Source organism: Podarcis melisellensis (assembly GCF_964234715.1).
Source record: "Podarcis melisellensis genome assembly, chromosome: 6".
In the NCBI taxonomy this organism is placed as follows: Eukaryota; Metazoa; Chordata; class Lepidosauria; order Squamata; family Lacertidae; genus Podarcis; species Podarcis melisellensis.
Genome location: NC_138538.1, coordinates 13,740,252 through 13,884,430, shown reverse-complemented (window position 1 = coordinate 13,884,430; position 144,179 = coordinate 13,740,252). Strand labels below are relative to the sequence as shown.

Below are 144,179 nucleotides of genomic sequence, written 5' to 3'. Positions count from 1 at the left end.
GTTAAACCCTACACAAATCCAGAATGGAGCCCCTAAGATGGTTGGATGGTGTCTTGTATGCCTCCTTCTGGCAACTCCTTCAGCCAAGCTGTTGTCAAACATATTGCTCTGCTTTCCTCTGGACCACATCAGTGAGGCCATGAGGGCATACCCTCCAACATTTCTCCAATGAAAATAGGGATGTCCCATTCCATAATGATAATTCTGTTATTTGTACCCCACACATCTTACTGGGTTGCTCCCAGCCACTCTAGGCAGCTTCCAACATATATAAAAACATAATAAAGCATTAAACATTTAAAAAATTGCCATCAGGTGGCTCGGGGGTCAGATAACTCCATACCCTCCAACATTTCTCCAACGAAAATGGGACATCCTAAGGAAAAGTGGGACATTCCAGGTTCAAATCAGAAACTGGGATGGCTTCTCGAAATCAGGGATGTCCCTGGAAAATAGGGGCACTTGGAGGGTCTGAGAGGGGGGTTGTGTTGTCTGGGGAGCCCAGGATCTCCATACACATTGCTTAGGCTTGCAATTTGACTTCACCCCCAGAGGTGTACTCCATTGTCTCTTGAGACAGACAGATGACAACAACAACAACATGGTTGTGCGCTATTCACTGCCTTGACTACAGTTCCCATCATTCTTGACCACTGGCCATGTTGCCTGGCACTCATGGGAGATGTAGTCTAGCAATATCTGGAGGGCCCCCTGGCCTAGATGCATTGTTCACTGTGAGCTACGTAAGACCATAAATAAATAAACAAACCTTCAGCAAAAACGTAAGACTGGAGCAGTATAAAATGACAGCTACGTTTCCCAGCTTATATTTCGAGCCTTGCTTGCTCCTGAGTCTTTGCAATGGCAATGAGATTGCTCCCAGTTCACAGGGAGCCCTTAGGTCAGTTCCACAAGTCAGATGGAACAGGAAACTGTGGTTTAAGAAACCAGGAAGCCTCTGAGGTGGCTCAGTCAGTAGAGCATGAGGTCCGAGCCCCACGTTGGTCAGAAAATGTCCCTGCATTAGGCTAGATTGGTTGGGCCAGATGACCTTTGTGGTCCCTTCCAACTCTATGATTCCTCTTTGAGCCCAGTGTGCAGGAGATGGAGAGAAGGACAGTGAGGAGATCTCCCTTGTTCATGCCGAAAGACACCATCATTTGTCAAGCATCCTCATTATATCTGAACTAGGCCAAAGTGTATTTCAGCAACAGTCAAACCAGCAAAATAAATATATATTTTTTTTATATTACTTTATTTTTGCTAGGCAACAGAGATGAAAAGGTTTGCCACTTGTGTCTTTGTGTGTCAGGGGGAAGCTTTGTGTGACAAAGCTTTTTAACTGTGCATGTGTTAAGCTGTTTTTAATGACATCTGATCATTTTCATGGTTTCATGGGATGTTTGCATTATCGCTTTGTTATGAGATCGACGTACGGTCTCGACAAAGAGATGTATTCTGGTTCTTAATGCTAATGCATTAAGTAGATTTTAACTCGTCTGACTCATGCATTGTACACCCGAACTTACGTTTGAACCCGTTTAATGACAGCTTTTCACTTATTCTTCATGATGCCTTCAACGTTACCTTTATCCTGGCAGTTTTCACTTCGAAATCATTGAGAATAGGAAGAAGAGGAATGGAGAGACCTATAAGCATGGGAGGGGGTAAAGTTTACTCTTCCTCTTTAGAGTGAAAACAAATGTGTTTTTCTCCTGAATCTGCCAAGCCTGTGTTTTAATGATTTAACAGATGGAGTTGGCACATGTGAACCTGGAAGATGCAGCTGTCTGATTTTTTCCAGTCTGAGGATTTTTTAGCTGCATTAATAGCGCAGACGATGGTAAAATATCACCTCCCCAGGCTGCTTTGCTCTCCTAACACATAATGTCTTTTAAAGGGAGGGGGGAGCGAGAGGAGACAGGGGTGAAGAAAAGGCCAAAGAAATGAGGATTTGAAAACTTTAATAATTTCTGTCTTCCCTGTGTTAGACTCTCGCTTTGATGAATTCTGAGTGTCTCTTGCTCACACACATCCAAGATGCTTGCCAGCTAGGCTTATCTCTCCCGATCTCCCGGCTCTGCTAATTACTTACTTATATGTAAATAAATGTGATTTATATATTCAGCGGCCAAAAATCAAAAGTAGAGAAGCTCTTTAGCTCAAGGGCCACATTCGCTCATGGCGAACCTTCCGGAGGCCACATGAAGGTAGTGAGCTGATTCAGAGGCACAAATGTGTGCAACAATAGGTACGACTCATTTTTCTACAATATCCTACATTCCAGATAAGCAAAAACACTCAGCAAGGCACAGAGCAGGCAGGGTCAGTGAGGTCTGTGGCCCAGAGAAGAGGCAAGGTCTGGAGGGAGTCCCAAGGGGGCCTTATCTGAGATTCCCCATCCCTGTCCGAAAAAACAACGATGTTTCCGATTTTAATTACTGTGGCCTGAAATACAGCGTGGTTTCCATACTTCATGTTATGTACTGAAGTTCTCACCCTGGGCCAGCAGGGGGATACTGTAGATAGTTATGCAAATAAGGGATCGAAAGTGATGTTCAGTGATTGGATAGTTTTAGAAAGTTGTTACAGTAACGTTGTACTGGAGCTCTATATAAGCAGGCTGACTGAACCCTTCAGTTCAGTTCTGTCCTGGCCTGTGAATAAACAAGAGCTATTTGAAGAATCGCTGTGTCGTCTGATATGTTCACCCACAACTTAACACTTTACATGAATAACAGGGTGTGTGTTTTTGTGACCGCTGAGTCACAGTCACTTGAGACTATTTCCCTTATGGGATAGTTCACATAGTTATATGTTGTTCTGTAAATTAAACCTGCCTTTAGGGATCTGATTGTGAACTGGATGATTGTAAGTAAACTAGTTTTATGTTAACTTTAATCAGATGGTCGTGTCTATTCTTTTAGGAGGGATATAAAAAGGGATCTTACCAGGAATCCTAAATAGTGAGGCTCAGATGAGCCTACAACTAACTATCCACTGTTTAATTTAAAAGGGGGGTTGTTTAACAACTCTGCTAAGTTATAGAACTTGCTGGTGCAAGTTAGGAAGGATATCATAAAATAATATATCCTCTCCTGTCTCCTGTCTCCTGCCTCCCCAAACATCCCCACATTATTATTATTTTTTAAAAATGCTTTTCGTCTACAACCCTTTCACCACCTCCCTTGAGCAGAGAGAGAGAGAGAGAGAGAGAGAGAGAGAGAGAGAGAGAGAGAGAGAGAGATTGTTAGTCAGGCTGACTAGAGGTGATGAGACTTGATGGGGAAGGATCAACTGTCCTTCAGCGCCACCACTATAGATGGTCAAAAGGTAGTATTACAAGTACCTGATCTCCCAAACACGAGATATAAGGGACCAAATATAAAGTTAAATCTGATTGTGCTAAAGTCAGCTTTGCTCTTCAGTCTGACCCCCTTGACAGAGTGAGTTTCCTTCCTTCCTGTTAGCCCCAAATTTGGTTGTGTGTCTAGGATTCAACATTCCTAAAGCTTTTCTGTCCTTGGCTGCCTAGGAAAAGCCGAATGTGACTTGGTTCCTTGATTTGAACAGGGTTTTTCATTAAGTACACTGAAGTGTATGGTGCTTTTCCCAAACACGCACACACATAATAATTTTGGAGGAAATCAATCAGGTTTGATCCTTTGAATGAAAAGCAGTTTTTGGCTCATGTGCCCCAAATAGTTGCACATTATCCTGCAGTCATTAAAACTCTGATCTGGGTCTAATTGGTGCTAATGACAGGATGCCCATTTGTTTCCTTGGTGCATGATCAGAGTCCAGATATTCTCCCAAATTATCTATGTAACACTCTGGCTTCTGCACAAGGGAGAGGAAATGAGAGCAACAATGGGGCCTCACACAAAACAAATTGAGGATTATAAATGAGTTGCTAAAAAAAAATTCCTGTCTTTGTTTATTTGCAAAGATATTTCTGTAAGATAATGAAGATTAATCACCCCCTTTTGGCCGCTTAATAGCATGCTAATACATGACGTCTTTAACATCCTGGTTTTTCCCTTGGAGCTTCTTCTGTCAGTCAGTGCAGTTAAATTCCATCAGCTGCACGTGATGATGATATTCAGCTTCCTGTCATGTGCACAATGAAATCAGGGATAAGGCCATTGCTCTGTTTTAGAACATGTGCCTTGCATGCAAAAGTTTGATTCCCCAGCATCTCCAGGTAGCGTTAAGAAAAGACTCTTTTCTAATAATAATAATAATAATAATAATAATAATAAATTTTATTTATACCCCACCCTCCCCAGCCAAGGCCGGGCTCAGGGCGGATAACAAGCAATAATAAAAACAAGTTGAATGAATACAACTTAAAAACAAGATTAAAATACAACATTAAAACACTGAAACATTAAAATGCAGCCTCATCACAGGAGGAGAAAGGAAAAAAGAAAGAGGGGGAAGGAATCAAATCGACTCCAAGCCAAAGGTCAGGCGGAACAACTCTGTCTTACAGGCCCTGCAGAAAGAAATCAAATCCTGCAGGGCCCTGGTCTCATGAGGCAGAGCGTTCCACCAGGCTGGAGCCAGTGTTGAAAAAGGCCTGACTCTGGTTGAGGCTAATCTGACATCCTTAGGGCCCGGGACCTCTAGGGTGTTGTGGACCTTAAGGTCTTCCGTGGGGCATACTGGGAGAGGCAGTCTCGTAGGTACGAGGGTTCTAGAACCTTGAAGAACCATTGCCAGCCAGTACCGTTGGCAGCTCTTTTACTGCCTCCTGTTGCAGACACCACCATCATTACCACCATTGGGTCAACCCACCAAGGCCCACAGCCAGAGCGTAGGAACTGCCAAAAGCCACTTTGCCCAGAACCCCCTCAAGCCTGGAGCTTGCCCACTCGCAGCCCACCAGGCACCCATTAGATGTGTGTGCCATGCACTGCCTGGAATAGCTGTCAACCGTCCCTTATTTGGCGGGAAAGTCCCTTATCCCAGCGCTGTGTCCCGCTGCTGTCCCTTATTGATGATGTCCCTTAAATTTCCCAGGTTTCAAAGGAAGCAGTTCCTCTCCCTCCCTCCCTGCCGGCCAGGGTGGAGGGAGGCTCCAGCTGTATTGCTTGGCTGAGGAGTCTAAGAATGACTGGTGGGTATAGCTTGCAGGCCTTGTGCCGATCAAATCGGCCGCGTTGCCTGGGGACTCGCCTTTGCTCAGCGCTTCCCAGCGGAGAGGTGACGGTGGTTTTCCTTGCTGCATCCCCTTTGCTGGGTTGCTGTGCTGTGGGAACCACCGCTTGAGGCTTTGTTTGGCTGCTGGCTGGGCTTTCTGCTTTTGGCTCGGAGGGGCTCGGAAGTTGAACATACCTGAGCTCTGAAAATCCCTTATTTTGGCTGCTGGTCCCTTATTTTCAAATCTGTAAGTTGACAGCTATGCTGCCTGGCCAGAAAAGGAAGTCACCTTCCTCCAACTTTCAGGACTTCTGCAGCCCAGAATTTGCACCGGGGTGACAGCCCCTGCTGCCACTGCCACACACCCACCCCAATGCCTCTGCACTGTTCTCTTTTATTTTCAGAAATTGCCAGGATGGGAAATGCCTATCGAAACCCATTGGAATTTATGTAACCTTTTGCATGTCCTCAGTGCCGCATGGAACAGCCAGTCTGGTTCCGTCACAAAATCTTTCCCCTTCCTTATTGCTAGGTGGTTGGGCTGCACCTCCAAACAACAATACGAAACCATTAATAATACTTACGCTCTGTGTGCAATGTGGAATATATTCTGCTGCTGCTGGAGCATAGAACTGACAAAACGAAAGTAATGTCTTGACGCTTTATCGCTGATGGTGAGCAAAGAGGCACTGCAATGCACTTTTATTTGATGCATGGCCTGCTAGTTTTCCCTTGTACATCATACGTGGGGAAACCGTATAGCTTGTACTATATGGATCACTCTGTACATTGGTGAAAGTCCTTCAAAATGTGTGATTTGCTGTCCCTTACGCATGGGACACCCTAACTGGAACCTTAAAGCCATGATGGGGGACATCATTCTCCCCTTTGGGGTCTCTCCATAGCCACAACCTATTTCTCCAGACGATAGCCCTCATCAGTCTTGCTTCATATCCTCCTTGCGTGTTTTTGCCCAGCTGGAATTTGTCCTTGAACTCAGTTAATGACTCTTATGTGTCTGGATGGAGGATAGGAGGTGTTTGATTTTCAGCCTTTCTTTGTGTGCCTCCCCCATGAGAGGTCTGAAGGGTGGCAACACGAGAAGCGGCCTTTTCTGCAGTGGCTCCCCATTTGTGGAATGCTGAAGAAGAAGAAGAAGAAGAAGAAGAAGAAGAAGAAGAAGAAGAAGAAGAAGAAGAGGAGGAGGAGGAGGAGGAGGAGGAGGAGGAGGAGGAGGAGGAGGAGGAGGAGGAAGAATTTGGATTTGATATCCCGCTTTATCACTACCCTAAGGGGTCTCAAAGCGGCTAACATTCTCCTTTCCCTTCCTCTCCCACAACAAACATTCTGTGAAGTGAGTGGGGCTGAGAGACTTCAGAGAAGTGTGACTAGCCCAAGGTCACCCAGCAGCTGCATGTAGAGGAGCCGGGATGCGAACCCGGTTCCCCAGATTATGAGTCTATCGCTCTTAACCACTACACCACACTGGCTTCTAGGAGATTCAGCTGCCACTTTATACACTTTTAGGCACCAAGCGAAAACATTCCTCTTCAGCCAGGCCTTTGGCTTAGTAACATCTTAAACCCAATTTAAATATGTTTGTGGGAAGGGGGTATTTTTTAGATTTTGTTTTATTATATATTTTTTATGTTGTGTTTTATGCTGTAAACCACCCTGAGATTTTTGGATGAACAGCGGTATACAAATATAATAACAATAACAATTTTTTAAAAAATGTTTTAATCTTTTCATTCTTCAATCACAACCTGCTTAAACGTCATACAGATTAGACAATTGCTGGGAAGAAAACAGTCTTCCATTTTGTTTTTAAATGAAGAACCACACCTTCTTGTAACATGTGCTGGAAGAGATATTAAACCAATACATCTCTTGCCATCAAGGCTTAAAGCATCAGGATATTATTTCCAATTCCCTCCCCCCGTGTTTTTTGTACAGAAATTTATTGAACTTCTAGCCACTCACTTTGCTTTCGTACATAGCTCATTCCTCCTAATCAGTATTCCTGTTAGGTGTTGTATAATAATTTCTGCTGATGATTTTTCAACAGGGCTTCTCAAAAGGGAAACGTCATTTTTGGAAAATGAGAACTTTGTTCTAATTGGCTTGCAGTTGTGCACTTCCGATTTTGTTACGTATTATGATTACTGATGCACTTTCCTTGACATTGTGGCAGAATAAAGGAGCCACATCCCTTTGTACTCAAAAGAAAGACTTTAAGCCGCAATCCAGTCTTTGCACTGGCACAAAATGCCCTCTTTGGGTGTTTACCAGCTACCCAGACAATGCGAGCCACACAAAGCTGAGTGGGGACAATGCTGCCAAGCTCCAAGACTAAGTTTGCCAGGTGTCAGAGACTGGATGGATTAGAGGCACCAGCCGGGGAACCCCCAAGGGGAACCCCAGAGGAAGAAGGCTCAGAGCCAGGGGACTGGTGGTGGGACACCAAGGAGAGGTCAGAGGGAGAAGAGTGGGAGAAGTTGTTGAATGCTGAAGGGGCGACAGGATTTAGTGAGCAGGGAGAGCCTGTGACAGGGAACAGTTCCAACTCAGAGGCTGAAGCAGAGGAGGGTGGGGGGAAAGAGGCTGCAGAAGAATATAAGGGGCCTGGCTCTCCGATTGCAACAAGCTCCCCTCCCCACTTATCTCCAAGAACGTGCAGAGTGGTGCATAGAACAAAGATTAAATATGCCCAGACACAGTTTGAGACTGCTTGGGAAACATCTGGGAGAGGATGAGTCTTGAGTCTTGGAGTTAGAAGGCAGGGACCATCAGTTCTGGCAACTGCTCCATAGGCCAAGACCCACTGAAAGTGTTGCTGGGTATATGTTCGCTGCCATGAATAAAAAGTCAACTTCACTGACAACTGGCTGTGCTCCATAATTCATTTCCAACTTTCTTTGGGATCTGCAAATCTTTCTAATGGCATGCTTTAAAGTTCAGATAAACAACAAGATCGGAGGACGCAAACAGCAGCACCTCACAAGCTCAGAAGTCGATTTGACAGCCTTACGCTTCAGACGTGTCTGTCAATCCTGCAGGTCAACAGCACGCTCTCAAAAGCACCTTGCATGGAACTTGCGGCTTATTACGCACTTCTCCCCCTTATAAAATGCAAAGGAATATTTTATACTTGAGTATCTAGAACAAATTTCTCTAAATATTTAACCACATGTCAAAATATTACATTTACAAGTTCAAATAATAAAACATTCATCAGAGGTTTGAAAAATTTAGTGGCTGGATTATACAAATTTGAGCAGAACTCGGAAACACCTAAATGTTAAAGGAAAAGTATTCTGCATGGAGCTACTGCCTACATCTGGCCAGCCACCTTTGTGCATTTCTTTAGTATATCTGATTTTAAAATAAGGTATGTATTTCTAAACAAGCATGAAAGAAAGATAGAAATAACCTTTCCCCCTTTCTCTCTTTAAATAGATTCCTCTGATTTTTTTTTTAAATGCATTCTGTTGCTTCTATATTAACTCTGTTAAATCGGACAATAAACTTTGGTCTGTAACTCCTTTTTTTTTTTTACAAGGGTAGCAGCTGAATTCCCACTGCATAATCAAGCCCCCCCAAAAAAGAAATGGCAAAATTGGTTCAGCTAAAGAAAGGGGTGCTTCCAGGCAGTCACTATCTTCAGGTGGGACTCACACTCTGGCAGATCAAAGTCTCACAATTATAGTGGACTGGGAGGCCTTACAGAATAATCCTGCTTCTCCTGAACATCTGAGCTTTTGCAAGAAGGAAAGTGACGGGGAAATTCACTTGCTTTGACACAACATCGTCTAGACTCCCCTCAAACAAATCAGGAAGAATGCTCAACAAACAAGTCATCTGGAAGCACCTTAGAAGCTGCTATGGAATAGTGGCTGAGAGACTGAGCTGGAGGCAGGACAGGCTCCCCTATTGGGCAGGGTAAGGAGACCGCCTCAGGCAGCATTTGTGAGAGAGCAGTAGAAGCAACCTCAGGGCCAGCCCAGGAATTAGACAGATTGAGATCACTGTCTCAGGTGGTGGGTACGGGGGACAATGAATTGCCACCCTACTCCACCCCACGCACCTCATTATTGGCCAGCCAGCTTCTGTTGATCTTGATGTGCTTGTGGCTCCAGAGAGGCCCAATGGTAGTGGGTAATGCCTTTATAAAGTATGCTGAACACATGTTCCAAATATATGGGGAGAATGCTACCTTATATTATGAACACCCAAGGAAGGTAGCAGACATGTCCCTTATACCAGGATTAATCAAGGATCCTGATGTTGTTTTGGCAGGCCTGCTTTATAATCAGAGTGGCCTCTTTGCAGCCCCACCTTCTGAAATGAAGGACATCCCCTACCGATACATCCAATACACCAGAACCACAAAAGGCCTATGTTTTTGTTGTCATTCCACTGGAGTATGGAATTCCAAATGGAAGTATTGGCCCCAAGTTAAGTACCACATTGACAAAGGATGGCTGGGAAACTATACCCAATGCACTGATAAATTTTGGCTTTGGGGTTCCCACAATGCCTCCTACCAGGGCAACACTACCTCTTCAGATTTGTACCCATACTTTCCTCAGTATTCGGATCAGTGAGATGCTTAAACCAGGCAAAGTTCTCCACCATAGCCTCTGCCTCCCTGCGAGAAAGGGTCGAGGGGCCTTTCTTCAGCGCCAGGTATTCTTGATGAGATGTCCAGGACTTCATAGAAGCAGCTTCTTACTGAAAGCAAACTGAAGCTTCCATCAATGCATCACCAATTAAAGGCTTCCTAAAGAAGCCAGTCTGAAATCTTTCCAGCCTTCATAAGATCAACTAGAATTTTAAATCTGCATTAGGGACATCTCTTTTTGGTTGTGATATACTTCTTGCCCACGTACAGGGATGAAAGAAGGCATTGATTTCCGCTCCAACTTTCCACTCGGTTTTCTGTTCATCCCATGCAGAGCTGTTTCCCTTCTGCTGCAGTTTGGCTTCTGACAAAAAGCTACGGCATTCATCTTCCTGTCAGAATTGAATGTAATCTATTTTTAATTAACTTATTTATACTTATTCATAGGTATACTAACATACATGCCCATTACAAAGTATATTTTTATAAGATAATAAGATAAGACGGCTGCTTAGTCTTAAAAAGAACAAAGTCGGAAAGAAGAAAATACCTATAAAAAGAGAAAGGGGGTGTAAAGGTCATTCATTGTTGAATGCAAAATTAGGGGCAGGGGGAGCCTTCAATTACATATCTTTTGCAGACTAAAAACAGCAGCCAATTGTTTTTGCTTGGACAGGGGGTGTCCCCCAAACCCTGGGCGGCCCCCGTGTGGAATAATGACTCAAGACAACGTGCTATAGGATTAAAATTGGCCACAACTTTATTATGTTTCAGATGTGGGTAGACCTTGGCTCAGGCATTGGGCGTTTATCCCTCCCAGTCCCCTGCCGGGGATCTGGGGAACATCAGGGTTATCCAGTGTTGCAGGGGGAATGGGCTGGCTCTGGAGAACACATGTTCAAGCAGAGAGAGCCTGCCCCCATTATGCCGCCGTCGCAGGGGAGAGCAATGACAACCTCTAGGCATACGGCCAAAGCCTCCCCTCAAAACAACCCCTTTAACGGGGAACCCTGGTATCACCGTCGCAAAGAGGAGGGGGTGTGGGTCACCACTACATGCCCACCCCCATTTAGGGAAGGTAGACTAAAGGATTCCACCCAAGGCCTGATACCACCAAAGTTGTGAAATTTTGCTATGGGAAACGCAAACCTGCCAATGCAGGAGAATTCCTTTCCGGCCCTTCAACAGCGACCTTGACATAGCAGCGCCTGTGTACCAGTGGAGAAAAGGTTAACCTGCAAAAGAAGTCTTAATAAAGGGTGGGTAGGGTGGGAGAAGCTCTGGAGCCAACTGACGATTCCCAGGTAAGATCCTCTCCCTATTGTGTGGGCAGGTGGTCCCTCCCCCTACCTGGCCTGATCACCTTGGCAACACCTCCCCAGGTGGGATTGGGCAACTGGCTGAGGTAGGCGGAGACCTCCAGGTATCCCACCTTGAGAAGGCAAAGCCAAGCCTGTGCTAATGGTGCTGCATAGGGCCCAGGGGGCTGCGCATGACCATGCAAAGGGCGCCCCCCATTTAATGTGGGGAGCGCTCATTGCTGGATAGAGCTCCATTCTGGACATGGGATGAGTAAGGGAGCATTGGCAATTTCCTATCTCATTTCAGTTTCTGCTGGAATTTTCTGACATCCCTATTCAGGTATGGTTATTTCTCTATGGATAATGACAATGGTTTCATCATGGTACAGTTGTTTTGTAGTATTTAGAACTTGATATTTGAAGTTTTAATGGGGAGACCCCTAAAAGCCCAATGATGCCCTTCACTGCTTGCAACCATAGATGTGGTGAATAGCCTAGCATGAAACTATTAAAATATAGTTTGTTGTTAAGCTTACGAGAGTTCAGATTTGTACAAAAACACTTGGCTTCATTTTTACAGGAAATATTTAGATAGCATACTGGAGTCAAACTGAAATTTCAACAATATATTTTCTAACATCTCCCAAGGAAAAAAGATTACCGTTCCCTTTCCTCTAAAAGGATTTAGATGGAATAACATCTGTGTTGAGATTATTGTGAATATGTTAAACTGACAGCAAGCCTCTGAGGGGCACTGCTCATTAATGTTCCACGCATAAAATTAAAACTAGAAATATTTTTTTTCCAATCCATTTTGAATCATTTAAGCAATTCTCATGCAAAGAAACTATTGTGCTGCAATAATATATTTGGAAAGTAAAGTATGAAAGCCATTAAAATGTCTTAGACCTCCTGCTTTTCATCAAAAGAAGAGGGAAAAAGCATCTCTCTGCTGATTTGAAATGCATGCTGTATGAGACACGAAAAACTACTTTAGAATGGCATTAAGAGTTTGACTCCAACTCGTTGGAACCATGAAATCGGAAGTTAAGTTTTCCAAAAGCATCTTTAATTCATGCTGTTTGTTGAGGTGCTGAAGCATATGGTGGAATGCAGGAACTCTCCCAAATGCGAAGCAAAGGCATATAACCGGAAGATGCTGGGACTGTGCATGTTTCTTTTCAAAATTTGGTGAGAGAATCCTTTCTTTGAATTTCTTGCATCGGTAACCTCTTTCAACAAAGTCACCGTTGAACAATGATGGAAACTATAATCAAAACACCGCCGGCACCTTGGCAAAGTGGTGATGTAAACTCTTATGGCCTAATCCCAACAGCACTATGTGAATCCCAACCATCACAGAGGAATGTTGAGAATGATAGGATTTGCTGATGTATGTCCTCACTGGTTAGACATTCTCTGGGGAACGCTGGCAGTCTTGCACAGGTGCAGTATGTCTTGAGGTTTGAGGCATTCCCAAAATTTCCATCGACTAGTTGGGATTCACCAAATTTCTGACACTCAAGAGTTATGGCCATTTTGGGTCCATTGGGTCCTGTTGACAAGTAAGTAATGTGTAGTGGCAAAGAGGCCATGCTGCGAACCACAACATCAGTTCTCTATCATGAACTCATTAAATAAGCCACTTTCTCCTCTACAATGTGGGGATCGTGTTACTACCGACCTATCATACAAGTTGTGTTCCTCGATTAATCTATGGCATGTGTTCAGAACACTCTAAAAGAGCTCTGATGATGCCTAGTATTATTGTGAAACTATGATGGTCATGAATATCCCAGTGTAAAAACCTGCAATAGAGCAGATGACATTATTTGCAGCTGTAGCAAACTGTTGCCAGCTATGATGATGGACTCCTCCTGTTCCTTTGAGATCATCACTCTAGAACAGTCTATCTTCTAGAGCAGTGGGGCCAAACTTGGCCCTCCAGCTGTTTGGGGACTACAGCTCCCATCATCCCTAGCTAACAGGACCAGTGGGGATGATGGGAATTGTAGCCCCCAAACAGCTGGAGGGCCAAGTTTGGCCACCACTGCTCTAGAAGATAGACTGTCGGGCTGCTACTCAATCTAGTGGTGCAGATTACAACTGGGGAAGGTAATTCATGAAGTTTTCATCCAAGGAGTTGCTCTTGTGAAATGGGCTTGGTGTTGATGACCTCTTTGTCCAAAATGTCTTCTCCTACCCAACTGTGGAAGGTTCAGCTTCCCTCCTTTCCATCTGGCCACCATATTAGAATTAGAGGCTTACCAAAGCTTATCTCCGTTCTTCCAAATATAGATTACAATCATGGGGATTGAAAAAGAGATTGTAGGACATAACTTGATCATAGGAGTTTGTCTTCTGGATAAGTTCATAGCAAAAAGGTAAACACAGCAGTCAGTACATCGTCTGGTAAGGATAATTTTTAAGTGGCAACTGTGCACACAACAGCAATTGTGAACAGAAAACTGGCAGCGTGGATACGGTGATACTGTATATTGATGGAATGTATTGAGAGTCTCCTTTCCATGGGATCAGATGATGAATGCATCGTTAATATACCCAAGGCACGTTTATGGAGGAAGGTATACTGAATCATTGTTTTATTTATTAAATTTACACCCCACCCTTTCTCCCAAAGGAGCTCAGAGGAAATAACCAAAGTACTAGTACCAAAAGCATATGAATACGTATGTTTGGGACCAAACATAAATAATGTCGCCATTGTAAGGGAAAGACGGATATTTGGGCAAGGCAGGTAAAGATGCTAGAAGAGCTGCAAAGAAATGAATTGCAAATCCAAGTAGGACTGACATGGGATCAGGGGATGCTGTGTGTGACCCAAGAACATTTCCTGGTTAAGGTATTTGAGTTTTACATACCTACTATACAAATTATAACATGCAGATGGAGTTACATATTTATAATGCCTGTTTCCCCAACTTAGTGCAAAGATTTATTCCCTATCAAAGGGAATTAAAAACACTTAAGGAGCTGCCACTGTAACTCTGATTTTGGTTGCCTTCATTAAACAATCATTTCCCTCCCATACGATGTGGCAGGGTGTATTAAGGAGACATAAAGAGTGTGTGAGCAGCAGGAGTTAATTAAACAGGACAGTGGATAACCTTTGGTAAATATCATTGTGACCTCACAATTCCATTCATAATCTGGTGGTTTTAGGATATTCTCTTGGATTTCTGAGTGGTCAGAAGTATTGTGAAACTGTGAAATAACAATTCTATCACTTATTTAGCTGTGGGAAACAGTTGCATTATTTTGCTATAAATAAATTCTACTGCGTATTGGAAGTAATAGTCGAAGGTATACTGCAGTGTTTAACCTTAAACCACACAAGCACTTCCAGAAATCTTCTGTTACCCAGAAAGCATATCGCCTCTGACAGCGAAGGTAAAATACAGATAAGAAGCAGAGGATTTATGATGGCTCAAGTGTGGATAGAAATACCTATGGTTTTTCTTAAATGGAAAAAAACACACCTTAGACACTGCAATATGTGTTTACAACAAACTTTGAGCAAAAATCAAACATTTTAAAGCTTGCACTTATTACGGCTCCACAGATGTGGGCAGGCGGTTTTTAAGACTATAAGGAGAGCCCTGCTGGGTCAGGAATCTAGTCCAACATCCTGTTTTAACAGTGGCCAACCAGATGCCTTGTGGGGGGCAAGGCGAGAGAGCATGTCTCTCATAGAATCATAGAGTTGGAAGGGACCACGAGGGTCATCTAGTCCAACCCCATGTAGTGCAGGAATATTTTGCCCAGTGTGGGGTTCAAGCCCACAACCCTGAGATTAAGAGTCTCATGCTCTGCCGACTGAGCCATCTCAGCTGAAGGAGGGACCGTTTAAGTGAAAGAGACAGTTGGCTTCTTTTGTTGTTGAAATGTTTTATGAAGCCACTGCAAGAAGAAGGGGGGGGAATGTACTGGAAAGTTGACAGAAGGCCAAAAATATTAATATACTAGAACACAGTGAACTTTTTGCATGCTGTAAATATTTTCTCAGACTCTCAAATATAGCCAGGAAGTGTGTTCAGTTTTTCTCTCCTACATCATCTAGAAGAAGTGAATTAACACACAGCCCATCCTTCTCCACAAACCATCTTGTAAGATATTGTTATGTGTTATATTTGAATATTGCTCTTCGCTTAGGCGTTTAAGCAGCAAAACATCCAGGTGATTTGAGAAATAGTTATTTGGGCATATGGCTGTCTACTGAGGTTCACCACTAAGGAAGGATCTGAACCTGCAATTTCCTGTGACCAAGCAACCAGTACAGTGGTACCTCGGGTTAAGTACTTAATTCGTTCTGGAGGTCCGTACTTAACCTGAAACTGTTCTTAACCTGAAGCACGACTTTAGCTAATGGGGCCTCCTGCTGCTGCTGCACTGCTGGAGTATGATTTCTGTTCTCATCCTGAAGCAAAGTTCTTAACCTGAAGCACTACTTCTGGGTTAGCGGAGTCTGTAACCTGAAGCGTATCTAACCTGAAGCCTATGTAACCCGAGGTACCACTGTACTGTACACCATATACTTTCAGATATCAATGTTCACTGGAAGATTTTGAAACCTGAAGGATGTTAAAAGTCTCAAAGCACAGGGGTGTTTTCACACACAGCACTAAAGCAGTTTTTTCCTGCATTCCGTACTGCGACTGCGAATTAGCTTAAGAAAGCAATCGATTGCAGAAATGTCCACAAACAGCACAAATGCACTATATGTGCAATCCTGCACCTTAAAATAACAGTGTCTGCCAAAAAACTGCCCCTGACCCCTACAGGAAACTTTTGCTTTGTTTGGACCATGCCTGATCTAAAGAGGCTAGTAATCTGAATTAGGAAAATTTATTTATATATGGTTGTTGTTTGTTTTTTTAAAAAAAAGCATTTCTAAACCACTCAGTGTTTTAAGACTCTCTAAGTGGGATACGCTGTGTACATTGTACAATACAGAAACAATAAACATTTTTTTTTAAAAAAAAAATACTTAACTAGAAGCAGAAATTGTAGAAAGATTTTGACAGGTTTTTCTGGGTGGGGTCAAAAGAAAATAATTTAAAACAACTGCTGTTGAGACATTTCATTCCGAATCTGCTAGACAGAGCTAAACAGAGGTGGATGTGAGTTTCAGCGTTCTTGCGCTCCGCGCGATCCTGTCTCCACCTCTGGTGGCCGAGCGCGCAAACCATCCATCTCTGCCCTGGCAGGCGGATGCAGCGCCTCCTCCCTCCGCCCCTCCCGCGGCATTCCTCAGCCGTCTCCTAGCAACGCGATGCAGCAGCAAGCGGGGTTATCTCCGGCTCGGAGGTGGCTCGCTGGCTGGAGCCCGGCTGCTAGCAACGCCCGCCCTCTGCCCAGCCGCCAGGGGGCGCTAGACCGGGGGAGCTAGTCCGGGATGACGCAGAAGAGCAAACTCAACTTCGTGGCTGAAAACCAGATCTGGTACAGTCCTTGCTTCTTCGCCTTACCCCACCCACCGTCTCTTCCCACCCCCCACCCATTCCTCCTGCCCGGGGTACAGCCTGCCTGGGATAGCCAGCAACATGACCTCTCTGAAGTCTAGCTCCTAATGCTGAAAGCGCTCTCTCTCTCTCTCTCTCACACACACACACACACAGAGAGAGAGGACCCAGTTACAGGCATTCCTAATAATAATGATGATGATGATGATGATGATAATAATAAAAGGCACTTGTTTGCCTTGCAAGACCCTTCCATCACCCCCACTGTCCATTGCTATAATGAAAGAGAGAAAGAAAGAAAGAGAGAGAGGGGGGGAGTCATAGAATCACAGAGTTGGAAGGGAGCCTGAGAATCTTCTTGTCTAACCCCATAAAAAAGGTAAAGGGACCCCTGAGGTCCAGTTGTGCCCAACTCTGGGGTTGCGGTGCTCATCTCGCTTTATTGGCCAAGGGAGCCGGCGTACAGCTTCCAGGTCATGTGGCCAGCATGACTAAGCTGCATCTGGTGAACCAGAGCAGTGCACGGAAACGCCGTTTGCCTTCCCGCTGGAGCGGTACCTTTTTATCTACTTGCACTTTGACGTGCTTTCGAACTGCTAGGTTGGCAGGAGCAGGGACCGAGCAACGGGAGCTCACCCCATCACAGGGATTCGAACCACTGACCTTCTGATTGGCAAATCCTGGGCTCTGTGGTTTAACCCACAGCGCCACCCGCGTCCCTAGTCCAACCCCCTAGAATTCAGGAATATGCAGCTGTCCCATTTGGGGATCGAACCTGCAACCTTGGCATTATCAGCACCACACTCTGAGCAACTTTGAGTTGGGTGGTTGTCAGTTGCGAAGTGGTGGACTGAAGCCCCTCTTTTGTCTGTCCCCCCTGGAATAGACAGACAGAGTCTGGGCAACTGAAGCTATCGTACAAACTTTTCTGCCCCACAGTGCCAAATTTTAAATCAATCACTAGAGCCATTTTCTTGTTACAATGGTGGGATGTGATTTCGCCAATATGCCCTCAACAATAGGGCCGCCGCCGCCCTATAATAGTTCATAGCTCAGGAAATGTGATATTTCCTCTTCCCTGGCCTCCAGCTTGTGTCTCTTATTGCAGTTGTGATTTCTGCGTGGAATGTGGTTGCACAAGTGTTAATGGGCACCTGCTGGTTGTTGCCTGTTGTATTTTAAGTCATGGTGACATGACCACTCCCGACGCCTCAGGTGTGCCATTTCTGTGAACTTTTAATGTCCTATTTCCCCTGTTCTACAGTATTTAGTCCATGGTGCTTTCGTTTTGTTTCTTAAACAAAGCTAAGAAACATCCTACCTCCTTCAGGAACATTTTTAAAAACATTTTTCAATAGCCCTGTTGACAGAGCAAAAACATAATCAAAGTGCCCATCCTGTCCAAAAGTTGTGTGACATTGGCTAGAGCACCACCACAATCCAATACATGGGTGCTGGATCAGAGCTGTTTTAAAGTAAGGATCTTAACTGAGGATAAAAACCAGGCTACTTCTTCTTTTTTAACCATCTGGAAGCCCGTCCTTTACCACATACAGACGGGCAAAAGGGAGTAAGGGATACAATCAATGTGTTTATAGACTGGCTTACAAGCGGAGTGGTAGCCATTAAGCGGTCAGCCCCGTCTATTTGTTCAATATCGTTTATGTTCTCTCGGGTGTGAAAGGCGAAAACTAAAATGTAATCCTAAACTGAACAACGGAATAGGAGAGCAAGGTGTTGCGTTCCGCAGATGATCAGAATTGCTTCATAACAAGGCTCTTAAAACTGCAGCCTAAGCTCCTTCTACGGTACAGTCCACCGCTCAGTGAAATCAAAGTACATTAAAGGCAAGAGTCTCACTCCAAGTACTGCATCTTAACTGCCTCGTGGGTCACGCTGTTAACAACTTAAGAGGACAAGGTTACAATCTGCAGATCACTTATTCCAAAACAATGGCTTGATATAATTACTGTAGAGTAAATAAAGTTGTGGGTTGCTGCAGGGTTTAGTTGTTTCTTCTATTTATTTATTTTTTTAAAAAAAAGTCCTTGAGAAGGACTTACTCAGTAAAATAAGCCAACTTGTTCCTTATTCCTTTAACTAGCAAAATGCATCATTCTGTTGGGTAGAGATGAGTGTGCACAGAGAAAAAAGCTTAGGCATTTCAAGGACCCAGCTGGCAACCTGGCTCTATGCAGGGAAACACACTGTGTTCCTTTGTCCACCTAAGGTTAGAAGTGTGGGGCAGGTTTTACTCTCCACTGGCGCTGTGGGTTAAACCACAGAGCCTAGGACTTGCTGATCAGAAGGTCGGTGGTTCGAATCCCCGCGACGGGGTGAGCTCCCATTGCTCGGTCCCAGCTCCTGCCAACCTAGCAGTTTGAAAGCACGTCAAAGTGCAAGTAGATAAATAGGTACCGCTCCGGCGGGAAGGTAAACAGCGTTTCCGTGCACTGCTCTGGTTCACCAGTAGCAGCTTAGTCATGCTGGCCACATGACATGGAAGCTGTACTCCGGCTCCCTCGGCCAATAAAGCGAGATGAGCGCCGCAACCCCAGAGTCGGCCACGACTGGACCTAATGGTCAGTGGTCCCTTTACCTTTACCTATTCAGTATTTTACTACTCTCCATGGGGACGAATGGCAGGATTATGGAGGAGAGTCAAGGAGAGCCCCGAGGGGCACAAATAGATTAGGGCTGTATTTTCTCTCTCGTCCTAACTGCACCCTTCCTCAAACCCACCAGTGATCATTTCGGCAAGCGTACCCAGACAAGCAATTTAGTTATGTAGATCTGAGCTGTGTTCAGCATTGCGTTATGCAAATTATTCAGATGGCACAAGGATTTCTCCTTGCGCAATTGAACAATCTCCCCCCTCTCATCCCCTCAAACAGTCCATCTGTTTTAGGGGTTCCCTCAACTCTCTGGAGCAGATTTGGGGAATGGGGAAAGGTGTGTCAGTTTAGTTGAACACAGTTCTGTGCTTCTGAACTTCTTGCTGATTTTATTTGTATTCTGTTGATAGTTTTATTATGTACACTGCTTTGAGAGTTTTCTGATTCAGCGGTCTATAAATCTTTCTCAATAAATAAAATAAATAACCATATAATAATAATAATAAAATAATTTTATTTATATCCCGCCCTCTCCAGCCGAAGCCAGGCTCAGAGTGGCTAACAACAATAAAAGTAATACAGCATTCTAAAATCAATTCATTCTAAAATCAATTCAAAATCAAATTAATGGCAACCATTGGACTAGAGTTCTGTGAGGATTACCAGAGGAGGGGGTCAGACTATGCCTTGGCCAAAGGCCTGGTGGAACAGCTCTGTCTTGCAGGCCATGTGGAAAGATGTCAAGTCCTGCAGTGCCCTAGTCTCTTGCAACAGAGTGTTCCACCAGATCGGGGCCACAGCCAAAAAAGCCCTGGCTCTAGTTGAGGCCAGCCTAACCTCCCTGTGGCCCGGGACCTCCAAGATATTTTTGTTTGAAGACCATAAGGTCCTCCATGGGATATACCAGGAGAAGCGGTCCCGTAGGTATGAGGGTCCTAGGCTATATAGGGCTTTAAAGGTTAAAACCAGCACCTTAAACCTGATCCTGTACTCCACCGGAAGCCAGTGCAGCTGGTATAGCACAGGGTGAATGTGAATATAGCTTCCCTCTTAGATTCAGTCTTTTGGGCATGCTAGAATGTGGTGGGAATTGGCTATTTTTAAATAAACAGATCTATTCTAGAAGGTGCCAAAGGAGGGCAGAAGGGCGAGTAGTAGCCCCACCACAAATAAGGAGTTTCCCCCCTACTATCTCAATTTCTGCACTCCTGTCATAAGCACATGCTGTTAGTTTTCTTTCTCATCCACCCACAAATATTCTTCCCTCTTCTGTGACACCCTTCCCCCTGGAAGATTTTTGTGATGCTACCACTGCTTTTCAGAGACGGTGATTAATTTAATAATACTAATAATATGCTGCCCATCTGACAGGGTTGCCCAAGCCACTCTGGGTGGCTTCCAGCATATACAAAAAGCACAATAAAACATTAAATATAATACACTTCCCTCTACAGGGCTGCCTTCAGATGTCTTCTAAAGGCTGTATAGTTCCTTATCTTCTTGACACCTGATGGGAGGGCATTCCACAGGGTGGGCGCCACTACCGAGAAGGCCCTCTGCCTGGTTCCCTGTAACCTCGCAGGGAGGGAACCACCAGAAGGCCCTCGGAGCTGGACCTCAGTGTCCAGGCTGAACGATGGAGGTGGAGACACTTCTTCGGGTATACAGGGCCAAGGCCGTTTAGGGCGCTTTTAAGACCCATTCAAAATATTTTTGCCAGTGGCTTTCCTTATGCAGGAAGCTAGAGGATTCTTTATGTTAAGGGCTTACTCACACTTCTATTTGTCCCATGATTTTTAGGCATGGATCCGAGAGGTTTTTCTTTTGTCCCACCGCTTTCCCCAGGAAGCTCCACTGTTTACTGATCTGTGGATTAGGGTTTGTTCCAATTCAGTGGTAAAAACCATGGATTTTCCTGGGTAAAGCAGTGGGACAAATGAAAAACCCCTCAAACCCAGGCCTAGAAATCACAGGGCAAGCAGAAGAAAACAGAAGTCTGGATGAGCTTAAGACTGTTTCGTAAATCCTTTTAAAACATTTCTTCTGTATCTGCATCAGGAAGGATCACGTTGAAACTGAAAACATAGCTGCAAGGAGATGGCCCCAACGGTGGGGGTTTATGTTAACACCAGTGGAAGAGGTAAAAATTTTGTGTTTGTGTGTGTGTGTGTGTGTGACATTTATCCATGAAGGGCAGTTTGTTCCAGTTCTTAATCCCATTTCATAACCTGCATTGAACAAGAATCACCTTCTTGCAGAAACATGAGGATATGGTCTTGTTTTAAAAGCTGCTTTAGTGCTGTGTGTGTAAACACCCCTGTGCTTTGAGACTTTTAACATCCTTCAGGTTTCAAAATCTTACAGTGAACATTGATATCTGAAAGTATATGGTGTACAGTACAGTGGTACCTCGGGTTACATACGCTTCAGGTTACATACGCTTCAGGTTACAAACTCCACTAACCCAGAAATAGTGCTTCAGGTTAAGAACTTTGCTTCAGGATGAGAACAGAAATCGGGCTCTGGTGGCACGGCAGCAGCAGGAGGGCCCATTAGCTAAAGTGGTACTTCAGGTTAAGAACAGTTTCAGGTTAAGTACAGACCTCCGGAACGAATTAAGTACTTAACCCGAGGTACCACTGTACATCTCTCCTTATGGCCCTAGAATGAAACCCTAACCATCAATTATTTGTTGTTGGGAGGACAGTTTAAGAGTGTGTGTGTGTGTGTATTCAAAGATATACAAAAATGCATACCCACCACAAAATGTACTGAGATCAATCAACTACTTTGTCTAAAAGAGAACAAAGCCAGAAGGAAGAAAAGACAAGGAAAGGAAAGGAGAAACCTTAAAGAAAGAGAAAGCGAGAGAAAAGGGAAAGAAAGAAAAAAACTAAAAAATAAAATAGAGAAGGAAAAAAATAAAAGGATTTCCAGCTTTTTGTCCTGCAGCTACATATGATATTCATTCCTTAACATCCAACCATTCTCCCTTCTACAAACCAGCATTTTTTTCAGTCTTCAAATCCAGATATTTCAAGTTCCTTTTCTCTTTCTCGCAAAAAATCCACAATAAATTTCCAGTCCATAACAAATGACTGGAGTGCTGTTGATTATTTGTTCTTGGAAGGGATTGCCAAAAGTTGAGAGCACTTATCCGTCCTTCAGATTCAGTTGCTAGCCTTAAAATGAGAATTAGTTCTCCATATGGAGCAATGGATTTCAAAAGCATCCAAAGCTATATAATAAATAGGCTTATATCTGAAGTCAAGTACAAGGTCATTAGCTACTGCTATGATGGAAACAGCATAAATATCTAGATAGATATGAGTTGTTACAATGTTATCCCAATGCATGGCTCAGTGTGAAGTACCCATTTAATTGTATTGCATTTTCCTTCTATTTTTAGTTGTTAAAAGATGAAAAGAAGCCACCCGCCAAACCTAAGATCCCACTTCCAGAACACTTACAAATTCATCCTGTGACACCGGTGGAAACATATATTAAGGTTAGGCAATAGTCGCACAGTCTTAAATGGCACCACAGTTTCAAAAAAATTATTTTGAAAGAAAAAAGAAATGCCTGTGCTGGTAGATATAGCCTTGAACATTCCTCATCAGTTGTTCTACAATGACTTGGTACGCAGGTGGCACTGTGGTCTAAACCACTGAGCCTCTTGGGCTTGCTGATCAGAAGGTCGGTGGTTCGAATCCCTGAGACGGTGGTGTGAGCTCCCATTGCTCTGTCCCAGCTCCTGCCAACCTAGCAGTTCAAAAGCACACCAGTGCAAGTAGATAAATAGGTACTGCTATGGTGGGAAGGTAAATGGCATTTCTATGCACTCTGGCACTCATCACGGTGTCCCATTGCGCCAGAAGTGATTCAGTCGTGCTGGCCACATGACCCTGAAAGCTGTCTGTCGACAAATGCTGGCTCCCTTGGCCTGAAAGCGAGATGAGCAGCGCAACCCAATAGTCGCCTTTGGCTGGACTTAACTGTCCAGGGGTCCTTTGCCTTTCCCTTCTACAATGGCTGGTCTTTCAATAAAGATGAGAGTAAATGGTGCTGGAATCCTGAGGGCTACTTTGAAAGGACAACTTAAGACAGGAAGTCTTCTTTGGATGTTCTGCTGAGCAAATGTTTTGTTGTCTTGCAATACAGTGGCCCTGCTGCAGGACAGGAAAGTTATATATCAGGTTAGTTATCTCATCTCTGCAAGTGTTCAATGCACAGATCAAAATCCAGAATTATCTTATGTTCCAGGAGCACACAAAAACCACTTTCATGAGAGATGTTTAAACTTTGAATGCCCCGCTTTTCCATACGGATATCAGGCCAACCACATAAGATTTATGATCTTGAGAAGACATACTTACAGTTTTCTAATAAAAGCTAGACCCTTTCAGTAGCAGGGGAATCCAGATGGTACATTATTCTGAGGCAAGGGTAACAAACTGGAGGTCTTAGAATCTTGATGCGGACCAGCGAACAATTTCATGTAGTCTCTGTAAGCTTCCTACCAAATTAGTTTGGGTAAAGGAATTTGGATTGGCAAGAAAAAATAATAATAATTCAGATGTTCTGAGAGAGTCTACAAATTAACATGGCATCTCTTTGGGTCTGTATGCAATGCCCTTTGTAATGTCCAAGCCGCCATGTGCTGCATATATGTTTGTGAATCCCCAGTTGTTAATTAAATTGACTGTACTATAGCGCATGAATGGGTTGATGATCTCCATCTTCATGACTGCATCGTTCATGGGACAAGAGAAATGTGCACAGCTGGCTCAATCATCCAGCCCAGTGTTCTTCAGTCTTGTATCTGCAGATGTAGGGCACCATCGCTGGCCATTGGCTAAGCTGGCTGGGGATGGTTGGAAACGTAGCCCAACAATGTCCGAGGACTCAAACTTGAAAGACCGCTGAGTCAGTGGTGCAGGAAGTTTCTTTTTTAAAAAAAGTTTTTATTGTTAAAATAATTCAGCATTAATACACACATATTGTGAATATACAAACATACATTTCATACAATCCTTAAAAGTGTTCCAACATACCTACACTCAATCCCACAAATAATTCCATTTCCCATCACCACCCACCACCCCTCACCCCTTTGTGTTAGATTTCCTAACCTTTGTGTTAGATTTCCAGTCTACTCAATTGCAATTTCTTTCCACTTCTATTACTTTCTTTCACACACCTTTAACCTAATTTCAAGCTTCTTTTTCTATTACACATTGTTATCCATCTTATTTAGTATTTCGGTATTTAAAACGGAACTTGTTCTAACAGGAGTTCTGATTTTTCAATATGGTTTTGCAAGTATCCTTTAAACACCTTCCAGTCCCTGTCTGCCTTCTCTTTTGAGATCCTTCCAATTTCTCCCATTATTTTGGATATATTGTAGTACTCCAATAATTTGGCAAGCCACTCTATTTTTGTCTGTATAATACCACTTTTCAAACAATTTAGGCAAACAATATATAACGAAATGAAAAAAATGTTCAGATATTCATTTAGGAAAACACCAGAAGGTTTTCTGTTGGGAATAGTACCAGGAAGTCTAAAGGAAGAAGACAAGACATTATATTTATAGGCAACAGTAGCCACAAGGCTATTGATTGCGAAAAATTGGAAAAGAGTAAGTTTCTATACGTAACCTGTTTTGCTCCGTAGGCATACTGCATTACAGCACCTTTGAACTGCGGGCCTGTCAGATATGGAAGTCAGGAACTAAACCTGGCAGGTGTGCTACTTTCAAGTCGTGGCTTGCCCGTCAGGAGAAAAGTTAGTGGGTGACTATGTGGAGGAGAACCAGTTCTGGTGTAAGTAGTTAGTGTCTGATTAGGAGCAGGGAGGTTCAGGGTTCAGATCCCCACTCAGCCATGAATCCTGCTGAGGGAACCTTGGGCCAATTGCTGCCTCTCAGCCTAACTTCTCTCACAGAGTGGTTGTGATGATGAAATATGGAGCCTGTATGAGCACTTTGGAGGAAAAGAGGGATAAAAGGTAATCAATCAATCAATCAATCAATAAGCAAACAAGCAAGAATTTAAACACCTGGGGCTTGAAATTCCAGTTTGCTCTCCCACTTGAAAATGAAAAACCACTTGCATGGTGAGGCCCCGGGCCCCGCAGTTCCCACAGAAATGAAAACACAAACACAAATATGTTGGGTTAATGGGATAAATTAGGCCACAACTTTATTGGTTACAGATTTGGCAATTGGGTGAAGCATGACTATATCCTGACTCCTGCCTGTCTGCAGGAAGTGTAGAAAGGGTCAACCACCGATAGGGGGAGCCCTATGATACACATCAATTAAGAGCTCCCCCAGGGTCACCCATGGGGTTGTGGCATGGCCCCAGCCCACGCCCAGGCTTCGGACAGGAACCACACCCCCGGATCCCCTTAACAGGATACCCTTAGCGTGGAGGGGCAGGTGCAGGCAACAACCTCCCCTCCCATAACAAGGTTTATCCAATGCCTATTGTGACGATTGCCACTAGGTAGGTGAAAACCAAATGGCTCTAGCCAATTTGCCAAGTGGAAATATTCCTACCCAGCCCCAACAACCAGGCGACCGACATTAGTCAAGGAATGCAAGAAAGAGGGTGAGTGGGCTGGGAGATCCACCGAAGTAGACTAAAGGTGGCTACCCTCCCCCCCCCCGCCAGCCGTGCTGTGGTTGAAATGGTAAGTAGCCACGCCCCCTGGCTAACCCGATTGGTCAGTCGGGGGGCGTGATGTGGCTGGGCATCCTAGTGACATGGGCAGCATCCCTCTGCGAGTAACTGAGGTCCCAGAACTCCTCCCGCAGTGCAGCTCCTGCCCCCGAAAAAGCGGAGCTGTCTTATCTATTATTCCCAATGGGTTGGGCAAGGAATCCTTGACCAGACTCTTCCTACTGCCTCTGTGTGTCTGTCATGCAGCATGGAAGCAGGAGGATATAATTGCTTCCTTTGTTTGGCTCTGTGGGTGGTGCGTATGGCCGTGAAAGAAAGGAAAGAAAGAAGAGGCAGTCGGTTCAAAGGATGTCCTCCGCCTAGATATCGCAAACGTTTCCCAGTCTTGGCTGAGGAACAAAGCAGAAGGGCTCTGGCAACAGAACAGAAAGAGAAACATTGCTTTCTCGCTGTGCATCTCTCCAATGGATAAGCCCCCAGATGTTAAAGGGATACGTGGAAGGCCCTTTCCATGTGCCTTGTGGGGTGGTTTAATCAAAGCAAGCGCAGAAGCCAAGGCTGATACGGCGCTTCAGTCTTTTCCCTCCCCTCCCCTAGCTAGATTAGTTCCTTATTAACCAGGTTCATTTATAGCAACTACAGGTAGGTAGGTAGGTAGGTAGCTGTGTTGGTGTGGCGCAGTCAAAATAAATAAAAAATTGTCCAGTAGCACCTTAGAGACCAACTAAGTTTGTTCTGGGTATAAGCTGAAAAAGTGTGCACGCACACAAAAGCTTATAGAGTAGTACCTCAGGTTAAGAACTTAATTCGTTCTGGAGGTCTGTTCCTAACCTGAAACTGTTCTGAACCTGAAGGACCACTTTAGCTAATGGAGCCTCCTGCTGCTGCCGCGCCGCCGCTGCACGATTTCTGTTCTCATCCTGAAGCAAAGTTCTTAACCCGAGGTACTATTTCTGGGTTAGCGAAGTCTGTAACCTGAAGCGTCTGTAACCTGAAGCATCTGTAACCCGAGGTACCACTGTACCCACAACAAACTTAGTTGGTCTCTAAGGTGCTACTGAACAGTTTTTTATTTATTACAGATTGAAAGCTTTTACAAAAAGTTTCTTTCTGCAAAAAAAAAAAAAAACCCTGGTCACTAATATTTCTTACATTTGTCCTGAAAACTCTTCCCCTCCTCCAGCCCAATGTACATAATGTGTGTTTAATAGAGAGGTGGATAATCTTTTTTTAGAGCTACATTGATGGTTAGCCAACCCTTGGAAGACTGCACGTCTTCTGCATATGCACACACAGATTTGAACCTCTGTACCCGGTTTCCTGCTACTAATGTTTTCAGAGAATATTTTGTTGCTGCTCTTTGATGCCAAGGGAGTCAAAAGTGTGCTAAAGAAGGATAAGGATCTTGCAGAGAAGTTGGATGAATTATTTGCATCTGTCTTCACAGCATATCCTTCAAGTGTCCTGATTTCCCAGGACTTCCTGAGACTACAGAAGCTATCCCAGTTTCTGATTTGACCCCAAAATGTCCTATTTCCCCCCTCCAGCACCACCACTGCAGAGCTCGGGGAGGAGGAAGAGACAGCACTTGTTGGCGCTTGCAGTAATGTTGTGTTTGCATGGGACTCAGCTAGCTCCCACGAGAGCATGACACCCAAAGACACGCAAGAACGCAGCACACAAAAACACGCATCCCGATTTTCAACAGTGGAATGTTGGAGGGCATCAAAGTGCATATCTCTGAGCCTAAACGAACTTTCACAGGGCAGGAGTCTGAGGAACTGAGGCGGGCAGTGATGGTGAGAGATGAAGTTTTAGACCTAATAGACAAGATAGGTAAATGTAAAGGGACCCCTGACCATTAGGTCCAGTCATGGCCGACTCTGGGGTTGCGGCGCTCATCTTGCTTTATTGGCCAAGGGAGCCGGCGTACAGCTTCCAGGTCATGTGGCCAGCATGACTAAACCGCTTCTGGCGAACCAGAGCAGCACACGAAAACACCGTTTACCTTCCCGCCGGAGCGGTACCTATTTATCTACTTGCACTTTGACGTGCTTTCAAACTGCTAGGTTGGCAGGAGCAGGGACCGAAGAACAGGAGCTCATCCCGTTGCGGGGATTCGAACCGCCAACCTTCTGATCGGCAAGTCCTAGGCTCTGTGGTTTAACCACGCGTCCCAATAGACAAAATAGAAACTGACAAATTGCTGGATCTGAATGGCCTCCACGCAAGAGTTCTTGAAGAACTCAAATGTGAAGTTTGCTGATCTTCTTTTAAAAAGATATATTATATGGCTTGTCTCTGAAACCAGCCTCTATACCTGAGGACAGGAAAGTAGCCAATGTAACACCAATTTTTGAAAGGGGATCCTGGAAATTTCAGGCCACTTGGCTTGTCATCTATCCCGGGAAAATTGGTGGAAAGTATTATTAAAGATAAAATAGCCAAGCATATAGAAGAACAAGCCTTGCTTTACTAATTCTCCATGTTTGGAGGCACTTGCTGGAAATCCTAGGAGGGAACAGTGTTGTTGTGCTGAGATCCTCCTTGTGGGCTTTCTATGGGCATCTGGTGGACCACTGTGAGAACAGGATGCTGGCCTAGATGGGCCACTGACCTCTTTCAGCTAGGCTATTTGTGTGTTTTTATATTATTTTCTTAGCTTCTGGTGTAGTTTGTCCAGGGAGAAACCGTAATCCCAGGTTCAAACACCCCACTAAAGCCAATGTTTGTGGTTTGTTGCACATGCTGGGGGGGAAGAACCAGGCCATTCTTTGCAGTAAATAATTAACCATGGCTTACCACAATGTGCGGACGCAGCCACTATCTTCTTGCTTCCACATAAATGTTAACAGCTGCCCTGAAGAGTCAGGAAGAATGTTTTAACCTTTGAAAGGTTAGTCTTCATACATACATTTTTGCAGGGCTGTGATATAAATCTGATTTATTGTTGGTGTGGTCTTCTTTTTTTCATATTGTTATATTTTTACGTGTTACATATATTTATGGGGTTGATCTTCATGAAGAGCGGGTTATACATTACCTATTCACATATACATAGACTAGTTAAATATTTACCTTTAGGGTTAAACGCATTACTGTTTCTCTACTTCTTTAAGAACTAGTTCTGATCCCCCTGAGGGTCACAACTGACTTGTACAAACAGATTTCCAATGGGTTAATGGCTACAACTTCATGCCCACAAGGCAACTGCGGGGTCACATGCAGACACACTCCCTCCATGTTGTGGGTAAACTCAATGTTTCCCCCCACCCACCCCCAATCTAGTACTTGTTTGGACCGGAAGAGAAGGCATCATATTGTGTTTGCAAGACTTCTGTATCAGGGGGCACCATTGCATTTCACGCTCTTACGAAAGAAACTTTTTTCATCTTGGCATTCCTTAAAGCAGCTGCCGTCCTCCGTGGGACAGACTCTTCCTCAGCAACTGTGTGGCTTTCAAGTGTCGCCTTCTCACTAGTGGCACTGAGGAGGCCTTTTTGTTCCTCACACGGGGAGTATTTGAACTTGGAGTTGTGATTTTGCTTAATGTAGCATATACCGTGTGAAAGAGCCATAGTTAACTCTAATGGTGGTCCCCCTGGAAATGTTAGCAATTAAATATGAATCATCTGGAGGTGGTTGCACATTGCCAAACTCCCCCCCTCCCCAACCCCCCCCCTGTATCCCGTCTTTTCATCTTGCAGAAGAAAACAGTTGTAATGGTATATTCCAAAGAGCGCAAGAACATTTAAGTGTTAACGTGTGCATAAGGCAGACATGGGAAATCCATATTGATTTAAGTTTCTTCTGTAAAAGTGGCATTAAACTAAACACTCTTCCAATTAATTCAGCACTTTGCAGAATTAAATCCCATCGTTGTCAGAAATATAGTCTCAGCTGCTTTGTAGGGGCTTTTATTTAAATCTTCGGGGGCTGTCAGTATTCTTTTATTTATGTGGAACAGTTTGTTTTGAGTATAAACTAGTAGGAACTGCAGCAAAATTTTGCACCATGGGGTGCTTCTATTTAGGGTTTCAGAGAACCAGCTGGGTCTTTTTTTCAGGTAGCTGAATTTCATTCCATCTCCTCCCTGGCTTTCTGGTTTTCTTCATCTCAGCAATCCATCTGACTTCTACATCCACTGAACATGCTCAAATCTTCCTTGGGCTATTCTGTAGATAGTCCCTCCCTTGATATTTCCCCCCACCACCATTATAATTTTTTGTAAGAATGCAGACCTTAAGATTCCCCACCTGCCGATGCCCACCATCTTGTGTGAGAGCAGCCGCCATTTTGGCTGCAGAAAAATCCACGCTTGGAGAATGAGTTCACTGCAGTTGGGGTAAGGACAAAGAAATAGACAAAGTTCTACCCAAATATGTGGATTGAGATGAGTACAAATCTCAAGTTGTGAGCTCATCCTTGTCCCTTTGCCAACAGAGGTGTGGTTGGCGGGGACAAGAGGCTGTGGACACACTTACCCATTGTAGCACAAATAAGTCATTTTTCTCAATACAGACTTGTGCATGCACATCCTCAACTTGCTGCTTTCAGTCTAGTGAGACTTCAGAGCCTCCCATCCACAAAGGTGGACGTGGTAAGCATTTGAGAACCCTTCCCTCGATTAGTTTGTCCACACTTTTCCTCCCTGAATGAATGAAGAAGGAAGCAGTAAATGTGATCTTGGTTTATGCCCACCTACAATGGCACTGGGCAGGTGTGGACACAGGCCTCATTGTTGGGCCCATCTCCATCCCTTTTCAAATGGACACATTGGGGAAGAAGGCAGAATCAGTCTGCGCTGAGCTTTTGTGCTCAGAATGAAACAAGTTGGTGGAAAAGTGCTTTTCAGGGGCAGAAGATGTGCAGTAGGTCCAGTTTTTGTGAGGGTAGACCTGTTGTGCATAGAACTTTAATAAAACTATTTACTGTTTGGTTCCACTGACCTGTTAATCATTAAGAATGTAAGAAGAGCCTCCTGGATCAGGCCAGTGGCTTTTCTAGTCCAGCATCATCCTGTTCTCACAGTAGCCAACCAGATGCCTGTGGGAAGTTTGCAAGCAGCACACTTGAGCCCAAGAGCCCTCTCCCCATCCATAGTTTCCAGCAACTCGAATTTAGAAGCATTGCTGGAGGCAGAGCAAAGCCATCTTGGCTAGTAGCCATCAATAGTCTTCTCCTCCATGAATTTGTCTAATCCTCTTTTAAAAGCATCTGAGTTGGTTAAACCAATAACATTACAGTCCAGGTAGCAAAAGCCTCAGTGTGTAATGAATGTAGAATATAATGTTGTGTGTATACCGCTACAGAGAGCCTTTCCCATTGTGGTGTCTAAACTCTGGAATCGCCTCCCAAGAGATATTGATCTGGTCTCCTTCTTTGCTTTGCTCTTCACAACATTTGATTATGACAGGCCTTCTTAGGTGTGGGGTGATACTTCCCCCCCCCCCGCCAGGCTGTTGTATCTATGTACATAACCTGCTCTTGGGACCATATGGAAAAGGCAGTTAAGAAACCAATGCATCAGTTTTACCATTGTTTGTTTTGTTTTATAGGGCTGGATTCAGCTAACAGGTCCCACAAGGGCGTACACTAGCCCAAGAGGGCTTCCCCCTCTCCTCATGCAGCTCCACTCACCCTCAGTTGGTTTTTTTGTGGGGTGGGGGATCGGAAAGACACCCAGAATAGCACGCAGGGGGAGGTGAAGGGGGAATCATTCCATCTGACAAGTGGAAATGCTTACGCTGATGGAATGATTGCCCTAAGTGCGGCATCAAATTTCTCCTAGTGTTAGGGTTATTTTGAATTTTGTAGCGCTTCCTATCGTCACTCAGAAACTGCCTTGAGTTTGGTTTGTAGCGCAGAAAGCGGGGATATATACCCAGAGAGATGGAAGGAAGAAACAATTTCAACCAGGGAAGAATGGAAAACCAAGTTGATGGACTATGCGGAAATGGCAAATTTAACTGGGGAGCTCAGAAACCAAGACGACAAGAACTTTAAAAAAACAGAAAGAGATAAATTTATAATTTATTTAGGAGACCATTGTAAACAGATGAAAACATTAGCAGAAATTTGACCACACTTGGAAAATAACAAAAACTATGGACAATTTAGATGGATAAAAAAAATTGGATAACAAACTGATACTGTTAAGTTGTGGGTGAACATATTAGACGACACAGTGATTCTTCAAACAGCTCTTGTTTATTCACAGGCCCAGAACAGAACTGGGCTGAAGGGTTCAGCCAATCTGCTTATATAGAGCTCAACTACAAAGCAACAGGAACAACTTCTGTAACTAACCAATCACTGAACGTCACTTTCAATTCCTTATTTGCATTTGTGGACCTGAGTGAAAACTATCTACAGTATCCCCCTGCTAGCCCAGGGTGAGAACTTCAGTACATAACAGATACGCAGTTGTAAACATTGTCGCTAGGACCCATGGAGGGTATGGGGGAAGTCTCGAGAATCAGACTAATCTCTTTATATGGATTCTTAATTTACAGTGGTACCTCTAGTTATGAACTTAATTCGTTCCAGAGGTCCATTCTTAACCTGAAACTGTTCTTAACTAGAGGTGTGTTTCATTAATGGGGCCTCTTGCTGCCGCTGCGCCGCCAGCACACAATTTCCGTTCTCATCCTGGGGCAAAGTTCTCAACTTGAGGTAACTCTTCCAGGTTAGCGGAGTTTGTAACCTGAAGCATTTGTAACCTGAGACGTTTGTAACTCGAGGTACCACTGTATTTTGTTATTTGTTTATACTCTTTATAATCTAATAAAAATATTTATATAAAAAAGAAAGGTGGACAGATATATATATGTATATGGCCAACTAAATAAATTGCATGCTACCTCCATTTCAGATTCACCCATCTCCTCCTGTCCCTCAGACGACACAAGGCTTCATAGGCTGGAGATCCACGGTTCCAGGTCTGGGACTTGAACGTTACTCTAAGATCATAAGCACCAAAGGTGCCTTTTACAAGGACGTGCAGTGGCCAAATGAACCAACTGACTGACTTTGTCCACCTCTGTCAGCTTCCCTCACGTTTATTTCCACCAGCTTTTCAGAGGTTCCTACTCAGTAGGAGAACATACGTCTTAAGAATGTGTTTGTCTACCATTTCAGCAGTACTTTTAAGTGAAGGTTAATGATGAGGTTATGCATGGCTTAGGGGTGTTTTATTAAAATCAGCAGTATACATCAGACAAGTGCTCGTTGGGGCTTTTTTGTAACCCAGGTGGTTCTTTGTGATGGAGGAGGAGGAGGAGGAGGAGGAGGAGGAGGAGGAGGAGGAGGAGAAGAAGAAGAAGAAGAAGAAGAAGAAGAAGAAGAAGAAGAAGAAGAAGAAGAAGAAGAAGAAGAAGCCATCCTGTTTATTCAGAATTCATCCCGATTTCCTTGCACAAAAATTACATGGTGGTTCAATCTTTAGGTCCTTATTGAGCGCTTGTTTCAGTTTGCTTGCAGGGAGGCTGAGCACTCATTCTGCATTCATCCTGATTGCTTGTAGAGTATTCTGTGTCTTCCTAGGAATTATTAATTCATCCAGCTTTTCAGTGCATTTCCTTTCCACTTTTCTAACTGCAGAAACACATCCCCCCCACATTTAAGTGGATTTGTTGCACTAGAGCAAGAGAGAACTTTAATCCACTTTAACTCCAAAAACTGCACACACTTCCTCTTTGCCCTGTGGCTAGAAAGCATGGGGCTGAGTGGTTCCTCACTGGTCCAATTTAGTCTAGGCATGGGTCCCAGCAGTTTTACCTTTGCCCTGCTGCTTTCTCCTGGAAACCCACTTTTCAGCCCTAAATCGGAGCACATGTCAATCCAGATAAAACCCAATTGATGTTTGCTCCCATTCAGCAGTAAACGGCAGGTTTTCCCAGTGGATAGCAGAGGGGTAAGTGGATGATCCCCTAAATTTGTGGTGTGCACTTGGATTGCTCCTGCAATATACTTAAGGTAAAGGGACCCATGACCATTAGGTCCAGTCGTGGCCGACTCTGGGGTTGCGGCGCTCATCTCGCTTTATTGGCCGAAGGAACCGGTGTACAGCTTCCGGGTCATGTGGCCAGCATGACTAAGCCGCTTCTGGCGAATCAGAGCAGTGCACAGAAACGCCATTTACCTTCCCGCCAGAGCGGTACCTATTTATCTACTTGCGCTTTGATGTGCTTTCGAACTGCTGGGTTAGCAGGGACAGGGACAGAGCAACGGGAGCTCACCCCGTCGTGGGGATTCGAACCGCCAACCTTCTGATCAGCAAGTCCTAGGCTCTGTGATTTAACCCACAGCGCCACCCACGTCCCACGCAATATACTTACCCCTGTTCTATTCAGCTTGCCCACATGACCTAGCACACACAGACACTGAGCCCTGCGTCTCACCAAGCAAGTTATGAATTGTTTCTGCAGCACCTTCTCAATAATCCCATGGTTCTTTGTGGCTGTTATTATTGCATTATCAGCCCAGCAGAAAATCTCCTGCATGGTGGCGAAAGTGGTAGGGTCAGTTGCTGGTGACTTTAGCCTTCTAGAAAAGTTGCAGCGAGCCATTTCCCTCTTCCTGCCTGCAAACGCTTTATTTGAATCTCTTGTTTCGCACTCCTCAGAAACAAACTGACCTTCCCAACATTCTTTCCAAATAACTGAGAAATGATTCAGAGCCTTTGGAAAGAACCCTCAAAGAATGAAAACACTCGCAGAAAACATCCTTCCCCCCAGAGCTAAACATTACTTCAGAAAAAAATGGGAATAATATGTTAACAATCAGACATGATCCTGTATTTATTGGACACAGAGAAGATTCTTGTGGTACAACTTTGGAAGGCTACCCACGTTCCCGAAGTTACATTTTGGTCAAAAACATTTTTGCGAGTTAGAAGTGGCCCTCCCTCCGCCTCCCAGTGCTAACACAATTTATGCAGTAAGACAGCATCATACAACTAACCTGTGACAGATCAGGACAATGGCATAGCCACACCCTGTCGGAACATGCCTGCGGGGCACACGCAGCCCCCAGATTGAGACAAACCTCTCTGGGCATCTTCCTGATGAAGCACAGCCCAGGACATTCACAAATCAGTCCTGGTGCACACCTATGACACATATCAAAAGACATGTGCACGTTCAGTCAGCGGAGTATAGCAGAAACTATTGTGGAGCGTGAGTGTGTGCATTCCAAGTGTTTATTAAGCCACATATACAGGACAAAGCAATCATGGTGTCCTCTCACATCTTCTCCGAGAGAGAGAAAGAGAAGTACAAAAGTACAGTGCAGCGGAAGAGGGATAAGACTGACTTCCGTTCTCACACTTTCCAAGCCTAGAAAGTAAACATTGACATGTGATGTAACAATCACACATCCAGCAACAGAGGAGTTAAATGCGAACACACCCATTTGAACCCATGCAGATGCAACATAGTTGGGGGGGGGGGAGTCTGTCAATTAAAAATGCAAGCTGGGAAATATATTGGCTAGAAAACCTTGTTGAAAGAGGAAGATCTGCAATAGCCACTGAAAAGACTCCAAAGGTTAGGCACCTCCACACTAAAGGCCCAATTCCTACATTGTGATTTTCTATATCTATCATCTCCTTCATGGATCACTGCCTTGTCATGGCGAAGGGGCTTGAACAACTCAGAGAAGCTATGAGCTGTGCCATGCAGGGCCACCCAAGATGGACAGGTCATAGTGGTGCTCCTCCATTATGGTGCTGGAGGAGACTCTTGAAAGTTCCATGGACTGCAAGAAGATCAAACCTCTCCATTCTTAAGGAAATCAGCCCTGAGTACTCACTGGAAGGACAGATCCTGAAGCTGAGGCTCCAATACTTTGGCCACCTCATGAGAAGAGAAGACTCCCTGGGAAAGACCCTGATGCTGGGAAAGATTGAGGGCACAAGGAGAAGGGGATGACAGAGGACAAGATGGTTGGACAGTGTTCTCGAAGCTACCAGCATGAGTTTGACCAAACTGCGGGAGGCAGTGGAAGACAGGAGTGCCTGACGTGCTCTGGTCCATGTGGTCATGAAGAGTCGGACTCGACTAATGTCTAAACAACATATCTATCATAGGGATAGATTCAGAAGTCAAATCAAGGGGGCTTCTGGTGCCAACATCAATGACAGGAGAATTTTGCTATTCGGTTTAATCTTGTCTCTTAACTAGGGGCTACTTATTTTCTATGGATCTTCTAGATACATTTATATGTATCCTGAGAATTTCTTGGTTCAGGTTGGGTGGACAGAAGCAGGAGTGGCGGCAGCTTACTACCTTGAAGAGTCAGTTTGACCCTGGGTTCAGAGTAACAACAAAAGAACATTGACCTAGGTCTTGGGGCAGGCTTTCTTGACAAGGTAAAGTCAGGCTTCAAATCCCCACTCAGCCATGACGCTCACTGGGTGACCTTGGGCCAGTCACTGTCTCTCAGCCTACCCTACCTCCCAGGGTTGTTGTGTGGATTAAACGAGGAGGGGGAAAACCTTGAGCTCCTTGGAGAAAAAGGTGGGATACAGAGGCCACAAATGAATGATATACAATATTCCATTTTTGGTTTTGCAAAGCCAATACAATTCCAACAATATTTTGCATGTTAAGATCAGCAGTTTGGAATTACAGTGGCCCAGATCCATGGACACAGTCCTTATCAAACGCGGAGTCTCCAATGAAATCCAAGAGACAAATGAACCTCATATGCACATTGGACTAAAAGTTCCAGATTTGGACAAAACAGTTGTTAACACTAAGTACAGATTGTTAACACAGGAGTAGATTAATTCTTGCAATTCATCTTGCCCAACTAACTTTAACCTCATCTATCCTTTGGTAGAATGATGCCGTTATAGAGTCTATTAGCTCGGTAAATCAGTAACTCCACAAAGGATTTTCGTTGCTCAGGGCTGCAATTGTGAGCACAAGCTGTAACTGTAAGCACACTTGCTATTATTTAGTTATTCATAAAATTTGCATCCTTCCTTAGTGCTGACAACCTTGCAGCCACTTAGCAGAAAATGAAACAGTGAGGTTAGGACAACGACCAAAGAAACCCCACCAAGCCACAGGCAAAACCATAAAAACTTACTGGTGAAAAGCAGATGAATCTGTAATAGGCAGCAATGAGAGGCAACAGAATGGATTTTGCCTGGCGCCTAAAATATATTTTTAAAGGTGCTAGATGCACATAGTTAGGGAAAGCAGTACATAGTGGGCACCGTCACTGAAAAGGCCCTCTCCCTGTAGCCATCTGCCTAACCTCAGATGCCAGGGAAAGGCCTTCGAAGCTTACCTCCCTCTCCTATTGCTAATAGCTATGGAGGGACGTGGGTGGCACTGTGGGTTAAACCACAGAGCCTAGGACTTGCCAATCAGAAGGTCGGCGGTTTGAATCCCCGCGACGGGATGAGCTCCCGTTTTTCGGTCCCTGCTCCTGCCAACCTAGCAGTTTGAAAGCACGTCAAAGTGCAAGTAGATAAATAGGTACCGCTCCGGCGGGAAGGTAAACGGCGTTTCCGTGCGCTGCTCTGGTTCACCACATGCACTCTGGTTCGCCACATGACCCGGAAGCTGTACGCTGGCTCCCTTGGCCAATAAAGCGAGATGAGCACCGCAACCCCAGAGTCGGCCATGACTGGACCTAATGGTCAGGGGTACCTTTACCTTTACCTTTATGGAGGGGTTTCATCACAATTGTGACACATTGGACCTTTTTGAGGAGAGCAGACCTTACCAGAGGCAGTAATGCTCTGAATGCCAGTTGCTGGAAACCACAGGAGGGGTCCTGCTGCAGTCCTGATCTAGATTGAGGGTGGGGGCGGGGGCAGACCTGCAACTTGCGTGGCGGAAAAGGCTCCCAGTTGCAGATACAAGGGCCTTGTTCCAAAGCAGGACCTCAGTGGATCTGGCGGACAAAGGGCTAAAGCCCCACTACCAGCCCCTTGCCAGAGTCCTGATTTAGATCAAGCCCTCATGCTAGCAATCTCAGTAAGAAAATGTACTTTGGCCTTCAGTTGGACTTGCTTCCGAGTAAATATGCTTAGGATTGTGCTGCACATAACCTAAACCTCTGGGGGATTTCCTGAATCAAAAATTAATAAAAGTAAGCCTTTCCGGTTTTTCTTCTCCTCTCTCTCTCTCTCTTTTGGGGGGGAGATATTTTCTTTTGAGTGACTCCCCTGCCCCCGCCAGCCAGATTTGGCAGCAATTCTCTTTCAAATATATTTCATCACTAACCAGAGCTTCTAAAATGACCTTCTTGTGGTGTGTGTGTGTTTAAAAAAAGCAACCTTCAGATGCAATTACAAATTAGTCATAAAAAGGACTGGCTAGTGAATTGCAAACAGGCAACATCAGGATATTAAATCACTCCACACTGTATGAAACCTGGCATTTAATCTATGGAAATTAACCTCCTTATTGGAATCCAACTGGGTACATAAATGTCACCAGCGCTTTAAAATGCCACGCAGTTGCCAAGGTCACAAGAGTGTAAGTAAATCTGATGTATACCTATGGGACATGCACTGAGACACTCTCCCGTGTGCTTGTTTGTTTGTTTGTTTGTCTGAGGATCATATTTAAAACTTTGAGCAAAGACCCCCGTTGTAGTGCGGTGTTTATATATGTTTATTAATTTTAACTTCTACAAATTAAAAGTTCAAAAGCAACAAGGGCAGGGAATGAAAGGCACATTGAAACGAAAAGTTTGCCACTCGATCTTTGACAACAATCTCCTGGCTGTTCTACACAGGTCAGAAACAACTCGATGGTTGGGGCAGAGACATTTCCTGGAAGATAGATTGCTCACCAGGTGGGACAGGCAGAGGTAGAAAGAAGGCCAGCATGGTGCAAATGCAACAGCAGGAGCACCAGAATGACTCCACCAGTGCATCTTCACCGCACTGACCTCCTCACTGCTGCTTCTCTCTCTCTCTCTCTCTCCACCACCCTACCTGATAATCAGCTGTGACCCACCTGCCAGGCAGCTCATATCATGGCTGCAGAGACAGGTGTGAGAGCAGGAGTGTGGCCCCTTGTCTATACCAGCAGTCCAAGCAGAATTGGACTCCTGCCGCAACACACGGTTGCAATAGCCCCACAGGCAAGCTGACATAGTCTTCAATAGCTGAAGCTCCCAAATACACTTAATGGGCACCTCCACACACGGCACATGGCAATAATCTTTCAACAAGGTTTACGGAGGCATGGGTGATGACAGCTGCTAGATCCAGATCAGACAGGCATTGTCAAAGCTTCCTCACTTGATGTAATTGGTAAAATGTACTCCTGGCCGCTGAGGCATTGTAGAACTCCAGGTGCGGCAGAGGAGGCAGCCGTCATCCTAAGCTGCGGACCTGGGAGGCTGAAGCCAAAAAGTGATAGGATGCCCTTCAGCTATGCTCATTGGACCTGCCAAGAGTCATTACTTCAGCTTTTGTCAGGACCCGGCCTCAACTGTTTTCATCAAGCACACCATCCAGTTCAAAGGCAGTGCTGGAGACACCAGTTGAGGGCCATTCGCAGTACATTTAAGGGTACGCTGTGTTTGTTTATTATTTGGAGAGCTGGCTTGTTCCAATTCTTTCCTACAGCTAACTTCAAACAAAACTGTCCCTTCCTGATGATGTCATATAGCTCAGCTACCTCCAACTTGGTCCTCTCCAGATATTCTGGACAACAGCACCATTATGCCTAGCCAGTGTGGCCAATGGTCAGGGATGATAAGAGTTGTAGTCCAACAGTGTTGGAAGAGCCGAAGATTGGGGAAGGCTGAACTAGCTTAACAGAAGTTTACTCTTCCTGCCACCATTTGCTTTGGGGAAAGTGCGTAAAGGAATGGTGTCAGCAGTCCTCACTAAATGACAGATCCCAGGAGCCTTTGAAGGAAGCCATGATAATTAAATTGCTAGACATTTGTAGTACAGACATGCCCTTCATGGTCAGCAGAACCAAATGCAATGAATGTTTTGGACTATCAAATGCGAACATGTTTCTACTTTTTGGTACTGTTTTATGCCTGTTGTCTTTGTCCATGGAGTTTGACAAAGACATAAAGCATCTTAAAAAGCAGAGACATCACCTTGCCAACAAAGGTCCGTATAGTTAAAGCTATGGTTTTCCCAGTAGTGATGTATGGAAGTGAGAGCTGGACCATAAAGAAGGCTGATCGCTGAAGAATTGATGCTTTTGAATTATGGTGCTGGAGAAGACTCTTGAGAGTCCAATGGACTGCAAGAAGATCAAACCTCTCCATTCTTAAGGAAATCAGCCCTGAGTGCTCACTGGAAGGACAGATCCTGAGGCTGAGGCTCCAATACTTTGGCCACCTCATGAGAAGAGAAGACTCCCTGGAAAAGACCCTGATGCTGGGAAAGATGGAGGGCACAAGGAGAAGGGGACGACAGAGGACAAGATGGTTGGATAGTGTTCTCGAAGCTACCAGCATGAGTTTGACAAAACTGTGGGAGGCAGTGGAAGACAGGAGAGCCTGGCATGCTCTGGTCCATGGGGTCACGAAGAGTCGGACACGACTAAACGACTAAACAACAACAACAACAACTGTTTTATGTTCTAAATAAAACTGTAACCCACTGTGGGAAAGAATGATAAAGAAGCAGTAATAATAAATGCTGCTGAAAGTTCTCTCAAAACTGGGTAGAGTTCCCCTTGGTTATTTGTTGAGACTGACCATCAGGAGGCCAATTTTTATCCTAGCAGTTGAATAGATAGCTATAGTCTCTCATTCCCTTGCCATTTTTCAGGTCACACCTATTTGCAGGTAAAAGCTCACGAAACAACTTTTAACCAATGAACCAAGTGCTTTTCCCCCAGCTTCCAGGTGGCACAAGTTTGGAGTCATTCCATAAAAGTCAAAGAGGCCATCTGGAGAAGTCCACTCAGTTTATAATGACAACGGGCAATTGTTGTTAAATGCCCTCCAAATTTAGAGAAGGAATTAAAAAATCAATATGCTACCCCATCACTTGATGAGAATGTTTGTGGTGTTAAAATATGCACAAACACAATTTCTGAATTTACACTTGGACTAATTCGCTTGGGACCATATGGAGTTTGGATACATATTTGTTTTTTCAATGCAGGTGGGAGGGAGCAATGTAGAATAAAGATGATATGAAAGTCAAATAATGACTGTGGAAACTGCACTCCTAGAAATGCAATCAGTAAACAAGCCTTGATCTATATCATTAGGGCTTTAATTACTATTATCATCCATCTCCTAAAATTCCCTTAAGTCCTATTTATTTATTTATTTATTTATTTATTTATTTATTTATTTGGGTTTTATGATCGTGTGCTAAGGATCAGAGGTTTGATCATTTAAATGTATCCCACTTTTCTATACGAGTCATCTAACAAAATCAGAACATCAGTACCTAGGAGTAAGACCACTGAACACAATGCAACTGAGAAGACCTGTAATAGGATCGTGCTGTAAATTTTTATATTATCCACCAATACACATCCCCCATGGCCAACACTCTAATGTTGATGCAGAAGTATATCCTGCTCAGCAAAAGTCTCCTGCAAATTTAATTAGAAGCTTCCTCCTTGAGACTTCTTCCTTTGACTAATCATCACAGCCTGTATTTCTTTTTCTTTCCCACCCCACTGGAGCCATGGTCATCTGTGGGAATTAAAGTTCAAGTAAGGGACGACTCATCACCAGTAATGCTGCACCAAACTGAGGAGGAAGCAATCAAAGGCAGAAGCTGAAGAAGGAAGCATCTAATTAAAGACACAGCAGCCCTGAAAAACCTGAGTAATTTCTTCACCCGACAAGACTGAATAGTCTGGCACTACGATTGTGGGGGGAAATCACCACCAAAGAAATCTGAAAAAAAGATAAGAGGATAAGAGAAAAAAACATTAGTGTATGAAGGAGAACAATTCCAGTGTAAACAGCAAGTGTGGAAGACATTTGTATTTTATTAAGCATTTTTGCACACTATATTTTGTAACACTCTCTAGAAGCCTGTTATACTGCAAATAATTTTTGCAGAGCAATACACAGCAAAGACAACATTGGCAAAGGGAAGCAATGCAAAGAAAGCAAAACTCATAAGAAATAAATAAAGCTGCTCTCTAGCCCTGAGATTATTCCTGTTGTTCTTTATCAGATCTAACGAAGAACAGCCACTATAGTGCCGAAACTACATTAATAAAATGCTGAAAGAATGTTAGTGCTCCCAGTTTATATTCATCTAGGTTGCTAGAAACATAAGACATAAAAGAGAATTGTATATTGACACAAGCATCCTCTCGCCTGGCCTGAGGTCTTGCGACTTTTAAGTAGTGAGAATGTTTTTCCATTATCAGAAGAGCCCCAGTTTTAGAAATCCAGTTTTCCAGCGTTGGTATTTCAGGAATACTAACCTTAGCAATACGGGACACAGGTGGCGCTGTGGGTTAAAGCCTCAGCGCCTAGGACTTGCTGATCGAAAGGTCGGCGGTTCGAATCCCTGCTGCGGGGTGCGCTCCCGCTGCTCTGTCCCAGCGCCTGCCAACCTAGCAGTTCGAAAGCACCTCCGGGTGCAAGTAGATAAATAGGGACCGCTTACCAGCGGGAAGGTAAACGGCGTTTCCGTGTGCAGCTCTGGCTCGCCAGAGCAGCGATGTCACACTGGCCATGTGACCCGGAAGTGTCTCCGGACAGCGCTGGCCCCTGGCCTCTTAAGTGAGATGGGCGCACAACCCCAGAGTCTGTCAAGACTGGCCCGTACGGGCAGGGGTACCTTTACCTTTACCTTTTTAACCTTAGCAATACCTTGTTTAGTTACTAAGAGCAGAAACACTGAGTAGTATATAATTAAGCTTTACTTAGAGCAGACCTATTAAACGTAATAGACCTAACTTAATCATGGGCCTAGCATAGTCTGAGATTGATGATAGATGATAGATAGATAGATAGATAGATAGATAGATAGATAGATAGATAGATAGATGATAGATAGATAGATAGATAGATAGATAGATAGATAGATGATAGATAGATAGATAGATAGATAGATAGATAGATAGATAGATAGACAGACAGACAGGTAGATAGATAGAATGATGAACGAAAAAAATTGCATAACATTTTAAGGCAGTGTACAAACCAATCATGCTCCGCTCTTCATGCATTAAAGTGTGATGGCAAATAAATATATTAGATATATATTCATCCTTCACCTTACACCCCGCCCCCCCCCCCAAAAAAAAGTTAAGGCACATTTTAAATTCAAGCTTCAAGAATGGTGCGGAAGTTGATGTCTCGGGTGCTAGCCAATAGGTGCCTGCCACAGCCAGCTCTTTTCCAGTTTAAGCTGAAACATACTAGAAGAAACCTGTAGGATCAGGGTTGTTGTTGTTTTTCCAGAGCTCTCCAGCAGACAGGAAAAAAAGCAAATGTTTGGAGAGCAACTACGTGGCTAACAAACTACCTCCAACACTCTTGAAAAGTTACATCTGTCTTCACCGTACATTTCTGCTTTCCTTTAGATGCCTGACAGTCCCTGCTCTCTGTCTTTCTCTGCGCCTTCCTTTATTAAACGCTGCTGTAGTGTAGATTTGACACTCCATTGTGCTTGGAAGCAGCTGTATAGGTGAATAACAGTATCTGCTTCGGACTCGTTTCTTGAGTTCATTTCACTGAGGAACTGCGCTGTAAGTGGAGAAGAATTCGCAATGGGAAGACTATATTATAACTAAGACTAGAAAGCTTTCTGCAGCAACAAAAGAAGCTGCAAGAATTCTGCTTACAGCTGTAAAATAAAACCCTTGTGGAAGGGGAGGGGGTGGAATTATTTGGGTCATATGAAGCGGAGCTAGTTTTGACATTCAGGCTTCAGGCTGGTCACAAAGGACTTAGAGGCTTCCTCTGTAGCAGACAGAATAGATTACAGAGCTTTTCACTTGCATGATCAGGGTGTAACTGGTTGACAAATGTGGTACAGGAAGGAATTTTCCCCTGGTCAGAACGTCTGGGGAACCCAGTAAGAGCAGGGAGTGTTTGCCTAGCCTTGCAATTAAGGCTCAACTTGCAGGCTTGAGCTATCTGGGCTTATTCGACAGAGTGCCAGAATCCTGCATTGCAAATAGCCCAATTCTCAAAACAAGGCTGATCCAACACCAGCACAGGTTTGTGTGTAGGGGGGGGATGTCACAGGAGCATAGCTCAGTCTATAGAGCACGAAACCCTTAGTCTCCAGCCCCACATTGGGCAAAAGATTCCTGCATTGAAGGGGGCTGGATTTAATGACCCTCGTGGGTCCCTTCATACGTTTCCTGGCCCACCAGGATTGCAGTAATGAGCAAGCTGCCTTGCAATTAGGATCAACGTTATCATTTGCAGGATGCACTTTATCAAAAGAATGCTTTTAAGAGCCGGCACTTCCAAAAATGCCATTTTGTGCCTGGCGTAATCACTGGATGCTGAGGATAAACAAGGGAGGGCTGTGGCCTTCGAGGCCATATGCGTCCAGCTGGCCCACAGAGGAAAACAAAAGACTGAGTGCAAGGGAACTCTGGCCGCTCTTGCAGAGCTCTTTTTTAGGAAGGGCTGCAAGCTCCCACCCTTTGCGTTCAAAAGGCTGCAAGTTCAATCCTTGGTATCTGCAGTTGAAGAAAGCGGAGGGGAGATCAGGGAGCTGCTTACACTTGAAGACAGATATTTCCAGTCTGTCGTTGGTTTGGGGTGGGATTCACTGGCACGCTGGCAAATTCAGGTTGCGCAATGAAGGCTGTGTACACGCCACATATTTCAAGCACATTGTTATGTACTGAAGTTCTCACCCTGGGCCAGCAGGGGGATACTGTAGATGTGGACTCAGGTCCACATATGCAAATAAAGGATTGAAAGTGACATTCAGTGATTGGATAGTTACAGAAAATGGTTACTGTTGCGTTTTAGTGGCGCTCTATATAAGCAGGCTGGCTGAACCCTTCAGTTCAGTTCTGTTCTGGCCTGTGAATAAACAAGAGCTGTTTGAAGAATCGCTGTGTCGTCTGATATGTTCACCCACAACTTAACACTGGCAACGAAGATGGGATCCAAACCTGCGTACACGCCTCATATTTTAAGCACATGACTTCCCCCCCAAGAGCTTTGTTGTTTGCTCCTCAGAGAGCTGCAATTCCCAGCACCCTTTAACAAACAGCAGTCCTCGGGACATAGCTGTCAACTTACAGATTTGAAAATAAGGGAATAGCAGCCTCCAAAATAAGGGGTCAGCAGCCAAAATAAGGGATTTTCCAAGCACAGGTATGTTCAACTTCTGAGCCCCTCCGATCCAAAGGCAGAAAGCCCAGCCAGCAGCCAAACGAAGCCTCAAGCGGTGGTTCCCACAGCGCAGCAACCCGGCAAATGGGATGCAGCAAAGGAAACCACCGTCACCTCTCCGGCTGGCAGGGAGGGAGGGAGAGAAGCTGCTTCCTTTGAAACCCGGGAAATTTAAGGGACATCATCAATAAGGGACAGCAGCACTGGGATAAGGGACTTTTCCGTCAAATAAGGGAAGGTTGACAGCTATGCCTTGGGATTCTTTAGGGTAATGCCATGTGCTTTAAATGTGTGGTGTGTACACAGCCTAAGCTGATTGGGAGGTTTTGCACAGCAAACCAGCTTCCCCAGAAGATCAGACTTTTTTGTGATAAGGAAAGTGATGGGAAAAGGCACTGGGAAAGGTGGAATAGCGCTTACCTTGACGCAGTGCCCATCCCAGGAAACAAATGAAAGTGGATGCTCCTTGAATAGTTGCCTAATCTCCCTGCAAACAACTCAGGATGAATGATCAATAAATAGGTTGCTTGGAAGCACATGGCTTCCCCTGAAAGAGTCTTGGTAGTTCACCCCATACTGCTATCATCAGTCTGGATAGCTCAGTTGGTTAGAACGTGCTGCTGATAACACCAAGGTTATAGGTTCCATCCTCGCATAGGACAGCTGCATATTCCTGCATTGCAGGGGATGGACTTAGATGACCCCCAAGGTCCCTTCCAACTCTACAATTCTATGATTGCCAGCACCCGTCAATAAACTACAGTTCCCAGGATTCTTTGGAGGGCGCCATCTGGTTTAAATGTGCATTGGAAGTGCTTTAAATGTATGGCTTATGGATCAGCCCCACAAGACAGCCTCCTACCCATGCTCTCTTTGAGGATTCCTCCTGTCGCCCACTCCCTCCAGTGTGAGTCTTTTGGCCAAGGAACAGAAACACATCAATCTGCTTCGCTGAAAGATCACTGCCGTTTCCCCCCACCTCAGACCGCCCTCTGCACTGCCACTGCCTCCTCCTCCTCTGGGGCAAGCCAGAACAATGGGCGGGTGGGGCAAATCGCACGGGCCTATGGTATTATTATTAGAAGAAGAAGAAGAAGAGTTTGGATTTGATATCCCGCCTTTCACTCCCTTTAAGGAGTCTCAAAGCGGCTAACATTCTCCTTTCCCTTCCTCCCCCACAACAAACACTCTGTGAGGTGAGTGGGGCTAAGAGACTTCATAGAAGTGTGACTGGCCCAAGGTCACCCAGCAGCTGCACGTGGAGGAGCGGAGACGCGAACCCGGTTCCCCAGATTACGTGACTACCGCTCTTAACCACTACACCACACTGTGTATTATTATTATTATTATTATTATTATATTAAATTTGTATACCCCCACCCCCCGGTAGAGACAAAAGGCGAGCCTACATTTCCCATCTGGCTTGAGCCAATTACCAGCATTGCACAGCCCTGTTTCTGGATGGGCACCCTCTTCCATGCTCAATTCCCCCCCCCCCAAAAAAAAACCACAATTCCTCCAGGCTACGGTCTGACAACCAAATCCTCTCCCCACTGGTAGAAAGAGCCAAGCAGTCTCACGCCTTAGCCTGACCTCAGCTGACAATGTCTTCCTCTTTTTCTACAAACACCCTCCTCCTCTCATCTCCTGGCCAAAGTGAGAGACGGCTAATGCTTTCAAGCTCCTCGCTGGGGAGGCAGGATGAGTTCCACTGCTCCAGCTGAATCTCCTTCCCTCTTGCATTGGCACAAGTTAGACGCTGCTGAACAGCCTTAAAAGCCGGCTGGGAGATAGAGACCGAGATAGAAAAATAAGTGAAATCAGGCAATGGAAGCACAATTTCTCTGCCTGAAGAGAATGAAGCATTCTCCGTTGTGTTGTGTGGCACTGCTAGGCCTATTCTGTCCTCATTTAAGGAAAGAGGGATCTGCCCCAAGCCTCCCTATAATGGCCCTAATTCCTGTGACAACAGAGCACCTGCCATTCCCTGCATCTCTACAGCCAATTGATAGTGATCATCAAGTAAAAGGTAAGGGACCCCTGACCATTAGGTCCAGTCATGACCAACTCTGGGGTTGTGGCGCTCATCTCGCTTTATTGGCCGAGGGAGCTGGCGTGCAGCCAGCATGACTAAGCCGCTTCTGGAGAACCAGAGCAGCACACAGAAACGCTGTTTATCTTCCCGCCAGAGCGGTGCCTATTTATCTACTTGCACTTTGACGTGCTTTCGAACTGCTAGGTTGGCAGGAGCAGAGCAACAGGAGCTCACCTCGTCGCAGGGATTCGAACCACCGACCCTCTGATCAGTAAGTCCTAGGCTCTGTGGTTTAAACCACAGCGCCACCCGTATCCCAAGTGATCATTAAGACACAATGGCAATTCCAGGCTGCCACTATCTTCCGGTGGGGCTCAATCACATACCGGCAAATCTAGGTTGGCGGGATACAATATGAATTGGCTCTCTCGCACAGAACACCCATACCTTCCAGCACTTCTCTGATGAAAACAGGGCCGTCCTAAGGAAAAGCGGGACATTCTGGTATCAAATCAGGAACTGAGACGGCTTCTCTAAATCAGGGACGTCCGTGGAAAATAAGGCACACTAGGAAGGTCTGAAAACCTGCTTCCTCAAAAGAGCGAACTTTTTATAACGAAATGAATGGGGAAACAGTACTTGAAAGTATGAGATAACTTCATGTTATCTAGCCTCCCTATGAAGACATCAGAATGTTTGCTCGGTAAATAGCTGGTGGTGTTTAACTATCAAGCAAGCAAGGATGAATGCTTAACAAACAGATCACCTGAAAGCAACTATGGGAACTTGTGATCTAATCACACGAGGCAGAGGCACTCTCACGAAGGGTAGGAAATGAGCTGTTTTCTTCTGCAAATGTTACAGCTGTTAGCAGCTGGAGGACAGAGGGAGAAGGAGGGGGGAGGGGGACTTTTCCCATCCTTTGGACCCGCTGGGAAACTCAACAAACCTGCTCTTGCTGGAGCTGAATGTGGAGAGCGCAGCTGAATGGGACGCAACATTTCTTCGTTTTATTGCCAGGGGTTGGGCTAGATGACCCTTGGAGCCCCTTCAATTCTGCAATTCTATTATTCTGTGCCCTTCCTCTTCCCTGTAAATGCCATCCGTTCTTGTCAAGTCGCAGGCCATCTTCTTCCACCCCTACAATTACACTTGCCATCTCTACAGACATATTTCCATTTCAACCCATATATATATATATATATATATATATATGCAGGTTTTGGTGTCCTCGGGTGTCTTCCCGTGTAAAAGTTGGGGTGTCTAGGCGACGTTTCGACGAGGTCTCACTCGTCATCTTCAGGCTGGTGCTTTCGGCTTCTTGTTACTGGAACAGAAACGTCGCCTAGACACCCCAACTTTTACACGGGAAGACACCCGAGGACACCAAAACCTGCATTCCTGTACCCGTGAAAATCTACGAAAGCATATATATATATATATATATATATATCTCCAAAGGCAAGTCAAATAGAAAGTGCCACATCTTAATGACAAACATTAGACGCTGGTCTGTTTGATTAACATAATTTCTTCCTGCAGTTGATTTTTATATATACATATATCAAAAATTACTTCCAGATCAGTTGTTTCCCCTCTCATTTAAGTGCATGGGTTGTGGGGAGGGGATTGCAAAGGGGGCGGCCAAATCTATTTTGACATGAAGCACTAATGTGTCCTTTGCTGTGACCTTCTGTCTGCAAGTTTGCGTTCTCACCTCTCTCCCTGCTCTTTAGAAAATACAAATCAGCTCCGACCACAGCCATTGGTCAAGAAGAGCTCCTGCTGGCTCCCCTCCAAGCCTCCGGGGTTTCTGGAGCAAATAAAAAGGTCCTTTCTTATGACACATATTTAAATTTAGCACTAAGCAAAGTGGAGGGTGGAGGTGGGAGACGGAGGAAAATATGTAAAATGTCAGCATCTGACAGGCAGAAAATTAGAATTCATTCCCCTGGGAATTAAATGGACTTTTCTGCTTCTAGTCACTAACCATGACAAGGTTAACATTTTTCAGCTTAATGACTAAGGACATTAAGTGTGCATGTGAATAAGGAATAAAATTACTAGAGGGTACTTGCTTAAGTGTGCGACAACAGAGATGACAACGGAACTGGGGCTATGTTAAATCCAGCAAGCCGGGACCGTCCCTCGTGGAGGGCTCATGATTATGGTGGGAGTTCTGAGTGCCCCGATGATGGGCTTATCATGATCACTGAGTACTGCTAGACAAGAAACTCATAAACCTCTTCCTCGCAGCTTCTGAGGGGCAGGCTACCCATTGCACACACATTTAAAAGGAGCCTGGCTACGTCTGCTCAGATCTGAGGCCTCCTCGCCTACCGGCCAGGAAATGTGGATGGCTCGAGGTTATCATACCCACAGGTAGGCGTGTAAGGAGGCAGCGATTTCCATGCCCTCCTGCATTCAGCGCAATCACCGCTGTTCCCGTTCTGCTACAGTTCGACTTCTGCTAAAACCTACCTTATTTGTCATGCTATGTGCTGTGTGCAATTAATTATTATGCAGTTGATTTCTATGTATTGCAATGGAAGGGAAACACCAAAAGCAACGTAGAAAACAACACAATTCTTTATGTAACATTTGTGGTCTGAAAAAATAATAACTGTATGGAATACTGCTCTTGTTCACTTGTGTGATATCCAACCTCGGAGGAATGTGTATATAGTGGCAGTTTCCACTCCTATTTTTGTTTCTGACAGAATTCTCCAACATCCCTATCTACAGGAGAAAGGGGGCCATTTGTTATCTTTCATATTTATACATACATACATACATACATACATACATACATACCCTTCCACTCTGGGCGGCTTTCAACAGAACATTAAAAACTGAATAAAACGTCAAACATTAAAAACTTCCCTAAAAGGGGCTGCCTTCAGATGCCTTCTTAAAGTTAGATACTTGTTTATTGCCATGACATCTGTTGGGAGGGCCTTCCACAGGGTGGGTGCCACTACCAAGAAGGCCCTCTGCCTGGTTCCCTGTAACCTCACTTCTTGTTGTCAGGGAACCGCCAGAAGACCCTCAGCAGGCTGTTAACATTCCCAAGAGTTCAAAGGGCCTTAAAGACTTGTTTTAATTGGTCTTCCCTTGAGTAATTCTGGGTCCACTTACCACCCCAGCTGAACTAGTGTTACAGTCGACTGTGTTATGTTTTACCATCCTACAGATTGCTAACAAATTGAATTGGTTTTATTCTTTTGCTTTTCTTCATAATTATGTTCTTTTTGTGTGGTGGGTTTTTTATTGTTCTTCTAAGACGAGCATTGCCTAGAAATTTAACCTACAGCTATGTTAAAATAGAAAAATAACTAGGTCCTGTGGTATGGTCTGAAGGCACATTATGAAGCTAAACAGGTCTTGTTCTGGTCAGTTCCTAAATGTGTAACCACTTGGGAAATGCATGTACACTGCCTTGAGATCCATGATCGAAGAAGAGTGGAATATAAACATAAATAGTCTAAAATAAATTATGCAGCAAAAGCACCCACACCTCCTTCCTGTATGCAAAGTAACACATGCATCTCACTACATACCACAGGTGTCAACTTTTCTCTTTTCTTGCGAGCAATCCTATTTAGAATAAGGGAATTTCCCTTAAAAAAAAGGAAAACGTTGACAGCTATGCTACATACATGAAAGGGTGACTATTAAGTTGTGGGTTGACATAGCAGCCGGCACAGCGATTTCTTCAAGTAGCTCTTTATTTTTGTAAGCTGGAATAGAACTGACTGCAAACAGCTCAGCCGGCCTGCTTTTATAGGCAGCCGGCTGTCAACATTGTAACAACCACAGCCCAGAGTTCCCGCCTAAAATAACTGCCGCGGACCTGAGTGAAAACTATCTACAGACCTGAGTGAAAACTATATACAGTATCCCCCTGTTGGCCCAGGGTGAAACTACACTACATAACACCCCTCCCCACCGAGATAAGGCGTTAGTTACAATCGTAATGGTTTCCTTATATACAGCACTACGCGTAATGGTTCAATTAGGCACAAAAGCATATCGGTTACATTTCCCATACTTAGACCAACAGTGATAAATGTCCAACAACATAGTCCTTTAAATAAGTTGGGCGCTTGGAAACTCTGCCAGACCGCCGGGGACTGGTAGCCAAGTCCGGAGGGCCACACAGTTCTCGCTGAGGCTGTGGTGCGACCCTAGGTGGCGTTGGAACCAACTCCCCTGGATCCGCTGCTGTGGGTGGAGCCTCCGCAAGTGGAGTGGTCTGAGTCTGTTCTGAAGCGGCTTGGTTCGGCTCCACGCTGGCGGTTTGCGAGGGAAGTGTAGGTGGGGCCTCGCCATCTGTACGTGTCTCTTCTGGGGCCGCAAGCGCAGTTGGGGGCACCTCGGTAGTGTCCAAGTCCCCAACCCTGCGCCTAAGCTGGTCTATGTGCCGTCGCCACAAGCGTCCGTCTTCGAGTGCCACCTGGTACGAGCGAGGTCCAGTGACTCCCACTACTGTGGCTGGCACCCAAGGAATGTCCCCCACATAGTTCCGGGCAAAGACCTGGTTTCCTGGGACAAATGACCGTGGCGCGTTGGCACAGCCTGGTGGTTCAGCCACGGCAAAGTCCGGGTGTAGCCGGTCGAGCGGTGACCTGAGGCGGCGGCCCATAAGCAGTTCAGCAGGACTCCTCCCTGTGGCCGCATGAGGGGTGATGTGTTGCACGAACAAGTATTCGGCGACCCGCTCATGCCAGTCTCCCCGGTCCAGGCGCGCCAGTGCCTCTTTTGCCGAGCGCACCATTCTTTCCGCTTGCCCGTTGCTGGATGGATGAAAGGGTGCCGTTAGGGCATGGCGGATGCCCAGTCCCAAAAGATACCGCTCAAAGGTGCCTGACGTGAACTGCGGTCCGTTGTCAGAGACAAGGACATCAGGACACCCATGCGTTGCAAACAGGCCTCGCAGCACCCGGATGACAGCTTCGGTAGTGGTGGAGGGCATCAGGGCGACCTCCAGCCATTTGGAATAGGCGTCCACCACTACCATAAAGGTCCGGCTGTGAAAGGGGCCAGCCAGATCGATGTGCACCCTCGACCAGGGTGTCTTTGGCGTCTCCCAGGTGTGTCCCTTAGCTGCCGGTGGTGCAGGCCTCGACTCTTGGCACACTTGACAGGCGGACACCCAGGCAGTGATGGCATCGTCCATATTAGGCCACCAGACGTAACACCGAGCCAACGCCTTCATTTTGACAATTCCCGGGTGGCCAACGTGCAGAGCCTCCAGGACGCGCTGACGGAGTCCCTGGGGAATCACGACGCGGTCTCCCCACAGCAGACAGCCGCGATGAGCTGAGAGTTCATGTTGTCTGGTTGCGAAGGGCTGGAACTCCGATGCAAAAGGCCCTTGTGGCCACCCCCTCCACACCCAGTTGAGCACCCGGCTGATGGTGCGATCCTGGGCAGACGCGGAGGCCACAGTGGCAGCTGATACAGGCGCTGCCGGAAGATCCTCAATCAGAAGGAGCGATGAAGCTGGAGCCGGGTCTTCCACAAATGCTGGAAGAGGGCAACGGCTGAGGGCGTCGGCATGGCCCATCGATTTTCCCGGGCGATGGATGAGCCGGTAGTGGTAGGCAGCCAGGAAAACAGTCCATCGCAGCATGCGTGGCGAGAGGACCGGTGGAGTTGGACGATCACCGGCGAGGAGGCCCAGGAGTGGCTTGTGGTCAGTGATGAGGTCAAAAGTCCTGCCATAGAGGTATTCATGGAACCTCTTCACTCCAGCCACAAGTGCCAATGCCTCCTTGTCGAGCTGGCTGTAATTCCGTTCCGTCGGAGATAGTGTCCTGGAAAAGTAGGCGAGCGGTGCTTCTCTTCCATCTGGAAAACGGTGACTAAGGACAGCACCAATGCCAAAAGGTGAGGCGTCGCAGGCAAGGACCAGCGGCCTGGATTCACTGTACTGTACCAGCACACTGTCTGAAGAAAGGAGAGCCTTGACCGCGTTGAAGGCCGCCGTCTCCCGATGACCCCAGGCCCAAGGCGTCTTAGTGCTAAGGAGTCGGTGAAGAGGCTCAGCCACTGTGGCTTTGTGGGGCAGGAACATGTTATAAAAGTTCAGCAGCCCCAGGAATGCCTGCAACTCCGTTTTGTTCTTTGGGGTGGGGGCCTGCTGGATAGCGCGGATCTTGGATGTGGTTGGGTGAAGGCCGGAGGCATCAATAAGATAGCCCAGGAACTCTACCTGTGGAACGGCGATCTGGCACTTCTCCCTCTTTACCTTGAGCCCGGCCTCTTGGAACCTGGTCAGCACGGCACGGAGGCGCTCGAACAGCTGCTGGTGTGAGTCTGCAGACACCAAGACGTCATCAAAATATGGTACCACGCCCGGAAGCCCTTGCAGGAGACGCTCCATAAGGCTTTGGAAGATGCCAGGAGCCACACTCACCCCGAACTGCAACCGGCGGCAACGGAATGCCCCCCGGTGGGTGACGATCGTCTGGGCTTCAGCAGTGGCATCATCAACTGGCAGTTGTTGATATGCTTGGGCAAGGTCCAGCTTAGCGAAGACCTTACCCTCACCCAGGGAATGCAGCAGGTGTTGGACAACAGGAACCGGATAAGCGTGCTGCTGAAGTGCCTTGTTGATCGTGCACTTGTAGTCAGCGCAGATTCTCACCGACCCATCTGGCTTGACAGGCGTGACGATGGGGGTTTCCCACTTGGCGTGGTCAACCGGCTCCAAAACTCCTTGGGCAATCAGTTTGTCCAGTTGTTCGTCCACCTTAGCCTTGAGAGCAAAGGGAACCCGGCGTGGCTTTAGCTTGATGGGGGCGACTTGTGGATCAAGGCTAAAGGAGATGGGCGTACCTGTATATTGCCCCAAGGTGCCGTCAAAAACCTCGGCAAAGTCTTTGACCAGACCCTCAGTCTCTGCGTTAGAGATGCAGTTGATGCCGGTGACTTCCAGGCCGAGGGCATCAAACCAGTCTAGCCCTAGGAGGCTTGGCCGCTGACCTTCGACCACCACCAACCGGAGCAGGCCCGAAAAATCCTTGAAGGCGATCCGGAACCGGCCAACGCCTACCACGGGAATGTCGTTTCCCTGGTAGTCTCTCAGGTGTACGCGGTGAGAGTCGAGTTGCCTCTTGGACACTCTGGGTACCAGTCTTTTGATGGTGCTCCATGACACGATGGACAGGGCAGACCCGGTGTCGATCTCCATGTCACATGGAGCTCCTTCAATGAACACCGTGACGTTCAGCTTGCGTCGCGTAGGCGAGTCAGTTTGGCCAATCGTGGTTCCAGACGGGCAGCGGCAGTTGGTGAGAGCGAAACAACTTTCCTTGGCAGACTGGAGTGAAGACTTGGACTTGCGAGTCGATGAAGGGGGGGTGTCAGACGGAGCCGATCGGCAGACCTTAGCGATGTGGCCCCTTCTGGAACACTTCCTACAGATGGCGTCTCTGAATCGACACTTGGCACGGGAATGGTTGCCTCCGCAGCCGGCACATTCCGGTTGGCCCTTGGACTTCTGTTGGGACTTCCTGCGCTCCCGCTTTGTCTGGTGCACGTCATCGTCTTCACTGGAGGATGCCTCATCACTGCTGGCCTCTCCATGATGCACCGGAACTGGCTCCCTAGCAAGACACGGGCTGCTGGACTTGCGGATCTCCTGGGCGGAGCGTTCAGCAGCTTCTGAGGCCACAGCCTCCTCAATGGCTTTCTGTAGCGTGAGGTCTGGCTTGGCTAGGAGACGCCGTTGCAGATGGATGTCCCGGACCCCGCAGACGATTCGATCCATCAGGGCATCGTCTAAGTCTCGGAACTCACAGTGCATTGCAGCCTGTCGCAGGGCGGTGGTGTAGTTGTTGATTGACTCCCCCTCTGCCTGGTTCCGGTGGTAGAACGCATGGCGGGCAGCAATCTTGGACGGCTTTGGTGCGTAGTGGTTGCGGAGCTTCTCTTGGATCGTGTCCCATGGTGTTGCCTGGACTGCTTCAGGCGCAACCAATGCTCGGGCCGTCTCAAACACCTCAGGCCCACAGAGGCTGAGGAATAGGCCCCGCTTCCGATCCTTTGATACTGCTGTTAGCTCGTTGGCTTGGAGGTAGCAGTCGAACCGAGCGAGGTAGGAGTCCCATGATTCAGAGGCTGGCGCAAACGGCAGTAGAGGCACAAGTGAAGCCATGATTCCGATGCCGGCGTGAAGGGCGATGGATGGAACACAGTGCTCTAGCCAGAACAGTCAGCTCTGAATTGGTTCTGCCCAGTGATTTCGCTCAGTGATTTCGCTCTGTGATTCAGCTCAGTGATTCAGCTCAGTTCAGAGGCTGGCCGCATCTGGCTGTGCTCTGATGTCCATCTATCCCATCCTCGTCGCCAGTATTAAGTTGTGGGTTGACATAGCAGCCGGCACAGCGATTTCTTCAAGTAGCTCTTTATTTTTGTAAGCTGGAATAGAACTGACTGCAAACAGCTCAGCCGGCCTGCTTTTATAGGCAGCCGGCTGTCAACATTGTAACAACCACAGCCCAGAGTTCCCGCCTAAAATAACTGCCGCGGACCTGAGTGAAAACTATCTACAGACCTGAGTGAAAACTATATACAGTATCCCCCTGTTGGCCCAGGGTGAAACTACACTACATAACAGTGACGACTCCCGATGGGCAGTCATGGTGCCAAAGCTGGCAATCATATAAAAAGTTTCTCCGTACTTAGAAAATCAGCATTACAACTTCTCCTTGACATGCTAGATTTCTGCATGCAAGACCAGGGAGGGGGTGCATTGAAAATGTTTGGTGCCCAACCTGCACCCGCAGAGCAGCATCGCATGGCCCTCCTGCTAATGTAGCTTGTGTGGTCCTGAGGCAGTTGCCTCGACCGGGTGCAAGTTAGTAGTTACTTTCATGCGCCTCATGATTTCTCCCGGTGATGGACTGATCTATATTCCACATTCTTCTTGCTCAGACCGCACTCTCTTATTGCTTTTGGTCCCTGGCCTCATTACCTCATTCTTCTCCTCTCTGCTGCAAGCCCCATAAGTCACTTATCAGACCCTAATCCCAATATAGCCAAATCATTTTCAATATGTTTGCTCTGCTCAGGAGCTCCTTCTCCAGCCCCACACTCACAGCGCTGTTTTGTAGCCTCAGCACATTTAAGTCACTCTTGAAATTACATCTCGCCCAAGGTCATTGTGCTGAATTTTAAAACGCTCTTCGGTTCGGCGCGCCATCCCTGCACCTGCATTAACTCTCGTCTGATTATCCTGTTTGTTGTCGCTTACAAATTAAGTAAAAAGGAAGGGGAATCCAAAGATACCCACAGTCACTTCCTCCAGCCCACCCTTGATCTAGGCATAAAATGCTAATCAGATATTGGCGGGGGGCAGAATCCGATAGACATGTAATCAGCTGAAAAGGTTTCCAACAAGCTGGCTCCTGTATCCCAAACCAATCTGGATGCGTCGTGAGTCTCTATGGTTTTGCTGTTCCCTTGTTCCACAGCAGAACATGCCTGTTTAATGACAAACAGTGTCTTAGCAACTGTGCTGGTCCCAGGGGTTTACCGTGCGGCGTGGTCCGAGGCTGATGCGGGGTCCAAGGTAAGGAGCCGGGCGTGGTCGGGAACTCTGGGAGAGAAGGTCAGGATGCTGGCAGGAACAGGTTTCCAACGATGTTGCTCCCGCAACCTGGGACTGGGCTGACTGGCCTTTATCTCCTCTGAGGCCTGGGGCGGTCCTGGCCCACAGGTGACTCGCCTCTCCTGGCCTTAAGGCGAGCACTCCTCCTGGGAGAAACCAGTTCCCTTCGCCTCTCTGCCCTGAGCCTCTGCAGCTCAGGAGAGGCTGGATGGTTACTGGACCCAGAGGCAACCTCACCTTCCCCTGACAGGGCTGGGAGAGGAGCACCTGCAGGCAATGGGAGCTTGATCACCTCCGGAGCCAGAGCAGATTCAGCTGGTGCCTGCACCTGAGGATCCAGCACAGGTGAGGGCCCTTTAGATTCAAGCCCCTGGAGGCAGGGACTCCTGTGCAGGCTGGGTTTCCTCCGGTTCAGCCTCTGAATCAGATTCCCAGGCCATCACAGCAACATAGGCAGCTGTCCTATGTTAAGTCAGACCGTTGGTCCATCTATTTCAATATTGTCTACACTGACTGGAAGCAATGCTCCAAGGTTTCAGGCGGGGACACTTCCAAGCCTTACTTGCAGATGGTTGGGGGCTGAACACACACACACACACACACACAGAGCAAACTGATCTGAGGTGTCCTCATAGCGAGTGGTCTATACAGTGGTTCCTCTGGTTGTGAATGGGATCCGTTCCGGAGCCCTGTTCGTAACCTGAGAGGAACGCAACCTGCGTCTGCGCACGTGCAGGTCACGATTCGTAGCTACTGCGCATGCGCGTGATGTCCTTTTGTGCATCTGTGCATGAAGAAGAAGAAGAAGAAGAGTTTGGATTTGATATCCCGCTTTATCACTACCCGAAGGAGTCTCAAAACGGCTAACATTCTCCTTTCCCTTCCTCCCCCACAACAAACACTCTGTGAGATGAGTGGGGCTGAGAGACTTCAGAGAAGTGTGACTTGCCCAAGGTCACCCAGCAGCTGCATGTGGAGGAGCGAGGAAGCGAACCCGGTTCCCGAGATTACGAGTCCACCGCTCTTAACCACTATACCACACTACACCAGCAGCGAAACCTGGAAGTAACCCTTTCCAGTACTTTTGGGTCGCCGCTGGACGCAACCTGAAAAGACATAACCTGAACCGAATGTAACTCTTCGGGTGGGGTGGGGAGAACAGGGGTAACTGCCCCAGAGCCCACGCTTTGGGGAGATGCATACCCAGTGTTGACAGCCACAAGTAACTGCGAAACAGCAAAATGCAGTAAGCCGGGGGGGGACATAGGAAATTGCCTTGCACTGAGTCAAATCACTGGTCCACCTAGCTCAACATGTCTGCCCTGACTGGCTCATCAGGGCTTCAGAAAAGGGTCTCCCTTGCACCAGCCCTGCCTGGAGATACTGCGATTTAACTCACAGCCTTCTCGGTGCAATGGATTCTCTGCAACTGAGCTACGGTCCTTGAGCTATGGGAAGATGAAGGCTGCAGGAGGCCCACACCGCGCAATTTGTCCTTCTCAACAGGGCCTTCTCGGTGGTTGCTCCCAGACTCTGGCACTCCCTCTCAAGGGAATATAAACAGGCTCCCTCCTTATTGTTCGTCCACTGGTAAAGACCTCCTTGTTCCAACAGGCTTTTGGGAACAGGCTGCTTCTAATGAAAGGGCTGGTGCTGTGCTGTTTTAATTGCAATCATCTTTAATAGATCTTACAGATTTACAAGTAGTTTTGATTCTATGAAAGTTTACTTGCTTTCTAATGATTGGGCATTTTAAAAAAATCTTTTTAGCTGTTCCTATTTTACCTGTAGAGATGTGGGTGGCACTGTGGGTTAAACCACTGAGCCTAGGGCTTGCTGATCAGAAGGTCGCGGTTCGAATCCCTGCAACAGAGTGAGCTCCCATTGCTCGGTCCCTGCTCCTGCCAACCTAGCTGTTCGAAAGCATGCCAAAGTACAAATAGATAAATAGGTACCACTCCAGCGGGAAGGTAAATGACGTTTCTGTGTGCTGCTCTGGTTCGCCAGAAGTGGCTTAGTCATGCTGGCCACATGAGCCAGAAGCTGTACGCCGGCTCCCTCGGCCAATAAAGCGAGATGAGCGCCGCAACCCCAGAGTCTGTCATGACTGGACCTAACGGTCAGTGGTCCCTTTACCTTTATTTTACCTGTAAGCTGCCTTGAGTTAGGGGAAAAGGTGGGGTATAAATAAATAAATAAATAATAGTAATAATAATATCAATACCACCACCCCTGGGATAGTTCTGGTGAAAAGATAAGCTATGTACATAGCTGCAGGCTGTGAAGCAGCCCTGCTTTGTGTCCTTCCTCCTTTTAAGTGCATGACAATCCCATGCCACAAGGCAAATGCCAAATTGACCTTTCTTCATCTAGCTGTGCTGGATGCTCCTGCCTGCAGCCAACCTTCAGTTTTGCAGGTTCATCTTTGGAGTATCCTGCCTGGCCTCTGGAGGAATCTGAAAGACCAAACAGCGATTAGCTGCTTGGTGTCTGATCCTTGAGCGCCCTCTACTGGGTACTGTTAGAATGGACATTCAAAACAGAACTAAAAGGTGTCTTCAGTGGCGAAATATTTCAAAACCGGGGAATGGGTTCTTGTCGTTGTCTTGTTGGACTGTGTATGTGATAAAGGGGAGCCATACCGCCTAGGACCCTCGTACCTATGGGACCGCCTCTCCTGGTATGCCCCACGGAGGACCTTATGGTCTGCAAATAATAATATCTTGGAGGTCCCGGGTCTTAAGGAGATTAGACTGGCCTCGACCAGGGCCAAGGCATTTTTGGCTGTGGCCCCAGCCTGGTGGAACACGCTGTCACAAGAGACCAGGGCCCTGCAGGATTTGACATCTTTCCACAGGGCCTGCAAGACGGAGCTGTTCTGCCAGGCCTTTGGTCGTGGTGTAGTCTCCCCCTCTTCTCCTTGATTTGTCCCCGTGTCAGTTTCAGTTTATTGGTTAGTTTTTCTAATAAGGCTTTTTCCCATACTACAGTGGTACCTCTGGTTGCAAATGGATCCGGCTGTCTTCTAGCCATTCCCAAAAGTGCTGCTAACTGGGTCCTCCAAGAATTAGATGAGCACATGGCTTGTGCCAGTAATAACCCATAAACATGACATGCAGATAGAAGTAATGAGAAAAAGTACCCCCACCCCCAAATCCAATAAAATCCAAGGTTGGATTACTGCAATGTGCTTTACATTTGGCTTTACATGCAGAACACCGTTGATTCCATATTACACCTCTGCTAAGGTAGTTGCATTCATTGCCAATAGGCAGTGAGTTCCACAGATCTCAGAGGTGTGCTTAGTATGTCCTAGAAACCAGGCTTTTGGTATAGTAGCTTCAGCCCTCTAGAATCAATTACCAGCTTAAATTAGACAATAATAATATAATAATAATTATACCCCGCCCATCTGGCTGGGTTTCCCCAGCCACTCTGGACGACTTCCATAGAAACCAAAAAACACTAAAATATCACACATTCAAAACTTCCCTGAACAGGGCTGCCTTAAGATGTCTTCTGAATGTCAGGTAGTTGTTTATCGCTTTGACATCTGATGGGAGGGTGTTCCACAGGGCGGGCGCCATTACCAAGAAGGCCCTCTGCCTGGTTCCCTGTAGCTTTGCTTCTCGCAATGAGGGAACCGCCAGAAGGCCCTTGGTGCTGGACCTCAGCGTCCGGGCAGAACGATAGAGGTGAAGACGCTCCTTCAGGTATACTGGGCCGAGGCCGTTTAGGGCTTTAAAGGTCAACACCAGCACTTCGAATTGTGCTCGGAAACGTACTGGGAGCCAATGCAGGTCTTTCAAGACCGGTGTTATGTGGTCTCGGCGGCCGCCCCCAGTCACCAGTCTAGCTGTAGACTGGTAGACAAGTACCTACTGGTTTGTTTGCGACCCAATCATTTTATGGAATGTCAGTTGCACAATTCTATAAATCATTTTATTGCTCTTAACTTTATAATTCACTCTACTGTACAGCACTTTGGTAGCATTGGGTGGTGAAGCAGTTTATAAACCTGCATTAAAAACATACAAACACACACAGGAATGGAAGTGTCATCCATTAATTGTGTGTTTGAGAAGGGCGGTGTTAACTTACAGAGGCAACCATCACTTACACAAACAAACAAACAAAAACTGAACAATTTGAGTCCATGCTGCACTTCTTCGCAAAGAAACATTCGATGATGCTCAGACCAGGTGCTTCTCAGCAAGTGATCAAAGCCCCTCCACTGGATCTTAGACTCGGAATCAAGGTTCCACTTTATCCACCGATTTGACCTTGATAGCAGCGAGCTGAGCACTTGCGCCTGCCCGCAGCTTCCACTGGTACCGAAAGAGCCTCCGCTCGCATTCCTTCTGCCCCCACAGGCGGGCCAGCATCACAGCATTTTGGCCATCATTGTCTTCATCGCTAATCTTGGCCCCGTAGCTAAGAAGCAGGTCAATGCAGTCGCAGTGGCCGGAGGTGACGGCAACGTGGAGGGCTGTTCTACCCAGCGGCGTTTTATATGCCAAATCAGCACCTGGAGAGGGGGAAGCAGACAAAACAAGGGATCTAAGAGACCAGAGTTTAACATATCAAAAAACCTTTTGTAAGACAATACAGTACAGTCATACTTCAGGTTACAGGTGCTTCATGTTGTGTTTCTATAGGTTGCAGGCCGCCAAAACCTGGAAGTATCAGAACGGATTACTTCCTGGTTTCGGCGGTCACGCATGCGCAGAAGCACTAAATTGCGCTTTGCACATGCGCAGAAGTGCTGAATTGCAACCCACGCATGTGCAGATGCGCAGACACAGGTTGCAAACGCTGCAAGTTGCAAACGTGCATCCCACATGGATCACGTTCGCAACCCAAGCGTCCACTGTAAACTCTTTAACCCTCTAATGCAGTGGTCTTCAACCAGTGTGCCCTGGCACCCTGGGGTGCCTTGAATGATAGTCAGGGGTGCCGTGGGCAGCACTGGCCTCTGTCCCTCTTCCCTCCCCTCCCTCCTCTGATGCCCTCTTGCGTCTCTGCCTCCCAAAGGCTTGTGTGGCTTTGTTGCAGCAGCCCCAGCTATGAGCTCCCCAGGCAAATGGTGCCTCTGGGGCTGGCCAGGGGGTGCTGGTTGCCAGGAGCTGAGGCGGCCTCAGAGTAAACAAGCAAGTGGGTGAGGGAGCCCAGCCAGACAGTCCACCAGCCCTTGCTGTTGGGAACACATGGAAAAGTGGGAGGCTGGGCAGGGAGACAGGCACATAGCTGTCAACCGTCCCTTATTTGGCGGGAAACTCCCTTATCCCAGCACCGTGTCCCGCTGCTATCCCTTACTGATGATGTCCCTTAAATTTCCCGGGTTTCATGCTCGCCCGGCTCAGGAGGGAAGCAGCGGCTCGGGGTCCTCTGCCGTGAGAGAGAGCGCGCGCTGGCGCCGTCGTCCTGGCACGAGGAGTTCCATCAGCCCTTCCCCGCCCAAAGGAGGGGGGAGGGAGAGAGACTCTCGCCCACGCAGCCCGCAAGTCTGGAGGCGCAGCGGTGGTGGCAGCTGAGGAGGCAGCCTGAGGGAGGAGGAAGAGGAGGAGATGGGGAGGGACGCAGAAGGGCAGCGCTTCAGCGGGTGCCAAGGCATCACAACCACTTTATGCTGGATTAACAGCATCTGCCAATCCTACCAATGTATGTAACTCTTTACAATAGCAAAATCCCTTATTTTGGCTGCTTATCCCTTATTTTCGAGGCTGCTGGTCCCTTATTTTAAAATCTGTAAGTTGACAGCGATGGACAGGCATCCTACTGACCTTGCTTGTGGTTGCTGTGTGCAAGGCCTGCCAAAGGGGAGCGCCAAAGGGGAGCGGCTGGGGAAACCCAGCCAGATGGGCAGGGTATAAATAAATTGTTGTTGTTTTTGTTCTGCCATGCAGGCCTGGCAGTGCCCACTGCTGCCATTGCTGCCTCCCAAGTTGTGTAAGGTGCAGGCTTCACATTCACCTCAGCTTCAGGATTTGTCCTTCCAGTGAGCACTCAGGGCTGATTTCCTTCAGAACGGATAGGTTTGGTCTTCCTGCAGTCCATGGGACTCAAGAGCCAGTGTGGTGTAGTGGTTAAGAGCGGTAGTCTCATATTCTGGGGAACCGGGTTTGCGTCTCCGCTCCTCCACATGCAGCTGCTGGGCATCCTCATCAAATTTGCAGATGACACCAAACTGGGAGGGGTGGCTAACACCCCAGAGGACAGGATCACACTTCAAAACGACCTTGACAGATTAGAGAACTGGGCCAAAACAAACAAGATGAATTTTAACAGGGAGAAATGTAAAGTATTGCACTTGGGCAAAAAAAATGAGAGGCACAAATACAAGATGGGTGACACCTGGCTTGAGAGCAGTACATGTGAAAAGGATCTAGGAGTCTTGATTGACCACAAACTTGACTTGAGCCAACAGTGTGACGCGGCAGCTAAAAAAGCCAATGCAATTCTGGGCTGCATCAATAGGAGTATAGCATCTAGATCAAGGGAAGTAATAGTGCCACTGTATTCTGCTCTGGTCAGACCTCACCTGGAGTACTGTGTCCAGTTCTGGGCACCACAGTTCAAGAAGGACACTGACAAACTGGAACGTGTCCAGAGGAGGGCAACCAAAATGGTCAAAGGCCTGGAAATGATGCCTTATGAGGAACGGCTAAGGGAGCTGGGCATGTTTAGCCTGGAGAAGAGGAGGTTAAGGGGTGATATGATAGCCATGTTCAAATATATAAAAGGATGTCGCATAGAGGAGGGAGAAAGGTTGTTTTCTGCTGCTCCAGAGAAGCGGACACGGAGCAATGGATCCAAACTACAAGAAAGAAGATTCCACCTAAACATTAGGAAGAACTTCCTGACAGTAAGAGCTGTTCGACAGTGGAATTTGCTGCCAAGGAGTGTGGTGGAGTCTCCTTCTTTGGAGGTCTTTAAGCAGAGGCTTGACAACCATATGTCAGGAGTGCTCTGATGGTGTTTCCTGCTTGGCAGGGGGTTGGACTCGATGGCCCTTGTGGTCTCTTCCAACTCTATGATTCTATGATTCTATTACCTTGGGCCAGTCACACTTCTTTGAAGTCTCTCAGCCCCACTCACCTCACAGAGTGTTTGTTGTGGGGGAGGAAGGGAAAGGAGAATGTCAGCCGCTTTGAGACTCCTTAAAGGGAGTGAAAGGCGGGATATCAAATCCAAACTCTTCTTCTTCTTCTTCTTCTTCTTCTTCTTCTTCTTCTTCTTCTTCTTCTTCTTCTTCTTCTTCTTCTTCTTCTTCTTCTGTCTCCTCCAGCACCATAATTCAAAAGCATCGATTCTTCGCCGATCAGCCTTCTTTATGGTCCAGCTCTTACTTCCATACATCGCTACTGGGAAAACCATAGCTTTAACTATACGGACCTTTGTCGGCAAGGTGATGTCTCTGCTTTTTAAGATGCTGTCTAGGTTTGTCATTGGTTTTCTCCTAAGAAGCAGGAGTCTTTTAATTTCGTGACTGCTGTCACCATCTGCAGTCATCATGGAGCCCAAGAAAGCAAAATACCTCACTGCCTCCATTTCTTCCCCTTCTATTTGCCAGGAGGTGATGGGACCAGTGGCCATGGTCTTAGTTTTTTTGATGTTGCACTTCAGACCATATTTTGCACTCTCCTCTTTCACCCTCATTAAAAGGTTCTTTAATTCCTCCTCACTTTCTGCCATCAAGGTTGTGTCATCTGCATATCTGAGGTTGTTGATATTTCTTCCAGCAATCTTAATTCCTGCTTGGGATTCATCCAGCCCAGCCTTTCGCATGATGACGTCTGCATATAAGTTAAATAAGCAGGGGGACAATATACAGCCTTGTCGTATTCCTTTCCCAATTTTGAACCAATCAGTTGTTTCATATCCAGTTCTAACTGTAGCTTCTTTTCCCACATAGAGATTTCTCAGGAGACAGATGAGATGATCAGGCACTCCCATTTCTTTAAGAACTTTCAATAGTTTGCTGTGGTCGACACAGTCAAAGGCTTTTGCATAGTCAATGAAGCAGAAGTAGATGTCTTTCTGGAACTCACTAGCTTTCTCCATAATCCAGCGCATGTTTGCAATTTGGTCTCTGGTTCCTCTGCCCCTTCGAAATCCAGCTTGCACTTCTGGGAGTTCTCAGTCCACATACAGCTTAAGCCTGCCTTGTGGAATTTTAACCATAACCTTGCAAGTGTGTGAAATGACTGCAATTGTGTGATAGTTGGAGCATTCTTTGGTGGGAAAGCCATGTGTTATATGACGACCAGCTCACCATATCATTTTAGGCAAATTAACCTATTGGACTAATGCTCTGTGATCAAATTGTATGTAATAGTTTTCTTCTGACCACTAAGGATGACCAGCTGGGCTGAAACACATCTGGTCTTGGACAAATTTTGGTTATATTGGTCATATAATGGTTTTGATCAAGTTTCAGCTCAGCAGACAAGTCCATTTGTTATTATACTATCTTTGTAATTTTATCCATTTTGAGCCTGGTTTTTACGTTGGACTGAGACTTGCAATATTGAAAACATCAGCCTTAGACATCTACAAGGGCCCCTTCAGAATATAGGGATGCTACCATTTTGAATCAGGAAATCCACTGCATCCAAACGACCCCTGCGTGCATTGATAAATAAAGCCACAAAGGTTCGGTGTTCTAACCATTCGCTCCTCTCTGCTGGTCCCAGGGATGTGGAATAGGCCGTGGAAAATGTGGAAGACATTGAACCTCCTGCAACAACAATCTGGCAATGGAAGACACAAAACAAGTATTGACTCATTATTTAAACAGACTTGGAGGAAACCTATTGCACACTGTGAACGAATCCCAAGCTGTTGGAAAGGCAGTGGAAGATGGGGAACATTTTCCCTGTTTATCTAGTCAGCGGGTTTGCGGCATCGCCTTCCATTTGGCTTCTGGACTTCTCTGCCAGACTCGTCATTATGTGAGGATTGAATCATTGTGGGAAGGGCAATGCAGAAAATAAGCTGATATGCTAGAAATGTTAGGGTTGCCATATCTCCCCTTTTCCCAGGACACATCCTTTCTCTCATGGGTATGAGAGTCGTCATAGCGATCCATAGTTCAAAGTAGAAGTTTGCAAATGTGTCCTCTTTTTTCGCTCTTCAGAATATGGCAACCCTAATATCAACCCCAAATACATGTGGATTAGCAGACAAAGGCTATTCAATGCAGGCTTCCTCAACCTCGGCCCTCCAGATGTTTTGAGACTACAATTCCCATCATCCCTGACCACTGGTCCTACTAGCTAGGGATCATGGGAGTTGTAGGCCAAAAACATCTGGAGGGCTGAGGTTGAGGAAGCCTGATTTAATGTGAATGTGAAGGTTGGATGGTTTCAAGGAGACAGAGATATTGTTAGGGTACGGTATTTATTCATTCAGAGCCCAAATTTCCCAGGGCAGCTTATATAGAGAGTTCAAATTATTATTATTATTATTATTATTATTATTATTATTATTATTATTATTATTATTATTAACAGCACCCATCTTGCTGGGTTTCCCCAGCCACTCTGGGTGGCTCCCAACAGTATTAATGATAATAATAATAATAAAGCGATAAAACAACAGACATTAAAAACTACCCTAGAGGGATGCCTTCAGATGTCTTCTAAAAGTCAGATAGCTGTTTATTTCCTTGACATCAGATGGGAGGGTGTTCCAGAGGGTGGGCGCCACTACCAAGAAGGCCCTCTGCCTGTAACCTCACTTCTAGGAGTGAGAGAACGGCCAGAAGGCCCTCGGAGCTGGACCTCAGTATCTGGGCTGAACGATGGGGGTGGAGACGCTCCTTCAGATATACTGGGCCGAGGCCATTTAGGGCTTTAAAGGTCAGCACCAACACTTTGAATTGTGTTCGGAAGCGTACTGGGAGCCAATGAAGATCTTTCAGTGTTATGTGGTCCCGGCAGCTACTCCCAAACTGGTATTGAACTCAGTTATCTGATTCTTTTTTGGCGTTCTCTCCCAGCAGTGATGTACTGGGCTAGGGATGAAGCTCCTTTGTTTATTTCACAGCAGGGATAATGATGTCACTGTTTGCTGTTTGCCAATCCCACTGCAGGCCAAAGAAGTTTGGCTCAGAAGGCAATTCATCCAATAAAGCGGGAGAGACCAACTACATAAACCAAGCATGGCTAAGGGTTAAACTGCAGCCCTTGTTCTGAAACATTTCAATATCCTTTTATTTACTATGGCAACTGAGCACAACACAAAACAGCGAGCAAACCTTCAAGTCCAAACAGAACACTCCATCAGCACTCAGTCAGTAGAGCAGGACGCTCCTAATCTCAGGGTCAGGGGTTCGAGCAGCCATGTTAAGGAAAAAGGTTCCTGCATTGCAGGGGGTTGGACCAGATGACCCTCGTGGTCCCTTCCAACTCTACAATTCTATGATTCTATGTTAAGAAAGTTGTGAAGGGGTAGGGGGAAAGCAGCCTGGCTATTGATGCCGTAAGTAAAAAAATCATTTTTCCCTATATAGTCTCAGCAGGGGTCAACAATGACAGACTGTTGCACTCATCAAGATGGGGATGGGCAGCAGCAAGGTTGGGGAGCTACAGGTTGGCAATGGAGAAGGGCCTTTTTTGCAGTGGCTCCCTGTTTGTGGAATGCTCTTCTCAGGGAGCTTCAGCTGGTGCCTTCATTATACATCTTTAGGTGTCAGGCAAAAACATTCCTTTTCAACCAGGCCTTTGGCTGACTACATCAGATACCCTTTTAATAATAATAATAATAATAATAATAATAATAATAATAATAATAAATTTTATTTATATCCCGCCCTCCCCAGCCGAAGCCAGGCTCAGGGAGGCTAACAATAATAAAATAGTACAACATTTTAAATCATTTCATTATAAAAGTAATTCAAATCAAATTGATGGCAACCATTGGGCCAAAGTTCTGTGAAGATTGCCAAAGGAGGAAGTCAGACTGTGCCCTGACCAAAGGCCTGGTGGGACAGCTCTGTCTTGCAGGCCCTGCGGAAAGATATCAAGTCCCGCAGGGCCCTAGTCTCTTGTGGCAGAGCGTTCCACCAGATCGGAGCCACAGCCGAAAAAGCCCTGGCTGTAGTCGAGGACAGCCTAACCTCTCTGTGGCCTGGGACCTTCAGGATGTTTTTGTTTGAAGACCGTAAGTTCTTCAAAATGTGTTTTAGGAGGGTTAAGGGGTTATTGGTTTGATATTGTTCCTGTTTTATCAGACTTGGCAAAATATTAAGCTAAAGCAAGCTATGCAGTGCCAATTTTAACTTCACGCAGTAAGCAAAATGGTGACCCTGAACAAAGTAAGTAAAGATTCTCTCTCTTATGCATCTAATAATAATAATGCCTTTATTGTCATTGTACAACCTGTGAGAAAAGTGTGAGTATAGGAAGTTATAGAAATGCCACTACCCTTTAAGGAAAGGAGCCAAACTGGTGCTGCCTGATGCAAACAAGCACCAAGGTAGTATCTCTAGATTATTATGTGGCTGCTTTTAATGTCTCAAGCAACTAGTTGCTTTAACAAGGTGCCAGAAGTATCAAGCTTTTCCTGTTTCTGCTAAGCACTTTGTGATTTTGAGATCTTGTGTTGTGTTCAAAGTGTACTTTGGTACTAGGCAGAGGATGTATGTCAAAAATGCACATATATCCTCTGACTTTTTGACACGGTAAAACATTAGAAGGCTGATTGCCGAAGAATTGATGCTTTTGAATTATGGTGCTGGAGGAGACTATTGAGAGTCCCGTGGACTGCAAGAAGATCAAACCTCTCCTTTCTGAAGGAAATCAGCCCTGAGTGCTCACTGGAAGGACAGATCCTGAAGCTGAGGCTCCAATACTTTGGCCACCTCATGAGAAGAGAAGACTTCCTGGAAAAGACCCTGATGCTGGGAAAGAGATGCACAAGGAGAAGGGGACGACAGAGGACGAGATGGTTGGACAGTGTTCTCGAAGCTACCATCATGAGTTTGACCAAACTGAGGGAGGTAGTGGAAGACAGGAGTGCCTTGCGTGCTCTGGTCCATGGGGTCACGAAGAGTCGGACATGACTAAACAACAATAACAACAACAACAAAACATTTGTGCAAAAAGAGAAACTGAGAAGGGAAACAGCAGCAGTGTGCGACATGGGGACAACATTAACATCCCCTCTCTTACTATGGAAACATTGATTTCCTCAACATAAAGACACCCTCAAACTCACAAATCACCCGCTGCAGTTTCTGTGTAAGGAATCCACCCCCCTTTAGAAAAGAAAAGAAAACCAACCTTTTTGTTGTTTCCTGTCACAGCAGCAGTCACCAATTGCCCCCAGGAGTCTTCTGGCCATATTCGCATAGTGATGGTTCCTCCAGGAATAATGTCATTATCCTTGAACATAGAGTGGTCACTAAGATCCACTGTGGGAGGAGATAATATGAAAAACTTCAGAAGGTTGCAAGGCAAAAGATGACGATCGAGATGTGAAAAGGAAGGTTGAAAGACCAAGATCAATTTGGGGGAGGGGGAGCAAACATCAGTCCACTTGAAGGTCTCAGGGTGACTTGAAAGGCAATGACATTTACCATAACAGCTCTATTTTAGGGCGTGAATTGATGGTTTCTCCCTAGTCCCTACACTTAACACACAAAATAATTTCCTGTAATATGCACAGGGATCACCTGTGCCTCCACAAAGCAGCCATTTACAAGCCAGCCCTGACTTTTGAGCCATCTATACACAGCCCAGGGTAATCCGGGTATCTCGTAGAAAGGCAATTAATTGTCATCATCGTGTTTGTTTGCTTTTTAATCAAAACATTGAAGCAACCAAGAGAAAACAAAGAAGGCTGTCTCCAGTGTTGTGCACTTAAGTGCTAGACATGGATCTGGGAGACCAAGGTTCAAATCATAGAATTTGTAGGGTTGGAAAGGACCCTGAGAGTCCAAACCCCTTGCAATGCAGAAATATGCAACTGTCCCATACAGGGATTCAACCAGCAACCTCGGCATCAGCATCAGCACCAGCACATCAGCTCTAACCAACTGTCATGCAACTCATTGAGTGATGTTGGGCCAGTTATTGCCTATAGGTCTACCTTATCTCACAGGATTGGTTTTGTATGGGTAAAGGGAGGGGGCAGGGATAGAGGGAACAGTGTATACCATCATGGGTTAATAATAATAATAATAATAATAATAATAATTATTATTATTATTATTATTATTATTATTATTATTATTATTATTTATTTATTATTTATACCCATCCCATCTGGCTGGGCTTCCCAGCCACTCTGGGTGGCTTCCAAAAAAATATTAAAATACTGTAATACATTACACAGTAAAAGCTTCCCTAAGCAGGGCTGCCTTCAGATATCTTCTAAAACTCTGGTACAGTGGTACCTCGCAAGACGAATGCCTCGCAAGACGGAAAACTCGCAAGAAGAAAGAGTTTTCCTTTTTTGAGGCGCTTCGCCAGACGAATTTCCCTATGGGCTTGCTTCGCAAGAAGAAAGCCCATAGGGAAATCTCCGGGGACCTCTTTTAAAATGCTGGCGGTCGGGAGCAAAGACTTTCGCCCACCACCAGCCTTCAGAAGAGGTCCTGGACCTCTTCTGAAGGTCGGCGGGGGGCAAAAGTCTTTGCACCCCCCCCGCCTGCCTTCCCAGGACAGCGGAGACTTCTCTCCTGTCCCGGGCGATCTTAAAATGCTGGCGGGCGGCAGCAAAGCCTTCGCTGCCGCCCGCCAGCATTTTAAAATCGCCCTGGGACAGCGGAGGCTTTGCTGCCGCCCGCCAGCATTTTAAAATCGCCCTGGGACAGCGGAGGCTTCGCTGCCGCCCGCCAGCATTTTAAAATCGCCCCGGGACAGCGGAGACTTCGCTGCCGCCCGCCAGCATTTTAAGATCACCCCGGGACAGCGGAGGCTTCGCTGCCGCCCGCCAGCATTTTAAAATCGCCCCGGGACAGCGGAGAAGTCTCCGCTGTCCCGGGGGCTTTTAAAATGCTGGCGGGCGGCAGCAAAGCCCTCCTGTCCCTGGAGCTTGCGGGGCGGGAGGTGGGGAGAAGGGCTTTTCTTCCCACCGCCAGCCTTCAGAACAGCCTTCTAAAGGCTGGCGGTGGGAAGAAAAGCCCTTGTCCCCCCCCCCAGCCTTCAGAAGAGGTCGGGGGACAGACTGTCCCCGGACCTGGTCTGAAGGCGGTTTCCATAGGAACGCATTGATTGATTTTCAGTGCATTCCTATGGGAAACCGTGCTTCACAAGACAAAAAACTCGCAAGAAGAAAAAACTCGCGGAACGAATTAATTTCGTCTTGCGAGGTACCACTGTAGTTGTTGTTCTCTTTGACATCTGGTGGGAGAGCGTTCCACAGGGAGGGCGCCACTACTGAGAAGGCCCTCTGCCTGGTTCCCTGTAACTTGTTGGCAGAACGGTGGGATATAAAGGTTTTAATTTATTTTTAAAATGGATTTTTAAAGCTAGAATTCTGGCCAAACTTTAAAGCAGTTCACGACAAGGGTCTCTGCAGGAACAGCCAAATCTTTTTGATTGTTCTAGATTCTGACCACATTCTTTCAACCCTGTCTTCAAACCCATATGGGCTAGGGTTTTCTATGATTACTTAATGGCAGCAGAGATTACCAGCATGAAAATTCTGTGTCTTGTACCATAATATCCTTTTTCTCATGAACATTTGTTTCTTGGTCAAATAATGACTTGCTTAGTAAACTAACCCACCCATGTACAGTTAAACTATCTCAAAATGATAAGATTTAGGGAGGTAGAACTGTAAATGTTGTATTGGATCAACTGCTAAACAGTCTACAAATTCACGTAACGTATTTTATAACAGTTATTAAAAGCAAACAGCTAATGATGACTCCTTAAGCAACTAAACAAAAAATATTTCATGTTATGACAACCAATATTCCTATATGAAAAAAAGACTTCGCTGCTTCTCGGCTCCATTTGCCAAACATTACGGAACAATGTAGTGTGACAGAATTGCCACCTGCAAGATGAAAAGAAGCTAAAAACCGACACTAAAGGTTATTAATTCAGGTTCCTTGAGGCTGAAAAAATACACTTCACAGTTTGTGGGCATTGCCTGCACAAATCTTAGAAGCCAAAAAGGTGCAACTGAATAAAATTTTCAGTGATTAAGGATAGGGCTTCGGTATCTTTGCCCCTCTCAAAACTAGAAGAACCAGAATTATACAAAGTAGGGAATTGTGCTAAATGAAATTATGTATATTGGTATAATTAATACAATTCAGCTTTCCTTAGCACAGAATTTGGATTGCTTGTGTCCATAATGACACTTTAATCACAGAATATACACAGCCCAGGCTGTGTATATGTGGCATATAAAATCATATAGTCATGAATGTTACAATACTTGAAGCTGGCAATAAACAGGTAACCATCAATACAGAGTCACCTCTTGAAACTACAGTGGTACCTCGGGTTGTACCTCGGGTTAAGTACTTAATTCGTTTCGGAGGTCCGTTCTTAACCTGAAACTGTTCTTAACCTGAAGCACCACTTTAACTAATGGGGCCTCCTGCTGCCGCCGCACTGCCGGAGCCCGATTTCTGTTCTTATCCTGAAGCAAAGTTCTTAACCTGAAGCACTATTTCTGGGTAAGCGGAGTCTGTAACCTGAAGCGTATGTAACCCGAGGTACCACTGTATCCAGTTTTGGATGCCGACTCCCAGCTTAGCTGGTCTAACTCTGAAAGGTGGATTCATTTCCCGTAACACTTTTGCTGATTGTAGAAGAGGGAACTCACCTCTATCCAGGTAGTGGAGGCGTTGGAAATTCACAGGGATCCCAGCTAAGAGCTCCAGACGGTTCTTCAGATTTCTTATGGTTAAGTCGCGGTGACACTCGGGCACCGTATAGACCTCATCAGCCTCCACCAGATGCAACTTGATGTTAAAATATCGGATCAGGGGAGACTGAAAGTCCCCTGGACGTAATGACCTATGCCGTGAGATGCCGCCACGAGAAGCCCCCACTCTGAGCGAGGAAGTGCTCACTGGCTTTTTTTTCTTGGCCGGCATTCTTTGAACCACTCATCAGATTGTTGCTATCTGAACCTCTAGGACATCAAAGCAATGATGTCATGACACAGGACAATGCATGGCTGGCAGATCACCAGGGCACAGCCAGTGTGATGTCATGTTGCAGCTAGGACACACCTTTGACAACTTGCAATTGGAACTCCCGGAAGATAATAGACACTTAAATCTCCTTTCCTTCACTATGTATCCCCCACAGCTGGGAAACATAAGATATTAGGTGTCAGGGACGGTGCTGAGGAGGGCTGCACAGATGAGGAATGGCGGGAGTAGCCCCCTCCCTTGGATCAGGATCCTGAATCTTCCCAGGAGCAGTGGGACAGTATAGATTTGGAACAGTGGTTCGCAGAGGGACATAGTTCAGAAGACAAACGTTGGGAATGCCCTGGGTGGTGAACAGCTAGAACTGGGAGAAAGAGAGTTAATAGATTCTGTATCACTGGAGAGCCTACATCTGCCCAGCCCAAGGTCACGATGAGCAAATAAGGTGGCAGCACAGAAAGCAAAGTGGTTGCGAGATCAGGTTGCAAGACGAGGAAGTGACGAGGGTGACTAGCGGGGGGAGTAGGTGTAAACCTTAATTAGGAGCACCTTTACTCCAAGAATGGACTCTCTGTTCTTTTGCTGTCATCATTAAAACAATTTTTGCTTTGTTCTGCTTATCCACGGCCAAAGGGAGAGAGGAAGATGTTTCCCCGAAGCCTGACATTATGGGGTGCCTGACATATTTTGAAGGTAGCCCTATTAAATTGCTTAGAAGGGTTTGCTATGTTATGGTGCAAGTCAACAAAAGAAAGAGAAGTTTGGGAAAACAGTCATTGGATTTATTGAGATAAATATGAATAAAAAGTTACATAGATTCTATGTTTTGACAAAATCAGCGGCACTTCCAGAGTGTCTTCATCTATTCTGGGTCCTAAACATCACCTTTTACAGACATACAACTGCCACTTGGGCAGGATTCCAGGAGGCGCCAAATTTATAACCACATACAGCAGATAACAGCAGGTTTGATTTTGAGGCAAAATGGCTAGCGTGCTTTGGATTACAATATTTCAGTATTGCACCACTTATATTTTTCGCATCCCTTATCTAAAAGCAAAATCCTTGCAACATTTGTGCGAGAGGGATGGCAACTTTTGCTCCTTGCGAGGTCCACCAAATTCCTTTTTACATAATTTAAAACAGAGTGAATGAATATGTTACTCCACAGCATATGTCCATCTGCCCAGAGAGTGATCTATAAGGTGCTGTCATCATGCACAAATTACATTGGGGAGCAAGTCAAGAACTGTTGCTTCCCCCTTTTCAGTCATTTCAGTTGTTTATGCAGAAGCGACAAACAAGCCACTGTGAAATGAATGGAGGTTGTGACAGTGAAGTTCTTTGCTACTCTCACCTATTGCCAATAAGAAATGGAATGCAAAACACACAAAATCGGAAGGGGGGAGGGTTTCAATGTTGGAAAGGTGAGGTGAGAGAGGGAAAAGTCAAAAATAACTGCCCAGAATTCTCTCTCCTCAAGTGCATGCAACTCTACATTTTCAAACACCATTAAAAAAAAACAATTTAAGAACAAAAATCCCATTTTAAAAATGGTCAAAACTCCTGGATTTAGAAAAAAGGTGCTATTTTTTAATGAAAATTTTGATTTGTTGCTTCTGCAAAATTAAGTTTAACAGCCTACTCATGCATAAGTGAAACTAACTAAACAATACCTTCATGAAAACTACTCCAACTTTCTAAAGACACATGGATACTTAGGTTATTTAGTTAGGCTAGTGTAGCAAAGGGTACCTATCAATCTAAATCTAACAACATGGCAGCCCAAACTGGATTATTTTAATGTCCAAACAGCAGACCATATACAATTCTTTTCAAACATTTCTATATACACTTAAAAAAAGATGATCAGTGCTGAAAAAAATTTAACGACCTGTTATGGTCAACAAAACTAAAAACTGGTTAGAACAATTTTAGAAAAATCTGAACTGTTAAAAAATACTTGTATGTTAGCTTTAGAAAAAGATATTAAGACTACAAAAAAAACTGACATTTTGCTGAAAAACTGCAGTCATAAAAATCATTTGCATTGAAGAGGCATTTTGTTTTAAACATATTAAAACATTTAAGTGTAGAACCACCTTGCAGAATTCACAGAGTTTAAACGTTTTGTACTGAAATAGCAAGGACACATTTCTAAAAGCATTTTAGGATCTTGCAAAGCAAAACGCTATTATAAACGTTAAACACTGTATTGCAATCTGGAGCACAATATTTCATAGTATTATGTCCAGAATTCAGTAGGCAATTGTGGCAAATTAAACCATAAAATAAACAAATTGAGAAACATACCAGGAAGCAAGCTGACAATTCTGACAGTACAACCACTTAATGAAGCAAAGTTATTTGAGAGACCATAGTTATGCCCTATCTTGATACCAGACAAATGCTAAACGGAAAATATTTACTTGCTGCTAAATGTGATTTGTCAGATACCTTTAAAAAGAGATTCAGTTATGCTTAGCCAAAGGTTACAGTGCTTCCTGTGAGGTTTTCTGCATTTAAATTCCAAACAGCACAATCTTATATCTTATCTACTTGGAAGTAATTATCACAAAGATCTGTGGTACTTACTTCCAAGTTGCGTTTATGTATAATTGCGCTGTGAGGCTTGCATATTCAAGTAAAGAAAACTTGAAGAGGATACTATTTCATAAGACTCTACTGCAGAACTTTTCTACTTATGGTCAAATCATAAATAAATATTAAATTCCAGCAGCAATCACTCCCCTGAATATTCCCTGGTGAAGACCTATAACATAGACATAATTTGCTTCTGTACATACAGTATAATCTGGGTTTCTGGACTCCACAGTCCCTAGAGAAGTTGTTTATTATGTATTTAAAGATTATATTTTCATGGGTATCCAAAGAGGAAACTCATGAGAATGGGCCTACAGTTGGGAACACAATGTGAATCAGCTTGTTGGTGTCATTAATTTTCCAGGACTCTTGCATATAGTATATGAACTATGCAATGTTCAGATTGCTCTGATCCCCCTCCGTTTTTCCTTTCCCATTTATATTTCCACTGATTTATATCCCTTCCAAGACAATGTCACTCAAATTAGAGTTTACAACCGTAAGCCAGAATTAGTGGGAAATCCAGAGAGGTCTGTGGGCACATGCAACATGATTCCACAGGGAGACAGAGAGGTTTTGGGTTTCCTTCTAGAGGTGGTCCCCCACACCAAATGGAATGCTGCTCCTAATCTTCAGAACAATCTTTTTGAGAAGGATGCAGTTGGAAGGAGGTGGTTGAAAAGCGCCCCCGTGGGAAGAGAAGGTCACGCACAGCTCTCTGGGCAGGACACATTTTGTACCAAACTTTCCACCGATCTTTGGGAGGAGGGGGGGAAGCAACTCTCAAGACCCAAAGTAGAGAAACCCAGATTCCCAGATCTCTGACCTTGCACTCATAAACAAGCAAAAGCTTTTGTGTGGTTCTCCAGACTTTTGAACAAATTCCAATCATAGCCCAGGATTGAAGGCCCAACAGTCTATATCCGCAAGCCTCAAACCACTTACTTTGGAGTAGGCCAAACGAATACTTTATCAGAAAAAGATTGAGAGATAACTGCAAGAATGAAGAAAAGCTACCACTATGAAAAGAATCTCTCTCTCTCTCTCTCTCTCTCTCTCTCTCTCTCTCTCTCTCTCTCACACACACACACACACACACATAGTGACATACTCACAAACACAGAAGAACCAAAAAATGCTACAATTCACAAAAGTGAAGCCCTCTGTTGTTTTTTAAAAATGTCACCTCCACCCAGGGGGAATGAAAATTTACTTTTGCTCTAATAAAACAACTGTGCTGTTTGTTTTTTAAAAAAAATGGCTTACAGATATGGATTCAAGTTTTCCGAACTCTTTGCCAACATTCTGGATGAATTTATATAATAAAATGTGATGCCATTAGCAATGCAACAGTGAGTGTCCATTACAACAAAACGGGTGAAACTCCACATTTTCTATGTTCACTGACTATATAGCTCTGTGCACCACTCTGAACTGGAAGCCAAGTGATTAGCCTTCCCTTGTCTTTGAGTCACCATGTTCAAAAGGCATATTCCTGTTATCTGGGGTGACGATGAAGCAATGAACGTGTACAACTTCACACAAGCAATACATAAATACTTTCTGTAGAGAGGAGTGTCCCTGCCCACATCCTTGAAAGGCAAAAAACCAAAAGCTGAATGATTTGTGGGCATTCCATATCAGTATTGCCATTCTGTAGATAAAAGGTCAATGTGTTCCTCATTTAAATGACGGTATTAAGAACAAGCCCTTTTCCCTTCGGTTACATTGGTTGCTTGATGCAGTCCTTCCTCCAGGTTCGTTGCCAAAGCAGCAACCTGTTAGCTGAGTCATCATTTTGTGGTCCACACGGACAAATGAAGTTAATTTTGCTTCTCAAGTGAAGTAATGTGCATATTATTGTGTTTTGGTTTGATGGTGGCAAAAAAGGAAACATCCTGGTCCCTGTCCGCCTGCAGAACTAGGACAGTCTCTTCAACGGCTTCAAGGTGAGGGTTGCCAACACTTCTAAAATATACTAGAATAGGGGAGTGAAAGAGAACATTTTAGTCTGAGCCACATTGTTTAGCACTTAGCTGTTCATTTATTCTTTTTCCGAAATCTTTTAACACACTCTCTTGTCCAGATGAGCCCACAAGGGATTTTACAGTAACTTAAAACAAACAAAAACACACAAATTATAAAAAAACAAGAGTCAATAAAAAGTAGATACAAAAATTTAAAATTACTAACAGTGCCAACCATACTCAGAAGCAAGTCCCCTCAATTTCAATGGGACTTGCTTCCAGGTGAATGGGTACAAGATTGCAGCCTAAAACCATGTACAGCAAGGGAAGGAAACACAACAGTGACAAAAGTCTGGAGAAACAAATGAAGAAATTACAGCTTGCTGAAAGGCCATTAAGGAAAAGGCCAAATGGGATCCACTCGGGAAACTGGACTAGACTAGGAGGATATTCAGTCTGACTTAGCAGGGTTCTCCTTATGATGATATCTCAATTTGCAGTGGGTTTTCTGGAACACCAGAACCAGGAAGACACAAGTCCAACTGATTAATTCAGGGGTCAAAGCTGTGAACCACAGTAGGATGTATGTGTTTGGTGAGTAACCATCTCTATAAAGGCCTTTGTTGAAAAGGAATGAACAATTGAAATGCTCAAGTTTTTCAGATTACAATACAATTGTAATCCGAAACAAGTAGCAAAAAACAGCACTATTACTTAACTATGGAGATCACACTGCTATAAAACAGTTTATGTGTAGAAGGAATTAGCATACCTTTCTCCAACAATGTTTGCCTCAGAGCTTTAGCAAGCAGAACCCTTACATTTGGCACGGGATCGGAAGCCAGACTTAGAAGGCTGGGTAACAAGTGTTCAACAAAATGGTCAGCAGGCATGCACTCCTCTTCAACGACTGCCTGCAAGAGAAACCCATCACACATAAATGCTAAAACACCAAGCATCATTTTCAATAAAAGCAATAATCAAGGGGTGGCATCTGCTGTGCACTAAGTAAGTAGCTTAGGAAAGCCACAAATTCTTTCAGCTTCCATCTGCAAAAAGGAGATAATAATAATGTCTTACAGGATTAAGAACAAAAAGAGTTTTCGAGGAGGTCCAAAAGGATCTCTCCAAACTGGACGAATGAGTAGTAAAGTGGAAAGTGTAATTCAGTGTAAGCAAACATAAAGCTTACACCGGGGCAAAAATGCCTAATTTCACATAAGCATCAATGAAGTCTAAACTGGCAGTGACTGGCTAGGAAGAAGACCTTGGCATCATGGTGGAGAGCTTGGAAAAAAATGACAATTCAGTGTGCTGCATTTGTGAAAAAGCGATCACTAGGAAAGGGACTGAAAATAAAACTGCCAATACTGCAAACAGTTCTAATCAGCACACCTCAAAAAAACAAAACAAAAGCCAATGTAGGGCTGGAAAAGGTTCTGAAAATGGTACCCAAGATGATTCAAGCGGATGGAGCAACTCCATCACAAGCAACGATTGCAATATTTGCAGCTTTTTAGTTAAGAAAAGGGGAGCTCACTAGAGGTGTACAAAGTACCGCATGGGGCAAAGTAACAGCACAGAAAAGTTCTTCTCCTTCTCATATAAGTCCTAGAACCCAAAGTTATCCAACTGAAACTCTGTGTTGAAAGATTCAGGACAGACTAAAGAAGTGCTTCTTCACACAGTGCATAGTTATATGATGGAATTTGTTACTCCGAGATGTAGCAATGGCTACCAAATTAGATGGCTTTAAAATGTGACCAGACAAATTCACAGAAGATGAAGCTAGCAATGGATACTTGCCAGCATGGCTGTGTCCTACTTCCTGTAGTGGAGGTGACAGGTCTCCGAACACCAATTGCTAGGGGACAAAGTGTGTTTTTGGTCTTCCCTTAGGGATCTGGTTGGCCACTGTGAAAATAATGTGCTAGACTGCATGGGTGTTTGGTCCGATCTTATGATTACAAGAGGATAATGTTTTCAAGGCTCTTGGAACACCCTAAAGAGGGTACTTGAATGCAAAGTGTTTATTAATAAGAAGTATTCTCAACATCCCTCTCCAAGGGGGCACCTCAGTTTCCCTCGTGGTACAGTTTTAAGCAGCAATATAGGCCCTGATACATCAGAGCACCTAAGTAAATGGTATCAAAGCAGGTGAGAAAAGTGGAGAAAGGGGGGGTATTGTGTAGTAGTTAAGTGGGATGGCAGAACCTCCACTGAGAGTCTTGATAGGACTTGCTGCCAATGGATTTGAGAAGTCTTTTGCTGGTTTTAATTGGGTTCTCTCAGTCATGAGTGGTGCCCCTCTGAATAGGAACCATTCAAACTAAATCCTTTATCATTAAGAACCCCAAAGTGCCTTAGTATCTATCCAAACAGGCACAAATTTAAAAGGCAGAAGATTCCATTACATCAATTCAAGATTATACATGTTCCTCCTGTAGATGTTCATGTCATAACTCCTATCCCTTTCTTACTTCACACAACTCAAGAGTAGCATGCACACAGTTTCCCAGGTAGTCTTCCATCCAGTTAGCTTCCATGCCCTGCTTAGCTTCAGCAGTATAACTGTGTGAAGGCAATTCTGTTCTTTATTCACACCCTAGTCATGAAAGAAAGAAAGAAAATCTCACCTGGCAGATGAAGGCAAATGCTTGTCTTCCAACCCACTTGGAACAATGGCGGAACCTCACAATCAACTCATTAATGAAATTTAAACCCAGAGAGTTTGCACTGTTTGCATAAAATTTCTGTAATATTGCCACAACCTGGCGGGGAAAAAAAAAAACAAAGGAAAGAATCAGGTCATGAATAGTAACAACTAAAGGTGGCAATGCTGGTGCAACAAATGCCTAAACGTTTTCCATATTTGTCCCTTAATAGTAATTGTTTTAGTCTTTAAATACACAGGACAAATCACAGGAAGATTATAGTGAAAATTAGGGCAGCAAGAAAAAATATATATGTTAAAGCAGTCTTGTAAAACAAAATATAACATGTATAGCAAATGTAAAGGTAAAGGTAAAGGTACCCCTGCCCGTACGGGCCAGTCTTGCCAGACTCTAGGGTTGTGCACTCATCTCACTCTAGAGGCCGGGAGCCAGCGCTGTCCGGAGACACTTCCGGGTCACGTGACCAGCGTGACAAGTTGCATCTGGCGAGCCAGCACAGCACACGGAATGCCATTTACCTTCCCGTTAGTAAGCGGTCCCTATTTATCTACTTGCACCCGGGGGTGCTTTCGAACTGCTAGGTTGACAGGCGCTGGGACCGAGCGACGGGAGCGCACCCCGCCGCGGGGATTCGAACCGCCGACCTTTCGATCGGCAATTCCTAGGCACTGAGGCTTTTACCCACAGCGCCACCCGCGTCTCTATAGCAAATGTAGACACAGGGAAAGTGCAAAAAGCCTACCAGCTTGAAGGAGATCCACCTGACTTCAGAAACTTTATCTGAACAGAGTGTTAGTGCAATATGCCGCAAGTAGTCATATACGTCATTGGGGTTATAGAGCTCCAGTATCAAAATGAGTTGCCTAAAATAAAAGAGAAATAATAATTTACAATGCTGTCTTATTGGTCAAAGAATCATAGAATTGTAGAGTTGAAAGGGACCCTGGGGGTCAGCTGCTCCAACCCCTGCAATGCAGGAATCTCAATGCCATCCAAAATCATACCAGACCCTGCTTAGCTTTGCAAATGTGCTAGCAGTTTTATTGCTGCGCCACTAGGATGGCCATTCTATCGTCTTGCTCAAGAGGGGGTTTCGGGTGACTAACAATGCCTGGTAATTTATTTAGCAAAAAAATCTAAGTAGTTTACAAAACATCTGAGAAGTTTACACACAAAAAACCCCAAAATAAAAGCAATAAAAAACACCAAGTTATTTTAAAAACAATTAAAACCAGCTGTAAACTAGAGAGATTAAAACACGTCAACATCAACATGTCTGGATATGCTTGCCTAAACAAAAATGCTTCAAGCAGGCATCAAAAAGCATACAGTGAAGGTACCTGCCTGTTGTGAAAGTGTCGGTTGGGCCACACCAAAAGAACAATTTCATACAAGTGCACAACGAGTGCTGTGTGGCATCTGTAATGGTGCCAGTTCCACAAATCAAAGCTGTCAAGTGAGCACATATGGGGTAAGGGGATCCTGTAAATAAGCTCTTAAGGGCTATATACAGCAACAATAACGACTTGAACTTGGCCCAGTAATAAATTGGAAACCAGTGCAGATCTCTGAGAAGAGGTGTTATATGCTGGCAGGGTCTCACACCTATCAGCAAATGTGCTGCAATGTTTAGAACATCAGCGAATTATGAAAGCAAAGTACAAACTACTACCACTGTCTTATTAGACACTTTATATTTTGGAATCCACACAGCCAATATTACAACCATAATAAGAAATGTCAACGGATATACTTGTCGCTTAGAACTGAGAACCTTGTACTGAAATTACAAGGTTCTACACTAGATGTCAGTGTTATTACACAGAATGATCGGCTGCATAGATTTATAGTCCTGCTTTTAAGTGGCCCTTGCTATAATTCAAAGCCAAATGGAAACCACTAAATAGCAAATACATACAAAACCAAAACTAGTTTCACTTACTCTGCAAGCTCATAACGAAACCGCCAATTCCTGCTGTTATCCGTAACCACAAATTCTTGTAGCTGGTAAAGGTACTCACGTCTTTTGTCAGCATGAAGCAACTACCCCCGCAAAACAAAATCCAAAATGAATTAACACTTCACAACTGAACCTATTAGCAACTGAGCATGAAGAGTAGTAGACCATATTCAATATTAATCTAGCACAATTCTGAAGCGTTAAACATTTCTTTCCTAAGAACAACTTTTCCTCATTCAGGTTAAATGCTAGTCTGCTGTAGAGTTTAGTGCTGGATCAGGACTGGACTTTAGACTCTGCTCTGCCATGAAGCTAACCTGTTGACCTTGGGTTTGTCAGCTCAGACGTAACTTCATGAATAAACAACAGTGAGCATCAGACACGTGAGCTTCCACAATTTGATCCCAGTTTGTTCTTACTAAACAAGCCACAGTTCCCTAAGCTGTGATGTAATGAAGAACTGTGGCTTTCTTGAAATATGAAGCATAAGCTTCCAATCTCCTCCTCTGGAACATGAAAGAAGAAGAAAGAGAAGGAAGCCCACAAACCCAAGGCCGACAAGGGCTGCTCTTGCAGTAGGAAACCATGGCTTCCAATTACGGCGGAACCAGACCTCAACCTAAGCTACTAAGCAGGGCTCTTAGGATAAAATGGAGAGAGAGAAAACCACGCCCAATGCCCTGAGGTATGTAACTACCCTAACAGAAGGACAATAATATAACAAAGAAATAAATCTCAGTAGTAATTTGTTTCTGACAATGGAAGTATCCCATTTCATTCATTATTAATTCCAAAGGTTCAAGTAGTCAAAACATTTGCAGATATTTCAATTAGGGAGCAGATCCTGATAATGCTGACCAGTAATTATTGTTTCACATAACTTCAACTTCTTTATGCAATGTGTTAATGATTTTAAGACCAATTTAAACATTACAGTCCCTGTACAGTGGCTGCCTAAGCCATTCACCAGTATCAGTGCAGCACAATACTTAAAAGCAAGGCCTATGTATGCACACTATCTACACACCAGGGTCACCTTTGCATTGGACATATATAGCATTTGCAGTTAGATTTTACAGAGGTTTGGGCTGGTACACAGACTTAGGGGGCCTTCAGTCATAGAATGCTATCAGTGGGACTTCTCTAAGTATGATTAACAATGGCCACTATGAAAGTGCAGATTGGGAAATTTATTTTCTGGTGGTGGTGGTGGTGAAAATGTTTATGAATTAGTTATATATTTTTTCCCCTTTCAGAAATTTAACATCTGGGCTCTCTATTCACTTGGTACATCCATTTTTGACACTTCTTCAACCATATGAAGCAATATGTAACAATGCAGATATGGACCGCACACCAACACAATGGGTTGCTATCCAATGCTGTGATAGCAGATTTCTGCTCAAGGAACCGGACTTTACTTTCCTCTCCTTCCTCCTGCAGCCCTTATGCACTCCCTAAATCAGCCCTGGAAGATCCCCCAATCCTCTGGAGCAGATTTTGAAGGTGCAGTTGGAGAGTGAGGAGTTAACATGAAGTTAATCTTCAGAAATGAAACAGTTTTTTTCTCTTTTTTGGCTTTTCCATGTCCCTCTCTAGACCAGGGGCATGCGTCTAAGAAAAATATAGCTGAAACAGAGCAAACATGAACGACTTAGCTCCATCTACCTTAAGGAAGTCATAAAGATGTTTAAGGATTCCAATTCGCACTTCATCCAGATCTTTTAAGAAGCCGTTGAAAATAGGCACTAGATCCGCTGCTGTTAACTGATCTCCCAAAATAACAGCCAGCTCGTGAATAGAGAAAGCGAGTGTCCGACGCACCTTCCACTGTAAACAGTTAACAAAAATGGAAAACAAGACTGAATTCTGCTGAGCAAATAAAGCAAATTTAAAAGAGCTATCAAACCACGAGGGCAAACAAGCACAGAACAGTAGCTTTTTCTAAAGGTCCCTTCTCTGTCTTGTCCTTCCAGTTTCCTTAATTGATTGTGCCAGATTCTAACTTCATTCTTGGTCTTTGAACGCAACAGGGTCCAGGAGGATAACAGGATTAATTAGCTATAATGCCCACTGCTTCCCTCTGGAAATAGAACTTTTTGCATGAAGACAGTAAAAAGCTGTGCTTTCTGGGAAGCTTTGCAAGAAGCAAAAACTTCCTTAGTCTCATTCCATTCCATAAAGTTATACCTCTGTAGAATTATTCGCCAACCTTCCACCTCAAGGTGGAAACGATTAGGGCCCCAAATACCACTAGCATTGCATCTGCCAGGAATATCATTTCTTAACTCGAAAAGAATTTGAGAGGGAGGGACATATATAGCAAGTTTAATTAAAAACATAATAACCTGACTCATGCAGACACTGTATGTCATATAGATTGTTTCATTTTATCTTAAGCTACACAGAGTTCATGGAAAGCAAATGGGACATTTTACTTTTAAGCATAAAAATGAACTTTGTTCTTGGCTGCATTGTGCATATGCGCACCTCTCGATATTGGCTAGGAAAGATGCTCTCTTCAACCTGCTATCCTGACAGCCTGAAGCTGGATTAGTTAAAATGAACTGTAATCTTATTATGGGCCAGTGAGGAAAGCAAGCACTTTATGGAATTTGAAAGGTTTAAGTTGTATGAAGCTTCTCTTTCTCCCAGTCCTTGTAGCTGATGGGAACTTTTGGGGGTCCGTTAGGCAAACTAGCATAGACGAATGTGCACTAAATATCTCATGCTCCTTACAAATCTGACACATACACCTGTAAAACATGCGGCGTTAAGTGATACTTGACTGCCATGTGCTTTACCTGTACATCTGATGCCAGGGTCTCGTAGGTGTCTTTCAAACAATGCCAGTTCTGCCTACCAAGTGTTAAGGCCACACCAGGAAGGCTGTACGCACAGTGTTTTGCAATTTCTGTATCAACAGTCTGTGCTCGAGCAGGGTCAGTCATAGATAAGTACTGGTCCAATAAAGGCTGAGGTATGATATCCTGGAGATAAAAAAAAGTAAATTATTGATGATAATAATAAATTAAACCAGAGAAAGAATGTGTCAGCACTGAAAGACATCTGTTCACGTATAGCGTTCCGTCTCCCCGCTCCAGATGGCAACTGCACAGTGGAAACAAGCACGTGCAAAACAGCAGCAGTTACAGAATACACAGCAGGCCAAACTTTGTCAGCTCTATCATGGGAAATAGTTCATACACATGAAGTTCAGACGGATATGAGTTACAAATTACAGGTGAAAATAGCAATTTGTGTGCATTATTAAATTCTATAGAAAATTTGTTTGTATATTTTAACTATGCAAATTATACCCATAATAAACCTGATTTAGGGCCTTGGTCACATGTTACTTTCTGAAGGTGGTGAATGAGACAGAGCAGGAAGAAAGCAGGACATGGGTACCTGTCCAAGAACGGTCCACGCTCATAACCAGGCTGAGAAAAGAAGGTCTGATCAGCCTTTAAGCCTATATTCATTGCAGTTCACAAAAAAAGATTATACTTCAGATTCTGTCAGAACCAAAATACTAAGGCTGGCTTCTAGACATTGGTCTAAAATGTTTAATTTATGGGAGATGAACTTCCCTATAGCACATCATTAAGAAATAGTTGAAACAACCTGTAATTTTGATTTCTCTTCTTCATGAAGTGGATCATTCTTTTCTGCCTCTAAAGCTTTGCTGTCCCCACTGTGTTGCTCTTCTGAGTCCTGTAAAAGTGCATAATATGCATTTATGGAAAGAACAAAACAGTATCTGGGGCACCGCATTAAAATTCAGTACAACACGAACAGTGAACATCTATGTAAAAATTGAATCCATGCTGCAGTGCTATAAAATGTAATCAAAACTATGCTAAGCCATACAAAGATGTAAGCACAGAGAAAAGGTTCTATATTCATAGGAGACTTCAAAGGTGCCATGACACCCATGGGGTTGTCTTGGTTTGTTATTAGCCCAGTGAGTCTAGCCCAGTGGTCTCACAGCAGCAGTTCCTCACTGGAGACCTATGCAATCCATGGATTCATGAATGCTCTGGGGTATTTTCTGATGGAGCTGGCAGTTCCACCAAGGCCCTTGTCTTGCTACTGAATGACAAGATGCAATGGGCCATTGATGTGATCTCTTTCAATCGTATCAATAGCCCATGTAGTTGTGGACAATGGAGCAGGCTGGATCATGCCTAGAGCACAAATGACATGGAACTCTGCAAAGAACTGGCCACATGAAAACGTTTCTGTTTTCGTTGGCCTATTCAAACACATAACTGGTTACATGTTTTATTGCGTTTCATTCTTTTAGATGTTTTTAAATGTGTTTATTCTACTTTTAATTTTAATACAAATATGTTTGCCACTCTGGAAGGGTGGGATATAAATTTGATGGGTAAAAAAAAAAGATGACTGAACATGTGTTACAGCACATAATCATACCTTTTCGGTGGCAATGAAGGTCTACTTTACTGTCCCCACTGCCATGACACTGAGTGGTGTGAAGTTTATTAAGCTCTAACGTGGTGAATGGGTTGTTACAATTCTCAAAAGCCTGCAGCAGCAAGCACCATGAGGATAAAATTACTTACCTCTGCAAAGTGTTAGATGCCACTGTTGTGATCAGTCCTGATGAAGTGTCCAATGCACCACCTAGACTTTTGGGGGGATAATTTTCAGCTTCTGAGGCCTGAGGATGTGGACAAGGTGCTTGCAGTGATTTGACTAACTGTGTGTCCTCTCAATCCTTGTCAGTCATGGCTAATTTGAGGTAGCCAGGGGACATGACCAGCTGTCCAGGGTACGATGAATGCACAACTACATGAGGGGTGTTGCTTGAAACCTTATAAAAGGGGCAATGCAACTCTCCTTTTGAAAACCCACCTTTGACACAGAGATATACAACCACTATAACCTGGTTGCAAACATGCCCTCCCTAAGCAAAGTATTTGAGAGGGTAGTGGTGGCTCGGCTCTAGGCACACTTAGAGAAAAATGATTGCTAATACCACAGATGGGGACGTGGTCCTCCAGATGTTGTTAGACTCCCAACTCCCATCATCCTCAGATAGCGTGGTCAAAGGCTGTGGATTATGGGAGTTGGAATCCAGTAACTTCTGGGTCCATTTCAATCTGGATCCAGGTCTAGCTTGGCTACTTGATGGCCAGAATGATGGCCTTTATTAGCAAAGGGACTCAATATCCCAGCATCTTTTGATACCACTGATCATGGTATTTCCCTGGACCAGCTCTGGGTTGGAGGCAGTTTTGCAGTGGTTCTATTCTTATTTATGGAGCCGGGTTCTTAATTTGCTCTGGTACATATTGTAGAAAATTCAACGGTTCATTCGTTCTTCTACCCCATCTACCATGATGATAATACTTTCAACATTTCCTACATCCTACTGAAGGTGCCATTCTCAGTGGCCCATCTATAATTCTCAGACTCCTTTCTCCTGGGGATCTGCCAGTCTAAGCATTTATTTGAAGCATTGCAAGGCCTTGGTATCTGGACTGGATTTCAGGGGCTGGGATAAAGCCAGTACTCATACTCAGTTGTGTTTAGAAAAATACACAGGCATGATTTAGTGCACTCTGCTAGTTACATTTGGCTGCTATTTTAAGTTTAGGCCCAGTGCCCTGCATTTTCAGGGTGGCAGGCTACAAGTCAGAATAAGTAAGTAGAAGTCTTTAGTGATACAAAATGACTGACAAGCCATTAACACCCCCCAAAAAAAAACATACTTATTTTTCCTGCCATGACGAAAACTTACCATATTTTTAATCACAGGTGGACTGGGTGGGTTAATTGCCTCATCCTGGCTTGGCAATGATGATAAGGTGCTCTCAGTCACTGAACTGGGATCAAGGACCAAACCTGGTGTATCTTCTGGGTAGTTCCCATTAACTTCTTCATTCTGCTTGATCTCATAGCAACCGACAGAATCAAGGTGAGCAGCTCTAAGGGCAGCAGACAGTACTTGAACCTGAGCTGATCAAATGGAACAAGTCCCATTAAGTTTGTTTTCATGCATCTCCTTTTACAGGTCCTAAAAGCCTATGTCAGAAAACCCCTCTCAAAAAGAGCAGAACAAAGCTTTGAAAATTGAACAATGAAAGACTGAGAACTGCAAAACTTTTAATATTAACTTATTACACAGTAGTTCTTGAAAGGGATAAGACCTATTCTTCACAAATTTGCCTATCAATGCCTCTGTGCCTATACGGAAACTCTAGATTCAGATGCATTTTTGAAAGATTATAACTTATTTACAGATTAAGTATAGGAGGTTTTCAGCTGTGATCCTGTAAACATTTACATGAATTCAAAAAAATTACTTCTAAGTAAGCATATGGGATTCTGCTGTGAGATACATAAAACACCACAAAGATGACAATACAGAAATTTAAAGTTCACAGATGTAGAGAAGACCTGGCCCAGGATTTTTTTTGATCCCAAGCTAACCCCACTATTTCTATTTTTAGTACAATAACTAAAACCTCTTTACTGGTCCTAATAAACACATTTCTACTTTGGGCTGCTTTGCCCTCTGCTCTCATTTCTTATGCCTCATTTATTAGATACTATTGTGTTATCATATATACAGTAGTGCCCCGCAAGACGAACGCCTCGCAAGACGGAAATCCCGCTAGACGAAAGGGTTTTCCGTTTTGGAGGCACTTCGCAAAACGAATTTCCCTATGGGCTTGCTTCGCAAGACGAAAAAGTCTTGCGAGTTCCTTCGGGGTTTTTTCTCTTTTCCCCCTTTTCCTAAGCCGCTAAGCCACTTATCAGCTGATCTGCTGATAAGTCGCTTAACAGCTGATCGCTAAAAGCCGCTAAACCGCTAATAGCGCTAATCCGCTAAGCTGTCAATGGGCTTGCTTCGCAAGACAAAAAAACCGCTATACGAAGAGCCTCACAGAACGAATTAATTTCGTCTTGCGAGGCACCACTGTACCATACATCTTGGTTTTACCAACAGCTACTACTACACAAGACAGGCTTAGTTTTGCCTTGGTGATTAGCTAGGAGAAAGGTGACTAAGGCAGCAATCCTATGGATGCTTACTGAGGAGTAAACCCTACTGAAGACTTCTGTTTAAACAGGACTGTGTTTAAATCCTGCTTTTATTTAAAGTTCAAACAACCAGACACCTGATCTAGCTTCTGTAGACAAACTACACTAGAAGCCAGCTGAATTCAGAGCTGATATTAGGAATTATGAGATCAACCTCCAAAACCCTAACGGCTCTTTTTTCTTCCAGGGCTGCAGTCCACTTTTAGATGCAATTCTAAACAGAAAGGAAGAAGCTGAGGGCCTCAGTGAAGGCTGTACTGTGGCAGCACCCAAGTGCCAACACAACTGCCCTCCTTCCTACGACAACTCAAGCAGTAAAATGCTTTTTAGAACAGCAAGAAGTTTTCATCAAATGCTGCTGGAGCCAGACGGCACTTCCCATTTGTTAACTATAGAGAGATGTAGCTGGAATGTATTGTGGTTAAAGGGAACTGCATGCAATCCTAAGACAGAATAGTTCTTCATTATAATAAAACAATTGTGAGCAACATGTTTCCCAGAGCAAAATCTTTTGAAGAAGGGTCTTAGAACACAAGAGCATAAGATCTTACCTTGAACATCTGGGTCATCCATGTGTTCCTGCAAACTCTGCAGAACTTTTTTTATCTCACTGCTGGCAACACAATTATTACAAAGAACTTCCGACACTGGGCAGCTCTCTTCATGTATTTCAGTTTTGCACTGAAGCAGTTCTAGATCCTGACTTATGTCAGGAAGAGGAGGACGCCAGTATAAGAAGGTATTGAACACATCCTCTGCTGATTGGACCCTTGAGTTCACTTCCTGATAACTGTTGATTTGACATTCCTTAATATCCTTGGTCACATAAGGATCAGCATTATCACTCTGAGTCAATACAGTCTGATCTACTCCAATGTTTACTTGTATGGCTGAACTTTCCTCCGTTGCATCTGAATTTGAATTCTCACAGCTAGCAGAAGGCCCGTCTGTCAGTGATTCCAATTTTCCCCCCACTTGCTCCTCTGAACTGAAAACAGAAGCAGCATTTTTTAAAAAATGAAAAAACAAATTTCACTTAAACATGGTATCTTAGGTAATACTTTAACTGCAATAATTGCAACTTTTCTCTAAATATTCCTTTCAAAGATGCTTCAGTAAATCAGCTGAAGTTAGCTTCAGACCTCCTAAGATGTCGTTAGCTGATACTGAGGTGCAAATATGACATCTGAAACTACCAGCTTTTATCACAAGGACACTTTTCTGTGTATTTTGAAGTTTATGTTATCTACATAGCTAATAGAAGCCCTCTCTCACTTTATTTTAAGAACTTAAAAATATGAATTGCACTGAAACTGCAGACTAATTGATTTGAAAAACAAGTAAAAGACACCCTACTACTTAGGGTATGGGTGTGTATATGTATACCAGTTATTGTCTTGGACCAAAGAATAGAGTTCAAGGTTCAAATCACCGTTGGCCTAGTTTGTTTTTAAGTATGGTTTAATATAATCTGCAAACTATAATTTAATGTGAACTCACAACTTACTGGCTTGTTACAACATCTGAACCCAGGCTCATGGTTTGCTTCACTCCAAGGGAGTCACAAAGAGTAACCAAGATTTGTTTTTGACTTACTGCACATGGTTTATTGGGGGTGGGAGGGGGACCATGAACCTGGGTTCAGGCATCACAGCAAGTCAGATCTTGGCTTGTTTCCTAGTGGCAGTGGGATGGGGAAAGACCATAATTTAATGTGACATGTGAACTAGGTGATAAACTAAACTAAGCCAAATCACTGTACCTGGATAGCACGTCATTTGCATTGTTGCCTGTTGGGCATGGACTGGAAGGCCGGATACTAAGTGTCCCATCCTCCCGAATATAAAGACCAGCACTGGAAGGGTTTGCAAAAGTAGAAATAAATGGCCCGAGGGACTGGAAAGCAGCTTGACGAACCTACGGTATTGGAAAAGTAAGAAGACACAATTGGCTTGATAACTATACTTCTGGAGACAAGTGTACACTTTGCTGTTCCAATATGATTCCAAAGTATCCCAATCAACTAAATGGAAGGCATTAGGGCAAGGATAATGGTATACAGTATTTTCACTGCTAGAATGAGGTAAGTTTTAACCGTTTCAGGGATTTGGACCAATGTCAAACATCAAACAGCTAGATATAAGGCATCAACAGATATCATGAGAATGCAGCTGCACACTGTTTTGTATTATATGGGTTACTTACTGGAGGGAGGGGAATCCATTTCTGAAACATAACAGGTGATTGGTGCCTGGATTAAGTCCACATTCTCCCCCAAATAGGTGGTCTGTTGTGCTTTCAAAGCTAGCAACTGACCAGCTATTAGGCACTTCATGTACAACTCTCCAGTCTAGCAGGAGAAAATGCACATGCAGCCCCAGATGCCTGGGCTGTGAACATTCAGCAACAGAAACCACACATGGTATGTATGTACATGTCAATGAGCCAGTCCAGAAAGAGATCACTGAGACTGAAGTTTCCTCACTCAAAAAGGTGCTAGAATTCATAGCCAACACTTCAAGAATGACATTTCATTCATCTCAAGTTAAGGAGCTTACACCAGCAGAAAAATCAAACACACTACTACACTTTGGTTCAAAAAAAAAAAAGGAAAAATATCAGTATGATTCATATTACTACTTGTTAACAAGTAAGATAATGCTTTGAGGTAACTAATAGTGCTTAAAAACCTAATGGTTAAAGAATAAAAATAACTTTTGAGCAAACTATACAATATTATTACGAGTATGGATTTAACAAAAAAATACACAAAGATAATTTCCTTTAACCCTTAGCATAACAGAATTACTTTTATGTTTTGCAGCTAAGGACTTAATGCCAAAGGCTTCACTGAAGAGATGTGTTTCAAAAAAGATGGCCCATTGGGACCATGAACATTTACAACAGAACAAACTCTAAATTAAAAGGGCTGTCACAAGTCATCTCTGTATGGAAGCAAAAGGAGAAAGCTGATCAATATGCAATCATGAAGAGTTTATTAAAGTCTGCTTTTGACAGCTGAACTACTATTTGCTTGCTTAAAAAGCTTCCATCATGCATCAGCTAACAGAAACAGAGCTTTAATGACTTGCAATTAATTAGCTGAGAGGAGCAAGTCAAATAAAACATTCGATAATTGTCACTTGAGCTAGTCATGGTCATTTATCAAAAGACAGAAAAGTACAACTGCAATTTAAGATGGACTAATTCACTCATTACTTACCCATCTGCAAGGGTCACTGATGAGACTAATAAAGAGGGGAGACAGCTTGCTTCTCCGAACTTCAGGTGAAATGGTGTAGGAGACAGCCATAAAGCATTCAGCACAAGCTTTTCGCATACCCCAAACGCTATCAGAGCAGAGCTCAAAAAACTTCGGAATCTACCAAAATAAAGACATATCAGATCAAACAGTTCTAAAACAGCAATTTTACTGATTGCACTGCAGCCCTCAACACATCTACTGTGAACACAGTTACTTCCAAATAATTATTTGAGGTTTCGAGTAAGGGTTCTCTTTTGAAAACATCATTTGGCTAGCAGTTTCTAGCAAATAGCAGCAAATGGCATCATCAAGTTAACAAATAAATTAAAAGATTCAGGTTTATTTTGGTAATTTGGTAATTCTGGCTACAAATACTACGTGCAGTTGCACATAAACAGATACTTATGTCACAGAAGAAAGCTAAGCTGCCTGAGACCGTCAATCTGATTTATTTCAATCCGTTAAGAGAAGCTGACAGCAGGGTCAGATACCTTTACAAATATTAATGTCCTTTCAGCAAGGCTTAAAGAAGGAATGCTAATGCTGAAGGATTATCCTTGCAAATTGAAGTTATCAATAGCAACCACCATGGCTAGCTAAAGATCAAGCACGACAGTTTTAGCTTGAGGGAGAAATCTGACACATGGATGAATTTCTGAGACTTTAGTTTTACAAGTCTCAGGGGGGAGGAGAGAAAAAAAGAAAGAGAGCTGCTAGCATGGGATCAAAACAACCTTCTTGTTACAGTGCTGCTATGGGCATGCCATGGGTTGCTGTTTTTAAGTAACATTGATGTATTCTTCAGCCACCCAACACCCACCCAGTATCATATATTCATTCATAAGCCGCATTATGTGTGTGCCTTGGTGCATTTGATGGAGTTGCTCCAAGGTTTGATTTCAAGGGTGTCCAGAGACAGTGCATCAGACACACTTCATCAAAAGAAAGCATGCACTTCTGGATTCTCTCTCTTTTCGTTAGAGATTTGGCTTAAACCAGTTCTGTGTTAAATGTATTAAAAGCCCTAAATGGTTTAGGACTAGGTTCCCTGAAAATCACCTCTTCCCACATTTGCCTACCTGACCCTAAATATATACTTTAGAGGTCCTGTCCAGGTGCCCTTACCAAGTGAATAGATGTAGCTGATTATTAGAAAGACAGGCTTTTTACGAGTGGCATGTGGGCTACAGAATAGTCTCCACAGAGAGGATAGCATGATACCTTCTCTGTGGTGTTTTTAGTACTAGATGAAAAAGCTTTTCTTCACCCAGACTGCACATTGTTTTATTATATTGTCTGTGCAGTTAGGAGTTTCCCCCCTGTTTTTTATTGTGGATTTTATTGATTATCTGTTGTATTTTTAGTATTTAGATACTTTAATATGTAAGACTCTCAGCAGATATTATTGATGGGCTGCTCTATAAACTTAATGAAATGACATAGCTTCAAGACCCCAAACTTTAACATACCAAGTTCTTTTCTGTGGCGTCTTGCCCCACAGCATTGCAAATGTCTCCAAAGTTTGCTGCACAAACCTAAAACAAGAGAAACAAAAACTTTGTTTGCTTTTATGTATCAATTCTGAATCCGTATGTCTTTCTTTAAACTGATCAAATTACAGTTCTTCACAGAGTAAGAATTTGTTTTAGAAAGAACCTTGCTACCTACGCTCCCAACCCAGAAAATATACTTTTATGGTACGTTTCCTACTTGCAGGCATTATTAATCATATTAACTGCATAAAAGTCTACGGGGTATGCTACTCAAATATTTTAATGCATACTAACAGCTGCTCAACAGATTTCATAGAGATTGTGTGATAAGCAGGAAATGACTGAAAGGAAATATAGGATCATCAATTCTGTGGCCCTTATTCAAGAAAGCACAAGTACATTATTAAATTTATGTACAAGTAACTCGCAACTTATGTGGGTTACATTCCTTGTCATTGTGTGTATAAGCAAAACCATGTAAAGCCAGAACAGCAATCTCACAATTATTATTTTTCAGCAACAGGTGTAAAGAAGCAAGAACTTATTTTAAATAAGTGTAAGTTGCAAGTTACCTGTACATTTCACTAAAGTGGAAACTATGTTTTGGCCAATATATGAAAAAGAAAATGTTGCTTTTTAATGGCATACACACAGAGAGACGAGAGAAACACATTGAGTTTTACTGGTACTTACAGATGAAGATAATTTAACCTCCAAATTTGAACAGATAAATTCTAATGTAGATGCGCAAATAAGTCTTAAATAATAAGCACTAACCTTCCGGACTTGAAAGAGTTTCCCATCACCACAGAGCTCACAGAATCGGGGAAGCAGCAACTGCTCAACGGTTGATTTATTCACCATAGAAGCCATTTTGCAGATTATCTAATAGGGGAAAAATATCTCAATTCTTTCTCTCCATTTAAAGTTCTCCTCTTGAAACTTAGCAGTTCTGTTAAAAATTATGTTAGACAATGTGACTTCTGTATATGAACTTCTTATGGCTTAGAAATCAAATTCATCAGGTATTTACTTATTTATTTGGTTAAAGCAATTTTTCCTCACTTTGCAGAAAAAAGAAAAAGCACCTAGAACAGCTTACAAATATGAGTGGTAAGATAGTCCCTGTCCTCAAGCTTACAATCTAAAATCATGACACAGAAGTAAAGGGGACAGGAAGTGGGGAGAGAGAGGAAGCAAACTCAGGTGCTAGTTCTTTGTTAAAGATTTCTTGTAACAACCAGTTGGATTAGAAAGAGTTCAAAGGAGAAAAGGAGCCAAACGTTGCTAGTTTCTGAGTTCAGCCAATGGAAAGGCCCTGCTTAGGAACCAATTTTTGTTTAAAACCAGGGTATAAATTTAGCAGACAGTGAACATTCAGTTCCCATTTTTTCCACCCATAAAAGGCTCCCATCCCTCAGAGCAAACCGAATAATTTCTGTGCATCTTTGACTATAACACCTTTTCCAAAAGCAGAATCAGTTTTTTTCTCAAACATTAAGAATTAAAACATTTTCTAAAAACAAACATTTAAAAAATGTTACACTGCATGAATGTTTGTACTACCTATCCCAAGACTCCTGTAAAATTATTAAATTGCCAATACCACAAAAGTTCATTCAAATATTGTAAATACAAGACTCCTAAACTTTGCTTCTTTTCTTTTAAAGTCTCAATATGTTTATAGAATATATTAAAAAGTATATGGTTATTAAAAATCACAGCTTCCTCCTTCTCAAATGGTTCAGTCATTGTGACTAAATGCAAAGAAAGAACTTGGAGAACATTATCCTATTCTGACTTTAATGGAATTGTCAGTCCTTGAAAAAGACATATGGCATTCAGATGTTACATTGGAAACTGGCCTAAGCAACTCCCAAACAAGAAACTGTAGTCTAGCTGGTAAAGTCATTTTATGGGTGAAGTGTCAGACAGCCATGGTAAAATGAAATTACGAATGTTCACATTTTGTGGATACACAACGGATTTCTTGCAAATGATCTGAAGAACTCAATACACTTAGGAATTAGAAAATTTAAGCAACTATTTATAGTCAAGTATAAATTTAAAAGAAGCAATGGTGCTAAAGATTTTTGGACACCACATCAAGAAGAAACATAGCTTTAAGATAGTACTTTTAGGGAAAATTGCCAAATATTTTAATGCTGGAATTTATAACCCATTAATAGAACTATATGTGACTACTTGGAAGGATTATATTTTCTTTCAGTTTAATTCTTTTAGCAGCTGGAAAATAAAATAACACTTTTTCCGTATTTTGACCTTTTCCTCCAAACAGTTATATTATTGGTCCATTGTGGGTTTAACTGAACTGGAATATAACAATTTTGATGGATAACAGGTTAAGATAACACCACACAGCAGTGAATTCAGAGCCAAGGAAAGAGAGTATAACATGCCCAGTTCTTCTTAAATTTCTGCAGCCCAAGAGCAACTGAAAACTAATACTGAGGCTGATATAAAGTTCTTATGCGAATAAGTGGTCTGTTTTGTGGCTGCTAGTGTCCGTTATGTTGGAACTTACTTAGACTTTTTAAATTTGACAACATATTTCAATGTGCTTTCAGAACAGCTGTGTTTTGTTGACACTAATCTAGGATTCCTCTTTTTTAAAAGGAAAGCAGGAGGAGATACGAATACTAATACTTAAAAATACTCCAAGCTCCTACAGACTCAATAGTCATGTTTGCATGTCATTGTAAGTCATAATTATGGGTTCACCTCTACTCCTGTGATGGGAGGAAACAAACTGTGGTCCATGGAATAGCATTACAGAGAAACCAGGGGTCATGATTTATTTCACTCCCAACAAACTATGATCTCCAGTTAAAGTATGCTCTTAGTTTATTAACTACAGTTTGCTGGGAGGAAAACAAGCACAATCTCTGGTTTAGCTGTAACACTAAGCTAGAGTTGTTTTCTCACAATGCCAGCTAAAAGGAGCAAAGTGGGCACAATTTCACTTGTGCAAGATAAACAAGGTTTATGGCTTACTGTGATGTGCGGATATGACCCATCTCTAGACTCTAGATCAACAATTTGCAATGGTGGACTGTGAAGTAATTGCAGGTCACAGAATATTCATGAGGGTAACAGAGCAGGTGGCAAGCAGCTTGTGTGGAAGGTAATGTGTGAAAAAGGAGTTGATTTGTGACTCGGTAATCATAAAGAATGATTGATAGATCCTTCCAAGAGATAAATTTTATGAGTGGGTTCTTTTAGTAAGCAATATGGAGGCAAAGAAATTGGCTCTTCTGCAGTGGCCTCATCATTGTAGAATGCCCTCCATAGTCTTTTTTATTTTTTAAAATGTGTTTTTGTGCATTTGTTTTTAAGCTACAGCTCTCAGTCAAAGGTAATTTTCAGTCCCTCTAGTATAGGGATCAGCAAAAGCTTTTAGCTGTGGGCCGGTACACTGTCCCTCAGACCTTGTGGTGGGCTGGAGAAGCAGCACCGTGGGGGGGGGGGGCTGAAGAGGTAAGGGGGGCTGCCGCCACTGCCGCCATCACCACCGCTGCTGCTTCTCTTGGGTAGGCAGAGCGAGCTTGTCTGCACCACTCGCTGGCCCACAGGAGCACCAGGGCGGCAGTAGCGGTGGGAAGATGAGTAGCATGAAAGGGCTGGCTCCGGAGATGGGCTGCTTAAAATGGCGCTCAGCCAGCCCAGCCCAGCCCCCTTCCTCCTCTGGGCAGGGCGGGGAGAAGGCAGTAGGAAGGAGAGAGGAGGCGCCACCGCGGTGTGTGTGAGGAAGGGGGGGATGGAATGGCGCAGGGGGGGAAATGGCATAGCCCAAATGAACAAAATCCCCATGCCAATCCACAGACAGTCCACGGGCCAGATCCTGAAGGCAATTCAGCCTGATCCAGCCCACGGGCCTTAGTTTGCTGACCCCTGCTCTAGTACACCTACACAGAGGCCCTCCTCGTATTACCAGCTTGAGACCTGAATGCTAAAAAGGATGAGCACTCTTGTACTCCAAGTCCAATAAAGAGACTCTCCTACAAGTGCCACACTTCCCCTTCCCTTATTACATTCACCTTAGAACTCACTTCACCTGTAGGGTGAGGTCAGCAGGGGCTAAGCCTGGTCATGTGGCTTGATACACTCAAGCACATCTGGCACATCCTTTACTCCTCTCTCTCTCTCCTTCACTGTATCGTCACTTAAACAAGAATAAGAAGCCAATAACAAAGGTGGAATTACACCTGTATAGTCTTCAGTTATTTAACTTTGTACAAACAAGTTAAGATGGTAGATATAGGACTTAGTTTCCTACTGCAAATTTAGAAGAATTTCCAAATGAAAGACAACTGCTACTTACGTTTACAGCTTCCACTTTGTATTCATCATCACTCTCAGGAGCAGAAAGATCTAACAGGATTGGACACACTTTATTTTCAATATCATATTGACCGACAAGACCTTGTTCCAGTAGTATGAGTAGGGAATCCTGGCTTGCTTTTCTAACCTATCAATGCACAAAGGAGAAAATGAAAACCAGTAAGAAAGAATTTCCCCCCAATACGCAAGAAATGTTGCAGTAGCAGCAGCACTGAAAATCAGAAAAGCTAATTCATGTTCTTCTGCATTTAACAGCTTATCATTGCCTTTTGTTTGTAAAAGTATTATTATAAGGGCACTGTGAAAAAGGTCATCTCAGATTCAACTCAGTCTAGCTCACACAGAATACATGTGAGCACCAGAGTTACATCCATACACTAGAACTACTAGCAGGTTTCCTGCTAGCTAGAATGATTGCTTATTGTGGCCTTCACACACACTCATTTGGATATATTAAATTGGAAATGTTCAGGAACAGTCATTTCCTGAACAGTTATTGAAAGATAACCTCCAAACTCACATCTGTCTTAGATTTGTACACTTGCTTTAAAGAGTATATCAGAGCTACAAATGACCTCCTCCCTATGCTAATTTTTTTTTATTTTTATTTTTATTATTATTATTATTATTTTCATTTCTCTACCGCTTTATATTTTTAAGAAAAATCTCAAAGCAGTTTGCAGCATATTAAAACATCAATAAAACAATCCAGAATCAAACATTTCTGAAGAAAGTCAAATATAGAGTATACAGTCAAAGCAACAAAATTAACAAAAAACTAAAATATTATCTTAAAGATTTCAAAATAAAACATTACAAAGGAGGTCAACTACAGAATACATATTTAACACAAAGTTGACAAAAAAAATTAAGAGCTTTTGTCACATCATCACTTAATTTAAGATGGTAGAAAAAAGCTATTACCTTGGGTAGGAGATGTAACAAATCTAATGCAAGAACCTGAATGTGACTCAAGGAAAATAGCAAGCGTGCAGGACTAAAATTGGGGGTTTTCTCACTTATCTATATAACTGTTATTTATTATGATGGCAACAACCTTAAATCAATCCACCCTAGAACTATCTCATATACTCTAATGATATAAACAAGCCTCTTACTCACATCTGCAGAAACAACTGCCACCTGAGAAGGAATTCCAACTTGCTAATATATTTAATACTCTGCCAGTTGCACTGACTGCCTATTTGTTTCTCAGCTCAATTTAAAGTGGTGGTTTTGACTTTTAAATCCCCCAATAGTTTGGAATCAGCTCCCATGTGAACCTCCTTGGGTTCTGAGATTATCCTCGGAGGCCCTGCTCTGTTGCCTACCACCAAGCAGACTAGCAGGTACCAGACACAGGGCCTTTTCATTGACAGCCCCATTTCTTTATAATTCCCTTTAAGCAGACATTGAAAACTATATTGGTTTTGTTTAGCATTTTATTGATTTTTTAAAAATGTAAACGTAACACAAAATTATGCCTTCGTTTATGAGAAGAAGCCACAGCAAGTCTTGGGCTAGTGCGCTCTCCTTCCATTGCACAGAAAGGATGAACTCGGAAACTTTCACTTTTGTTTTTGATTAACGGCAATCCAAACTCTGAACTATTGTTTATTGTAACAAGCTAGCTTCATAAACTATTTTTTGAAGCTGGCTTGTTTCAACAAACCATAGTTAAGATTATTAACCACAGTTTGTCCAGGTTTGGATGTCACAATAAATTGGTTAATCTAAAACAAAAGCTAAAGCTTTCAAACTGCTCCTCACTGCTATGCTGGAGGAGGACAGGGGAGCATATGAGCCTAAGGGTCACCACAGCTCATTCTTGTTAAATAACAGTTTGCCACTGTCTAATTAAGGTTCTCCAATTGAAGTCATTGTTATTACACTGAATAGCAATCCATAATTTTTTACCTGGTTATTTGGATCTGTAAGATATCTCACCACAATAGGCATAAGGTATTCAGAAAAGGAGGTAGGAAAGTTTGGTCTACTCTCCTGTAGAAAAATAGCAATGGGTGGTATCTGCTCCATTAATTCTGTCCGTACAGTAGGCTCTGGGGATTTAGAGAATAAAGTAACAGTGTTAGTTGATTTGAAGGTGATAAACATATGCATTCAATGAACAGAATGCCATGCATTTGAATATAGCAACTTCTACATAAGCAGCAAAATCTTTTGGAATTACAGAACTTAATATTGGCACAGAGCAATAATTCATTTTTAGCAAAGTGAGCTAAAGAACATACTTCACATGCAGAAGCTCATAGATTCAATCCAGCTATCTTCAAGTAGAGCTCTGAGAGTTTTCTGTTCGCAACTCCAGAGAGCCACTGGCAGTCAAAACCTGGCTGATCTAGATGGACCATGCAAACAACCATATGCAATAGTATATCAAGAAAGAACTGGAACCCTCACCTGTATCTTCAGCCAGTCGGACCACTATTGCCATTACTGTCAAGTAATCTTCTTCATTGTGGCTGAAATCTCGAAAGACATCAAGTAGACCCCTGGCAATGATTTGCCTGTAAAGGCAATGTTTTTAAAAAAATAAGAAGAAGAAATACGTAACCCAAGCATTGTGAGCAATATAAAACAGCGGAATCTGATCAGTTCCATGTGTGGGTGGTCTACTGACGTAAGGTGACTTTTTAAATATTTACAATGTAATGCAACATAGTGCAGCTTGGAGATTTACATAACAGAAGCAAAAGTTGGCCACAATGTTCACTGTTCGGAAAAATATGAAAACATGTCATAGGGTTGTACTAAGTATAACCTATAATTATGTCTTAAAACATCTTGTTGTGGCTGGTGCTTTGCTCTGGTACTACTGGAGTTTGGAGAATGGTAGGGTTACCATATGTCTGGGCAGAAATCGCTTAAAGAAAAAGAAAGGGAAAAAAGCTCAGCAAATTTTGTGTCTGGATTTTCACTTTTTGAAATATGGCAACCCTAGAGAATGGGAATGTGGCTTCATTCACTGCATCTTCCCCTTTGCCCTGATTCCCTTCTCCGCTTCTGGCCCACTCCGACCATAGAAAACATTTGAAGCTGTGCTGTTCAAAAAGCTAAGCAAATTATAACAAGGAATCAGAGTTCAAATTGCATGAGAGCCAGAGGGGTACATCCGCTTAGCTATTTTTTTTTTTAAAAAAAGAAGGCTTTTGGTTGGTGGGCACAACGTGCCAAGATAGCATTAGTTGGGGGGGGGGGGAGGCGCTTATGGATTTAATTAAGGTTTTACCTCCCCACCTATCTGAAGGTTTTTTCTTTACAATCAAGCAGTACATACAATTTACAAAGTAAATAAAAAGCAAATTACAGGGAAACAGCTAAAAAGAGGAAATTAAAAGGAAGAGAATGAAGGCAAGACTGGGATATGGAGAAAGAAAAATTGTTTGAGGACAGCGGTTGGTGGCAGAATCTTGCTACCCCATTCTAAGAATGTGGGGAGTTCAACCTACTGAACAGAAACATTGAATATACTACATTAATACAACACAATATTATTCTTAAAAATATATGTGGTTAAATCCTATAATAAGAATATTACCTGCACTGAACATCTATGAAAAGGAGAGAAAAATGAACATGACAGCATTTGCATAATTATTTGCACTGTTACCTGTTAAATATATTATCACTAAAAGCATATTTTTCCAGACGTGCAAGTGGAGCCAAGTTATCCTGTCCTGGAATGTCCAAGAATGCAGTTATCCTCATGCTATCACAATCTGGTCCATAGTCTTCAAACCCAACTTGAAGGGAAGAAAAGTAGCATGTAAGCAAGGAAAAAAATAAATTATCAGCACCAAATATTTCTAGTGGGGAAACCTTAAGTCTTTAAATCTAATCCACAAAAATAACAAGGTTGCCAATTTTCACAATGGTTGGCACTTCTTAAAGCCTAAACTAATGAGATTTGTGATAAAACTTTTAAGGAATTCACATGATGTAACTAGCTCTTATTATTGTAGAGACTGGCTTGGTAAGACTGGAATGAACTTGGAAATAAAGGGGTCAACACGCAATTTACAACTTTTTTAAAAGCTTGAATTCCATGGGATTCTCTAAAGCCAGACAGTTGGAAAAGTTGTTCAGTGAGGCACTAAAAGTTATATACATTTTTAGTTACTAATATACTGATACCATAATATCCTCCTGATTTATCTTATTACATTTGTTTTATATCTTTATTTGGACCAAACATATCCAAAGGTTCTTCACAGTGTTCAAAACTCCCATTATTCTAGGCACATTTTGTGACAGGGAATTTCATTAGCACAAACAGTTTCTGAGCTCTGGGCACAGTACTGTGCCTTAGATTTTAGATTAAAACTGCAGAGTGGAAGGAAAGGAGGACCTTTTTCTGCCTTCCCACTTCCAGTTACTCTCTGAAAACTGGAGAAGAAACCTCTTAAGAATATTAGGGGGGTGGGAAGGGGAAGGACTAAACCATGTGAAAAATGAACATAATATTTTAGTTGCAGTTCATTCATTTTCAGCTTTACATTCTTTTTATAAAAAAGCATGCCTAGACATTCCGTTGTTTTTCTCATAACCTAGGTTTAAGGTGCCATTTAGCTCCTAGTTTTCATATCTCAGCTTCTAACACTGCTTATTCATGAACACCGATTCACAAATCAGATTTGAACTATAACAGCTAAGAACAGTATTTGCATAGTACTTTTTGACTGTTCGGTGGAGTTTATATACAACCTCAGCTATCCTTACAGCAAACCTGTAAGAAAAAGCAGAATTTTAATCTCCATACAGCAGGTGTGGACTGGAGATAATGGTTTGCATAAGGCACCGTAATAAACTCCTGGCTAAAGTGAAATCTGACCCAGGAATTTATCTGATCACATTTTTGGCTATCACTTCCTCACTTAAAGGATCCTCTGTCTGACCAGTATATTTCTGTCTGAGAAACTCCCCTACTCAAGCAAACTTGTGATTATTTATTTATTTCCACAGAAGCTTAAGAAAGATACAAACAAAGCAATAAATGGGGGGGGGGGGGAGAGATATCAAACACACAATTTCAAAATCCACAACTAATGCAAAAAAATAATAATAATGCTTTGGCCAATACAAACTAAATAGCAAACATAAATGTTCAGAAGCCAACTAAATGATGGAAGAGAGGAAGCCTGAGACATCTAATCAGTGAGGGCATTCCCAAGTTTCGGTGCCACCACTGAAAAGGCCTTGCTCTTTATACCACCCAAACCTCAATTAATAATGGGATAGGGAACAGGGCATCTGAAGCTGGTCAGGCAGCTGCATTTGGGAAAAGCTTCAGGCTGACATTTTTAACAGTAGGTTTCTGCTTGCTGGTCTCCATATTTAAAATTTGTTTGTAACCGATCAACCACTACCCTCTTGTATAACTTAGTTTGCTTATCGTAATTGCATTAGAAGTTTTCACAAAGGCAAATGTCATGATTCTTGCTTTGATTTATGGGTAGGGGAGGGAAAACTGTCAATTGAAGTATGGAGTGGAGGGGAAGAGTGTGTTTCCTGCTGCTATTGAAATGATTATTACTTAAACATCTCTACTGTGTATGACCCAAAAAAGGTGCACGTTGTAAAAGGCAAAACTAGCCAATTATACTTGGTTAACTATGCAATAAATACGGTGCTTGTTTTGTCATCTCTGGAGAGTTAAAAATGAGTTCCAGATGCAGATGTACCAGCCAGTGTGCTCTATTGCAATTCCCAAACAAGAGGGATATGCTATGCTGTTTGGAATGTATGAGTATGTCTGCCTATGCATTCTCTCACAATGGCAGACAGATAAGAATACTTAGATGCAATGGAAAGGTTTCAGATCTTTAAAGATATACATCTGTTAGGTGATATACAAAGGCTGCAACTAGTTACAAAATGAGGAACTGAACTATTTAACTACAACTCCCAGATTAGGCCAAGAAACAGTGTTAGATAACGAAAATATTTCCCATACCTACGTCATGTTTTAACTAGCTGCACACAATTAATGCCTTGAAACTAACCTAAGAAGTTGGAAACCAATTTTACCCAACCCAATTTCTTGTCTTAAACAGGAGCCAACAGGATGGGTGGACCAGATGAGTAAGAGATCTGAAAGCCAGAAATATGTGTTGTATGTGAGAGAAGCCAATACAATCACTAGAGATAGGTATGATATAGCTACTGCAATGTGATTTTTTTAAAAAATGAAACATAATGAGTCAACTTTTTCAAAGCAGGCACAAAGTGAAAAAGCTGTTAGTTGGCAAAATTATGAAGGAAAAGCAGAGATTTAGCCATAATGTCTCAGGACATAGGAGTGAAATGCAGTAGCTAAGCATCTTTGCAAACTATGTTGCCAAAATGGCTGACCAAGGTGAAAGCTACCTTAGATGTTAATTTTCCTTAAAGAAAAGAATGGAGAAATCTGGGTGTGGGGAGGAGAGAACAGGCATATGTCGCATCTGAAAAACCAGAATCTAACATACAAATCCTGCAGAACTGTTTTGCTTTCCCCTGCCACCCTTCAGTACTGAAGGCTTGCCAAAACTACATACCTCCATGCAGCTAGGGGAAGCGCCCCTGGAAGCAAAGAGCAAATGAAACCAGCAACAGCAATCTGCTGAAAACAGCAGAGCTGTGTAGCACTCCTGCCTACATTCTCACTTTTTCCTCTTTCACTCTAGGAAAGGAAATACAGAAGTGAGTAAACACAGCTGTCTTTGCAGCCATTCTTTCTGTCCTTGTAGAAAAATGAGAGTATGGTAGCACCCCAGACCAGGGGCAGTTTCAATTCATCTCTAAGGGAAGGTGCCTTAGTACTTCACTGTGTACTGCTACAGCTGCCGTCTACAAATACTTATTTATTAAATATGTGAAAACATGTATATCCCACCTTTTAGCCCCTCATTGCCAAATTACCACTACAGTGGTACCTCGCAAGACGAATGCCTCGCAAGACGAAAGAGTTTTTCGTTTTTTTTAGTTGCTTCGCAAGACGAATTTCCCTATGGGCTTGCCTCGCAGGACGAAAATGTCTTGCAAGTTTGTTTCCTTTTTTGAGGATTTTTTGAGGTTTTTGAAGACTTTGGTGATTTTTGAAGCTTTTCCAAAACTTATTTTGCAGCCATTTGGTAAGTTAAACTTTTAAAACTTTTTTGGGGGGTTTTGGATTTTGGGTTGGAATCCATGCTTCGCAAGATGAAAAATTCGCAAGACGAAAAAACTCGCAGAACGAATTAATTTCGTCTTGCGAGGTACCACTGTACTTCCTAGTTAAAAACTCCCAAGGAGGGTCAACACCAGGACTAATGAGGGGCATGGCTTGGGAGAGACCCAAGGGACAAGCAGAGTGCCCTCAAGGGGCATATTTGGCACCCAGGCTTGAGGTTCTTCTTCCCTTCATGTCTAGTCAGGAGTAAGTCCAGTTAAGTTGAATGGGACTTACTCCCAGGTAATTGGGTATATGATTGCAGCCCAAGAAAGGAAATTAGCCTGCTTTTGTTACTAACATCTGATAAAGTAAGCTGGAATCATGCAAAAGAACGCAGGAGCTCCAAGAGGAAACAGCAGTACAGTACAGTATCAACAATACTGACCACAACTTATTGAAATGCAACCAAAGCACAGGTGAAAGCAGCCAGAAACAAGGAAAAATAAAACAAACATTAAGCCGGTGAAAGCTGCAGGTAAAGCAGGAAGGTCCCAGGGGTGGGTTATAACAATGTAAAAATACAAGATTGTAAACCGTTTTAACTGATTTTAAATCAGAATAATATCAACCTTTGACGATTTCCCTTTTACTAAAATGAATTTGTGCAGCCTTTTTAAAATACTGGCTGAATGATGGTAACATTTACAAATATGACAGATATGCAGGAACAAGACGCATTAGAGCAAAATAAGAACTGTAATGAACTGAGGGCTCTCTTGGGATAAAAAAATCTTTCCTGCCCCAATTCTGTACAGTCTTATCTGGGAGTAAGCCGAACTGAATACAGGGGGACATACTGTATTTCAGAATAAATGTGTATATGATTGCACTGCATGACTTTTTTCAAGACATCTGGAACTAGTCAGAAAGAAAGTTCATTTTTGTATATTTAGAAGTAAAAAAATTAGTAATCTTGTTACTATCTTGTATTTTTATGCTGTGATCTGGCCTCAGATCTACAGATCAAGGGTGGTATACAAATGTTAATAATAATAATCATCATCATCATCATCTTGTCCACTGAGCCCTGCAACAAAGAGATACCCAAACTGTTACTGGCATGCAGAAGTGTAAATTCTTCCACTGAACATTACAGCAACTTGTGGCTTCACTGCACAGCCACCATAACAAAGGTCATGCAAGCTTGTTCTTATGCTGAGCAGAAAACAAATTTGTACCAGTAAATTGGGACTATGAAAAGCTTGAATAGTTCCTACACACTTGCATATGCTATATGGATTTGACTGCTTTGTGACCATGCCACATAATCATGAAATTAAAAAGACACCCATTTAGTCATGCAGTTCAAAACCATATCTCCTAAAAACACATAGTGTTCTTGTCACAAAAATAAATAAACAGGATCTATAAATAAAACTGATGCCCTCAAGTCATAAGCACTGCATGGCTACAGAACATATATGTGTATGCATTGCCAGGGTATTATGCAGAAAATCCAACACAAGATTTAAAGCCTAGATATATTTTAAAAAGAGAAAGCATCCCCTTTTCCTTACAAATGAAAAGCTTTTTACCTTATCTTGGTTAACATTTGGTAGAACCTTCAGAAGCTTCAAGTGCTGCACCAGTCCATCCCTTCCCTAAAGCATCCTCAGCCCATGTCTAGCAAATCTGAACTCAATAGGTGGCAAGTAAGTGACCTCCCAGTCTCAATTCTCAATATGGCAATAGGGGACCCATTTCAGGGATTTTGCTTATACAGTACACTCAACGGTCAGTTACCTGTAGTTCTCAACTAGCTACAAATCCATCTAACTGTAGCATCATCTAATCCAGATTTTACCAGCTTGCCAGCAAGAGTATCATATTGGGCTTCCCTGAAAACCTTGCTAATATTTCATCCACAGCATTCCCTTGTCTAGCAAGCTAGTAACATTTAAAAAAAAAAAAAAGCTTGGTATGTTGTGACGTATTCTTGAGAAACCTCTGCTAGTGTTTTGTAATCATAGCAACCAAATGTTAGCAAACTAACTACTTAAATGATTCACTCAGGAACCTTTTCAGGTATCAATGTCAGACTGTCTAGTCAGCAGTTGCCTGCATCCTTCACACATCCCACCTTGAAGATGGGGACATTTGTCTGCTTTCAATCTCATGGAACGTCACCTGTTCTCCAAGAATTTCCCAAAATTTCAAACAGAGATTCCAAGATTGCATTTAGAAGTTCTTTCAGTATCCATCAAATAAAGTTACAAACAAATAATAGGTTCTTTTTAGCACTTCAAATTTGATGGCTGTGGCACATTGAAGTCAAGTTTTTGACTGTAACTAGGGGATATAATTTCTATTGAAACGAACAGGAGCCAGGATTTCTACTATTTTTACTTTTCAAGTCACAAGACTCTCATGAAAATAGCTAGAGCTGGCAGCTTTTCTGCTGTAAGTATGTCAATATAAATGGAAACAAGAAGAATCAAAAAATTATTTCACAATCAAGTTCTCCTTCCAAATGACTAAGAGCTGGCAATTTTGGACACAACAACAAGAACATTAAAAAAGAAATTAAGGAAATATAGAGTTGCAAGGGACCCCAAGGGTTATCTAGGCCAACTTCCTGCAATGGTGAAAACAACACAGAATGCAATTCAATACATACAAAAAGTAAAGATAGCCATAAAGGTAAAGGGACCCCTGACCATTAGGTCCAGTTGTGACCGACTCTGGGGTTTATTGGCCGAGGGAGCCAGCGTACAGCTTCCAGGTCATGTGACCAGCATGACTAAGACGCTTCTAGTGAACCAGAGCAGCACACAGAAATGCCGTTTACCTTCCTGCCGGAGCGGTACCTATTTATCTATTTGCACTTCGACATGCTTTCGAACTGCTAGGTTGGCAGGAGCAGGGACTGAGCAACGGGAGCTCACGTCATTGTGGGGATTCGAACCGCTGACCTTCTGATCAGCAAGTCCTAGGCTCTGTGGTTTAACCCACAGCGCCACCATGCTGGCCTACAAAACAAGATCCAAAATCTTTATTAGGCAATACCAAAATATCACAAAATAGTGTGCTGTCTTTCAAGTTCTCTATAACTCTTCATCAGGCTGGATGATAAACCAGGGCAGTTGGGGGCTGGCAGAGTTGGTTGCTATCTTTTAAGATGGAATCTGAAAATTTTATTATCAGCTATCATAGATGCCTTGACTTTTTGTGAGACTTGAAAGATACTTAATGTAGTCACTCTAAAATGACTAATACTGTCCAAAGTGGCTGAGGCAACCCAATCAGATGGGTGGGGTACAAATAATAAAATTATTATTACTGTATTACCACAAATATGAGATTCCCCAAGAGAACATCCCCTCTAAATGCTAGGTAAAGCTACTTAATTTGGCTTGTAATGACTTTTTATCTAACACACCACCAAACATTAATTTTCAGCTCTGCTAATGTACAATTGCCAAATTTCTCTTGATCCCCATTTTCTACCTATGTGTTTAGCCTAAGGATGGAGACAGACCTCAGTAACAGCAATTTTTTGTAGCTCCAGTGATGGGGGTCAACCATCACCATCTTGTTCCCAGTAGGGCTTCATACTCTATACATACCTACCTAGCACTTAAGCAGTCTTATTTTAATATTTGCTACCTTCTCCCCTATCTAAGACCAGATGTAGACACAAGGGGTGGAATCAATGTGGCACGTAACTGATTAATTACTTCCTCATCTAAAACTCACACAATTAATTGATTAACAATTTTAATAGAGCGACAGCGCATATAGCTCAAGATTCAAATTGCATGAAGTGGAAATACTGTCATTCGAAAGCATCATATTGCATGTCAAACGTAAAAAGCATGAATGTTACAATGCGATAATTAAAGGTCATAGTCACCTCAACAAATCTGACTCTAAAACAACTAATAAACAGTGGATTCTCACATAACTACCATCAAGTAGAAACTATAGCTTTTATTATCCTAAGAAGCTGAGGACTGAGTGCTTGGGGCATTCAACATTTTATCCTCACAGCAACCCTATGAGGTAGGCTTAGTTGAATGACTTGACATTAAATTTCCTGACAGCCAAAATTTGACACCATGTCTTCCTAGTCATGTAATGAAGCAGCTCAGTACACGACTTCCCCACATACTGTAATGTGTATTATTTCCCTACCAAAGCTGCCTGGAGACTATCCATGTGTTGACTAGCTCTCATGTAAGATTCAGTTATTAGGCGCAGTGTTTCCCAACCTTGGGCCTCCCGCTGTTTTTGAACTACAATTCCCATCATCCCTGACCACTGGTCTTGCTAGCTAGGGATGATGGGAGTTGTAGTCCAAAAACAGCTGGAGGCCCAAGGTTGGGAAACTCTGTATTAGGGAACATTAGCATTAAACTTCTAGCCTGTCCTCGGTGCTTTTTTAAAATGCTAGAAATGCTCCTAGTCCTGAAGGGTTTGCAGATTACCATTATTCATTACCTCTGTCAAGTTTCAGTACCAGGAAGTCAATTTCTTTTCTTTTCATTTCATTTTATTATTTATACTCTGCTCATCTGTCTGGGTTGCCCCAGCCACACTGGGTGGTCAATGAGTTATGTTTAGGAAGTTTTTCATCTCCTTTGGTCCCTGCTTTTGTACAGCATATAGGAAAGCTTTCCAGAATTCAGCATGATCAATAAGGAAGCAAGATAATCTCAAGGACTAGCTATTTCTGAACAAAAGTCATATGCAAATGGAAACAAAGTGAACAATGCAAAGCTCAGAGCTATCTGCACATGCATCCTTGTATCACGTCTGCTGATTTACCTAAGCAATAAGTGTCCTTACAAAAATCTAGACTATACATTGCCCAACTGAAGTTTCTGCAAGACAAGATGGAACAAAGCTATGCTAGGTTTGCATTCATCAAAGAACAGCTCCTTCAAATGACAGCTGCAGCTGGATGTTTTCTTCTAATATATTTGCTACTGCATAAATTTTTTCTGTCAGGCATTTTACAATGCTAACATATCCAGATGAGATACAGCTTTGTTTTCTTAAATACACCAATGATGTTGCTTATTTGGCACATGATAAGCTTATGCTGACCTGAATGAATGTGTACTCTCGCCCCCATCTCATCTGGAAACCCTAATATGTTCACAATCAGCACCATACACACCAAATGCTAAATATTTTAACAGAGTATGTTAAAAATAAAATAAAATTCTGAGTCATTTGTTTCCATGAACAGCAAAAACAACAACCGACTCCACTTTTTAACCAGCCATTAAAAAGGGGGAGGGGAGGCTGCATCTCCTCACCTATCAATATTCTGCCAAACTCTCACCATGTCTTAAATATATGCATATATTTAAAAATATTCTCTAACAGCCTTATAATTAAGGCAAAAAAATAAAATAAAAATCTGCATCTTCTCTGAGTGGTCAAAACAAGACAGAAACACACTTGACTTGACAGTCTACCTGTCAGAACTACTACATTGTCTCCGCCAATGTGGTCTAGCCAAGGCACTTACTTCGGATCGTAGTAAGCAGAATCAAATTAAAGCTCCCTATTTTAAAATGCATTTTATTTTTTCTTCTAAAAATAACGAATCCCCTTAATGGTGAAAGCCGGGGGTTGGAAGTGGGGGTGTCCCCGTGGCCGGGAAATCACCCTCTTTGCCATCCTTTCCCCCCCATACCCATAATCTTGGGAAGGACGTGAGGAGGAAGATAAGGGACCTTTCAAAAGGAAGATAATAAAGATACGTGGTGATTTCATTCCTACTTCCCCCCCTTTTCTTTAAAAAAAAAACACCAAAATGAAAACAGTTACCGTACTCACAATCATCTAAGTCATCCTGCAAATCCACAAAATACAAAGGGATCCCTACAAACAAAAACAAAAGAGAGAGATGGAGAAAGAGAGAGAGAAGAAAGAAAGAGAGAGAGAGAGAGAAGACACAGGGGGTTGGTGCGTTTTCTTTCCCTTGGATAGGAGTCGGAAATATATATATACATTTTAAAAAATAAATAAATATACACGATCATCATCATCATCCGCAAACAAACCAGCAAAAGAGGGCCGACGTTTGCGCCGCGCTTAAGCACCCTCTGATGTGTGTTTTTAAGGAAAAAAGACAAGGCAAACGACAATAATAATAATAAAAAAGGAAAAGCGTTTTTTTAAAAAACGACATAAACCAGAGAAAGCCCTTGCGCGCCTCCTCACACCCCGCACGAAGGAGCAGCAGGAGCGAAAGCCACTTACCGGCCATTTTGAAATGGTCCTGGGCGAGGAGGAGGGAGGAGAGCGGCGGAGGAGGGAGAGGAGGGACCGGGCCGAGGAGGAGGAGCAGCAGCAGCGGCAGCCCGCCGCCCGGCCGCCTCAGCGCTCCAGCCTGACCCGCCACTCAACCAGCGCGGCGCCCCGGGCCCACCTCAGCCCCAGGCCCCAAGCCCCGCCGCCAGCCCCACACAGCGGCTCCCCCGCCGGTGCCCCTTTCGCCCCGGGGGGCAGAACAGCGAGAGAGGCGCTGTGGGGAGGCGTGACGGCCCAGGCCCCCTTCTTCTCCTCCTCCCCCCCCCCAGTGTCGCCGAAAGGGGTGGGGAGTCTGGGTCAGGTGATAGTCAATGGGCCGTCCAAGATGGCGCCCGGTTTGCGGAGCCTGAGGAGGAGGAAGAGGAGGGTTGTTTTTTTTTACCTGTGACTCGGAGCTGAGGGAGGAGGCGGTTCGGAGTTGATTTTTTTTATTATTATTTTGGGGTCAAATCCTCCCACGCCTTCATTTTATCCCTGGGAGACTTTCGCCTGAAGGGTAGACTTGAGGAGGAGGAGGAGGAGGCGGTGTTTTGGTTTTTTTTTAATTCCCCGATGTGCGCCTTTTTCCGAGGAGGGGCTACCCGGGCTGTGCCTGCTGCGCTCCCGACGAGAGAGCCGTCTCTCCTTCCCCAGCCATGGCTCTGAGGGAGCTCAAAGTTTGCCTGCTGGGGGTAAGTAGCAGGGGAGGGAAGTTGGGGCTGGAGTGGTGGCCAGTGTCTCCCTTAACACACACCCCCTACACACACACACACACCCCCCCATAGAAAGAGGGTTTGGAAATTTGGCCTTTTCTTCTTTCTATTATCTACCACTTTCCACAAAGGGACTTTCAAATGCGGGTTTCCTACACGCCTGAACCTATATAGTTACCAGGGGGTTGGGGTGGATCTACCATCCCATTCCTGTCTACTCGGAAGTAAGTCCAAATGTGATACGACGAGGTTCACCACCACCACCTTGGGATTGTGGCCTTGAATTGGTTGGAACTCGGTTGCAGCTATTCCTGTATTGTTTTGCTGCCATACCACTTTTGTCGTTTCCGAGCCAGGTATAAGCCGCACGTCTTTCAATAGGACTTACTTCAAAGTAGATGCACACATTTTATGTGTGTGTGTGTTGTTTTTCCTGCCAACGAGAAGTATTTTGCTCGTAGTTATGAAAACTGTTGCCCCTTTATCCTCCTCGCTGGATGGTCTCCGCGCCTACCCCTTGTTAAAAACCAAGAAACTTCTTGGGCTTGTTTGTTTTTTGCACAACTTGAGTTTCAAAACATAGGGACAGGAATCCAATAAGCAAACAGAAGAAGCCTCTATTGACATCTTCTAAGGATAAACAACATATCCTTTATTGTAAAAGAGAGAGGTAGTATTTAACCCTATAGTTAGATGCTTACCTTAGAGAAAGTTCCATCTGACTAACTCCAGTTTATTTCTGAGTAGGTGTGCATAGGATTGCTTTGTAAAATACTTTCTCTCTGAGTAGGAGAAAGGATAGAAACCAAAGTTTCAGAGACTTCTCTCTTTTCAACATTGCAATCAAACATAGGGTGCAACATTGCAACATTGAATCAAACATAGGGTGTGTTTTCCCTTCTTCCTGATTGATTGATTTTTTGCAGAAATAGGCTTTGTTCTGTATATGATGGAGAAAAGAGGCTTGATGAGAAAACATTGACATCTGCTATTTTTTCCCCTTCAATCCATTCTGTGGTTGGTAGTATATGTCAAACTAGTGTTAAAATTTAAGAATGTTGGAAAAGGTACATTCTTTATATATTTTCTGACAGGAGTATTCACAAGTTCCAGAATCTTTGGCCACTAGGTAGCTTGAATTACTAAGTAGCTTGAATGTTTAGACTTGTTATTGGATTTTTATGGCACAGGCTGTCCACAAGACTTAAACCACTTCCTCTCAAAATTTGCCATTTGTCACAATGAAACCGTATAAGCATACGTTTAAGATCCATACATGGCTGTGATGCTTTAAACTATGGAGTTTTGCCTAGTTGATTTTTTTGTCCTTATTTATACAGTACTGAAGAAGAAACAGATCCAACTATCTAGTCTGTTCATAGCTCCTTAGTATTCTTCCAGGTGTGTTACTGGAACTACGTATAGCCTTTCATTAAATAGGGTGGGGCTGTATGAGTAAGAGGCATTGCAGAAACTCTCCAACTAGTTTAGCACCTTTGAGTTTAAGTTGTTTGTTATACACATCATAGAGTAGAGAATGAGAGCTTCTCTTAAACATGCAAATGCAAATGTTTCCATAGTGATGCACATTCACTGAAAGCATGGAAGCATCATGGCATTATCTAATGATGGCTTTTTAATATGATCATAGAATCAGAATTGTAGAGTTGGAAGGGACCCAAGGGTCATCTAGTCCAACCCCCTGCAATGCAGGAATCTCAGCAAAGTATCCATGACAGATGGCCTTACAACCTCTGCTTTAAAGCTTCCAAGGAAGGAGAGTCCACAACCTCTGGTGAGAGACTGTTCTACTGTCAAAGAGGTCTTACTGTCAGAAAGTTTTTCCGTATATTCAGTTGAACATCCATGAGTATTGCATTCATGTACAAAATACTGTCCAGTCTTGGATAGAAAAATCCAGCACTGCCATTGGTTGGACTGGAGTAGGCAATGACCACTTGGTTATATATTTACAGCTCAATACTTGTCACTTAGAATAAAGTCTCACTGATGTCAGTGGAACTTACTTTAAAGTAGCTCACAGTGTATTGTGTTAAACTTAGGTGCACAATAGTAAACCTAAAATTATGAGGACCAGTTTTCAATAGGTATGGAGTTCTTTATCTGACAAGCAATTTTTCAGTTCAGTCCTAATCCTTGAATCTGTGCTTCTGAAGGGGCTTAGGGTAAGGCAGTGGGCAGAGTGCTGGAACTGAGGTCTCTATAGGAAGCTACCACTAGCATTCAGAAAGCCCCCCAAACAAGGCAAGCCCAAAAATTTGAAAATGCATAAATATTTAAAAAACAAGGCAAGTGCACAGCTGCTTTGGATCCATAGGATTCAAAGCCTGATGGATCCCACAAGGGGCCTGATTCTCAGCTGCACCAGCCTAGAGTTCAGTTACCCAAAAAATAAAGGCAAGACACCTTCCACCTGGACTGGTGCAAGCTGTAGGGTTGCAGATGTGGTTGTACATCTGCTATTCTGCTTTGCTGCAGGCTGGGGTTGACTGAGTTTGCTTTTTTAGGAAGCTTAGGCGTGTTCTTTGTTCATAGTTAAGATACATTTTCCCCTTCTACCCTTCTCCACTAGTAGAAAAGTTTTTGTAAAATAACTGAAATTTTTCCATACTGTTTAACTGTATCAGAGGTTGAAAAGCCACTGCCTGTTCAGTCAAATAAAAAAGGGGGGATTTTATTAAGCAAAGTTAACATAGGTAAATTCAAGAGGACCAACTTTTCGTTACAACAAACAGAAAAACAGTTGTATGACACTTAAACAGATTTATATCAAAGTTCGCCATTTCTGTTCTGGAGCCCTTGTCCACAACTTGTCTTATCAGTGGGCCACCTGAGAAAAGGAGGAATAACTTTCTGGCAAGATCTGTCTCTTCACACTACTTTTTAACTAGCCTGGGAAGGCCAGGCAGCACATTTCAGTTGGCTTGATTTGGAGCAGGGATTGCCATTTGCTGATTCATAGACTATCTCAGACTGATGCAGCGGGAAATCAAATGTGGGGAGTTCTTTTGCCCGGAAGTCAGCAATATTTGAAGCTTTGTTTCATTCTCTGGCTATAAATAATAATTTATCTTATGGTTAATTTTCTTTTTCACATTACCTCCCTCATATAGATAGTTAATTGGAGAAGGATCACCCTTCATTTCAATGTGTTGTTCAACTTAGTTGCTGGAGTTGCATAGCTTTTACCCAAACTACACCATCTATCGGCCAGGGAAGTTGTTCACTCCTTTCTGTTTGTGGCACATTTATATTATAGGGAGTGGTCGTGGAACCATTCAGGCACATTACAATCGTATGATAAGTTGGAAGGAAATGTTCTGCCTAGTTCATTCTAGTAAAACTAAGTATTGTAATACCCCATAGTTCAGGAGAGGAAAATAACTTCCGGCTACTACCTTAAAATGTGAGATTGAGTTCTTGATTATTTCCTATACATGTTTGAATCGTAACAGCTTAGTTTAGTTTTAAACATATCTATTTGCTTGTTGTAATACTTTTTATTTTATTTTTCACAATATCAACATTGAGGAGAAAGGAAACTACCATTTCATCAAAATTTAGGGTTGTACTGCAATTGCTTCAAAAATCACTTACCGTAAGTTCTACTATCAATGCCTAAATGGTCTTTAAATTGTCTGATTTTACTTTCAGGACACTGGTGTGGGCAAGTCAAGCATTGTGTGGCGCTTTGTAGAAGACAGCTTTGATCCCAACATCAATCCAACAATTGGGTGAGACAGTGAACGAAACTAACAACTTAGGGAGAGAAAGCACTAAACATAGAATCATAGAATGTAGAGTTGGAAGGGACTTCAAGGATCATCTAGTCCAACCCCCTGCAATGCAGGAATCTTTTGTCCAATGTAGGACTCAAACCCACAACCCTGAGATTACGAGTCTTGTGCTTTGCCAACTGGGCTGTCCTATCTCAGCTCAGTTCAATGTAGGAACTTTGTGCATAGAAACGTCTCATGTAGGAGTATAAAGTTTGATGCAAATGCTAAAATCCAAGTAAACTGTTTGTTCCATGGCAGATAAGTAGGAATGTAGAAGTCAGTAATCTGGGACCAGTATTGATCTAATGCTGAACCCTTTTTCACCACAGTTAAGAGATTGAGAGTACCTTGGGTAACATACACTTCAGGTTACAGACTCCGCAAACCCAGAAATAGTGCTTCAGGTTAAGAACTTTGCTTCAGGATGAGAACAAAAATCATGCTCCGGCGGTAGCGGGAGGCCCCATTAGCTAAAGTGGTGCTTCAGGTTAAGAACAATTTCAGGTTAAGTACGGACCTCTGGAACGAATTATGTACTTAACCCAAGGTACCACTGTACAGTTCCAGTACTATTCCTACATGACTTACAAACTTCCCTGAGACCATGGGGAAAATTTAACGGCAGCCCAGTTGGGAGAAGATTAAGCATTTGTTTAAGCCACTTTACCTTTTATTAAAAGACTGTCGTCCACAATTAATTGTATAGATATTTTTCAGTAGAATCAGCAGCTCTTTTCTTTTTCTTAGAACAACCCTGTGAGTTTTTTTAGTTTGCAGCTGGGAAACGGAGGTGGGGGGTGGCATCTGGCAATTCCATTTCCACAAAGGCAGTTGGATCCACATCCATTTCTAAAGCTATCTACTTTGCCTTGTTGGCTAGCAGCCATTAATACTGAGATGCTGTCTGAGTAAATGTGTCACAGTTTTCATAGATATGCAGAACCTGAATCATGTAGAATTACAACTTTTAGTTTCATTCCTTTTTTTTTTAATGGCCAGTGTATCAAGTAAAAGATTAATTTTCAAAGTGGCTTCTAAATAGTAAACAATCCTGAGCAGATCAAGAATGGAGTTCACAGCAGTTTGTATTTTTCTCCACCTGATAGCATCAATGAATTCAAAAAGCTCCGCTTTTTATTTGAGACTCCTTTCATTTCACATATCACTCTTTTAGATCGGTGTAAGTAGATTTGTGATGTAGAAAAGTTGATCCCTCTAAACATGAAACCGACTGTTTTTACAGCTTAGGCCATTGTTCTTGACTCATGTAGGATGACTGCCCACCTTGATTTTGCAAATAAACTATTTTACATTTCATAAAATGAACATTTTGTATTAGTAGACATAAGGTGTAGAGGGGCTTTTACACTTTCAGTGCAGAATGTGTAGTGCCTGAATTGGGGGGGGGGGGTTTAAGAAGACCGTTAAGGAAATCCTCAAGCTTCAATCCCTGACTCTCCTCCCAATTTTAGCCAAATCATGTCTCAATAGCACATAATGTCTGGAGACTAGAGTCCTAGCGCAGCCACCATCCTTGTAGATTTATCACAACAGCGAGGTTACATTTTAAGCGTGCAGCTATTCACTTTCTTGTACAGTTTGTGACCTCTTCTTGTTGAAACCAAATTGATTTTGTTTGTCTCAACGATCCAAAAGAGAGTAATCTAGCTTATCTTCTTACACTAGCCCTTCTAAGGTGCAATTGGATTGTTGTTGCCTGCAGCATTTTCCTGTCTAAATAAATGCTTTTTTATCAGTAGATAGAGAAAAGATAAAATGTACAAACTTTATTCCTTCCATGTCTAAAATAATGGATCTGTGTAGCCAGCATGTGAGGGTTATACCTATCTGGATTCTGTACAATGGAATTAATATGATCCTTAATATTTATGAATGGGGAAGGTTACAAGGTGGTGGATTTTCTCATACGTTTATGTATTAAATATTTTTCAGAGCATCTTTTATGACAAAGACAGTGCAGTATCAAAATGAGTTGCATAAATTCCTAATATGGGATACAGCAGGGCAAGAACGAGTAAGTAGATTACCCATTACTTTTTATTTGCCTAAAGTTGTGATGAAACATTATAAAGCCTTTATTAATGTGGCATGGATGGCTTTAATACATGTTCCTCTGATTACCCCAACAAGAACTTGTAGATTAAGATAAAGCCTGGAGTCATACATTGTACATTCTAGATTTAAATTTGTCTACTTCTTATGAAATTTTAAATATATGATTCATTCCAAGGATTAAAATATTTTGTTTATAATTCAGCATGGCTGGTTTCTCAGATCAGGAAAGTGACATGATAGATTGTTTGAGATGCATGCATATTGTAATGTACAGGAAAAGGTGCTAGGCAGCAATTATGCCTTTAATACATAGTTAATGATCTGTGTTCCTGTGGTGGAATGATCCTGCATTAAACTAATTTGGAAGCCAATTTTCTGACTTGCATAACTATATATTTTTAAAAATTTTCTGTGACTGACGAGAGCTTGAAAGTAATGTAGGGTATATATTTTTGCATACAATGGGATCTTGAACGTTCTGCATTTCAAGCTTTATCATTTGACACATTATTGGTAGAGCTTTCACTTTCATGGAAGTGTTAAAAATCAAGGGCTGGAAGGTAGAGATGGGACATTCTTTCCACCACCCACCACATCCAACTGAAGATCTGCAATACCATGTCCTCACTCCTTAACCTGTCCTGTTTCCATAAGGCGTTCTGTCTTGCTAGTATGTGCTGCCTCTTTAATCCCCTCCCCCCCAGCCCCTGACTCCATACCCAGTCAGCTGTTAGCTTTCTTAAGAACATAGGAAGCTGCCTTATACTGAATCAGACTATTGGTTTTCGAGCGTCATGGAATCCGAACAGTTCAGAACCCAAACATCGAAAACCCTGAAGTAATTGCTTCCGTTTTTCGAACACACCTCGGAATTCAAACGGCTTCCAAGGCGCATTTTTCATTTTTTCCCATTGACTTTGCAGCCAGCTCATTGATCCTCGGTTTTTGAACATTTCGGAAGTCAAACAGTCTTCCAGAATGGATTACATTTGAAAACCAAGGTTCCACTGTACCTGAAACAAAACGTGCACTTCAGATATTGGGTGACTTCCTTTGAATAGCTTTTCTTTTTCTTTTTTTTCCGGCTTTTGAGGAATCAAACATTTGGCCAATAGCTGCTTGGCAGAGGATTTTCATTTAATACTGAAACTCTTCAGTCTTGTTTTTATTCTCTTTAAGCAGCACAAAGACACAGGCTTTGTACTCTTTATTTTATATAAAACCAGCTACATGTCACTGTTAACTAATTGTCTCGGATTGTGCAGTACTTTCAAGAGAGGAAAAAGCAGGATCCTCTTTTCTATTTTTACTCTTGGAGTAAAACTTGCAACTTTTGCAATGGAAATAACATGATCCTTTGTCAGTGCTCTGACTCAGCACTGCAGTCTTCTCCCTTTACCCTACAGCATGGTATAAAAAAGAAGAAAACGTTATAGGGCTTATTGGGGTGGTGACAGGGCACAACCTTTGCCTACCACTCCAGCTGGTGATCAAAGCCTTGGCCAGCATGAATCCAATTCCAAGAGAGAAATCGGAGAACAAGGAAACAATTGCCTCACAATTAATTCACATTAATATCCAGTTCTCTGTTTCCTGAAAGGCCATATTTGGTACTTGCTTCACATTAAAACCACCTCTATGAAGTACATCTTTAGTTGCTTTGCTGTAGTTTTTGAGTTTATTCCTTCATCGGCTTTCCCGTGCATTTCTTGCTAGTCTGTCATGGATGAAGCCTTGCCTTCACTGAGCTTCTAATTATTTTTCAAAATAATTGCCAGCTTCATTTTCTACCCAGCATAATCCCTTTCAAACAAGAGTATTCTCTCTTTCCCTAAGTAAAAGGTGCAACTCAAAATTGCTTATCTGTATGCCTTTCTGTCTTTCTGTGTGGTCTTCTGTCATGCTCTAAAACACCTGTGCCTAGTATTCCAGAACTCCTCCTCTCAAAATAGTTTAGCTACTAGGATGTGAAACAGTTGCTTGCTGTTGTTGTAAGTAGCTTGGTGTTTCCGTTGACGACTTTTTATTAGTCGCCATGCTTGCAGTAAGTCTGAAACATGAATTAAGTTACGAAATCTTTTCTCTTTCTTCCTGTTAATTGAGCATCAACTTAAATAATGCATTCTAGAGCTTGTTCTCCTAGAGTTTAGATTTACCAGAACACAAAGGGAAGTGCAAATTAATATCTTCCATGTTCCAGTTAATGTGATATGCAGTTTCCCTAACTGTACTAGCGAAATGCCCATTATTGTGATGGACAATTAGGAACGAAGAGCAGACTTTTACTGCATCTCTGTCGCCACATTCAGCACTCTGTTTTTAATCCTTGGAGTGGGTGGCTTATGAAAGCTCATGCTGAAATATGCAATATGTTTGATGATGAAATGTTATACTGAGGACCAGGGACAGGCATTAGGATCTATACCTGGCTATAAGAGTGCTATCCTGTGTCCAGCTAGGATGAGTCACTGAGCCCTGACGCAATATCTTGTACTCCTGTTTTATGCTCTCCCTCTATAGGTGCTCTGCGCACTTGCTGAGTCAGAATACATATGGCTTACAAAGCAGCATGGACGCTTGTTATGTGAGCTTTCATAACTAGGAAAACTTAGGTTTGCTTCATGAGTTTCACGAACAACACCTTTACTTATAAATGCCAGTGCTGTCGTAAACTATTTTAAGGTTTCAAAATGGTGTTTGAAGTTTACACATCACATATGCACAGTGTCTGTGTACACTGTTAAAGGCTTACAAATAGTAAGAAAGCAACTGTTCATACAGCTCTAGTGAAGATACCAGTTGCTTCATGGCTCTACTCCTTTATTGAGAGCAGTTTCGCAGATTGATTAAAAAAAAAAAAAGCTCTATGCACTCCATGTCATGGCTCATGCTGCAGAGAGGGCATTTCAGTATTCAGGATGGAGTATACAAAAAGATGGTAGTGGGGGAGTGTAAGCATGGCTCAAAGGTGTGCTCTTGGATACGTCCAAGTTCAAATTCAAAAAATAAATAAATGGTAAGAACATTTGCAAAATGACAAGTGAGAGCTTGAAACTTGGATGGGGAAAGCTTCTTTCTTTAAATGGTATCCAGCCTTTGTTCCTGGGCTCTTAACCTTAAAGTAAATGGTTCTGCTTACTACCATTGTATAGTTTAACTTCACTATCGCAGATAGTATAAAGTATTTATGTTTTGCTTTCTAAGGCATCGTTGGATATGACACAAAGCAGAGATCTACTCCTTGCCGCCCCTCTCTACGCACCTTCCTCAGTAAACAAATGCTGGCTGAGGTTTCTGTTATGGCTCAGAGTTATGTGGCATAGCGAGTAGAGCACAGTTGGGCAATTTCATTGCCCCAAAGTCCCACACATGGCAGTGGCACTGGTGGTGGACAGGACCCTTCTATTTCTTGCTCTCTCTCACTCACACACACATAATACTTCCTACCTTACCCAATTTGCCGGGTGGCTGAAAAATCACTAACCTCATGCTGCTAAGCAATTTTTTGCTGCCACGTGCAGGCTGTGGGTTGACCACCTGTTGTGTTCCACTAGGACCAGAGAGATCTGAGTTTGAATAACCACTTAGCTTTGAATCCTGCTGAATCACCATGAGCTAGTCACTTTCTCTCTCTGCCTACCCTGGGTTGTTGTGAAGATACAATAGGAGGGGGAGTCATGCACACTATACTGAGCTTGACAGAAGGGAAAAATAAAAATGTCACAATAAGTACAATTCATTCTTTATGAGGCATTCATGTCCTTTGTCCCAGACCTAAGTTATTTTATACCGTATGACCTTTAATATGACCCAGAAGCCTTTTTTACACATTTCTTCTCTTTGCAGTTCCGTGCTCTAGCACCGATGTACTACCGAGGTTCTGCAGCAGCTATTATAGTTTATGACATCACAAAAGAGGTAACCAAAATATTTTTTTGCAAAAAAAAGTTATCTATTGGCAATAGTTAACATGCTTGCTAATTCCATCACTTTAATCATAGGAAACATTTTCAACATTAAAGAACTGGGTGAAAGAACTTCGACAGCATGGACCTCCCAATATTGTTGTTGCTATTGCTGGAAATAAATGTGATCTTAACGATGTAAGGTAAATTAACCCTCATCTTATCTCGCTGCCTGCTATTGCGGTCATTCTTTGTAGTTAGAAATTTTCAGAAATATTTTGAGACTCTTGGGTTTTATAAATTGCTGACTATTGAACCAGGTACATTCTCAAGATTATTAAAGTCTAGCAGGGAAGGAAACTGGCTCACAACATGAATTTTACTCTTGCCGCCTGTGTCTCAGAGATGGAAGTCCTGGAGGGGGTGCTGTGTGGGCTGCATCTAGAATGAACAAGCTAGGGTGGCAGGAGGCAAGCACCATATTAAGATTAAGATATTAGATCTCTTGGGAAAGGGAGGCTAGAGAAAAAGGTGCCTGAGACAATAGCTCTGGACTGATTTAACTGGGCAAGGGAAGACAGACAAGTTGCTGATGGAATAGGGTTGCCTTTGAATATCTACAACAATGTAAAGCTTATGTTAGAGAACTTGGCTGTGAGCCCCAGTGCGATCGTGGGTGGTTGCAATGTCTCTAACCATTCTGTCTTCCTTCTGAATTAACTCCTCTAATGGTTTGGTAATGTTGGAAACAAAGTTTATGCTCCAGGTGTGAAATTTGTCTCAACACTGTGCTCACACCTGGACTTAAGTTATATTGGAATTTTACTTATTTCATAAATTAATACTCTGCTTGATTGTAAGGGGGAGGGGACCTCAAAGTGATTTACAAAAATATAGAACAATAAATTCAAGAAGATTACAATACTTAAAAACATGCGAAAAGTTAAAATACTAAAATCTTTGGTTTTATTAGCATGTTTCCCAAGTACATAGTCTTAAGCATGGTTTAGATTAGTTGTTGATATAGATTTTAATCCTGTATTGAATTGCACCTACTTTTTTCTTTTCTAAAAATTGGTATGGCTTGTTTATACTATTCTCTCTCTTCTCCTTAGGGAAGTCATGGAAAAAGATGCTAAAGACTATGCAGATTCCATCCACGCAATATTTGTAGAGACCAGTGCAAAAAATGCAATAAACATAAATGAACTGTTCATAGAAATTAGTAAGTATCAAAGCATTGGGATTTCTCTAGCCAATCTCCAATTAACAAAAAGAAACCTGACAAGTATTTTGGCTTGAAGTTCTGTTTCTACCAGTTGTACGTGATGTCACGTATGTCACCATTTGATAGGGACTGAAAGTGCAATATGATCTGCTTTGGGTCATTCATGTCAGAGCTTCTGTATGCTTGAGTGTTAACCCTCTACATCCTTCTGTTGTGCTTGATGGATCAATAGCAAGAAGTACACTGATACCAAGAAAAGTATTGTTCATTTGAAATCAGCAAGGGGAGAAAGGCCTGGAAATTTATAGAGAAATACTTTGTTAACAGTTAATCCCATGTGCAGTTTTTCATACTGCAAGATATATTTGGATAGACCACTTGTGGTAATAAATTCAACAAGACAATTTTGCATTTAATGTGCTGCCATTCGGTTTAATTGAATAACCCTGTGTTTAAGTAATGATTGTGTGATAAACATTTCTATACCACCCTCTCAATACTATTTATAATTTAATAGAATTAAGATGATTGGGCTTTTCAATGTTTGATTGTGCATCTGTAAAGTATGCCACATTTAAATCCAGGGTGATTTTTTTTTCTTCGAAGCAAAAAGTGTGCTCCGTAACCATTCAGTGATTGTGCAGCTTAAAAGATGAATTTCAAACAGCTGAAATAATAACTGCAGAGTTATCTATTGGTATTCTTTACTTAGCTCAGAAAATGTACAAACTTAGTTTGGCATCCAGTGCTATTCAACCACTGGCACAATGGAAATCTCCTTGAGCAATAGAACATCTGGTTTCTCTTCTCGCCTCCATTCAGTGATTCTGATTACAGTGATTACAGTGACTAGATGCTAATCCTAAAGCAAAAAAAGCACAATTTTTCTACCAGTATAAACTATATATTTCTTAAGAAACAAATATCAGAACTGCTTGCAAATGGTTTCGGCATTGTCACCTACAAAATTTCTTTCAAGTGGTTATAGCCTGTCAGGCTTCTAATTAGTGATGAGTTGTGCTTACTCATAAGGCTAAACTACAGGGAACTCTGGAGAATTTGGAAAGGTGTCTCATAGTCTCTCTTATAACACACTGCTTTTTTTCTCTCTGTAGGTCGTAGAATTCCATCAACAGATACCAACCCCCCATCTAGCGGTAAGGGCTTCAAACTTAGAAGACAGCCTTCAGTGACAAAACGCAGCTGTTGTTGACTGATACGATCATATACCAGACTAGCTTTTATAAAGTATTTGGCCTTGGAAGTTCTGGGTTTATTTTGGGTATATCGTACTCGTATTGGATTCCTATCTGCCTGGTGTTCATAGACCCTGAAATGGGCCAGTTCTGGCGTGCTTTTACAGACTGAGGAGACTGCAGTCATCCTGCTGTTGGACTGCTTCCTTGCATACAACGTCTGGATTATCTCTTGTACTCAAAGGGAATTCATCTTCACTTTCTTCTTTAGCCTCATGAGAAAGGAACTCCGAAATACAGATTGTAAGACTTAATATTTCATAGTTTTTATAAACAAAACTTTGCTATGTCTTTTCGTGAGGGAGGGAAGGGAAACTAGCACTTTGTGGGAGTGGGCAAGCCCTGTGGATAGAAATGTTCGCTCTGATCTTAATGCAGTTCTACACTCCTCGTCATTGTTGCTATAATAAGCCTTACTGTTTTCATGGTTGCTTCTCCAAAGTACAGAATGAGCAGCTGATTTAATAGACAGCTGCAAAAATAATGAAGCTGATAAAAAGACCAAATCCAGTCACCAACCTTACTTGCACTTTTATTATTTACTGATGATATTGAAGATGTGTTCAGAAAGGGGAGGGGCGGGGGGAGCTTAGACAATCTTGCCATTTTATGCTTAATTACTATAGAAGAAAATAGATAGAAACCTTTTTTTTTTGTAGGCTTCTCATTAAAAACCCTAGATGAAATTGACCAAAATGAACTTGAGTACAACTGGCAGGCATCAGTTGCTGTCAGTCGTTTTAGAACAAGCATGTTGAATAGTGGGCACTCCCAATTGCTTAGCATGAGCAAGTTTTTATACTCTCTTATTTATGAGACCAATGCCTAAAGTATTATAAATTATGTTAGTGCCATGGATGACCTCTTTTCCTTTCAGTCCCTCACCTGCGGTGGGGGGAGGGGGGACAGTCCACGGGTCAGAATTGCTGTGGACTCCAGCCTGTACGCAGATGGCCTTGCCTTATCAGGCATCCTCGTGTTACTAGTACGGTACTGGAAAACACTCTTCTCTCTGTCCAGTAGAGGTTGCTGTGCGTATAGTTTGAGGTTTGCTTACAGAACAAATCACTTCTGCATGATGAAAACAGAAACAGGGATCCAAAGCCAAGTTGTGTAGGGCAGTGTAGATCGTTGCCTCCTTGCTCTTGGGGCTATCCTGAAGATTTAACTCTTTTTAAGCCTTGTTTTTAAGCAGATTATCTTTTGGCTTTGTATTGTGTTTCCATTTTATATTAAACTATAAATTAATCTTGCCCTATTATACTATTTCTCATTATTTATTTTTGTTGCAGCCTGCCAGTGCAAAGGTGTGTGTGTTCTCCCCCTTGAGAATATAACCACTTTAATAAACTCACAATGTGTAAAATAAGCCATAAGGCTTTGATTTTTGATGCTCCTAGAGGCATCTATGGTGGCTTGTTCCCAAACTCTAGCTTGGCATTTTACCATCTTAAGTGTTTTCAGCTGAGAAGGAAATTTCAAAGGATACATAGGAAATGAAACAGCTTGCACTTCAAAATACTAGACCATATTATTCAGACCAATTCTTAACACAATGGAACTACTATAGTTAACTTGTGTGAGTGGAATTATTCTGTCCGAATAAGCAAGCTAACTTTAAGGTTTAGAGGGTAAGTGAAACTTCTCTCTAGCATTCAAAGTTCTAAGGTTATATTGCATTGTGTAAACATCACTGCACAGTGCTAGCAAGTACTAATTTGCATGTTAAAGGTCTTGTTTGCAGCAAATCCAGCTTGAAGCATGGCATTTATTCCAAATGAAATGTGCATATATGTTAACACTGAAATTTGCAGCACGCTCCATACCTCAACTAGCTTGCAGCGCCTGTCTTCTCTTCATTTTAATTTCAAGAATCAGCTGACTCTGCTTTGTAATCTGGTGTGAAGAGTTCTGAGCTGGCAGAAGGCATCTAGGATTGGTCAAATATAGCTTGGAGCAGATTGATATCACAAGTTGATTCAGGGTTTCTTACTGGCACTGTACCCTTGATTAATCAAGGTTCTGGCAAAGGCAATGCTGCCAGCCAATTCAGTAGCACAAACTAGACTGAGTGGAAGTGTGTCAAGGATGTAATGGTAACTTTTCTACATAGCATTTTCAAGGCAGCTTAGCTAGTGTAGTCCAGTGAAGTGAGAACCTTATGGCTCCATTTCAAAGAGCTGTATTGGACTTCAGCAGGGGCCTCAGAGTTCCCTCTTCTGATGGCATCTTACAGTGCATTCATTAGAAACTACCTTTGAAATTCTGATACCTCATTCAGTACAGTGCAATGAGCTTCTGTTGGGAAGGGGAGAATGAGAATCTCTGGTACAGGCATGCAGGTCCTTGTTAGTACTCAATAGTCCCCAGTTAGTGCGTTTAATTTTTTTTAATAACAGGTTATGAAATTACAGTTCATCAGCAGGTTGCCTCCATAGATACTTTAGGACAAACCATTCCATCCCAGCGTGGTAGCGCATAAATCTAGGATAGGTGTGCCTGTGCCGAGTTGTAAAAATACTGGTCTAGACTGGTGGCTGTTAAAGCTTTATATTTTTGTTCATATGGCCTTTTTCCAATTGGAGGGGGGGTTCCTTTGCTGTGCTGAAGTACTTTTCTGTGCTTGACTGCTTAGTCAAAGTAAGTTTTGTGCAAAGAAAGAAAAGCAGTAGGCTGTTGCCCCCCCCCCCGATATTACAGTCATAGCAGCCTAATTTATCTCTGCACAGTGATAACATCTTGCCACTGCCCTCCAGTGTGGCTTTCACAGTTCACTGGTGTCATTGTGATGCCAAATAGCTCCCTTCTTTCAATTATGCATAACTAGTTTTTTTGTTTCACCTACTGTGCAAAGAATATCTTTACATACATCCAGTAGCATCTTTTAAAAGTTGTTACTATATCCTTGTCTTCTGTTACCACATGGTTATGCAATGTGACACTTCAACTCACAAGCTGTTGGTCTTGGCAGTGTTTCAAAGCATCTTCCTATCCAAGTTATCAGGTACGTTGCCAGTGTGTTAACCTGCCTTAGAGTTCACTGGACTTGTTTAATCAAATATTTGCATTGAAATCATTTAAATATTAATCCTAATAGATTTCCGAGCAAAAGGGCTTGTCTGCAATGCATCACTGCTGTCTTCTTATCTCAAATTGTGCAAATTGATAGATATTTGAGCTTCAGCATCTGCTCCGTAAACATCTGGGGGTCTTTTTAGCCTCTCGGCTATTGTGCTTAAATCTGTCTCTGGTTTAAAACAGTTCAAATTATACCACTTCATTTAGCTGTTGGAATGAAATATGTGGCAACAAAAATCTTGCATTAATTCTGTGTCATAGTAGTTACCCTCTGCGGGATGTGTGGGTTATCTTTGTGTTGTCCTTGCGTGCCTTATGGTCTCTCATTCATTGCATGCCACAGCATACCTGTATTGTGAAAGAACTTGCAAGAGCTTAAACAAAAAAGGCATCTGGTACTGGAAGGGTGACATTCTTGGACTTAACACCCATCCCACAGGACAATCCATTACCCCAGCAGGATTTGACACCTGGCCAAAGTGAAAAATAAGATGTAAATTAGATGTGGGACATTGGGAATGAGGGCATGCAGATCAATGTGAAACCAAAAGTTACACAGCTGGTTTTATTCTACTAAACACCGAGCTGAAGACAACTATTTGGAAAGAGGTCAGGAATTTGTGTTCTGTCCAAGACTAATGTGGTGAGCTTCAAAAATACTCCTACAGAGTGAAGACCATTTTAACAGAGCAATCCTATGTATGTATGCCTTCTCAAGAACAAGCCCCATTGAGTTCAAATGGACTTATATAAGTGTTGCAGGGCTGCAGCCTTAAATGTGCATGCAAAGCCTCTGAGGTTTCTGCAAGTGAACAGAGTAATGGTCCCTAGCAGTAGGCAGAATATTTCCACCTTCGTGCAAAATGACCCTTTAGATTAGAAATTGCAGCAAAAGTGGAACTTGTAAATGCATCTTGGGAGCTTATTGCTTAATAGAATATCTAAAACATTCCAGGCACTGTACTTGAAAAAGCTATGTGGCCTAACATGGGTTGAAAAACGAGAACGGAGGGGAGAAGGGAAATACTGAGCTTGTTGCAAATTATAGTCCAAATGCTAATATCATCATCATTATTTTGCTGGAATTTTTTGTTTGTTTGGTGGGGGAGTTTTTAAGCACAACCCCGGAGACTTATGGAAGGATGCGTCTTAAGTCATGTGAGTCATCTGTCTGTTGTGATTCACATTAGTGATTGGTCTTTAAGGTGTTTATGCATTCCGTCCCAACTGCTGGGTTAATTCAATTTTTTTTAAAAAACACACCCACATAAATTCTTGTTTTGCTGTTGTTGTTTTTAATCCTTATCCACAGGGTTGATCCAACTTTGTGCAGAGCTAACAGCCACATAAGAGACGCGGGTGGCGCTGTGGTCTAAACCACAGAGCCTAGGGCTTGCCAATCAGAAGGTCGGCGGTTCAAATCCCTGCGACGGGGTGAGCTCCCATTGCTCGGTCCCAGCTCCTGCCCATCTAGCAGTTTGAAAGCACATCAAAGTGCAAGTAGATAAATAGGTACCGTTCCAGTGGGAAGGTAAACGGCTTTTCCGTGCACTGCTCTGGTTCACCAGAAGCAGCTTAGTCATTCTGGCCGCATGACCCGGAAGCTGTCTGCGGATAAACGCCGGCTCCCTGGACCTATAGAGCGAGATGAGCTCCACAACCCCAGAGTCATCCGCAATTGGACCTAACGGTCAGAGGTACCTTTACCTTTATCAGCCACATGCATGATCAAGGAGCTATTCTAGTAGTCCTTTGACAAATCCAAAGCTATTTTCTCCCTTGCAGCCGTAGTGGCAACACAAGATACATAAAGAGCTGCCTTAGACTGAGTCAAACTTTTAGCCTATCTTAGCCCAGTGTTAGCTATTCTAATGCTCAAGGCCTTGAGTAGAACTCTTTCTTAGCCCATGAGTCAGGGGTTAAACCTGAAGCTTTCTGAAGTACTCCACTATTAATGTATGGTCTTTTTCCCTATAAAATGTTGGCCCCAGCTGGTCCCAGGGAGAGCATAAGGTTTGAACCTGTAAACACAAACCAAGCGCAACTACTAGATGTAAGCCACTGTCAAAGAACAGGGTGTAAGTATAAAATAAGAATATGTCATTGCCTAACATGGCTGCTATGTCATTTCTTTAATTCCCTGTAGAAGCTTAATTCCTTTATATAGGTAGAGAGACCAAATGTTTTGCATTCAAAAGCCAGTTCCCATCAGGCTTCTTGACCTCTTTAATATGATGATGTTTGAAAAGTGCATGTCTCAGATGCTTTGGAAGCTGTCTTCCAAAGGCTTTTCATGATGATGATTCATTTTATTATGTTAAATGTGATATTGACCAGGTCCAAAGGCAGAGGAGGGGAGCTTGTTCATTACCCATCCTCAAGGCATGGATGGGCTTTAAGGGCCAGTGCAAACATGCCCTACCACAGCTTGGAATAAAGCTTCATAGATATTGCAATGGTGAAAACTGGCATTGTCAATAGGTAGGGGTTTTTTTTGGATGGTGTTCCTCCTGTGTATTAAGGAGAGGTGTCTTATTTTTAGCATCTTAGATCAGCAAGTCTTCCTCTAGATGAACTTGGGGGGGATTGCTGATTTACAGCACGCATGCTGCCATTTGAACTGCACAACCTGCCACTCCCTTGTCTGTAGTTTCACTTTATAAATAGCAGCAAGCCAGGCTAAACAAAATTTAGGAAATATCCCAGCAAATAATGTCAACTGGCTGGCTTTTGTGCGGTCACTTAAAAAAAAAATCTCCCTTGTATTGATGTTATTGTGTAATGTCAAGCTCTCCTTGCTTGTGCTTAGAAACTTCCAAAATTTGATCATAATTCATTTTCTTGCTTGGGAGTAGCAAGAACAGAGCACTAAATAAATGCCTGCAATTGATTTTTCTCATCTGAAATCACCAATAGGGCATTCTCATTCTCTTCTTCCTGGATCCATATATAACTATATTCAATTTTTCATGCTATAGAACCATGCATCCGGAACCAAGCTATTTAAAAGCTTGGCATAAAATACCCTGAAGATAACATAATGATATTGATATTCACATCTCATTCCCACCTGCGTGTTTTCTGACTGCATAGCAAAAGCACTGTTGCATATAGAAATGTAGCTGGGGGGATGAGGAAAACAAAATCTGCTCTAGTTTGTTGTACAGGATTTGAAGCCTGCACAAAGATTGCAAAACATGCTAGCCATATATGCACGCAAAAGGCTCCAGATAACAAAGTCATCAGGTAAGAAGGAGGTGATGCCTTTTTACTGAGGTAAATGGACAAATAGTCAGCTGGTAAAAAGCAGCATCTTATGTTCCTGCTATTCTGCTGGACTATTTCTCCATCTAGCCCAGAAATGAGGAAATAATGGCCATACTGGTAGTTGCAATCCAAAATCATCTGTAGGGCCACATCCCTAATCTTGCCGATTGTTACTTACTGTGATGGCAGCTCTCCAAAATCTCTGGCAGAGGTCCTTCCCAAGGCCTGAGATATTTCCAAAGATCCTTTAGCTAGAAGTTCCAGGGTCTCAAAGTATTCATGTGCTGTATGATAGAATGGTAGAATCCTAGAGTTGGAAGGGATCTCATGGCTCATCTGGTCCAACACCCTTCAAAGCAGGAATATGCACCATGCAGGAATCAAACCTGTGGCCTTGGCCTTATTAGCACCACACTCTAACCAACTGAGCTAACCAGCATCAATAAGCTATGGACCTTCCTTAGTTCGCTTAATGACCACATGCTAGGAAGCCCAGGACAAACTTTACTGTTTCAAATTCGGATAAAAACTGGCTGTAGCAGGTATAGCATTTTAAGGTACTGTAGAATAAATTGGCTCACTTTTTTGTTGTTGTTATAGTAAGGGACAGGACTAAAAGAGTCTTAATACATTGTTACATGTGTTCCAACACAACTTCATTAATAAAGGGTGCTTCGAAATGGAAAGGTTTGCAAGTGTCAGGAACGCTGGTGGCAGTTCAGAAGGGTTCGGTAAGATTTCATATGATTAGCACTATACAAATAAGTTGTTGAACTGTAGGGGAGGTTTGTCCAATAGTAGTATCACTTTTCTGGTACTGTTCTTGCTGCTCTGGTTCAGCACCCTATTGCTCAATAATCAACACATGAAGCTGCTGTCTGGGCACAGCCTTAGAAATTTGACCTTCTGCCTTGTTAATGGAAGTAGGGAGAAGGCCATCTCTCTACTCGAGAAGTGCTTGACAGGAATGTATTTGTAAAATAAAATGGCTGTAATCATGTAGGTAAGAGCTGTTCACAGTGGAACGGACTCGGGAGGTTGTGGACTCCTTCATTGGAGGTTTCTAAGCAGATTTTAACTGAGATTCCTGCATTGCAGGGGTGATCCTCAGGGTCACTTCCAACTCTAGAATTCTATGATTCTATTATTTAATGTTTAACAGGAGCAGCTGCACTCAAAACCGTGCCTTTCTACAAAATACATTTTCACTTTGAATAAACTTGCATGCCTTAGGACCAAACTAGGCATGGATGTAAATGCATTTTTGCAGCTAATGTGCAGTTTCTTAAAATGCAAATGGCACCAGCTGAGGCTGGTAATTAGAAGGATTGTAGCAGGTATGGAAGGGGAATTTTACCCTTTCCTCCCCTGTTGAGGTCCTGAAGAAAATCTCTGCTCTGAAATTAATATTTGCATTTGGAATAAATCCCCTCTATTTGTTCCAATAGAGGATTCTACCCTACCCCAATGCTACTTGCATTTTTTAAAAACTTGAATATTAAAAGCAAATACGTATTTAAATTCCAGTGACGTTTGATGCTTTAAACCAGCCTTTATCAACCTTAGGTCCCTAAATGTTGTTTGACTACAACTCCCATCATTCCTAGCCAGTAGTCAGGGATGATGGGAGTTGTAGTTCAAGCACATCTGGGGGTCCAAGCTGGAGGATATTCTTTTTCAGACCATTAAACCTGAGATTATATTTATCTAACATTTGGGGAGGCAGTTGCTAGGAAAGCATAGTTGGTGATATACTGGTACAAAAAAAATCCCTGTTTTATTTTGACTGACTTACCTTCAGGAAAAACTATGTAGTGGGGGGCAGTGTATAAAATGGGGGACAAATCTGGAGGCAGCAACACATCAGTGATCTCTCAGGCTTGCAGAAAGAATCAAACAAAACATCCGTTGTGTCCAGTGTGGTGCTGTAATATGAAGGCACAATGGCATTTTGGGTTCTCTTAATGCGTGGCTGAAATAATCAGGAAGTATCATTCAACTTGGTGTGGCCTCTAATCTCACCTGAAACCTTGATGCTCAGTTCTGGCTACTGTAGATCAGGAAGAAAGTTGTGCAGCTGGAAAGGAATTTGGAGAAGAGCTATGAGCTTTTTCTAGAAAATAAAACAAGCAAAGGGAACTGGGTAGACTTGGAGAAGAGACGTTTAAGGAAGTGGGTTAAGGGGATATGTGAGAATTCTCAAAACTGAAAAGACACCAGGAAGAAGAGAAGCAGTTGTTGATCAGTCCGTAGAGGGTAGAGAAAGGAGTAATTGTGTTTAAACTTCATTGAAATGCTAAGTATGAGACAGTGCCGTCCTAATATGTACTGCAGTGCATGATACATACATCCCTTATGTCTTGGGGGTGACTTTTGATTCACGTTTGCTCAGCCGGGGAGCTGGTAGCAGGACAGAGCAGGAGAAGCAGGCAGGAGTGTGCCATAGTAATTTATAATAATAATAATTTATTATTAAAACCCCGCCCATCTGACTGAGTTTCCCCAGCCACTCTGGGTAGCTCCCAAACAATACAGCATTAAATATTAAAAACTTCCCTAAACAGAGCTGTCTTCAGATGTCTTTTAAAAATAGGATAGCTGCTTATTTCCTTGACATCTGATGGGAGGGCGTTCTACAGGGCGGGTGCCACTACCGAGAAGGCCCTCTGTCTGGTTCCCTGTAACCTCACAATGAGGGAACCGCCAGAAGGCCCCTGGCACTGGATCTCAGTGTCCGGGCTGAACGATGGGGGTGGAGACGCTCCTTCAGGTATACAGGAGCGAGGCTATTTAGGGCTTTAAAGTTCAGCACCAACACTTTGAATTGAGCTTGGAAACGTACTGGGAGCCAATGCCGATCTCTCAGGACCATAGCCTTCAGGCTCTTCTCGTCTGTAAACCAGCTAGCCTCCCAAGATTTGGCAAGTGAAACCTCTCCCCTCCCCCCCATGTCTAATGTGGTGTCTGGTTGTGTTGGGTGTCTGTTGGCAATAGCAGTGCATAGTTAGGAGCTAGATCCAAAGACACCGTGAGCTGGACCATAAGATCAGTGGAGCAAGTGAATTGATTGCGGGGCGAACTGTTAAAAGTGTCCCTAAGAAGAATACTGTATGTATTGTCAGGTTCAGCAAGGGAGGGCAAACCTTTTGAGGATCACATGCCAGTTCTGAGGACCACATGCTAGTGGTCAGCAAGGCCAGAGGCAAAAGTGGACAGAGCAGCGTATGTAAGTTCTACCTTAGTACAATAGACGAATTTCTACAGACACACACTCCCCTCTATGCTCCATCCAGACAAGCAAATTGTATATAAACGCATTGAAAGACACATTCCATCCTGGTAGAGACACTCAAGGAGAGAGCAAAGCAAGGCTGAGCTTTGCGATTCCTGAAATAGCCTTGCAGCATAGTCACCCTCCAACTCCTATTTTAAGTTTACCTTTTGCTTTCAGGTAAGCACAAATTAATCAGATTGTAATGTTCTTACTTTTCTCTTAAAAAACAGCAACATCCTTTCAGTTGCAGACATCATTCCTAGCACTCCTAAACTTTGGAAGGGTTATAAGTCACTGGGTTCGTCTCCTGCGTAAACCCCACTTGGATTAATATAAACCTAATTCAAGGGTGTTAAGGCAGCCTCGTCTAGAAGTAAATGCATGCAAAGATGAGCCTGAACATGAACAGAGCTCCACACAGGCGCTGCTGGAATCCTGGAGTGCAGAATTCCAGATTTTCTTTTGGTGAGGCTTGCACCAAACATATTGGACATTGCAATGGATTGTGCCTGTTATTTCTTTGCATGAAATGTAGCCTGAAACAGAACTGGTAAAACAATAATCTTTATTAGCAAAGCATATGAAAGTCCGAAGACTTGATTTCTTTTTTTCTTTTTCTTTTTTTAAATGCTCTTGGGCTGGTCCTAAGATTATGTGAAAAGTGTGTCTGTATTGTTGGTTTGTAAAGGCTGATATTGTGGGGTTTCATAACTTAAATCTCATGGTATTTGTAGGGGTTTTGTTCGTTCCTTTTTGTACTTATACTTTTGTTAAGGAGTCATTGTTTTAACATAGTAAACAGCCTTGTTTCAGCTTAAACAATTTTTTGTGTATTGTTGTTTTTTAATTGTTCAAATACATAAATATATCTAGCTGTTTGAAATCAAAATGGTTCTAATACATAATAAAAGACATCATTTTGGGGGAGGCAGGGGTCAGTTCACATAATTTGACCGCTTCACCTGTTGAACCATACCTGTTTGCCCATTTGTGCTACTTCCAGTGAACAAATGTACTCTTGCAGCACAACAACATGCTAAATCACAAGCTGGATGTATTGTGCAAAATAAAGATGTAATTGATTTAATAAATTGTCTGTTTGTAACACATGCCACTTTGATTTCAGTGTTTTCCGTTGTTGAGACATTAAGAAATAGTTTCCATTTTCACAATTACTAACATGAATATTTGCAATTCCATTGTATGTAAATAAACCAAATTAGAAAGCTTCATAGGCTGACATTACATTTTATATTTAAATGACCCTTTTCCACTTTCTACCTTGCATTAGCATTCCCAAGAGATACAAATACATGAGTCTTTATAGTTAATGTTAACTCTCTTAACTGGACATTTTCTCAAGCTTGCCTAACAAATTGTGGGCAATGATCAGACCAGGTATCGTGCCATTCACAAGAGGCTAATATATACCATGTTAATATATACCAGCCTTTATCAACCTTGGGTCCCCATATGTTGGACTACAACTCCCATCACTCCTGACCACTGGTTCTGCTAGCTAGAAATGATGGGAATTGTAGTACGACAACGTCTGGGGACCCAAGATTGCAAAAGGCTGACCTGTACTATAAACTAACTGCTGAAAAAGTATTCAGGTATCCAAACACTGATCTATGAACACAACTCCCTTACTTGTGTGTTTTTTATTAATTTTGGTTGCAGAGAGGTCGAAATCTGATCAGAACTGAAGGTGAAATGACTTTGCCCTTCTGCTCCATTATATATTTACAGTGAAAATCAAAGATTTGAACTCTGTTATTGAATGCATGAATGAGTGAGTGAGTGAGTGAGTGAGTGAGTGAAAATCCAAGTCTCAGCAACACTGAACTGTTCGATCTGGCTTTTATTCAGAATGTGAATTTAAAACTGCAGTTTGAACAGGCTTTATGCTCCATTGGTATCTTGTCTTAAAGGATATGATGGGCCAGTGAACTAAACAAAATTACTTATTTTCTTTATCTTGTTATAAGCTTTCTTGCAATAAAAACTGAAATTAGAAGGTGGCATTTCTGTTCCCAATGGCTTTATCATGATTGATTTGGTGCCAGAATTGAGTATCTTGGCCTTCTGTCTTAGCAAGATCTTTTCTGCGTTCATTATCTCATTCCGCAGGGAAACAAAGGTAGGGCTGTTCCCTCCCCCTTTCAGAAACAAGACTACAAAACTCACCATTCTTGTGCATTCAAGAAAAACAATGGTGCTCTATAAATGCATTGCAAAAAGTAAATCTCCACACTCATTTAAGGTCATTGCATTGCATCGCCTCCATCCAATGCCTGTGCAATTTCGTAGTCCCTATTGGTCCCCCCCCCCTTTAGCAGGCATACAATGCCTTCCCCTTTCAGCCTGAAGTCAGAAGAACCCGTATGAAGATGTTTGTGATTCACATAGGGTGTCATAGTTTATAGCCAGTGCCACCAGCAGCGTACTTTACAGCCAAGCATTTCAGAATGCTGGGTTCAAGCTGTGATTTACTTGCTTTTAAAGGTCTGTGACCTACTCCATTTCCTTCTGCACTGACATAGCAACATATATAGGCCCCAGCAGTATATGCTGAGTACACCAAAATTTCACATCTTCGTGAGATGCTTACTGGGGGAAATACAACTATCTGAGCAGTTTTAGAAAGTACAGTTAACAGCTTTTTAGCAACACAGTTCTGGCCTGGAGATGATAGAGGGGAGGAACCATTATTCTATGGCACGCAGTGGCGTAGCGTGGGGGGTGCAGAGGGGGCCGGCCGCACCATGCGCAACATCTGGGGGTTAGGGTTAGGGGGCGCAAATCCACGGGTTAGGGGGCGCAAATTACTTGTCTTGCCCCGGGTGCTGACAACCCACGCTACACCACTGATGGCACGGTAGTTTGATTCTAACCTTGCTTATTAAGAGAGTGAGGATCCAGCTCCCTTGGAACACCACATTTTGGGGATTTCAATGGGCTACTGCTAGGGATACCCCCCATGCCCAGACACTTGGCAGGTGGAATGAGGATCTCTGTGTCAATGAGCCCAGGCAAGCAGAGCAAGCTAGAGGGTCACTTCCATCCAATCCACCTCCACCCTGAGATTGACACAAAGCTTGCATCCCAAGTCAGCTGGCCCAAAACACCAATCTGGCTCCATCGGACTTTATAAAGGCTCCGGCATATGGTATTCCATTTGAGCGACTCATCTCACTGGAGAGGACCCTAGCTAGGTAAGTGTCAGCTCCTTTTTGAACCTTGTTTTGCTTGATCTGGGGTTATTCTACTACCTTCCAACCCTCCTGAAATTCAGCTGTTGCTTTTGGAATTTGCCAAGATCAGACCCTCCACGTGTCCCTATTTTCCAGGGGCAGTCCCAGATTTACAGAAGCCCTCCCAGTTTCTGATTTGATCCTGGAATGTTCCACTTTTCCTTAGGACATCCCTATTTTATCGGAGAAATGTTGGAGTGTATGGGGTTATGCGACCCCAAAGCCAAGGATGTAAGTAAATATACAACCTTTAGAAGGCATCTGAAGGCAGCCCTGTACAGGGAAGATTTTTTTTAATGTTTAATTATGTTTTTATATATGTTGGAAGCTGCCCAGAGTGGCTGGGGCATCCCAGTCAGATGGGTAAGATAATAATAATGGAACAGGACACCCCTATTTTCATCAGAGAAATGTTGGTGGGTGTGCAAGATAGGCAGGAGGTTCATTTTGTCTGCTGCTTGTGCAGTTGGAGCCTGTGTTGTTTACTTAATAAAAAGAAGAAATTAGACAACTTTCTGTATGGCATTGGAAAGAAATCACAATGAAGTGTCCCCAACCTATTTCTTTAAGCCCACCTCATATAAGATTAAAGCTGTGACCCCAAAAATTCACAATAGGAAGAGAAGTACTGTAAAACACACACACACACACAAAATGCACACAACCCTTATAAAATTTTACAAATAGTCATCCAAGTCCTTTGAGTACTGAGAGTGGCTGGGGCAGAGAGAGCCAGTGTGGTGTAGTGGTTAAGAGCGGTAGACTCATAATCTGGGGACCCAGGTTCGATTCCCTGCTCCTCCACATGCAGCTGCTGGGTCAGTCTTGGGCCAGTCACACTTCTCTGAAGTCTCTCAGCCCCATTCACCTCACAGAGTGTTTGTTGTGGGGGAGGAAGCGAAAGAAGAATGTTAGCCGCTTTGAGACTCCTGAAGGGGAGTGATAAAGCCGGATATCAAATCCAAACTCTTCTTCTTCTTCAACCCAGTCAGATGGGTGGGCTACAAATTTATTATTACTACCCAGTTAGTTGTGTATAACTCCCCCCCCCCCCGATGTAGCTTGATTTTGTTTCTACAAACTTCTTCCCTGGGGTGGGAGAGCTGCATTAGATTGCAGATCATCATCATATGTTAATTCTTTAAACCAAAGGTGCAAGTTGAATTAGTTCCCTTGACAACAGCCACAAACAACCAGTGGCTTGGTGATTGTCTCTATTCCTGCTGAATGTTTCAGATTTGATTTAGAGACCCTCTAAAAGGCTTCAGTTCAGACGCGAAAGTGTATAAACTTCCCCAGTGGTAAATGATTGATTATCCTGCCTTGAATCCAAAGACCTGAGAGTCTATAGTCTTGGCATCACAGGCAGTCACTGATAAGAGTGATACATGGACACAGATATCCATATAAGTGACCTCAAGGCATTAATCAGCCACCATTCTTCCGGGAGGGTGGATCTGTGTTTGCCACAACCATATAGTTGCCATCTCTTGATGAAATCAGTGGTAATAGTCAGGCTAGTGGAGGTGGTTGATAACAACAACCAGTAATAATACTTGTCTTGTCATTCAGCTGAGCATTTAGCTAACATGTCTGCTTCTCTGGAATTTCCATATGAAAAACCATAGAATTGTTGAGTTGGAAGGGACCTAAGGGTCATCTAGTCCAGGCCCCTGTAATGCCGGAATCTCAGCTAAAGCATCCATGATAGATGGCCATCCAACCTCTGCTTAAAAACCTCCAAGGAAGGAGAGTCCACAACCTCCCAAGGGAGACCTTTCCACTGTCAAACAACTCTTGCTGTCAGAAAGTTCTTTCTGAATTCTTTATTCAAGAAAACAGCATACAAGCAGAGAAGTCTCAGTGCAAGGCTGGCCCCCAATAATACAGCTGCCCGGACGGACAATATCTGTGCCTCCTACTTCCTGCTAAGTCTTCCCTCCAGCCGGATGTCTCCACAGCAGCCTGGGAGGAACCATCTGAGCCCTTTGTTCTGCTACATGCAAGGTTCTTCATGTCCTTGGAGACATGTGGGGAGGGGAACTTACTACAGTCAAAAAGGCAAGCTCTGTGGATGCTTCTGAAGCCTCTGGCCCTTCCTTCCCAGCTTCATGTCCCGAGTCTGAACTGCTTCCTGCCTCTGGCTCTTCTCTCTCACTCAAGCCTGTTGCTTCTGCAGCACCCAACATTCTGCTCCCAATTCATCCCCTGACCTGTTCTCAGTGTCCCTTCTAGGACTTCCATGGGCGGGTTGATTGTGGAAGAGGACCCTGAGCCCCCTCCAAACAGTGAGTGCACGTAAGAAAAGAAATACATGTTAATTTTTTTCATCTAAAATACTGTCTTATTTATTTTATAGTACAGTACATTGATTATTGCCATCATTTTATGGATCAATGGTCTCGTGAAAGAGTAAAATTCGTGTTAAATTGCTGTTTTAGGGGGTCTTTTTCATCGTCTGGAACGGATCGATCCACTTTCCATTACTTTCACTTCAGGTTAAGAACGCTTCAGGTTAAGAACAGACTTCCGGAACCAATTAAGTACTTAACCTGAGGTACCACTGTATAGTGATAGGCTTAAAATATTTGTTTGCAAACTATTATGTTGCTTGAAATATTTCAGCAGTGCATCCTACACCCCCCCTCTCAGGCACAGATTGCTGGCCCAGCAGATCTTAGGACCTGGCTATAAAATATTATTAGAAGTGAACAGCTCCCACACCAATAAAACCGAATGCCTTGAGGGATGACAACCAAACCAAAGGGTATCCAGTAGAAATGTGTCCCGTTGACAATTTCATTAAGTCGGCATTTGCTCTGCAAGGAGCCATCAAACATTCTTCCAAACTGCTTCATCGTAGAAACAACCGTCCTGTTAATATCTCGTTGCTTTCCAGAACAAGTTCTCTACTTGCATTACAAAGCAATAAATATCCAGTGTTGTAGAACGGCAGCTTTCTGGCTTGAAGAGCAATGAAAAGTCCAATTTTGTCGTGTTGTGTTGTGGGGGTGGGGGCAGGATTTATTGATCAAAACAGCTGTGCAACCACCATTCATTTCCTTGATCCTGAGGGACCCTTGAACTACTGAAACGAATGGAAGACATTCAGCAGTGGAAAGACTGCTGTCGTGTGGTAGATAAAATCAGGTATGTTTTATTTTCATGCTGGAAAGAGGTACCGGGAAATATAATCACAAGTCAAAATAATGCAAGGGAGGTTCTTGGGTAGCAGAGAAAGTTGAGCGGATCATTTTTTTTCAAAACTAGATTTTTAAAATAGTGTTGTGGGTTTACTATCTGATTGCTATTAACAGACTATCACCTGGACTTTGCCTTAAAGCAGGCATGTGCAAAGTTTGCTTTGGGGGCCTAATGCGGCCCCTGTGGAAGTCAACTTTGGGGTAAAATTGTAAAAAAAGCTCAACAACTTCATTCCTAACAACTTTGGTTGGCCCTCACACATGTTCACCGCATCTGGCCCTCTTTAAAAAATGTTTGGTCACCCCTGCCTTAAAGTGATGCCTGATCAGAGTCTGATATTTAGCACACAAAAAATGTTAATGTTTCCTAAAGCCCATGGCAAATGAGTATCTATGGTTAGGAGGCTGATGCCGGTCGCCTCCCTTGGGCAGCTCAGAGCAGCTGCTGGAGAAGCTACCACAGCTAAGGCCCTGCCCTGCGTGATGCACCAGATATGGGGCAGGCAGAGGGCACCCTGGGCGGGAAGAACAGACCCTCCAAGTGCCCCTATTTTCCAGGGACGTCCCTGATTTAGAGAAGCAGTCCCTGTTTCTGATTTCAACCTGGAACATCCAACTTTTCCTCAGGACGCCCCTATTTCCATTCAAGAAATGTTGGAGGGTATGGAATTATCTGACCCCCCCCAAGCCGTGTGAAGGCAATCCTGTATAGGGAAGGTTTTTTTTAATGTTTTATACCACAGAGCCTAGGACTTGCCGATCTGAAGGTCGGCAGTTCGAATCCCCGCAACAGGGTGAGCTCCCGTTGCTCGGTCCCTGCTCCTGCCAACCTAGCAGTTCGAAAGCACGTCAAAGTGCAAGTAGATAAATAGGTAAGCGGTGTTTCCGTGTGCTGCTCTGGTTGCCAGAAGCGGCTTAGTCGTGCTGGCCACATGACCCGGAAACTGTACGCCAACTCCCTCAGCCAATAAAGCGAGATGAGCGCCGCAACCCCAAAGTCAGTCACGACTGGACCTAGTTTCTATATATGTTGGAAGCTGCCCAGAATGGCTGGGGAAACCCAGTAAGATGTCTGGCGTATAAATACTAAAATTATCATTATGGAATGGGACATCCCTATTTTCATTAGGGAAATGTTGGAGGGTATGTGTGAAATTTCCCCCATCAGATGGTGTGCTTCAAGCTTTTCCTGTGACAACTGCTTTATGAACTGTTTTATCAGGAATATTGCTTGCCCTTCCCACAGTGATTTTTGTGTCATGCTAACATCCTGGACGTAGGGAGGGAGCACTTGCCAGGTCACAGCGTCACACAAGTGTGTTTGTTATTCCAAAGGCCAGCATAATAACAATAATAAATCTCTCTGGAGGAGGGGAAGGAAGACCTGTAACAGGATGTTTCTGAGCCATGGGGCTGGGCACGGATGAGTAACATCGCACTTACATTATGTGCCATATGAAATCACTGCTTTAATCCTGTTTGCAGCCAGTTCTGGAAAAACATGGCTCCCATACTAAATGAGCCCAACTGCATTCAAATGTTTTTAAGACCAGTAGCTATTTTTATACATCACATTGCACTAGAAAATTAAATAGTCTTCTAGACCAGTGTTTCCCAACCTTGGGCCTCCAGCTGTTTTTGAACTACAATTCCCATCATCCCTGACCACTGGTCTTGCTAGCTAGGGATGATGGGAGTTGTAGGCCAAAAACATCTGGAGGCACAAGGTTGGGAAACACTGTGTTAAAAGCTGAGGTTTATCTACGACGTGGGCTCTGCAACATAAGCTTGCAGCGCGTCTCCACAGTACACTGGTACCTCAGGTTACATACGCTTCAGGTTACATATGCTTCAGGTTACAGACTCCTCTAACCCAAAAATATTGCTTCAGGTTAAGAACTTTGCTTCAGGATGAGAATAGAAATTGTGCTCCGGCGGCGCAGCAGCAGCAGGAGGATCCATTAGCTATAAGTGGTGCTTCAGGTTAAGAACAGTTTCAGGTTAAGTATGGAACGACCTCCGGAACGGACCTCCGGAACGAATTAAGTACTTAACCCGAGGTACCACTGTATTGTGCTTTGGTTCAGGGCTTCAGGTAGTCTGTAACATACCCTCCAAGGGTTCTGATTTTCCAGAAACAGTGCCTGAATTATGAAAGCCATCCTGGCTTCTAATTTGATCCCAGAATATCCCTAGATTCCAGTCTTTCTTCTTCCCAGCAACCCTTGCTAAAAATTCTCTTTTCCTGTCACCTCAGAACCAGTTGCCCTGGCAAGCTCTCAACAGCCCTCTGTTGTTTCTTAATGGCCCTAGCTTGGCCAGGTCGCTTTGCATAGGCTAGCCAAGGAATACCCGTGCAGCTTGTCTTTCTCCCTTCGCATCCCAAATAATGAAAACCCTGCCATTTATTAAATTCTAGGGTTCAGGGGGGTCCCCCCAAATCGTTCCTCTGAGAATACAGAAACCACTGGCCTAGTTTCGCCTCCAACTTGATAGGCAAACTTCCGAGTTTGTTCCTACAGGAAATGGCGGCGGGACATTGTAATTAACTTCACCAGCAATGGCCAATCATTTAGGAAACAAGGAAAACCCAAATCATTCTAAGAATCTGGTTTTGCAACCTCTCCTCTGCAAAACTAGGCAGGAAAATAAATGGGTGTGATAAAGCTGCCACGAGATGGAAGGAATAAAATATATTGCTTTTCTTCTGAACAGAATAAGGAGCATGGCGCCTTGTTGTAAATGGTATTTTCTATTTCATTTAATATACTATGATTGAAGGCTCCAGTTCATCTCCTAGTTAAGGCCTGAAACTTCAAAGGTTTTTTTGGGGGGGTGAGGAATTTTTTTTAAGGCAAAGTTGCTTCTGTGATATTATCATCATCACTATTCCACCAGTTTGCAGTGCTTTACTGCACCAGCTCCTTGGGATGCAGGATCTGGCCATGGTGTCACATGCCTTCGCTACGTCTATGTGATGTGTTCGGAAGCTTCAGCTGATCCAGAATCCTGCAGCCAGAATGGAGACTGGGGCCAATTACAGAGAGCATGTCACTCCCTTGTTGAAACAGCTTCACTAGCTACGGACCCATTTCCAGGCACAATTCGAAATGCTGGTTAGACCACAGTGCCTCTTGGGCTTGCCAATCAGAAGATCGGTGGTTCGAATCCCAGCAACAGGGTGAGCTCCTGTTTCTCTGTCCCAGCTCCTGCCAACCTAGCAGTTCGAAAGCACACCAGTACAGGTAGATAAATAGGTACCGCTCCAGCGGGAAGGTAAACAGCGTTTCCATGTGCTCTGGTTTCCGCCACGGTGTCCTGTTGCACCAGAAG

General features: G+C 43.3%; 4 protein-coding genes across 5 annotated transcripts; 2 read left to right on the top strand and 2 right to left on the bottom strand.

Moving 5' to 3' along the window:
- The first annotated feature begins 16,371 nt into the window (after positions 1-16,371).
- On the top strand, positions 16,372-33,077 carry CIMIP1 (ciliary microtubule inner protein 1). Its single transcript, XM_081917400.1, has 4 exons — positions 16,372-16,533; positions 21,227-21,308; positions 22,578-22,676; positions 32,729-33,077. Exons 1-4 carry the CDS (start codon positions 16,487-16,489, stop codon positions 32,882-32,884), a joined length of 384 nt encoding a protein of 127 aa, XP_081773526.1. The 5' UTR covers positions 16,372-16,486; the 3' UTR covers positions 32,885-33,077.
- A 27,644-nt stretch (positions 33,078-60,721) lies between these two features.
- Positions 60,722-73,511, bottom strand: ANKRD60 (ankyrin repeat domain 60). The gene is made up of 4 exons (XM_081917275.1): positions 72,594-73,511; positions 69,089-69,219; positions 65,389-65,554; positions 60,722-61,329 (listed from the first exon to the last, which is right to left on the bottom strand). Exons 1-4 carry the CDS (start codon positions 72,865-72,867, stop codon positions 61,055-61,057), a joined length of 846 nt encoding a protein of 281 aa, XP_081773401.1. The 5' UTR covers positions 72,868-73,511; the 3' UTR covers positions 60,722-61,054.
- A 3,260-nt stretch (positions 73,512-76,771) lies between these two features.
- Positions 76,772-111,839, bottom strand: LOC309372797 (serine/threonine-protein phosphatase 4 regulatory subunit 1-like). Of its 2 annotated transcripts, XM_081916731.1 has the most exons (20): positions 111,760-111,839; positions 111,334-111,378; positions 101,962-102,094; positions 100,752-100,858; positions 100,248-100,390; positions 98,311-98,457; positions 94,746-94,853; positions 93,945-94,010; positions 92,434-92,592; positions 90,973-91,127; positions 89,762-90,198; positions 87,904-88,121; positions 85,761-85,850; positions 84,938-85,123; positions 83,802-83,963; positions 82,116-82,216; positions 80,916-81,036; positions 80,135-80,269; positions 78,271-78,412; positions 76,772-77,509 (listed from the first exon to the last, which is right to left on the bottom strand). In XM_081916731.1, the coding sequence occupies exons 1-20, from the start codon at positions 111,764-111,766 to the stop codon at positions 77,355-77,357; spliced, it is 2,817 nt and encodes a 938-aa protein (XP_081772857.1). In that variant the 5' UTR covers positions 111,767-111,839; the 3' UTR covers positions 76,772-77,354. The 2 variants fall into 2 exon arrangements, with proteins under 2 accessions (XP_081772857.1, XP_081772858.1); XM_081916732.1 differs by lacking the exon at positions 111,334-111,378 and having other exon boundaries at positions 111,760-111,781.
- A 291-nt stretch (positions 111,840-112,130) lies between these two features.
- Positions 112,131-126,028, top strand: RAB22A (RAB22A, member RAS oncogene family). Its single transcript, XM_081917365.1, has 7 exons — positions 112,131-112,481; positions 116,178-116,257; positions 118,256-118,337; positions 122,225-122,296; positions 122,380-122,486; positions 123,399-123,508; positions 124,627-126,028. The coding sequence occupies exons 1-7, from the start codon at positions 112,446-112,448 to the stop codon at positions 124,722-124,724; spliced, it is 585 nt and encodes a 194-aa protein (XP_081773491.1). The 5' UTR covers positions 112,131-112,445; the 3' UTR covers positions 124,725-126,028.
- The last annotated feature ends 18,151 nt before the right edge of the window (positions 126,029-144,179 follow it).

Coding starts and splice junctions, on each gene's coding strand:
- CIMIP1 (XM_081917400.1), top strand. CDS start 16,487: ATGACGCAGAAGAGCAAACTCAACTTCGTGGCTGAAAACCAGATCTG. Junction 21,309..22,577: donor TGTTAACACCAGTGGAAGAG/GTAAAAATTTTG, acceptor TTCTATTTTTAG/TTGTTAAAAGATGAAAAGAA. Junction 22,677..32,728: donor CGGTGGAAACATATATTAAG/GTTAGGCAATAG, acceptor CCTCCATTTCAG/ATTCACCCATCTCCTCCTGT.
- ANKRD60 (XM_081917275.1), bottom strand. CDS start 72,867: ATGCCGGCCAAGAAAAAAAAGCCAGTGAGCACTTCCTCGCTCAGAGTG. Junction 69,220..72,593: donor CCTCCACTACCTGGATAGAG/GTGAGTTCCCTC, acceptor CTCCTCCCACAG/TGGATCTTAGTGACCACTCT. Junction 65,555..69,088: donor TGACAGGAAACAACAAAAAG/GTTGGTTTTCTT, acceptor TTCCATTGCCAG/ATTGTTGTTGCAGGAGGTTC.
- LOC309372797 (XM_081916731.1), bottom strand. Junction 94,854..98,310: donor ACAAAGTGGAAGCTGTAAAC/GTAAGTAGCAGT, acceptor TTCCCCTATTAG/ATAATCTGCAAAATGGCTTC. Junction 83,964..84,937: donor CCCTGGCATCAGATGTACAG/GTAAAGCACATG, acceptor AACTGTTTACAG/TGGAAGGTGCGTCGGACACT.
- RAB22A (XM_081917365.1), top strand. CDS start 112,446: ATGGCTCTGAGGGAGCTCAAAGTTTGCCTGCTGGGG. Junction 116,258..118,255: donor AACATCAATCCAACAATTGG/GTGAGACAGTGA, acceptor AATATTTTTCAG/AGCATCTTTTATGACAAAGA. Junction 123,509..124,626: donor TGAACTGTTCATAGAAATTA/GTAAGTATCAAA, acceptor TTCTCTCTGTAG/GTCGTAGAATTCCATCAACA.